We start from the raw sequence: 144,179 nt of genomic DNA, 5'->3' as shown, positions 1-144,179 counted from the left end.
CCTGGGCAGCAGATGGTGCAAATGGCCTACTATATATTTCCTGGATTGATGAAGAGAACTGTCAGGAACCTGACTGCATTGGCCTCATGCCTCATGGCAGAAAAGGCTGCTCAAAAGTGACAGTGACTGGAAATAATTTTGATTAAAATGATCTGGAGCTTGTTGAGTTTCAAATGTTGTTTTCATCCCTCTTCTCCTTTACACTTACACAGCTTGGATTTTTGCCTTGAAAACATATTGTGAATAAATTGGACACCACAGTGTCTTAAACCTTGGACATAATCCACTTTTTCTGGGAGTACATTTTTTGTGGGACAGAGGCACTTCCTAGCTCACCATGTCCTGCTGCATATCAGACTTGTCGATCATATGTGGATGTGGATTGGCACAGCTCTGTCACGGACTTGATTGTTCTGAAATGGCAAAGACTACCAATCTGAGATCTTACATACAGAAAATGATCACAGAGTCAAAGTCTTACCCTCATGTTTAGTGAAGCATGAGAGACTATGGACTCTGAGAAACAAACTGAGGGCTTCAGAGGGGAGGGGGTGGGGGAATGGGATAGGCTGGTGATGGGTAGTAAGGAGGGCACGTATTGCATGGTGCACTGGGTGTTATACACAACTAATGAATCATCGAACTTTACATCAAAAACCAGGGATGTACTGTATGGTGACTAACATAATATAATAAAAAACATTAAAAAAATAAAATAAATAAAATAGAAAATTATGGAGTTTAAAAAAGGATTTAATTTAAAAACGGTATAATTCACAAATGCAGAATTAACTAATTATTCAGTCAAATGAATCTACTGTAAGACTCATCAAGGAAATTGTGCTCATTTATTCAGTCAATAACATTTATCACATTGCCTACTGAGTGCCAGGGACATTGCTAGAGCCTGGGTATTGCCTTCCTCAGGGGCTTTCTATGCCCTTTCCTTTGACCTCTCCCTCCTAGTACTCCAGGGAATTCTCAATTTCTGAAATTGATGTTATGCCTCTGCCACGTTCTCTTCGCTCTGTCACTTCAGAAGTTCGCATTACCCAAGAGGAGTTGATGTTGTCTACACCATGAAGCTATTGAGGCTTAAGCTTCCCCACTCTGCCTTCCCATGGGCCTCTTTCTAAGACCTGGGAGGAGCCTTGCCAGTGAGTTCATGTTGTTCGAATGTAAGATGTTTTTGTATTACATTTCCTAAAGAGGAGTCAGGAAATTATATGAGATTTAGGCTCCACAAAATCCGGGGTAACCCTATGAAACAGAGAATGAGTATGAAAGAGTAAAACACCCACCTCTTACCCCAAGCTGCTATAGCTAGAACAATGGACATACCAGAAAGTGGAGCAGCTTGTAGTACAACGGGCATGTCTTCCTTCCAGCCTACTTAATGTCTATGGTACTTCAAATAGGAAAATGATAAGTTCCACAAGGATGAAACCAAAAAGCATTCCTAGATAAGCAGTTGGACTGTTGCTCACACTTCCGACTTCTTTTCCAACACTACTTCTCCAATTCTCTGACACCAGCTAGGTGTTCTACAATTCAACTCAGTTCTGTCACTAACTACCCAGAGTTAGCTCAGACCCTCCTGGTTAAGGGCTCAAGTCCACAAGACTGCCTCCTCTCAGATGCCAGTCACAAATCGGGTGCCCAAGCTACCCACACTTCTACCTGGTCTATTGCAAATTCAGGAGTTTCTCCAACCCTCCCTCCAAGCTGTCTCAGGTTCAGTAATTTCCTAGAATGACTCACAGAACTCAGGAAGACATGTTACTCACATTCATTGGTTTATTATAAAAGACACAACTCAGGAATAGCCAGTTGGAAGAGGTACACAGGGCAAGGTATGGGGGAGGGGGCACAGAGCTCCCACACGCTCTCTAGGCACAACACCTGCCCAGCACATCCATGTGTTCAACAACCCAGAAGCTCTCTACACTTCATTGTTGAGAGGTTTTTATGGAGGTAGCACTACGTAAGCAAGATTGATGAAATCATTGACCACTGTGACCTGGCTGTGGTCAGACCTAGTCTCAGTAACAGGGTGTACCGTGTGCTGCATTGCAGGTGGACTAAAGTCTAGGTCTCACTATGTGCCGTTCTGTGAAGAAGTGGCTGCTGACTTGATAAAATTTCTCTTTCCAATTGAAATGTTATTAAAAACCCAAAAACATAAAACAAAATCAGATGTTTTTAAACTTTTTATTTTGAAATAATTTTAGATTCACAGGAATTTTCAATAATAGTACGGAGTGGTTGCATGTAACTTTCACCCAACTTCCTTCAAAGGTATCATCTTACATAACTCTAATATAACCTCAGATATCAAAACCAGGAAATTGGCATCAGTACAATCTATAGGACTTATTCATTACTAAGGTTTAGTGAAACCTTGTAAATACTGGCTTGAGTAACAGAAAAGATCTCAAACACTACTGAAAAAATAATTAAGGTGTGTATCATATTCTGGTTTCTTAGTTTTGAAATGTTTTGATGCCTATCCGATGCTTTCCTACTATTCCTTAGTTAATAACCAACTGAGGGGAAAATGCTCTTGGAACAAGGTTCTTTATTTATAATAATGGATATAAGTTCACGTTTCAAAGAATATTATTGGTAGTTTTGTGTTTGTAGGCTGACATCTTGTACAATTTGATTAGATAAACAGTAGTGGTTTTTTTTAGTTTATTATCCGACGGCTTTCCTAGAATTAGAAAACATCCCAGTCCTCTCCTTCTAGTGTTTTACATGAGTGCATGCATCATTAGTACTACCTTCAACCAGCCAGTCACTTTCACCGAATCCTAGAGGGGAGCTCTTAGGAGCACTTCTGTGTGTGGCACACTAGACAGGGTGCCCAGCCATGGACCAGAACTGTCACGACAAATACTTTCCTCCACATTGTTCAGTTTCCTCTCTTTATAAATACCTGGAGGGGTGCTTTTATCTCAGGCTTTTATAAAACATTTTTAAAAAATTGTTAACATGAATTAATCCTTCACACTATGGTGTATATTTAGTATGCATAATTCTACGTAAAGTCAACTTCAGCATAAATATATTCAGCAAGTTACAGGGACCATGCAGATAGCTGGCTCTATTATGAGAGATAGAGCCTTAAAAATGTCATAATAAACACTCCTTAGGTATTTGCTATGTGCCGCACATGATCACATTTAGTCTTCCAGCCTTTCTATGGGTGGGTATTATAACTTTTCTTTTATAAATGAGGAAATGGAGGCTTTAAGAGATTAAGTTGTCCTACATCACAGAGCTAATAAATGAAAGATCCAAGATTTGAACTTAAGTTGAATTTTTGTAAAAAAGCAATGCTTAATTTTAGCTGATATATAATAAATCCCCACAGGATATTGGGGAACCCCTAATTCTGGAGGGGCTAGATAGTTTCCATGAGGCGCAAACAGATTCCTCTTCATCAGGGGACATCTGAGTGCACATACTGATCTGAGAGCATGTACTGTTCTGAGTGTCTCAAAGTCTCAAATTCTCTTCTTGCAAAAGCTATTCAAAAGTCAGACTTTAGGGGCGCCTGGGTGGCTCAGTCGTTAAGCGTCTGCCTTCGGCTCAGGTCATGATCCCAGGGTCCTGGGATCGAGCCCCATATCGGGCTCCCGGCTCAGCAGGAAGTCTGCTTCTCCCCCTCCTGCTTATATTCCCTCTCTCACTGTGTCTCTCTCTGTCAAATTAATAAAATCTTAAAAAAAAAAAAAGAAGTCAGACTTTAATACCAGAGTCTTCTCCCCAGCTGTCACTAACCCACCCATATTTCTTAGTCTGTTCATAAATGCTACTGCCCATAACAAAGGAAACAAGAGTTTTGGAAAATACGATGTCTTTCTTTTTTTTTTTTTCAAACTGGACTGCCCACTGCAAATATTATTGGGGCATCATAGAAACATATTTGATTTTTGTCAGCAAGTTACTGTCACAGAGCTCCTAAAATCCTTGGGTCTTCCTGAGTGATAAGGGAGATAGAAGCATTTTTTTTTTCATCTAATGAGGTGTTTTCTGGCAGCTCTAGATAGCTTCAGGATGGGGGCTGGCCACCAGCAAGACTAAGCCTTGATTAGAAGTTTGGAAATTTCAGCCTTATGTCCCAATATCTGGGGAGGGGAGAGGACTGGGGAAGTTAATCACCAGTGGTCAATGATTTCATCAATCTTGCTTACATAGTGCTACCTCCATAAAAACCTCTCAACAATGAAGTGTAGAGAGCTTCTGGGTTGTTGAACACATGGATGTGCTGGGCAGGTGTTGTGCCTAGAGAGCGTGTGGGAGCTCTGTGCCCCCTCCCCCATACCTTGCCCTGTGTACCTCTTCCAACTGGCTATTCCTGAGTTGTGTCTTTTATAATAAACCAATGAATGTGAGTAACATGTCTTCCTGAGTTCTGTGAGTCATTCTAGGAAATTACTGAACCTGAGACAGCTTGGAGGGAGGGTTGGAGAAACTCCTGAATTTGCAATAGACCAGGTAGAAGTGTGGGTAGCTTGGGCACCCGATTTGTGACTGGCATCTGAGAGGAGGCAGTCTTGTGGACTTGAGCCCTTAACCAGGAGGGTCTGAGCTAACTCTGGGTAGTTAGTGACAGAACTGAGTTGAATTGTAGAACACCTAGCTGGTGTCAGAGAATTGGAGAAGTAGTGTTGGAAAAGAAGTCGGAAGTGTGAGTAAAACAGTCCAATTGCCTATCCAGGAATGCTTTTTCGTTTTGGCTTCATAGGACTTATAGTCTTCCTATTGACATATAAACAGATGATTATGTTTGAGACTCTATGTTTTCAGATACTGTCTTAGTTCAGACCACTATAACAAAAATACAACAGACTGGATAGCTTATAAACAACAGAAATTTGTTTCTCACAGTTCTGGAGTTACGAAGCCAGAGATCAGAGTCTAACATGGTCAGGTTTTGGTGAGAACTCTCTTGTGGGCTGCAGACTTCCAGCTTCTCCTGTAACCTCACAATTTGGGGAGTGCAAAAATAGGGCAAGTTCTCTGGTTACTCTTGTAGGGACACCAATCACGAGGGCATTACCTTCATGGCCTCATCTAAGCCTAACCACCTCCCACAGGCCCCACCTCCTAATACCATCACACTGGGGAGGAGGGTTTCAACATATGAATTTGGGGGTGAGAGGAGACATACACCTTCAGTCCATTAAAGATATCATTTCTTTAGGAAAGCGCAGCGACTTCTCTGATGTGTATAGAGTTTTTGTTTTATTCTTGTCACTAAGATAAAGTGTTCCGCTGTAGCCAAATAACCTCTTACTCCAGGACTCTGATACTGGCCACATGCACAATTATGAGGTAATTAAACCTCTCGTTAGGGCCCCATCCTTCCCCAGATACACTATCCTTGCTTGAGCTTAAGTATATGCTGTTGCAGAAGAAGGAGGAAACAAAGGACATCTGACAAACCACCATATTCTGTGGCAAAGCTTCAGATGCTCCGTGGCTGGGTGGCAGAGCTCTCTCCCAGTGCAGCGGGTTCGGAGCATGGCAGGAATCGCTGCCCTATTTGCTGTCAGTGAAGTTGCTAGGATAGATGTATTTGAAGTGCGGGGGTGGGGATGAACTCCAGTGACTCTCATGTCTTTGACAATCACTGCAAATCAAGGCATCGTAACCTGACAGCAAGAATTAGCCTGTAGGATGTTAGTTCTGCACCATGCTCTCTGCTCTGTGTTTCCTTAAGAAGCTCACAGAACATTTTCTACATGGCATCCTTCTGTGTGGCTTCCTTTCCTGCTGTATCTATAACTGGTTGATACAGCTCATGCCTTTCAATTTTCAGTTGCTCTTTGCTTTATGATAAAGATTGTTGCTTTCTGCTTGGTTAGGCTCCTGATCTTATGTTATTCCCACAGGCTTCTGGCATCCCTTGGTTAAAGCCCACATTTCTTAGATTCTTCCTAGTTATTTCTGCTCCAAATTCACAGCTAAATAGGTGCTAAACCCCTTCATGTAGAGACAGGCTGCTCCTTTATTAGCAGTACAAAACCACGCGGGAAGGACAGGATTGCTTTGCTGGGATTCAGCAACCATTGTCAGCATGCATCACCCACCCACACTGCAGCCTAGGATCCGAGAAGTCACTCCTGCAGCTTGTCTACACAAGCCTGCCTTTTGGAGTTCAGGACTATATTTTTGCAGACTCATGCTCAGTTCAGTGTTTCCCAAACAGATTTTTCCCTAACATTTCAAGAAGGCAAATAGGCATGTCAATTCTTATTAAGATTTTGGCGGGTGATTTTGAGGAAATAAGCTATCAGCACTGCGGCTGGTGCCTCCCAAGTTTTCTTACTCTTTCTCTTTCCTCTGGACTCATTTCACATACTCGCTGAGACTGGCATAATTGATTGTCTTAATCAATGAGATGTTTTCTGGAATCCTTCCAGTAGTATGCCTTGTTCCTTATTAGTGTGGTCCTTTCCCCCAAACAACCATGTAATAGCATAACCAGAAAACCTAGCACTGAGAAGACAGGACCACGCAGTCAACCATGACACTGGTCTCACTTGTGGAATCTGCATTCCTGGAGGCTAACAAGTGGGAAAGAACTACACACACAAGATTTCTTGTATGGTTAGATTTACTTCACCATTTAATTCCTCACAGGTGAAATATTTTAATGGGAGTGAGGTGATACTTGGGGCTGGAACAGAAACAACACATTTTAGCAGAGCTTTCTCCCACTCCAGAGTCCCCATTGAGGAAGCAAGGCTGCAGTGGCATTGCCCACACAAAGTAGGGTCTTACCAGATGTGAGACTATTCTTGCTACATCCATGTCTTTTATGCTTGAGGCTTACATCTCCATCTAGAAGATATTACACTAAATGTATTTACTGCAACTTGAATGTTTTTAAGCATTGGGCTCTTGCAGTTCTTCAAACAAGTTCAAAGACAATGAAGCCATATCTATAGCTGAGGTGTGAAAGTATACTCAGTGTCCAAATATTTCTGAATGTATCTCTACCTGTAGTTCTTCATCATTCCAGAAAATCTATTTCCCCTAAGAGAGAAAAACTTCCCCACATCCAAATGGCGACCATGTTATTTTGTTCTACATAACCACTGTACTTGCCGAGTTCTCAGAGAATTATACATTCAGTCCTTTATTTATCTTTACAAAACTGAAAAAAAAAGGGCTATACCAGTAGTCACTCTATAATCCTCTCAGCGATGCCAGTGCTAAGGGACTCAGATTAAAATTTAATACTTAGAAGCAGCAAGGTGGAATGGATGAATAATTCCACAGAAGTGAAATATAAAGTAGAATGGATGATGAATTCTACAGAGAAATATAAATTTGAACTGTGGACCCACCAGAGTCTCAGTTCCATTACTTCTCCATAGATACTCTTGCTTGCTTATCGCTTTCCTCTTTCTCTTCCTGCTCCTATACATTGAAGAGACTTTTGATCAACACTTACTACTCTACAAAAACTTAATAACCTTTTTTTTTTCAGTGAACTTCTTTCAAAAAATGAGTCTCTAATTCCTTGAGAGGTGTAGCAGATCCAGTAGGGATTGTCTCCTCCAGAGCCATTCCCCCATTTTCCTTGAGAGAAACATCCAGTCAGTTCAGAAAAGTAATATTCACAGCCTCAGGCAATGGCTTATGGATGAATCCTCTTCTCCTCCTTTCTAGCCTCCATTACAGTTATGGATGACCATGGGATCCAATTCTATTCAGTGATGTCTGCTGAGGTGGAGGTGGGGTAGTGTTCAGGGAAAGTTTCCTTATGCTTTCTTCACTAAAGGAAACAAAATTCCTGACATAATCTTTTTTTTTTTCCATTCCCCTTCTTTCTGCTTGAATGCAGAGATAAAATTAACAGTGTAATGCCCCAATTAATCACAGAGTTGCCAGCTTTGATGTAATAAGCCCCCAAAACAACGCAATCAGCTATCTCCCTAGAGATATTTTGCATGTACAGACAGCCCTCCTTATTTAATGTTAGTAGCCAAATGATACAGGATGCCTTCTGTTTAAGGGCTATAGTTGGAACACCAGTCTGGATAATTCAATAATATATACCCATTAGTGGACACCCAGGCTGTCTAAGGATAAACTTGATCAGAAGCTGACAAACTCAAGATGCTCTCAAGAAGTTGGAATTTAAATAAATGTAAGGAATGATTATATTACCTGTCTAGAGTTCTCTAGCTCATAAATAACTTGTCTTAGAATGGGCTGTTAAGGGCAATTATTGCCTAAAGTAGGCACTTAAATATTCCATTGTTTTGGAATTAACCCATGAAGGTCCCATAGTTTTCTAGTATTTAGGAGAGATAATGGGCAGTATGCCCAGCTGATGCTCCAAAGATGTGTGACCCCCTGCATTTTGATGAACTGAATATGGGAGAAGAGAGAAGGGGTTGTTACTGAGAAGTATATTCTTTTATTTCTTCTGTGTCTCTCTCAAACTACGGGTGAGGAACTGAGGCACTCTTTTCACACTACTTACCATGACTTCCTTGAATTATTATTCCTGCCTTTTCATGGTTATTTGCAAAAAACCATCAGTCAGAGATGAATGTGGCAATAAGGTGAACATTCACTGTCTTCCTCCCTGCCTTTTATACTTTTTGCCTAAGAACTGAAAAGGGACAGAGTATGAGGATAAGGGGGAGAAAATAATGAGAACAGAAGATAAACTATACTTTCCAGGAGGCTGAGAAAGTGAGGAAAAATCTATATAAAACAGGAAAGAAGAGGAAATGAAGGGAAGAATAGGAGGTAGGGGATTATAGGGTCTTCTGCATTTGGGGGAGGGAGAGTCTCCAGAGAGTTTTATGAATATATGAAGAAAAGACAGGGGATGTTAAGAAATATTTCTGTCAACTATTTGTTTAGAGAATCTCTTGGTCTTGAGGATTTCAAGAAAATATTTGGATTACTTTTAAATTCATTTTGGAAGCCAGTCTATGTTTGCCTAATGCAACACCATGTGAAATTGGATTACATAGGCTTATAATGATCCATCCACATTTTTAAATCCAAAATGTAGATGGATACATGAAATGGTAATTAGTGACCCAAGTCAATAATTAAGTATACATGTAAGGAAAATCTATAAACAACTCAGGAAATAATGTACAAACTAACCATTAATAGAAACATCAAGAAGAGCTAGAATCTTAGACTGCCACAGAGGAAGAGGTGATGCAGGTTAACATGTGCATTTTACCAATAAAGAAGCTCAGGCCAAAACAGGTTAATGGACTTGTCCAAGGTTATTCCCAAGTTTTGCCCCCAGTTCTATGTCACAGTCCCCTTGATCTTCAGCTTGCTATAACCTCAGATCAGTCAGCAATTCAGGACTCATGCTTGCATTTTATACACTTTAGGCCAATGGGAGCTACAAGAAACCATGAGTGACATTTACTTCAAGAAGAACAGAAGAAGTAAATTGCAGGGAAAACACAGGTGAATGTGGTTAATGATACCTGCCAACAGCAAAGGGAACATGCACTCATCTGCCATGACACCAGGAAATGAAACTAAAATGAAAGACAAAAGTGTTTTCCAGGTGCTATCATCCAACGTAATTCTCCAGAGCACATAAGTACTGACTCTACAAGTCTGTGAATGCAATAGTGGTGCAGAGTGGGCCTCCATCTCTAGCCCTTACAGACTCCCAACCTTGCACCCGGTATAAATCTCTAGCTGCAGTGAAATGCTGGAATGGACTAACAGGAAAATAATGGCATTTGTCTGCGGAGAAAAGATATTGGCAAATGAGAAGGAAATTTTAGCTCCTTATGATCTGGACATAGAGCACCAATCTCCACGTGCCTTAACCCTCAAATGAAGAGCAAGTCCAGAAGGAGAACTGAAGACACACAAGTGTTAAAACCATATTCCTATAATGCTAGGCAAGATGAATAAGACAAAGCCCCCTCCTTCATAATGATCATGTTATGAAATTTTCAACATTTAAAGAAGGGTAAGGTCTCTCTAGCACTGATGACATTATGGAAGCAGATAAATACACTGAATGCAAGTATCTCAACTGCAGCAAGCACATAAAATAATTGCAAAAGTGCTGATGGATCATTCAAGAGGAAAGGCAGAGTTGTAGACTTCTAAATATGATGGTGTAACAGGGAATAGATTGACCTTCCTAATTTAAGCCATTAGGAAGCTGGACAAAATAGATGAAACAGTGGTTTTCAGACATTGCACAGAGACTGAGAGGCAGCACAGGACTGTAGTCCTTGAGAGAAGAGAAGCCAATGAGAAGAGCCCCAAAACTGCCAACTTTCTGCCTAGAGGCAGTTTCTAAACCACAGTGCAAGGCGGAAGAAGAGGCCTCAAACAGAGCCTGGCAGTGTGTCTGACGCTAGGAGTCAAGTTTGGAGAGGCCAAGGATGCTTCTATTGAAGGAAGTTTGCTGAAGAAGAGAGAGCTCCACGAACAGCAGTAAGCTCTGGAGGATCTACAGGGATGACCCTTTGAGTCTTCGAGCACAGATGTGCACATTCACAAGAGGAAACTACCTGAGTCCAGGGAAGGAACCACCAGTTGTTTAGCTGAATGATACTCCAAGTTCTTAGATGACCAGCCAGCAGGAGAAGACTCTTCAGTACAGGGGCATCAGAAAGAGTGCTCCTCAAGGCATCACTTTACTAGTGGGACTTAATTAACCGGAAAAAAAGTTACACTTGAACGACCCTAACGGAGCTTAAAGGCAAATCTAGGAATGACCCAAAGATTCCAAGCAGTATGCCAGAACACCAATACTGTTTAAAGGAAGACAACAAAGTCTAACATCTAGCGCGTAAAACTTAAAATGTGGAATATCCAATGAAAAATTACAAGGCAAGCAAAAAAGAATATGAGGATCAAAAGCAGGAAAAAGTAATCAAAATAAAAGCTTCCCAAATGGTAGCAGCAATGGGGTTATTGACTAAAACACTGAAAGAGAGACTCTAAATATGGTCCACAAGTTCAACAATGTAGAAGATAATGTGAAATTAATGAAAAAAGAAACATGAGATATAAAAAAAAAAACTTGTACAAGTGAAAATTCATTTTTAATTTCTTGGAAAGATGATTATACTAAAGTGAAATTAATAACAATGTATTACAAGGTATATCCACAATTAATCTGGCAAAAATAAAGCTGTGTGTACAAAGGTATTCATTGCAACTGGACTGTACAATGAGTGGATCTCTAAGAGTCAAAGCTTAGGAAAAAAAAAAGTCAAAGCTTTTTTGCTTAAGGCTCAAAATAGGGATTGATTCAATTGACCTAGTCCATGTCCCCCTTTTTCATTAAGTCTATCCAAGTCCTACTTTTCCCTGTATGTTTTGCCTCTGTAGTGGTTAGAAAAGGAAGAGAGGGTCATTTCCTCCAAAGTTATTAACAGCTGTAATTTATTGGATGTTTAGAGTGTGCCAGTCAAGAGTTTGGATGGATTATCTCATTTAATCCTCCCAATCATCCTATCCTCATTTAGGATGCCAAAGCTAAGAGGTGTTAAGGCATTTACTCAAGATTTCACATGTGGTCAGTAAAATATAGGCCTCTCTGGGTCCAGAGCCATGCTCTTCTAACCAGTGTGCTGTACACCCTTTAAGAGCAGAACGGGCCTAAGCCATTCACTGCATCCCCCTTCCCTCTACCTCAACTTTTACCTGGCCTTCCAGGAGTTAGGAAATAGATATCTAAGAAGCAAGTTTGTCATACCTGCCCATACTATATTGTCCACAGAGAATGAAAGGAAAAAATGAACCATAAAAAGGAAGAAAACTTTGCACTCTTCCTGGATCCCTCTTTAGAAGTCAGTACCTATAATAAAACCAAGTTGTTCATCAGTTAGGGTTTCCTGTGGTCCTTGACCCAAATCGGAGTTGTCTAGGTATGAAGTAAGGAGAGAGGCCATGAATTCAAACTGTGGGACTAACTTTTTTCTGTTTGAAGTTTGTTTTCTCATGTATGTTTTATATTCCATGGAAGCAGTCTGTATCTTGTATTATTTTGACTCATCCATTATGTGCAATATAGAACTAGGCATATATCACAGAAAAGTCATATAAATTTTTAAAAATGTGAATACTTTTTATAAACTATTCAGAGTATTATAAAAGTAGGGCAAAAAAAATCACTATTAAGACTAGGCATGAGGGGGCGCCTGGGTGGCACAGCGGTTAAGCGTCTGCCTTCGGCTCAGGGCATGATCCCGGCGTTGTGGGATCGAGCCCCATGTCAGGCTACTCCGCTATGAGCCTGCTTCTTCCTCTCCCACTCCCCCTGCTTGTGTTCCCTCTCTCGCTGGCTCTCTCTATCCTGTCGAATAAATAAATAAAATCTTTAAAAAAAAAAAAAAAAGACTAGGCATGAGGAAAATATACTGGCCGATTGAGGTAGATTGTAATTGTGGTAATAATGACCTGACACATTTTCCTAGCACTTTCTGGCTAATGAGATCTGTGACTTAGCTCACCCGCCCTTACAATATGCTGGCGAAGTAGATACAAGGTATTAATATCTCTATTGCATAGATGCGGAAACTAAGACACAAAAAGATCGAGTGACTTGTCCAAAGTCACAAAACTATAGTTGTCTGACTGGGGTTGAAATCCAAGTCTCTGATTCCACATCCAAGTTTCTCCCACAATACTGCACTGCTCTCTTGATAGCTAAGCTAACATTTTTTTTTAATAATATTTATTTTGTTATATTACTCACCATACAGTACATCCCCAGTTCTTGATGCAATGTTCCATGATTCATTACTTGCATATAACACCCAGTGCACCATGCAATATCTGTAAGCTAACATTGGTTTATGAGCTTGTTTAGATTTTCTGCATTCACATTGGCTAGGCCTCTCACTTTCAACCTGTTAAATGGCTTTTCCTTTGTTGGTAGTGTGTTCATTTTCAAAAACTTCTTTATGACCCTCAAAAATATTTTACATTGCTCTCTGCAAGCAATTTCAAAGTAACCAAAATATCTATAAGGGACAGTCATAGAAAATGAGGGAAAACTAGTATATTCTAGATAACCTTTTATGTGTTAGTAAAAGGTAATTAATGTACCCACCCTACCAGCCCTGGGAGATGGGTGTTCTCATCCCACCTCACAGGTGAGATCTTAGAAACCCAGAGCCTTTCAGTAAGTGCCCAGGGTAATCTCCTTTGTAACCTAGGTCTGGGGTTAAACATAACTTGCCTTATTCCTAAACCCATGTTCTTTTCACTCTACTACTAGAGGGGTTGGGATTTAATTTCTGGTTGATGCATTTGATATTTTGTGGCTATGATGTTCATTTTTTTAATAAAAATTTTATATTATGTTATGTTAGTCACCATACAGTACATCCCAAGTTTTTGATGTAAAGATCCATGATTCATTACTTGCATATAACACCCAGTGCACCATGCAATACGTGCCCTCCTTAATACCCATCACCAGCCTATCCCAATCCCCCACTCCCCCTCCCCTCTAAAGCCCTCAGTTTGTTTCCCAGAGTCTGAGATGCCTTCAACAGATGACTGGATTAAGAAGATGTGGTCCATATACGATGTTCGTTTTTTTAAGATAAACATTGTACAGGAGTGCCTGGCTGGCTCAGTCAGTAAGCATCCAACTCTTGCTCTCGGGGTTGTAAGTTCAAGGCCCAGTTGGGTGTAGAGATTACTTTATAAAATCCTAAAAAAAAAAAAGGAATGTTATACATAGTCTTTGAATCTTTTAATATTTTCAGGCTTTAGTTCTATTTGAAATGAAACTAGTCAGGTTGAATTAGTCTGCTTATATGCAGGAGTGTTGCAATATTTTAATATAACACGGTACTTATTTGGCAACTTCAATTATCTGAAATGTTTTTGAGAACAAATAAATTAGCCAAAAATGGTACCAAATGACACTTACTTTATGCATACTTTTAAGAAGTACAGTGAGGGGCTCCTGGATGACACAGTCGTTAAGCGTCTGCCTTCGGCTCAGGGCGTGATCCCGGCGTTCTGGGATCAAGCCCCACATCAGACTCTTCCACTAGGAGCCTGCTTCTTCCTCTCCCACTCCCCCTGCTTGTGTTCCCTCTCTCGCTGGCTGTCTCTGTCAAATAAATAAATAAAATCTTTAAAAAAAATAAAAATAAAATAAAAAGAAGTACAGTGAGCTTTGACTTCCCAACTCATGGTAGATTAAAAACCTCATATTAGACAGTAGAGAAAAGAGCCATTAGAGGTGGATTGAGAATCACATAAAGATATAAGTGATTTCTGCATAAGAAGGTAAAAAAAGACCAAGATAGTTAGAAGTATTTTACGAAGGCTACCATGCTGGTTGCATATGATGGAAAAATGTGTACTCGTTTATTCCTTCATTGAAAAGGTTTATTTTTTCCGTAAACTCTATACCTAAATGTATCACTACAATAGTAACTGAAATAACAACAGATGTGGTGGCCAGATAGGAATAGATCAAGAGCTGCCTACTGTGAACAACCCGGGAGGACGTTGTCAGCTGTCTGGTTCTGATCTCAGATATCCCCAGGATGGTTTCCATGTTCCATTCCTGACATTGTGAGCACCTCCAGGGGCGGGGGGGGGGGGGAATATTATAATAGTAACTGAGGTTCATAATAACAAAAAGGTCAAAATTAAATCACAGAATATCAGAGCCAGAAGAGCTTGTAGAAATGGATCGAGTTAAAGCTCTCATTTTTTAGATGAAACCAACCAGTCTCAGAGATCTTAAGTAACTGCCCGAAGCTGCACAGCCTCGCCTGAAGAGGCTGTCAGAGCTGAGAAAATAACTCATGTAGGCGGAGTGCTCATCACCTCTGCCTTCCTTTTCCAGCAGCCTTATGCATTGAAGCTGCTGTTTAGTGAGTGCATTACACAATAGTCAGTCTCATAAAGATGCCATTTGAAAAGAAAAAGTTATTTCTTTTAAATCCTGGAGCTTGAGAAGTAGTAACTTCCTTTTATCTTTAAAGCTCACTTCTGCGAAACACCTCATACCCTTAGGAAATGAGGTAAATGTGCTATTGCCATATGCTAAATTTTAACCATCGTGGACTACCAGGTCACCCTACCCATTCCTTGCTCCCTTTGACTAATCTCAATGGGCCTCTGTTATGAAAGAAAATGAGATGGAGAAATTTGTGACTGAGCAGTACACACTTTGGTCCTCTGAAATGGATCGAGGTGACTTAATTTTCTATAGCAGTCTGGGGGTGTCAATTAGAAATGAAGGAAAGGTCAAAATGAGAAAGCAGAAATGATTAAAATACAGGGGAAATTAGCCTGAGTGCCAGAGACTCATCACTGAAGCTGAAGAGAAAAGTAGGTGAAGTGGAGGAGAAGCAGAATGGGAATCACATTAATATTAAATAGGAAGAAAATACAGGAGGAGAAGAAACACATCCGTGAGCTAACTCCTCTTTCACTTCTCAAGCCTTAACAATTGGGTTTCAGCCCCATCACTCAACTGCAACTGCTTTTGCTTCAGATCAGTCTCTTTTCAGACCCTATCCCACCAGCCCCTTCAACGGTAAAATATGGGAGAGGAAACAAATCCCAAGAAGTGCACAAATTTAGGAAAGCTTAGATTCTCTTCTAAATATCTATAAGTAGTATAAAGGCATTAGTAATTTAAAAAGATTGATTTTAAAAAGGGAGGGAGGGAAAAGTACATACTGTTTTCTCTTTTGACAGTACATTTTCTAGACTCTCCTCTGAGCATCCTCCCCAAGGAATTCTGTTCTCTTATCTGCTTCTTGCCAAGCCCCCGGACCACTTGCCCTACTTCAACATCTAGATTTCAGGTGTTAGTGAATTGAACCCTAGCCCGAAATGTCATCAGAAGTGGGAGTACCCAAATGCTCCGACTCTAATCAGGGCTCCTGCTTTTTGCCACAAGGCTTATTTTACTAGAGTCACTTAACCTACAACTCAAACGGGAGCCAGAGCCACAAACAGCCTTGACAGTGATGAGGCTGAGTTAGAGTGTAAAAGCCCTAAAGGAAAGTGACACTGTACTAGTAACAGGGGATTTAGGAGACAGAGATCGAGGGAGAGAATCTATGCAGGAGTAGAAACCCAAATCCTATACCACTTTTGGCCATAGGTAGGATGTTCAAATACAGGAGGTAGACTTGATTAATATCCATCAGCTGTTCAAAAATAGCCTAATTGTTCAAACTGATGAAAGCCCTATGATACCAATCATATATTCTTTTGCTTTAGATTACAGTCTCTTCTCAGACCTTACCCAACTGTCCCCTTAACAGTGTAATACTGGCCACGCCCTTTCTCTTGAAGCTTTTTCTTTCTTAATTTGTATAATTGTTCTTTCTTCTGGTTCATCTCCTGTGTCTTTGATATTTCTTTATCACTAGATAAAGAGAATCCGGTCCTTTGCTTTCTATTTCTCTTATTCCATTCTCAAAATGATGAACAAATTCTTTGGGGTAACTTTTTCCATATGATGATAGTAAGATGATTCAGAAATTTCAAGATCCACATTCAGTTAAGACAGTGTCGAGAGGAAAAAGTGAACCATCTTTTCCTGTGATTCCTTTTAATGAGTGGATAAACTTTTCCCCAGAAGCTAATTAGTAGATTCTCTGTTCCATTTAATTGGCCAGAATTGGATCACATGTCAACAAATATTTGTTGGACAAATGACAGACAAGAAGGGTGGAATTTCTGTGGTGGCTGATACGAATCATCTTGAGAAGGAATGATATTTGTCAGGGTCCTAGCAGGAGAGTTTTATAAAGGACGTTTTGCTTAAGTGTGGCTAAAATGTAGAAAAACCACAAGGAATAGTATAGTTTCCTGTGTCTAGTTACAGGGTGCCCACGAAGAAGGTAGGGAGGTTTGCCACTCTTAGATGTGAAGGAGAAAAGGGGGGAGAGCTCTGTGGGGAGAATCTCGGAGTGCATACATGGTCTTTGGCAGAATTATTTTTGATGTAATTTGTTGATCTTTTGTGTGTTGATTTTTAATGTGATCTTGTATCCAGCATATAAATGGACTCTATTTTTACTTTTAATAATTTGTGGATTTTCCTGTGCGTGTGTGTGCGTGTGTGTGTATGTGTGTGTTTATGTATCTCATTACATCATCTGTAATCACACACCGTCTCATCCCTTCTAATCTATATACATGTTATCTCTTTTTCTAAAATTACTGAATTCACCAGAATCTCTGTGCTGTATTGAAAAGTAGTAATGATATCAGGTACACATGGCTTATTCCAACTTTAAACAGAATGCATCTAAATTTTCTCCATTATGTTTGCTATTTTCTGAAGGTTTTTATTGTATAACCTTATCATCTCCTCTCCATTCCCAGTGGCTCCTCTTAGTTTAATCCCTCATTATCTCTCCCCAGGAATATTGCAATAGCCGCCTAACTAATTCATCTGCCTCCAGCCCCTTCCCCCACAAATTCGTCTTCTGCATTGTGATCAAGGTAATATTTATGAAATGCAAATCTGATCATAACTACATTCTTACAATTCTTCATTAGCCCTGCAAAATGTATAAACACACATGTCCAGGTTCCTGATGGGAAAAAAGTCAACTCTATTATATTAAACAGAACTTCATCTTACATAACTCCCTGTTCATTAGAAGAGTATATGCTTTAGGCAAAATGAGAATGCCTGAACATTTACCATTCAAGCCCTGCCTTTTTAAGTCTAACTTTTCACTACCCTTCATGAATAAGCTGCTGAGGAGGGCTTTTCATAGGATTTCTTTCCTGTGTTTATCCCAAGAATCCTCCTGCCCCCACATTACAAGTAATACCCCTATCACCTGTGTATCACACAATCTCCATTCCACTGCTGACAAAATCCAATTCTTAAATGGATCTTAGGTTATACTCTTATATAAAGGAAGTCCGGGATGTGAGGGCAGTCTGGCTGTGTCATCTATCACCCCATTGATCGCCAGGGTTGACTCCTCTGATCTGGCTGGCTAGGCGGGTATCCCTGTCCTCCCTCACCATGCCATTTGTGTCCCTCCCAAAGCTGTGAAGCTGTGTGCTCTGTCAGTGGAAGAGGAAGGACCTTCCCTGATAGAGGAGGACCATTCTTCTATCAGGACTAGCTGTGCTCCCCTGCTAGAACCTCCAAACGAGCTCTTAAGGTCCAATTGTAGGAGAACGTAGGATAGTCAAGCTTCCAAGACTCCAGACACATCCAAATGAGGCACCACATGTGGCACTCTGCCTTTCTTTAAAAAAAAAAAAAAAGGGAAGTCTGTGATTTTTTCCAGTTTTATTGAGATATAATTGACATACATCACTGTATACATTTAAGGAGTGGTTTGCAGAATGGGTTGACTTACATATATTGTGAAGTGATTATCACAGTAAGTTTTTCTTTTTTTCAAAATAGTACAAATTTATTATCTCACAGTTTCCATGGTTCAGGGGTCTGGTAAGTCATGACTGCATTCTGTGTTTTGGGTCTCATATGGTTGAAACTGAGGTGTCATCTGGGCTTATGTTTCATCTGAAGCTCAAGATCCTCTTCCAAGCTCTTTGACAGGGTTGGTATAATTCAATTCCTTACAGCTATAGGACTGAGGTCCGTATTTCCTTTTCTTTTTTTAAATTTTTATTTAGTTAGTTAGTTAGTTTCAAGTTGTTATTTAAATTCCAGTTAGAATGTACTACACCTTGACTAATTAAATTTAAATTTTAAAAAATATAAATAATATAAATATAAATAAATATAAATAAAATAAATATTTTTTAACTGGAATTTAAATAACAACATTGCCGGATTTCAAGCTATACTACAAACCTGTGATCACAAAGACAGCATGGTACTGGCACAAAAACAGACACATAGACCAATGGAACAGAATAGAGAACCCAGAAATGGACCCTCGGCTCTTTGGGCAACTAATCTTTGATAAAGCAGGAAAAAACATCCAGTGGAAAAAAGACAGTCTCTTCAATAAATAGTGCTGGGAAAATTAGACAGCTATATGCAGAAGAATGAAACTTGACCACACTCTCACACCTTACACAAAGATAAACTCCAAATGGATGAAGGACCTCGATGTGAGACAGGAATCCATCAAAATTCTAGAGGAGAACATAGGCTGCAACCTCTTTGACATCGGCCACTGCAACTTTTTCATGACACATCCAAAGGCAAGAGAAACAAAAGAAAAAATGAACTTGTGGGACTTCATCAAGATAAAAAGCTCCTGCACACCCAAGGAAACAGTCAAAAAAACTAAGAGGCAGCCCATGGAATGGGAGAAGATATTTGCAAATGACACTACAGATAAAAGACTTGTATCCAAGATCTACAAAGAACTTCTCAAACTCAATACACATGAAACAAATAATCAAATCAAAAAATGGGCAGAAGATATGAACAGACACTTTTCCAATGAAGACCTACAAATGGCTAACAGACACATGAAAAAATGTTCAAAATCATTAGCCATCAGGGAAATGCAAATCAAAAGCACACTAAGATACCACCTTATGCCAGTTAGAATGGCAAAAATAGACAAGGCAGGAAACAACAATTGCTGGAGAGGATGTGAAGAAAGGGCATCCCTCTTACACTGTTGGTGGGAATGCAAGTTGGTACAGCCACTTTGGAAAACAGTGTGGAGGTCCCTTAAAAAGTTAAAAATTGAGCTACCCTATGATCCAGCAATTGCACTACTGGGTATTTACCCCAAAGATACAGACGTAGTGAAGAGAAGGGCCATATGCACCCCAATGTTCATAGCAGCAATGTCCACAACAGCTAGATTGTGGAAGGGCCGAGATGCCCTTCAACAGATGACTGGATTAAGAAGATGTGGTCTGTATATACAATGGAATATTACTCAGCCATCAGAAAGAATGATTACCCAACATTTGCTGCAACATGGACGGGACTGGAGGAGATTATGCTAAGTGAAATAAGTCAATCAGAGAATGACAATTATCATTTGGTTTCACTCATTTATGGAACATAAGAAATAGCAGGAAGATCGGTAGGAGAAGGAGGGGAAGAATGAAGGGGGTGTAAACAGAAGGGGGAATGAACCATGAGAGACTGTAGACTCTGGGAAACAAACTAAGGGCTTCAGAGGGGAAAGGAGTGGGGTCCTGGGATAGGCCGGTGATGGGTATTAAGGAGGACACATATTGCATGGTGAACTGGGTGTTATACGCAAATAATGAATCATGGAACATTACATCAAAAACTAAGGATATACTGTATGGTGACTAACATAACATAATAAAAATTATTATAAAATTAATTAATTAAAATAAATAAATAATTCCAGTTAGTTAACATACAGTGTAATATTAGTTTCAGGTGTAGAATTTATAAATATCTATCATCTTATTTAGATACAACAAAAAGAAAAAAGCAGGAAAAAGAGAACAAAGTTTTTTTCTCCTTGTGATGAGAACTCTTAGGATTTACATTTCTTAGCATCTCTCCTGTATCCCGTAGAGCAGTGTTAACTATAGCCATCATGTTGTACATTACTTATTTATTTTATAACTTTCTTTTGACCAGGAAGCCTGTGATTTCAATGTGCAAAGGAATTGAAATGTGAGGAGGAGCCCAGCCACCAACTGATGAGATTTCCCTCTTTCCTTCCTTGGTAAGCAACATAGTTTTAGATTAAATTCTGTGTCTTTGGCCTTATTTTACACAACATCCTCTTCCTAGCTTAAGCTATTTTCACAATCCTTATTACATTTCAAGCTTTTGTAATATCTACATACGGACATGTCTATAACAAGCTATGCCAGACGAGGCCTCCTGTATTTTCATATGCACGTTTCCCATGCCTGAACTATTCCCTCGGAAAGCCTTTTCTTTTTCAAACCTCAGTTCTTGTGTCATTTCTTCCAGGATCTTCCAACCCTAGAGAGCAGAGATTCCTTTCTCTGTATAATTTCTCTATATTTTATACGTTTTATTGTGCTTTTTACTATATTGTAAATTCTTCTCTGAAACTGTCACACACAACTTGGCCCACAGGTGGCTTGCAACAGTTTTTGATGAATAAATGAACGAGTGCATGGGTGAACGCATCAGTATCTCAGTGAGTGTTTTTGAGGCACAGGCCTGGCACAGTTCTTGGCACAGTTCTTGGCACACGATCACTAATCTGTACATGTTTCTTTCCTTTGGTTCACTGGGCAATTGCGTTAGGCCTCTGTCATCCAGAGCCATCCCAAGAAGACCACCAAGAGAACCGTTAGAGGCAAAGCAGCCTCAATTCCTCAGGAACATACCAAGCTGGGCCATGGAAACATCTAATTCCTCATCAGTCTGTGAATTACTGGCACCTTTATCATTCTGAGGGATGATAATAAGGCAGCCCAGTTCATGTCTGATGCTTCACCAATGCTGAGGACTCTCATTTCAGAATCATCCAATTGGAGAAGGTAAGAGCTCAGAGCAAACAATGCTGCCTGGTGTGAATGCCTGCATGTGGGGCTGGAGAGTATTCTAAGCAGCAGTACTGTTTGAGAGGGTGCAGGGGCCCAAGAAAGCTATCAAGAGCTAAGAGGTAAAGTTTCTAACTCTGAACTGGCTTTGACACAAGAGAAGCAACGGCCAGGCATTTACTAGAGGAAGTGTGCTAACGTGCCTCATCTTAATTATCACACAGGCCTGCAAAGTCAATATTATTCCCATTTTATAGATGAAGACCCTAGGGCTGAGTGAAATTAACTCATTTAATGAAGGCTATGTAGATAGTAACTTTCTAGGCTGCTGTTACAAAATTAGGTCTGGTCTTCCTCCAAAGAATTCACTGTTTTATAGTTGTTATTTTCTTAACCCTGTATTACAACACGCTTTTGAAAGCAAAAGTAACTTCAGCTCACCATCCTCAAAGCAACTCCACTTGCCAGTATCCCTTAACTAGCAGCATATTACAGTGCAATATATCAAGCTATTTCTGTAAAAGAGGGAACTCAGCAAGCATTTAATGCCAGATGTCATACAAACTGACCACCCACCTTTCACACACCAAGAAGCAAACAATGAGAGCAATTAGACTGGTGATTGATGTCAGGCTAAAGAAAAGAGGCAAGAAGGTGGTACGATACTCTTAAAAAAGGGTAGCTTTAGTTTAAAAACAACATGAATCAGAATTTAAGCTAAACTGTAATTTCTGTAATTTGGTGAATAAAGAAGAAATTAAATTTCTATTCACATCTAGTTCAAAAAGGTTTTGATTGTCATATTCTATTTTTATGTAGCATAGAAATACAAAATTGGGAATTCATTCCAGATTTGCAATAGTAATTCAGGACTGTCATGTGAAAGAGATACTTGTGTTTTGTTTGACCCCAGTGGCAGAACTAAGACCAATGAATGGAAGCTTCAGGGAGGATAATAAAACATTCTGCAATAGATAGCAGGTTGTCCAAAGATGGAATTAGTTGCTTCCAGCCTCCTCAGAGATATTCAAGAGTAAGTGGTACAGCTAGGGTGTTTCAAGATCAGAATTCCAGTGAGATTAAATCCAATGATCTCTGCGGGCCTTTCTCAACCTGTACTTCTTTGGTTCCAGGCCAGTTGAAAGGATTTCTACTTCCTCTGGCATTGGCTAAACATCTTGCATTTATTTGGAATTACAGTACTATTATATTAGTAAATTATCATTACTAATATCACATATCTTTGGAGATACTTCATTTGCATCTACAGTCTCCATTTTTCCCTACATTAATATGAAATGTTAGTAGAAGGTCTTTACCAGTATCAACTAGCTGCAGTTGATTTATTCTATACTATGGTGAGCTTTAATCATCTCGGTGAACAAGTCTACTGCTAGGCTTAACTAAATATTTATAAAATACAAAGTCAGACTTGAGGAACGCAGTCATTAAATTAGAAAAAAAGTCATGGTGTTTCTAATATTGGTTTTTGACAGAAATTTGAAGTCCACTTCTACTCCTAGATTATTGGACATCACCCCAAATCTTACATTATTTTTGAAAATCTCTGTTTACAACATTGGGCAGTTGATAAGCCTTAGATTCATCTCCATTGTTTATTTTTATAGATCCACATAATCTTAAATCTGAATAAACATAATACTTTTCCTCATCCTCTTATTTGTACAGATGATAAAATTGAAGCCCAAAGTATTTGGAGGTCATGTGTAAGGCCACACTCTGCTTTTCAAGGACAAAATTTCATGTAGAATTCTATTTCCTAATTCATAGTCTGTTGCCTCGTGTGTGTGTGTGTGTGTGTGTGTGTGTGTGTTTATGCACATACAGTACTCCTTCCTTATCCACAGTTTCACTTTCTGTGGTTTCAGTTACCTCCAGTCAACCACAGTCTGGAAGCAGGTGTTCCTCTTTCTGAGGAATCATCAGAAGGTGCATGGTACCCTAACACTACATCACAGTGTCTACATCATCATCTCACTTCCTCTCACCATGTAGGCATTTTATCATCTCACATCATCACAAAAAGAAGGGTGAGCACAGTACAATAGGATATTTTGAGAGAGACAGAGAGAGACCACATTCACATAACTTTTTTTCAGTATGTTGTCATAATTGTTCTATTTTATTATTAGTTATTGTTAATCTCTTACTATGTCTACTTTATAAATTAAACTTTATTATAGGTATGTATGTATAGGAAAAAACATAGTATATGTAGGTTTGGTACTACCCATGGTTTCAGGCATCCACTGGGAGTCTCAGAACATATCCCCTGTGGATAAGGGGAGACAACTGCATATATATGTGTGTAATAACATAAATATGTATATAACATAAACAGTATATAAATATAATTATATTTTATACATATTACATATAATTACTTTTTATAAATTATAATTGATCTATAAATTGGCATAAATGAAGACATGTCATAGTGAATACAAAGATTGAGAATTTGGGCCTCTGTATGTCTATGTTTTTTGTTTTATGTTTGGTAGATAATTTTTAAAATATTCAATTCCAATATGTATGTAACTTATTGTGATCCTTTAGGCTCAATTACTGACAAGGCAAACATTTCTTCTGTCTACTGAAACTTACAATATAGAGGTGGAGACAGACGATTAAGGGTCCAATTTTAATACGTTGATCGGCATTGTGATAGAGGAAGTAAAAGCACATCAAAGCATTACCTAATGTGGGCTTGGAGAGATTGGGAATGGCACAGCGAAGGCTTCCAGGGGAACTGATGGCTAGATGGGAAACTGAAAAGTGAGCCAGGGAAGGAGGACTGAAGGGAGGGAGAAGAGCACTAAAGTAAGAAAGGCATTTGCAAAGTCACAAAGGTGAGATAGGGCAAGAAACATTCAAGGAGTAAAAGAAGCTAAATGTAAGTGTGTTGGGGGTGGAGAAAGTGAAGCAAGCGGCCAAGAAAGTGTACATAAAGAAGGATGGAGAGAGTCACATAGAATATTAAACAAGCAAAAACAATGGGGTCACAAGTATGCACCAGTTTAAGATTTCTGTTGGGTTTCACATGTATCCCTTGCAGGCTCTACTTCCCAATTACTCCCAACCCAACTAACAACTTTTTCTGTTTTTCTAGCTCCATGAACAATGCCACTTTCTGCCCAGTTGCTCAGGCAAGAATTCTGTTTAATTCCCACACCGAAATAGGTCACCAAGACCTTTCAATTCTGCCACCTGAGTTGTTCTTGTATCTTCCACTTTTTCACATCTCCATAATCAGAACTTGTTTGGTGTATCCTGGTTCATTGCAATGGCCAGGAGGTCTTCTTGCCTTTGATATACCCTTTCCCTTGCCAATCCATTTTCAGCATGGCGCTTGCCTTAGCTGGAGGCAGAATGGTACAGTGGGGGAAACACTGGGATGCAAGATAGGAAAGTGAGAGAGATCTCCCACCAAATTCTGACATATGGTTGTCAGAAGTAATAAATATGGTGAATGTACCCAGCTGACTATTATAGAGAAAACATGAAGACACTATCTTCTTCCCACTGTCCCTTTTCGCCCTTCAACACCTCCCCCCAACACACACACACACACACACACACACACACACACACACTCTCTTGTTTCTAGAAATAACTGTTGCTAGGACACAGCTCTGATAAGGAGCCCGAGAAGGGTGACTTTGGGCCCTGAGTTTAGCAGCAGGCACAACCTAGATCCTCTCTGTCAGATCTTTCCTGTGCTGCTGCCAGACTATCCTAATTGGCTGTAAACACGGCTAGGAAACTGTCAGCAGCTTGGAATTGCCAGCTTCCTGTAAGTGAGGATACACTAAAAACCAAAAATCCCATTTTCCCCCTTTGCTTTCTACGACTCTGGTACAAAAGAATGGTAACTCGGAGCTTACAAAACATGAAAGATTACTGACCTCCTGAATTCTCAGGGATGCTACTAAGATACATTTTGCATTTTTCATCCTTAAAACAATTTTTTTAAAAAAAGCATTGTGGGGAGGTTGCTCCCACCACTAGTCAAATGATTGCCTTTTTAGCTTCATTTGTCTCTCAATATAGACAAGTTATTTCTGTGCCTCATTTTCACCCATTCAGATATCAACAACTGAGCTATTTCTCCTCTGACTCAGAAGGAAGACAGAAAACTGTGAAATAGCACTATGAAACAACTTCTTGCAGAGGCACTTTGATACCATAAGGTACCGTCAGCAAGTAGGAAGTTGGCCTTTACTTAGAACTGATTTGGCAACTGTGTATTTAAAGCCGTACAGTCCATTAGCAATTTCAGTGGGAGGGGGTTTTACTATGACTGAGTCCTAAGACTGAGTTTAAGCAGATGTTAGTGCTTCCTGAGCCTTTTAGTGCTTGTGCCAAAGTATAAGCCCAGTTTCCTTTCTTTGTCTTTATGTTTAGTGGGTTTTATCCTGCTGTAGTTTCTATGATCGCACTTGTTTCATCAGAATCAGTACTAGGGAGAAAATTAAACTTCCCACGGAAGATAGATTCTGAGTGTGTAAACATACAGTCTCAATACTTTTTTTAATATGCAAAATCTGCCCTTTTAAAGTATCTGATTTTATGCATTTTGTCAAATGTATAGCTATAGTATGGCTTCTATAATCATGATACAAAGCATCTCCTTCATCCCAACAAGTTCTCACTAGTCCTTTGCAGCCAATTTCCTCCTCCCACCTACTGAACCCTGGCAATCGCTCATCCTCTTTCCATCACTAGATTATTTTTCCTTTCATAGAATTTCATATGAACGGAATTACAGAATGTAATTTGTACTTTGTTTCTGGCTTCCTTTACTTAATACAGTGCTACTGAGATTCAACCATGATGTGACTATCATTAATTTCTTCCTTCTTATTGCTGAATTTTATTCCATTGTATGGATATTCCAAAATTTGTTTACCTGTTCTCCAGTTGATAAATTTGAGCCATTACCAATTTTTAATTATTATGAGAAAACTGCTATGAACATCCTTTACAGGGCTTTGTGTGGACATATAATCCTATTTTCCTTGTGTCAATATCTAGGAGTGAAATTGCTAGGTAATTGGTAAAGTATATGTTTAGCTTTGCATTCCCACCAATTGTTCCATACCCTTGTCAGCACTTGGTATTGTCAGTATTTTTCATTTTAGCTAGTTTGATTGGTGTGTAGTTACATCCCATTGTGATTTTAATTTGCATTTCCCTAATGACGACTAATGTTGAGCATATTTTCACATGCTTACTGGCCATCTGTGTATTTTAGTGAAGTTTCTGTTCAAATGTTTGCCTCTGTTTAATTGGGTTGTTTGTCTTCTTATTGATTTGTTCCAACTGTTTTTTTAAGCTTAAAAATATTTTATTTTTATGCATAATACATAAGCATTTAGATTTATTTTATTAGACAAAATATAATAAGGATTTGAGTCTTAAATGATTACTGGATAACCCCTTTTCCAATCATTGTTGTGTTTCATCTTACTGTTTGTAATGCATATCAAATTATTTTTAACTTTTTATTATAGGAAATTTAAAACTTATTAAAAAGTACAAAAATAGTATACTGAAACCCCATAGACCTATTATCTAACTTCTACAGTTATCAATATTCCTCCATTCTTATTTTCACTATACTTTCATTCATTTTCTATCTACCAGTTGATTATTATTATTTATAGTCATAGTATGTTAATTTCTTTTTTTTTTTAGGTAAAATTCATATACCACAATACAGTAGTCCCCCCACATATCCATGGGGAATACTTTCCAAGACCTGCATTGGATGCCTGAAACCATGGATAGTACTGAACACTACGCTGTGTTTTTTTTCTATGCATGTGTACCTATGAGAAAGTTTCATTTATTTTTTTTTATAATTTTTATTTTGTTACATTAGTCACCATACAGTACATCCCCAGTTTTTGATGCAGTGTTCCATGATTCATTATTTGCTTATAACACCCAGTGCACCATGCAATACGTGCCCTCCTTAATACCCATCACCAGCCTATCCCAATCCCCCACCCCCCTCCCCTCTGAAGCCCTCAGTTTGTTTCCCAGAGTCCACAGTCTCTCATGGTTCATTCCCCCTTCTGTTTACCCCCCCTTCATTCTTCCCTTTCTTCTCCTACTGATCTTCCTATTTCTTATGTTCCATAAATGAGTGAAACCATATGATAATTGTCTTTCTCTGCTTGACTTATTTCACTTAGCATAATCTCCTCCTAGGCACAGTAACAGATTAATAATAACTAATAATAAAATAGAACAATTATAACAAAATACTGTAATAAAAGTTATATGAATGTGGTCTCTCTGCCTCTCTCAAAATATCTTATTGTAGTGTGCTCACCCTTCTTTTTGTGATGACGTGAGATGATAAAATGCCTATGTGATGAGAGGAAGTGAGGTGAATGGTAGGTGTTGTGATACAGCATTAGGCTGCTGATATGTCAGAGGAGGACATCTGCTCCTTACCACTCTTGACCTCAGGTAACTGAAACCAAAAAGAGTGAAAGTGCAGATCACTTTATACAAACAGTGATTCATTGTACGATTCTAAAAAATGGATACAAACGAATAACCCACAATCCACACGTCTATCATAATATGGGGCATTCTTGTCTCCCCAGAAAGTTTTGTTGTGTCCTATTCCACTCATACACCCTTCACCCCACCCCAGGCAAACAGTATTCTGATCTTCTTTTCACCTTAGAGAAATTTTGCCTGGTCTAAAGGTTAACATAAATGGAGTCATTCCACATGTCCTATTTCTTTGTGTCTGGCTTCTTTCACTCCGTACATTATTTGGGAGAGTCGTCGTGTTGTTGAGTGAATCAGTAAGTCATTACTATTATTGAGTAGTAGTCTGTTTTGTTTCTCTACAGTAGCGTGCTGACCATTTCTCTGCAGACATACATTGGGAGTATTTCCAGTTTTTAGCTATTGTGATTAAAGCTGCTATGAACATTTTGGTCCAAGTCTTCGTATGGACATATGTTTTCATTTTTCTAAGATAAATAACTAGAATTCTGGGTCAAAGAATAGGCAATTTAAAAGAAACTGCCAAACTTTTTTCAAAGTGGTTATACCATTTTACATTTCTACCAGCAACGTAAGAGCTCCAGCTGCTCCAGGTTCTTACGATATCGGTGTCATTAGTCTTCTACTTTTTAGCCATTTTACTGTGTATTTAGTAATATATCATTTTTTTAAATTATTTATTTATTTATTTATTTATTTATTTATTTATTTATTTATTTGACAGAGATAGAGACAGCCAGCGAGAGAGGGAACACAAGCAGGGGGAGTGAGAGAGGAAGAAGCAGGCTCCTACCGGAGGAGCCCGATATGGGGCTCGATCCCACAACGCTGGGATCACGCCCTGAGCTGAAGGCAGCCGCTTAACCGCTGTGCCACCCAGGCTCCCCAGTAATATATCATTTTTATTTGCATTTCCTTGACATCAGTCATGCTGAGTACCTTTTTATATATTTTTTGACCATTTGTGTTACTAATTAAGTAATAAAATTTGCGATGTGTCTGCTCACATCTTTTGTTCATATTTTTATTGGGTTAATTTTTATTTTATTATTGAGTCATGGGAATTCTTAGTATATTCTGGATGCAGGTCTTTTGTCAAGTATGTTTCATGAATAGATATTTTTGAAAATTTTTCTCTGATATTACAGCTTACCTATTCATGTTCTTAATGTTTTTAATAATGATAAAATATTCTTGTATATTGTCTTCTAAAAGCTTTATAGATTTAATTTTTATGTTTAGGTCTATCATCCAGCACAAATTAATTTTCATGTATGGTGTGACTTGTTTTTTGTTTCCATATGAATATTCACTTGTCCTGGGATCATTTTTTGAGAAAACTGTCCTTTCTTCATTGAAGTAACTTGGCACCTTCTTTGCAAGTCAGTTTTCTATATATTAATATGGGTTCAGTTAGATCCTCTATTCCATTCTATTGATCTATTTATCTTTAGTGACAATGGCATGCTTTCTTGATTAGTATAACTTATAATAAGTCTGGAAGTCTGGTAGTGCAAACATTCCAACTTTTTTTTTCCTTTTTATTTTTCGAGATCAGTTTTGAAAATTCTAGGCCCTTTGCATATTCATATAAATTTTAGTACAGGCTTATCAGTTTCTATAAAAATATCTGTTGGAATTCTTATTGAGATTATATGCAGTCTATAGATTAACCTTGGGGAAAGGGACTCTTAAAAATATCAGGTCTTGGGGCACCTGGGTGGCTTAGTCAGTTAAGTGTCTGCCTTCGGCTCAGGTGATGATCTCAGGGTCCTGAGACCAAGCCCCACATCAAGCAGCCTGCTCAGCAGGGAGTCTGCATCTCTCTTTCCCTCTCCCACTCCTCCCTGCTCATGCTCTTGTTCTCTCTCTCTCAAATAAATAAATAAAATCTTTTAAAAAATTGGGTCTTTCAACGTATGGATGTTTCTCCATTTCTCCCACTAATGTTCTGTGGTTTTAAAAAAGGAGGTTTTGCATGACTTTAAAATTTTATTCCTATATACTTTATGAATATTTTTATATGGTTGTAAAATTAATTTTGAAATTTTTCTTTTCCAGTTGATGACTCCTAGTATATAGAAATATAATTGTTTTTTGTATACTGATCTTGTATCTTCAGGTTTTTATGAACCTCACTTATTGGTTTGAGGTTTTATTGTTGTTAATTCCTTAGTTTTTGTTTCTGTTTTTTTTTTTTCCCTACCAAAAGCAATCATGTTGTCTCTGAATAGGGATGGTTTAACTAATTCCATTGCAATCTATATGAATTTTATTTATCTTTTTCTTCACTTATTGCAATGGCCAGGTCCTAGAATAAAATATTGACTAGAAGTGATAAGAGCAGATCATACATAAATTCCAATCTTAGGGAGAATACTAGGTATGATGTAAGTTGTAGATTTTTTCATAGATGCCATTTATCACGATGAGGAAATTCTCTCATTCCAAGTTTGCTAAAAGATTTTCTTTTTTTTTTTTATATCATGAATGGGTTTTATAAGTCATATGGTTTGGCTTTATATATTAAAATAATGATATTCAACACATCACAATGTTTTTCCTCCTTCATTTGGCACTATAGTGGATTTCACTGATTGAATTTTAAATGTTAAAACAGTCTTGAATCACTTGGATAAATACTACTTTGCCATGGTGCATTATCATTTTTAGAAATTGCAGCGTTTGCTTTGCTAAGTTTTTGTTAAGGATTTTTGCACTGTGTTTATGAGGGCTATCACTCCATAATTTGTAATGTCTTTATTCTTTGTCAGGTTTTCTTTTCAGGGTTGTAATGGTCTCATCAGATTAGTTTGGAAATATTTCCTCCTCCTTTATTAACTAAAATAAAGTTGTTTTTTGTTTTTTGGGGGGTTTTTACTAAGTACTTCATAGAATTCATTAGTGAAATCTTGGTACACAGAGAGTGTTCTAGAGAAACAGACTTTTAAGGATGAGTTTTCTAAATTGGTTCTGGGGTTTCTGGAATTGGCTCTGTAGTCTGATTAAATTTAAAGATGTTAATGACTCTATTCCCAGTAGTGAAGAGAGCACATGATAGTCCATGATGTGATCTGGCAATAGAGATACAAAAATACTACCATTGGCTATTCCTAATGATCCACCTATAAGAAGCAAGGATCTGTATAGCTGTGCCTATGACACTTTTAAACATTTTGGTCAAACTAGCAAATATAATGAGATTGTCTTATTGCTCCTAATGTTGTTAGACAAAGTGGAGAAAGAAAAGGATGAGATCAAGGATTCAAATTCCCAATTCAAGTGATGCATAAATGATCTAAAAGTTTTTGTGTTCCCTGAAGGAGACCCTATCTCCTGAAGTTGAGGACTGAAATTGCTGAAAATCAAACCCAGAATCTCATCCCACACCTGGCTGGATTATAATACAAGTGTCTACTATTGAAGTGAGGGTATTGATTGGGAAGGAATGAGATCCTAAAGGTTGTAATGGGGATATGTGATTGATAAAACTGGAGACATGGAGCCCTACATTCTTTTTTTTATTATTATTATTAATTTTTTATTTTTATTTTTTTTGATGTAAAGTTCGATGATTCATTAGTTGCGTATGACACCCAGTGCACCATGCAATACGTGCCCTCCTTACTACCCATCACCAGCCTATCCCATTCCCCCACCCCCCCTCCTCTCTGAAGCCCTCAGTTTGTTTCTCAAAGTGGAGCCCTACATTCTGATGGGTTTTCTTTGCCAATGAAAGTAGCCTTTCCACCCAGTCTGGGTGGATTAACTCCTGATTGCCTGGGAAAACAGTAATGGCCTCCCCTGAGCTTGGGGAAACAGTAATGGCCTCCCCTGAGCTAGCTGCCATGCAAAATAATGCTAATTCTCCTTGGGATACACCCCACCACCCTTCTTCGCTTCTGGACCTAATTACACTCAAGTCCCAGCGGTCCCTAAAGGTGAGGTACAAAGTGTGACCTGTGAGGAGGTCCAAACACTCCAAAAGAACTACCTGAGTTTTCTAACTTAAACACACAAAACACAAAAATTGGAGAACATGTCTGGGACTGGATACTAAGGGTGTGGGATAATGGTAGAAGGAACATAAAATTGGATCAGGCAGAATTCACTGATACAAGCTCACTAAGCAGAGATTCTGCAACTAATGTTGCATCTCAGGGAATTAGAAATGGCTCGAACAGTTTGGTTGGTTGGTTAGCTGATACATGGACTAAAAAGTGCCCACAGTGAACAAGGTAGAAATGCCAGACTTGCCTTGGTTTAATGTATATGCAGAGATTCAAAAGCTTAGGGAGATTGGAATGTTAGAGTGGATTTGTCTTTTAAAACCTATTCATTCACCCTGAGAGGGTCTAGAAGACAACCCTTTTACAAGACTATGAGAAATAAATTTGGGAGGGTGTCCCCACATCTTTGAAGAGTTCTGTGATTCATCTTCTCCCTACAATGCCAACTGCAGGTGGTAAATTGTGAACTGTGAAGCTTAAATGCAATGAGACTAATTGGATCATGGGGTAGCAGCACTCAAACACCAAAAGCAAGGTGGGTGTGCTTATTCTTACTAAATTCTTACTTGATGTGTATAAGTAGAAAATTTCTACATCAAGTGAACAAAAGTCTAATCTGAATCATAAAAATACAAAGTCATGTCCCTCAATCAATTCCTAGACTTGAGCCTTGAATGAAGAGGAGGCTAGGTTCTCTTAAGAATGAATTCAGGTACCTTGCCAAAAATTTATACTCTTACTCTTTCTCCAGTCTTCCCCAAAGGCACCTACAGCCTCTCACTGGGGTAACTAAACATTTGAGAAAAGGACACAAGCAGACCTTTTAGGGACTACTGGACACTGGTTCTGAACTGACATTAATTCCAGGAGACCCAAACATTACTATGATCTGCCAGTCAGAGTAAGAACTTAAGGAGGTCAGGTAATCAATGGATTTTTAGCTTGGGTCCATTTCACAGTGGGTCCAATGGGTCCATGAACTCATCCTGCAGTTATTTTCCCAGTTCCAGAGTGCATAATTGGAATAGATATGCTCATCAGACGGCAGAATCCCCACATTGGCTCCCTAACTTGTGGTATGAGGGCTATCATGGGCAAGGCCAAGTGGAAACTACCAGAATGCCTCTACTTAGGGAAATAGTAAACCAAAAGCAATAGTCTATTCTAGAAGGATTGCAGAGATTTGTGCCATCATTAGTATAGGGGTGGTAACTCCCACTGCATCCTCATTCAGCTCGCCTATTTGGCCTGTGCAGAAGACAGATGCGTTTTGGAGAATAACTGTAGATTATCGTAAGCTTAATCAGATGGTGACTCCACTTACAGCTGCTGCACCAGATGTGGTTTTATTTCTTGAACAAATTAACACATCCCCTAGCACCTGACATGTAGCTAATGATCTGGCAAATGCTTTTTTAACCTTGTACCTGTTGGTAAGGACCACCAGAAGCAGTTTGCTTTCAGCTGGCAAGACCAGCAATATATACTTACTGTCCTACCTCAGGGGTATATCGACTCTTCAGCTCTATACTGTAATTTAGTTCACAAGAATCTTGATTGCTTTTCCCTTCCACAAGATATCACACTGATCCATTATGTTTATCTGACTGAGTGAGCAAGAAGTAGCAATGACTCTAGACTTATTGGTGAGATATTTGCTTGTCAGAGGGTGGGACATAAACCCAACAAAAATTTAGGGGCCTCATACTTCAGTGAAATTTCTTGCTGTAGGGCATGTCCAGATATTCCTCTTAAGATGAAGGATAAGTTGTCGCATCTCGTACCTCCAACAACCACAAAACAAAGTACAATGCCTAATGGGCCCCTTTGGATTTTGGAGGCAACATATTCCTCATTTAAGTGTTACTCCAGCCCATTTACTGAGTAGATCCATGTTCCAAACACTGGTGTTACATGTTCCCCACTATCCTGAAGCAGCCTAGCTTGATAGCATGATGGAATGGCCTATTGAAGACTCATTTACAGCACAAGCCAGGTGGCAATACCTTGCAGGGCTGGGGCAGTGTTCTCCAGAAGGCTGTATATGCTTTGAATCAGCAACCAATTTTTGGTGCTGTGTCTCCCATAGCAGGATTTGTGGGTCCAAGAATCAGGTTGGTGATATTTATAAGGAACTGGCTCATCTATTCTGGAGACTGGTAAATCCCAAGATCTGGAGCATAAATTGTCAAGTGGAACCTCAGAAGAGTTAATGCTTTAGTTCCAGTCCAAGTCAGAAGCCTGAGAACCAGGAGAGTTGATGGTTGTAGTGCCTTTCTGAAGGGCAGCAGGCTCAAGCCCCTGAAAGAGCTGGTATTTCAGTTAAAGTCTGAAGGCAGGAAAATGGCTAAAATGTGAAGGCAGTTAGACAGGGAGAATTCTCTCTTATTCAGGGGAGGGTCAGTCTTTTTGTTCTAGTCAGGCCTTCAATTGATTGGATGAGGCCCACACACACTAGGAGGACAATCTTCATTCATTCTACAGATTTCATTATTAATCTCATCCAAAAGCAGTCTCATAGAAATATCCAGAATAATGTTGACCAATTTTGTTCTAAGCAAGCTATCACAATCATAAGGATCACAAGGGTCACTGATATTTAACAAAATATTTTTAGCAAGTGTTTAAAACATGTTTAACAAAACATGAACAACACAAGAAGAGTCCTAGGGACTTGGTCATCTCTTTTTCATGAGTTTTCTTTAATCACAAACAGAAGATATTTTATCAATCGATAAAATTCTGTGTATTTTTTCCTGGACATTTTACTAAAGAATTAGGACAAATCTGATGAGGACAAATTTTGATTGAAAAGGATGATTATAGGCAATGTATGAAATCTTGCCAAACACGTTTTTCCCTGCTTCTCTATTTCCCAGGTATAGGGAGCAAAAAGAATCAAGGTTATGTAAAATTCAAGTCTGCTGTTGTAATTGACAGGCGTGACCTATTTCGCCACTTTAAGTCCCCTAGTATGTGAAAACCTGACATAAAAAGAATTGGGACCAGCTGTTCCTTCTTTGTACTGAGGACCTAAAAGGAAGAAATAGATAAACTGCTGCATTGGAGATTAAGATCAGCTATATAAGAAAACATTTCTCAGTGTTGAAAGTGATTAAAGTCCCTAATGGGTAACCAACTGTGGTGTCTGAGGGAGTGTTTCTGTGTGTGTGTGTGTGTGTGTGTGCATGCGTATGTGAACAGGTGATTGTATCTCTTCTGTGTTTAAAAATGATAGCATGTGCTTTTATCTTTTGTGAGCTTTTAATCAAGGCACTGTCATAATGTGTTGTGTCAAATATCCAAAAGATACCATTTAAAAATAGGCCTCATTTTCCAGGATGCATAAGGAGTATCCAGCATAATAATGTAGCAAGTTGACGCATTTCAGTAATTTTGGACTCTGGAGCCCTTCAGAAGAAAAAAACAGTAAGTCAACCAAGTGTCAATACTATTTCAGATCCTTATCCCCCTACCCCAAATCACAGTACTTACTAGTCATATTAGTATTTAGTAAATACTTGAATGCCAGAAATTTCTAAAATTGGTTAAGCCTGTGCAATGAAAAAGTGCCTGGGCATCAGGAGAGCTTGTTTCAAGATCCAGCTGTGCCATTGAAAGGTAGGGCTATTTGAAGATTATTATTCATGCTGTTACTGCTCTGAGCCACATCATGGATGGACCCAGAGGTGTCCATGGCCATGGGATGCTACAATATCAAGTAGTTCCTAGGATTGAAGAACACTGAATGCCATGCAGGCAGGTCTGGAAAAATCACCCTTCTTCTGCTAGACACTCGCCATAAGCTTTCAGGCTTTTTACTGAAAGGGCATATTAAGACCTGTTTTTATCTTCAACGCAAATTTATTTGAACCAAATAAAGGGGAATGGCTAAATTGAAAATAGCTGACACCTGTATTTTCGCTCTCTGGCACTTGTATTAGTCTGTTTGGGCTGCATAACAATACCACAGGTTGGGTGGCTTAAGCAACTGCAACTAATTTTCTAATAGTACTAGAGGCTGGAAGTCCAAGATCAAAGTGCCAGCAGGTTTTGGTTTCTTCTGAAGTCATTGTCTTTGGCTTGCAGATGGCCACTCACTGCCTCTTCACATGGTTTTTCCTCTGTGCAGGTTCACGTCTTTGGGATCTGTCTCCGTGTTCAAATTTCCTCTTCCTATAAGGATATCAGTCAGGTTGGATTGGGGCCCACCCTCAGGTCCTCACTTTAACTTAGTCACATCTTGGAGGACTCTCTCTCCATAAACAGTCCTATCCTGAGGTTGAGGGTTAGCACTTCAACATATGAATTTGGTGGAGGTTGAGGGCACAATATAGCCCATAACAGGTACCAGACCTATCTCTTGCCATTTTGGCATAATCACAAACATAACTAAAGACCTATCAAAGAAAAGGCACTTATGCAATTGAAACCATTGAGAAACTACACAATACAATCTATACTTATCTCCTGCCTATCCCCTGCTGTATATTCTGAATTTTCTCTGCTCTTTCTTTACAAAGGGGAATTTCCAAGCCAAGTCTGCAACACTGGAATGAATGGACAAAGTCACAGCTGACCTAAATGACAGAATGTCATTAGCTTTTAAAAATCAAATTGTAAAAAAATGATATAGGAAACTGCAAGCCAAACACTATCAAGTAAAATAAATATGAGAGAAAATTTTCTACATATGTCAGTCCTATTAACTACCTTACAAGGCTTATATCAGGATTAAATTAGTTAATACATTAAAGCACTTAGAAGATTTTGTGGCATTAGGTAAACGTTCAGTACATGATAACTTTTATTATTTCTTGTATTATCATGTAAAAGAATTTAAGATTTTTACTGTTCACCTGGTTGTCTTCTTCTGCACTGCAGTACATGACCTTTTGCTGTCATTCATACTCGATTCCCTTGTATAAGCTTCCTCTTTGGTATTCAACATCTCTGTTGAGGCAAGAGTGTCATAGGTGAGTCTGATGTTTTAAGTCTAGCCTACTTACCAGCCTTGAGAACTTCCTTAGAGGTTACTTTGTGATTGAAATTGAGAGAAATACTTTTTCCAGCAGGCACTATTGACTAGTCTGTCAAAAAACACACTAGATACAAAGGACTTGAATCACACAATTGTTTGGGGAAGGCTACTAGAGCCAGTACTATCATTAGTCAGAAGGAAGTGGTTCTTATATTAATCAGGCCCCCTAAGGATGTTGACAAGGATAATAATTCTTTCCTAAAGCGCTGATATAACTCTCAATTGTTTCATTTTAAAATGAGAGGAAAAAGGCTTTGGGAAAGAATACACATTTTTAATAGGATCTATAATTCTGCATGAAGGGTTATCTGAATAGTTTGCACAAGAAATGAAATTATAGCACTTACTCCACAGATATAGCCATTGAGGGGATGAAGCCAAAGTCCCATCGTCCTTTGCAACAGAGGCTTTTAAGGACTCAGTTAACCCTGTGAAACTTCTGTCCATAAGTTCATGGTCTTTTGCTTTGCTCTGAAAAGAAAAAACTGATATTATTAACCTTTGCTTAATCTGACTACGTAGCCTTATAAAAAAATAATAAGCATTAAAATGCATTATAGCCACTGAATCCTTCCAGGTATTAATATATATTTAAAATAGGGGTGCCTGGGTAGCGCAGTCGTTAAAGCGTCTGCCTTCGGCTCAGGGCGTGATCCCGGCGGGCGTACCGGGATCGAGTCCCACATCGGGCTCCTCTGCTATGAGCCTGCTTCTTCCTCTCCCACTCCCCCTGCTGTGTTCCCTCTCTCGCTGGCTGTCTCTCTGTCACATAAATAAATAAAATCTTTAAATATATATATATATATATATATATATATATATATATATATATATATATATATATATATATTTAAAATAAATGACAAGTCACAAACATAAAAAGGAGATAGCCTGGTGGATAACCTTAGCTGTACTGGGTACAGACGGTTAATGATACATCTTAGTATAGTTAATTTTCTTACCATCATCTGCATGCTGTGAGATATATAAAATTCTGCCCTAGTTACCAGCAATGTCCAACTTGCCTGGATAATTTTTGGTCTCTCCATCCTCTAGAAAATTACCAGAGGCTTGAGGAGGGCTGAGGCTTGTTCTAGTTAGAGCTCTCCAGGGAGCAGAACTATATCTCCTTGTTTAACTATAACTTCTTTTGAGTACCTAGCCATTGCTGGATCTCGTAGGGAACATGTAAAATCCCCAATCAATTTAGAAGCAGATTTAGACCCAGAAGATGGCCAATTAATGCATCTCAGCTTTTCGGGAAGCCTGAGTACAAGCAAGGAGCCCCCAAGGCCCCAGGTAATGATTGCTATTTCCATCTTTGTCCAGGAGGAAGAAAAAAAAAAAAAGCTGAAAACAGTTTTCATTCCAAGAGTGTTTTGGGCCACTGATTTTTATCACCCAGGTAAGAAGCATTTGCAATTAACATACAGAATCGTAGTCTCTTAGAGCTATAAGGATCCATAGAGAAAACCTAATCTAATGGTCTCATTTTACAGATGAACAGACTGAGGCCTGTAGAGGTTTGGGGGTTTGTCTGAGGTCACATGCTTGTTAATAGCTCTGCTGGGATATTGATCAAGTGCACTATTTTTAAAAGACTTAATGGTGCTTGAGAAACCGTTGATTCTCCTAAATAGCATAAACATTTCCCCTTCAAAGGTATTTACACTGTTGTTTGTAGGAAGTACACATATATTTCAGCCCAACTCCCACTTGAAATAAATAAAAATTAAAATTAAAACCCAAATATTTTTGTTTAGAATATGATTCTGCTTTAAGCAAAGCAGGGCTTAAAACACCTCTGTTGATGAGCATCTCATTGCTTACTTCTAGGAGCAGGAAGGGTAGGAGTGGGCAGGAAGATACATGCCAAGTTCATGAGTAAAAGAGATTGCTGGGTCTTTAGTGTTTTTCCCTCAAAGGCAGAGAGAGCTCCTCTCTCATTTTGAGGAGCATTACTCTTACTTGGCTTCTTGGACTTGGGGGACTTTCTCCCTACTCTTCTGACTGGCAGATTTGGGAGACTGTGGCTGTCACCTAGCATTCCAGCCACTTCTTGTTTGTACTCCTGTTTACATTGGTGAATAGGAAAGAAGCAGCTGGGTAGGAAAAAAAAAATGGTGATTTGTCTGTTACCACTTAATAAATTGCTATGGTATCTGGAGTCATACCAATAACATATTCAGGCAAAATTAAATATATGTAGATAGAGATTGTAAAAAACCAGCATCTCTGGTGCAGAGCAGAGTTATAAATTAGTTGAGCCTTTTGATTACTGGAGTCATGTTAGTAATAAGACTTGCAGGATATTCTACAGACTTAGAGGGTGTCGATGAAGTGGGAACCTTGTAGAAAATCAATGTGCTGCAGAGTAATAGAGGTCTTGGCTTCTCTGTACCATCCTTAATTGAATTAGGAATTTCATTTGAGAAGGGAGGGTTGGAGTCACAGTCTCACATTTGGTCTCAAGTAAGCATGGAAGCTGGAATATTTGGCAGGATTTCACCATCACCGTGGCCATTGTCCACTGTCCCTGGAGCACACACTGTCATGGGCCAGAGAGAGAGAAGCTTATCTATGGTGAGAGGTCAGCAGTTTCCAGGGTATGGGTCCGTGTACAAGAGGTGAGAAATTACTACAGCTGTTCCATTGCATTGCTTTCTCAGCCGTAAATGAGGCTTCTCATTAATGAATCATGCATGCAGACTGCCAGGGTCTCGGCATTAATTGACACTAATGGGAACATCTGATAGTTGAAGGGAGAGCTATGGGAACCATTTTCAGTCCGATTTGATTTGGAAGGGAGCTTGGATAATTTACAGTTCCCATGAAATGCTAGGGCAGCCTTACACACCACATTTGCACCCCAAACCACAAATAGGTTGCTGAGTATCTACAGAAAAGTCTATCAAATTCTTCATGAGGGAGAAGCAATATCAACAAGTGCTTCAATGAGATTTTCCTTTTTCTGCTAGGCATGGCACCTATGAAGAGTGTTTGAATTTGCTTTTGACTTGTAGTATGCGTGCTAAGGCCTAATGCAACATATGTAATTTGCTTTAGTCCTTTGAGTTCATTCAGTGGGGGTTCAGTGCAAGTTAGCCCTTAGGAAATTGTGATCAGTAATTTTTGTTTAAAAAATGTGTCCTCCCATGATAATGTACTGTATTCCAACAAAACAGGTGGTTGCAAATTTTAATCTGAGCTGCTTGGAATGTTTGCCCCTTAAGTGGAACTGATATGATCATTCCTTTTTTAGCCCCAAAGAGAAAGCCCCTGTAATTAGTTTTTGATACATGTTCAGCATTGGGAAATGGATGTTCATAGTATTGGTATAGTTCAGGCCTTTTCAGATCATGGAACAAATGGGTGAATCCCACCTCCCAGAACACCTGAAGCTCATACTGCTCCTTAGAGTGAATTAGTAAAAGGCTTGACTGCTTTCAGGTGGATGCATCCACACAAAGGCACACTGCTTGCAGACCCCACTTGCTACTTTGGTTGGGTGCCTTTGTGCAGTGCACAACCTGTACAGGTACATAATAGCCTTGGTATTATTCTAGTGAATGGTATTATTTCTCTAACCAAACAATGAGTCTGTGGGAGGGTCCTAGAATAAGCAAGTTGATCTTATAAAGAAAAATATAGGGCTCAGGGAAGAAGATATTGAACAGGCCTATGGGGAAGATACAATAATGACATAATTTTTAGTAGAGGAGAATATAATAGGTTGAGATCCACGTTCCTAAAAACTGTTTTTATTTTTAGTCAATATGACCTTAGGGTAACTTCTGATCCACTGTGAGAAGTAAATATTTTCTTTAGGATCATGTAATTTTTTGCTGGAAAAGAATGTAGGAATCATTGAGTCCTACCCCTTCATTTTAAAGATTTTATTTATTTATTTTATTTGAGAGAGCAGGGGGAGAGGCAGAGGGAGAGACTGTCAAGCAGACTCCGTGCTCAGTGGGGTTTGATCTCATGACCCTGAGATCATGACCTGAGCTGAAACCAAGAGTAGGACGGTTAACCACCTGAGCCATCCAGGCACCCACTCCCCTTCATTTTACAGATGAAAAGTCATACATGCAGCTCAGTGCTACATAGCTAGCTAATAAATGGAGCCTGGATTTAAATCCAGATCTCATGACAAGAAGTTCAATTCACATTCCATCACTGCCAGTCTAAATGCCACAAGCATACACCCATCTCTTGGGTTCAGGAGGTCCCTTCAAGTCTGATATTCTACTCTCAGGTGACTGCATCCATGTTTACCAAATCCATACCCTTCGCCTGTTAACAGTTTTTATTCCTTTCCTCTTGGTCTTCATCTTTGCAAAATAAGGAAAAATAATCTGCTGATCTAGCCTTTTGGTGATGGTTGATACTCCCTGAGGACGATGGAAATGGCATTCCATGTGGGTTAGAGAGTTGTCTTAGCTGCCCCTAAGTTTCCTTCCATCTCAGGATCTAGTTTTATTAGTATGGCAACCTCTTTCTCTTTTGCTTATTTACTTACCCTCCCTTTCTCTATTCTTATGTCTTTCTTGAAGGGCAGCACCAAGACCTGTGTGTCAAGATTAAATAATGTTTCCAGTCCACCACTCTACTTCCACATCCCTGACCCTGCCCTGCTGTACACATCACACACACACACACACACACACACACACACACACACACACATTTTTGGTTACATATAACGTTGTGCTGATATTTTAGATGTAACGGTACATTGGAATTAGTCTACTATGACTCCTTAAATTAAGTCTAGTAGATCCAATTAGAATTTAGTAAAGTTGTGATTAAAATTACTCTACTTGGGACTCCTGGGTGGCTCAGTCGGTTAAAATTACTCTACTGATGAAGGTCTCATGCTTACCTCTGGGAGCATCTTCTATGTGTAACTGGACCACTCATGAAATTTTGAGCAATTGCCAGATCCACAGGTCCTTTCTGGGAAAAGCTGCCAAATCAGGTCCTTAGGCAGAGGTAGCTAAGCTTTCTAAAATGTAACTTTAACAATCTGATCAAAATTGATTGGACAAGGATTGTTAGTCAAAGCAATATATTTATAGACTTAACATTTGACTACCAGCCTACGAGATGGCCAATAGGTTTGTCTATATTTTCTAATGAATATTTTGTCTAGAAGGGAGTTAATGCATGATACACGGGGGGAAAGTGTTAGATACAGGTATTAGAGGAAAAACAAAGAAAGCAGCAAAATCACATAAATAACTTATATGTCACAATCACTTTGTATCCTAGTCATTATGGTAAAGTAGGAAATATTTAGGTTTTAGAGTTAGATAGATCTGGATTGAAATCCTTCATATCTTCTTTGAGACTCAACTTCCTTATTTTAAAAATGGTAGTAGTAATACCTGCTTCATAGGATCATTAAAAATATTAAATGACAAGATGTTTTAAAATATAAGGGAGTGTATGTCACATAGGTAAATAATTGACAAATGGTAGCAAAAAGAGAATAGCTCAAGAATTTCTTGAAAGGATTAAATGAGGTAACATATGTTGTGCTCCAGACACAGCATAGGCATCTATTTATAATAAATGTTCCCTCTGTCCTGTATGATTCCAGGAAGTATAAATACTTCCTTTAAATAGCTAAGTAGATTTGAATTTGCTGGTCTTCATTTGTTCATGTACTCAAGAAATATTTAGTAAGCATCTGCTGTATGCCAGATAAGAAAAGAAAGATAAATCAGAAAGAGTTGCTGATAACGGGGAATATGTAATATGGGTTTCAGAGAGACAGGAAAGTGGATAAATGACATTTTAGTGTGGTAGGTACTGTTATAGGGCGTTATGATAGTGTGCATGATATCCAAATCACTGAAGATTTTAATAGATCAAGCAGCATAATTGTCCCTCCCAGAAGCCAGTCAGAAGGGCATACAGTGCCTAGAAATGCCAAACCAGCTACTACATCTAAGATGTGCATGAATGAAGGCCACAGTGTCTGTGAATACAGAGAAGAGAGGAAGTGTGTCTCGCTAGCAAAATTCAAAGGAGATGCCCATCACGAAGAAAACAAAAAGCTTTCCTCTGACACCATCTGGCATAAGAAAGGTCTGAGTTAATAGTAAAATAGCATCTTGTGCATTTTAGCTTCCATTCTGATGTTTCGTATGTTTCCCCTCTTTTTAGATGAGACTGAAATGAGAATATTAGCTGCATTCATCTCTCCATTCATCCAAATCCTCACTCCCTGTAAAGCATGCCATATGTGAAAGAAAAGCTTTCAAAATACATAATGCTTCTATTTTCATCTACTTCCATAAATAAGCACTATAAATTATGCCCAGCCACCAAGTAATATTACTGAGCATCTGTTCATGGCATTTAAATGTCTAAGGGGGCTAAGGTTGTTTAGCCAAGAAAGGAGAAAACCAGAAGTAGCATTTGTGACAGTCTATTATTCAAAGGGCAGTAAACAACTATTTATCATACCCTCCTAGGATTGAATAAGAGAAAAGAAGTTTGCCAGTATAAGAACTTCTTGGATATGAAGTTTCCAATAAAACAGTGAAATAGCTATTTTCACATCTCTAGATTTATATCTATATGCCTATATACATATAAAATTATAGAACCAGGATGCCCCAAATTTTATGACAAGGCAAAAACTTGGGGGGGGGGGATCAGAAAGCTGTCTGAGAACATGTTACTTTATAGACATATATATTTAAAAGTTTTCTAAAAACCCATTTTCCTTGATCAGAAAGTATTCATTGAATAAATAACATGTTATCAGGCCAAGTGCTTTGAAGAATCACAAAAAGTGTGAATTGTAATTCCTGCATTGGAATTTATAGTCTGGTTGGGAGAAAAAATGAAGTGTACAATACAAAGTTATTCATGATGATATCCCATGTTGCTTGTTGTAATGTATGTGAGAATATTGCAGGTGTTCTAAAGATGACAGGCTTAGACTAGTTTGGGAGTCTTAAATTAGCCTGGAGCAGAGAAACTTGAATTGATCCTTGAAGGATCAGATTTTTTTAGGAATAGGGAAGGGGAAAAGAAAAGAAAAAGAAAGGGACGCCTGGGTGGCACGGCAGTTAAGCGTCTGCCTTCGGCTCAGGCGTGATCCCGGTGTTACGGGATCGAGCCCCACATCAGGCTCCTCCGCTATGAGCCTGCTTCTTCCTCTCCCACTCCCCCTGCTTGTGTTCCCTCTCTCGCTGGCTGTCTCTATCTCTGTCAAATAAATAAATAAAATCTTTAAAAAATAAATAAATAAATAAAAGAAAAAAAGAGAGGAACATTGTGAGAAAAGGCAGTGAGGTAGAAATTAATAAGGTTTTTCATGGAGTCAGTAAAAATGTATATCTAATCCAAGGAGAAGGAATGTATTAGAAGTTAGTGGGGGTTAAGTTCCAGCAGATAGAGCAGGACAACCCACCAAATTGCTTTCCATTTATGGCCAGGAGCATGCCTACCTACACAACTTGTCATGTGCCTTCTAGTCATTTGCTGACCAATTGAACACCCTATCCTAACCAGCCTTATTACTTATTTTCATTTTTCCATAATAGCAGACATATCCAGTCAGATGGTCCACATAAGATGGCCCTAGAACACAATCAATGCAATTTTCTGATAAGATTATGCTTTGTATTCTCAAAGTAAGTGCAGGTGAGCTCTTTCCAGTAGTACATTCCTTCTCACCGTTATTGCTTCTCGTCTCTCCTTTGTATTTCTTTTCATTGTTGTTGATTTTCATTCATTCATTTTTAACTGAACAAACACATTTTTGAGCTTCTACCCTGCCTCATGCTAGACACTGGGAATACAGAAATATGTAACATATTATTTTTACCTGCAAAAAGCCCTTAGTCTAGAGAGAGGTATAGATAAGTCCAATAGAGTTGAATGCATGTTATGTGTTGTAAAGCCTCACCCAACTCCCTAAGGTCACCTAAACTGAACACTCAGCAGGACATGCAGGTGAAGGTAGGTGGAGAAAGAGGTTGGTACCCGTCAGAAAGAACAGTGTGTGAAACTTCAAGGGGGAAAACACAGCACGTAGGGAGGACCACAGGAAGTATGACATGAGCTACAACTCGGTAGAGGAGAATAGATCAGTGACAGACAGGACAATCCTGAAATCTGAGCCCCAATATCATAAGTCCCTAATGATCTCATTCAGTCACTGACTCATTGGGAACACACTTATGAGCACTCATGTATCAGGAATTGTGCTGGCAACTAGACACAATGTACATGGCACCGAGTTGCTTCAAAGGAACTTCAATTTAGCTGAGATGTCACAGCAGTAAACTGACAGTTTATGAGGGTTGGGATGGATGTGGAGGGGCACATGATTCACCCCAAATTCATTCTGTAACATTCTCTCTCTGATCTCATCTTCTTTACTTCTCTTCCAGACTATTTTTTTAAGTAGGTGTGAGGTTTGTTCAATTCTGCTGCTTTCTCTTTATTTCATTCTTATTTCTTTCATTGTTTGAACAATTGAAATGGCCATCTTTCCATTAATATTCAAAAATATGTTCTCCCAAATAAATCACATAGAGGCATGTGCTGAGACTCATTTTATTCTTAAATTTGCTGAGAAATCTGTATTTTAGCCTAGTTTTTATTTAAACCTTTTATATTTTTGAATAAAATAGAAACAAGAATTGGAAATAAATGTGAAAAATTGTATAGCTAGTGTTCCCCTTCTGTCTATATCCCTTCATCTAGCCAAAGTAAAATGTAGAAAAAAAAAGTAAATTTGGAATTAAGAAAATAAACTTAATAACAGAAAAAATTACAAGAGCACAATAGAGTTTATCTTTATAATTTAATTCAACATTTCTTCAAGGAGGCAGAAATTTGTCAATAAGCAAAGTGTCACTAACAGTAAGTTCCTAGAGAAGGATGAAGAGCTGACTGAAACAAATAAAACAGTAATAACATGACTGGAAGAGGTAAATAGGATGCTAGAGCAAACAGTAAAAAGGAATAAGATAGGGAAGAATAAATAATAGAAATGCTGAGAAAGCAATGTTTGGGGATTGAATGTAACAAGAAAATTAAACTCAGAGAGAGATAGGACATAAGAAAGAGAATAAGCACAGTTTTCTATCTCGTGCTTTTCCATCCGAGAGAAATAACTGTCAGATACAGGTCATAAAGCTTTATAGACTAATGACCTCTGACCTCTGACCCTGTGATTTATTTCCTCTGAGCAGATGTGCAGCCCCTCCTCCTTCTGAGAAAAATTAGGCAACATGACTGGGTGGCTTCTCCTGTCCATCAGGCAATGAAATGTGTCCCTGGGTCTCAATTTTCCATCAGCACTCTTGCTCCAGGCCAACTCAAAACCGGTTCACAGACCAATACAGAGTAAGCAGACACATTTTATAAAAAGAGAAACACAGACAGACATACACACACACTCAACTTATAAATCCTTTCTACTGAACCACAGAAAGCAAGCAGTTCCAAATTTAATTAACAGACAAATTACCAAGAGTCAGCAGAACCAGTTCATAATTGGCCAGAGCTGATCTGCCCAATTTGCAAGAAAAAAAAGAAAAAAAAAAAGAAAGAGAAAAAAAGTCCTTTCAATGTAAAGGAAGAAGAATTCTATCCTTTGCATTGGCCTCTTCTACTTGGCAAGTAGAGGCGTCCATTTATAAATGAGCGCATTTCCACACACAGAGCATCAAAAAGGTATTTCCAGACGCACACTGATAATTAAACTGAGTACACACATCCTCTCTGATGCCATTTGAAGCAGCAGGGAGACTGATTGGAGTCAGGGAGGGGACCGGGGCTAAGTTGTTCTTTTCTGAAGCCAAGACTGCTGGTAGCCAGAGTTGGCTCTGGGTTTGGGGGGCAAAGGAGACTGAGTCATCCTCCTTCATAGAACAGATTTGTTGAAAGGGCACAAGAAGTTCCCATGGATTTCATGCTGCTTTGAAGCAACCTGAATTTCAAATGGGTGTGAAAGGAGTGGGGAAGTGGGTTTTGTTGCTAGGTCTCCCAAAGCCTTGCCAAAATTTTGCCTGTTTCTTTGTGAACCTGGTAACCACCCCAGCTGGGCACCCCATCTCTCTGAACAGGAAATAGATGAATATGCCCATCCTTTTCAGCTTGCAAATGTGCCCTAGTAAGGGCAAACATGGCCTTGTTTGTTCTCCCTGGGGAACAACTCAGGCATGAAGTCCCTTTTGTTCAGGCTAAGAACAGCCTCCCCTCTTTCCCAAGTCCCAGAGAGGCTAGCAATTTAATCTGGAAATGTGAACATGAACCTTACCTGGGAAGAGCTGGGCTCTTTGAAGTTGCCCAGGAGTTGGGATCTGTCTGAAGCCCCAGGGGACATAGACAGATGATTCCTGGGAGAGGCCCCCTTTAGTAGGTGTACAGTTCTATAAGGGGAGTCCCCCCAGTATACAGGAGAGCATGGAGCTGATTCAGCAGTGTCTCTAGTCTTAGTTTACAAAAGGGTTATGAGCTGAAAGAGTGAGACATGTCTTACATGACATAGGAATATCAAATTATAGCCATGGGGCATCTGGGTGGATCAGTCAGTTAGGCATCTGCCTTTGGCTCAGGTCATGATCCTAGGTCCTGGGATCAAGCCCACATCAGGCTCTCTGCTCAGTGGGGAGCCTGCTTCTCCCTTTCCCTCTGCCACTCCCCCCACTTGTGCTCTCTTTCTCTCTGTCGAATAAATAAATAAAATCTTTAAAATTTTTTAGTGTATTAGTGTATGTTTCCTGATAAATATATGCAAGGAAGAGAACAGAGGGATGGGCGTTTCTCTATTCTTCATGGAGTTAATGAGTGCATAAAACCTTATGAATTCTCGCATATATGTATATTGCCATGGACAAAGGGAACAATAGTTGCTGGGGTAGGATGATAACAAAAATAAGTAAGCCATCATCCTTATCTTCAGCGAATTTATAGGAAAAGAAAAAAGTGTTAGAGTCATATAATTGTAATAAAGGTCGAGTACTGATATGGTACTGCTGCATACCATATGAGAGAAGCAAGGAACTCTGGGGATTTAAAATTAGGAGAGATCATATTTCACCAAGTAAAATTAGAAAAAGCTTTATGGTGGAGGCAGCCTCTATGATGAATCTTGATGCAGGTTAAGGCTTCCAACATATGGAGAAAAAGGATGGAAAGGAGGACATTCACTAGTGAGGGAGAGTGTAATCAAAAGAGCCCAAGAAGAAAAATATAGGACTTACTGCTGGAATAGCGCGTTTTGAATGAAGCATCACATTCTTATAAGAAAATCATAAGAAATAAGGATGAAAAGCCAGATTAGGGTCATACTGATGAAGGCCTTAAATGTTAGGCTGAGTGTTTGGTTTTAAACTAAATAGAGAATAGGGAATCTTTGAGATTGTGAACAAGGAAGTGATATAATTGGAACTATACAGAAATTAATAATGGGATAGGTTGGAAGGAGATTAGAGACAAATCCATGAGACTATCTATTTTAGTCATCTAGTCAAAATGTAACAGATCTTTCATATCAGGTTTGTGGAAGTGGGAATAGTAAAAGAGAGAGATTGGAGAGACTTTGAAAAAGTAGAATCGACAGGCTTGACAACTCACTGATGTGGCTGGCAAGGGAAAGAGAGGAGTCAGAGATGATGCCAGGGTTTGGAGCCCAAGGGAGTGGAATAATAGTGTTGCCATGGAAAGGGAAAAAAAGTCTGGAGTTTTGAAGGAAGTGGAGTTCAATTTGGGGTATATTGAAGTGAGGGTACTAGCTAGAAACTGAGTTAGAAATTCCCAGCAAGCCCCTAAATTACAAGAAATAGGCCAGGTTTAAGACGGAAGTGGCAGTCATCAATTTATCCAGTTGTTATGGAGAACCTAATATGTGCCAGGCACTGTATGAGGCATTGGGGTTACAGAGATAAACAAGGTTAATGGCTTCTGATATCACGGAGTCTATAGTCCAGTGAGGAATACAGACAGGTAAATGCGCAAGTCCCCCGCAAAATGAGAACTATTATGGGGAAGGTGGGGGAAAAAAGGATGTTATGGCATCCAGAAAAGTTCCAAAACACTTTACCTAGACTTTGGGGGTCAGGGTAAGATCCTAGCTGAAAGTGACCTCTAAGTGGCAGGAGACTGGGGGCAGGGGATCAGGATGAGCATTTCCATGCAACAGGAAGTCCCGCTTAGAATGAGAACAAAGCCCATGAGAGCAGAAAACACAAGATGAGAACAGCAAGAGAGGAGGCTGGAAAATTAGGTCAATTATTTTGAGCGTTAAGGGTCACATTAAGGAATCTGGACTGTCCGGAGAGTCATAGGAAGCAGCTGGTGGGTTTTAAGTTGGGGAACTATCAGATTTTAATTTTGTAAAAAATCGCTCTGGGAGTCAAGTGGGAATAGAGAAGAAAGGAGAAAATAAAGCAGTGAGTGAGATTCAGGAGACCTGGTCCTAAATAGTATCGATGTGGATTGAGAAATGTAAATGGACTCAAAGGTAGAGGTCGAAGATGTGTTGAATGCTTTGATGGGACAGAAGAGTGGGAAAGAAGAGTCAAGAAAAATATCCAGTTTTTTCTTGGCCACGAGGTGGTTGGTATTAATGTTCACTAAGTGAAAAACACAAAAGGGCCTAAAATGGGTTGAATAATATCAATATTTAAGGGGTAGGTGGGAGAAGAAACAACAATGAAGGCTGGGAAACATTTGCCAAAGAAGTAGGAAGAAAAACCAGAGAAGATCTGTGTTTTAGAAAACAGGGGAAGAATATATCAACTACGAGGAGAGGTCAACTATACTGAAGATCAAACCAAACAGTGCCAAGAGGTCAACTGAGAAAGCATTATTGGCTATCATAGAAGGGAGTGATTGGTGTCTCAGGAAAAAGGAATTTCAGTGGAAAGGGGGAAGAGAGGTCAAAATGTAGTGGGTTGAAAGGTATGAGCTGACTAAACAAGTCAATGGAATTGGGCTTTTGGCTATGCTGGAGAATGGAGTGGTGGGAACAGAGGCCAGACAGCAAGGCTGAGGAATGAGCAAGGAGATGGAGTCAAGGAAGGAGTAGAGGCCACTTACTCTAGAAATTTGTTGAGGAATACAAGGACAAAAACCTACAGCTAGAAGGTTGACTAGACACATATGCAGGCAACGAAGGAAGGTTTAATGAGAACCCTATTCCCTGTTCCCTCATCCTCACAAAACTACGAGGACAAAAGAATCAGGGCCAAAGTGTGGTGATGCCCTAGGAGATATCTCTTATTTTTATCTTCTAAATAGATTTTCAGAGAAAAACAAGCAGCAGTGTTCTGTGAAGTAGACAGGAAATAGCAGAGAGTTGAGCCTAAAATAAGCTAGCATAATATACCAGCTGGAAAAGCATTAGCAAACACTTCTTTGAGAATGCAAATGTTTCCTTGAAGGGTTAAGATCCTTGGGCTATGAATTATTTACTTTTTCATGTAAATAACATCAGCTCTGAAGAAAGAAATTCTTTGGTGTTTTAGTCTGGGCAGCTATAACAGAATACCATAGCTTGGGTAGCTTATAAACACCAGAAGTTTATTTCTTGCACTCAGAAGACTGAAAATAGGAGATCAGCTTCGCAACCTAGTCAAGTTCCAGTGAGGATCCTTATTCTGGTTGCCAACTGCCAACTTTTCCTGAGAACCTCACACATGGAGTGACTCTTAGGAAAGCACTAATCCGAGTTGTGAAGGCACCACCCTCATGACTTTATCTAATCCTAATCACCTCCCAAAGGCCCTTCTAATACCATCACATTGTGGGGGAGGATTTCAAGGTATGAATTTGGGGCGGGGCCCAAAAATTCAGTTCATAATACTGGGTCATGGCTGTGGGAATGGGGGCCATGGGAGACAGAAGGGCATTTAGGACAACTGGGAGAAGGATAAGAATGGAAGCAACAGATAGTGCAGTTCAGGACTCCCCCTCTCCTTCTCAAACTCCTCATGCCTTCTGGTAATCGTCTTTCTGCCTACTTTCATTGCTGTTAACTGACAAGCGCTGAGGTCCTTAGAAACGGTAACTATTCACAAGTTTTAAATGGCCTAGTAGCAGAACGCAGCTCCACAGCCATGACCATAAATAGGATCCAAGATTCAGATAAGCTCCCTGAAAGTAGGTAGGACAAGAGGTGGTTTAGGTAGATCATGGCAGAGCAAACAGAAAGATGCATAGCTCCAAGCTCAGCTCACAGAGTAACTGCAGAACTTCAGTATGGATATTATGGTGGATAAGGAAGTTAAATACCTTGATTTTTTTTATTTTTCTGGAAAAAGGCGGGGGGCACACAGTTGTTTTTCTTTAAATATAAATAAATATCTAATTAGTTCTAATGGTTTCTTTTACTCTTGTGATCAGTTCTAGGGACAAAAAGCAAGGTATCTTGGTTTTCAGAACCTCTCACAGTTTGAATACTCAGTAAATACTAAGAAAGCAATCCAATATGTGAAAGTAAAAAGCCAGAATAAATCTGCCTCCTTTCTTGAATGCTGAACCTTTAAGCACTCAACAGGGAGGAAGTATTTTTCCTAATATAGAGATAGAGAGTTGTTTGTTACAGAAAGGGAAAAAAATCCAATTAAAAAGTGGGATTTGTGAGGCCTCTGCTTTGGCATCAACCACATAGCAGAGTCAATACATCAGCTCTAATGCCAAAGGCGTAGATGCCTGATATCGGAGATCATAAGCCAGTTTCCAGTCTGTTGGCTTTCTCATCATAGGAGGTAGTTTAATGTTCTGATTTCAGTAATAAGTATTACTGCATAAACTTAAGTAATAAGGCCTAAACTTCTTTTGCCTTAAATGCTTATACAAAAACGTCTAAACCTTCCCGAAGTGTTCAAGCAAAAAGTGAAAAATTAAGTCATACTAGTTGTTTTATATCTTGCAAAACAAAAATGGTAATTTGACTACATGATCTGCACTTTAAGCCAAAAACCTAATTATCGGGTTCAGTAAGACCATTTCCAGTGACATCCATGTTGCTCTTTAAAGAAAATGAAATAATGTAGTGAATGCTTTTGGAACAGGTGTCCTCAGCGCTCTGCCCAGAATGCCTCTGATCCCTCTTGCTATTCTCCTGTATACCTACTGCTAGAGTCCTCAGGCTCCTAACAACCAGAACCTGCCTCTCTTTGTTTGAGAGCTACCCTGAGGCTGCTGGATTCTGCTTTGCCTAAAGAAATTGAGACCCCTAAGTGCCCTACTAATAATGCATAATATTTACAGAGTACTAACTGTATACTGGTCCCTATATTAAGCACTTTATCTGAATTACCCCATTAAATTCTCACAGTAACTCTACAAAAGTATAAATGAAGAAATTATTGGCTCAATAATTTCCCTTCTATGAAGTTGTTACATTAGTATGACGATACTTATGTACTCTGATGTATGTACAAAGATTTTCACTATAGTAAAGTTTTTATTGTTTTTAATTTTTATTATGAAATATGTTTATTGTTTAAATTCCATTAATTAACATATAGTGTGCTATTAGATTCAGAGGTAGAGTTCAGGGATTCATCAGTCTTATATAATACCCAGTGCTCACTACATCGCATGCCCTCCTAATGTCCATCACTCAGTTACCCCAGCCCTCCCCCCACTCCCCTCCAGCAACCCTCAGTTTGTTTCCTATAGAATCCCTTATGGTTTGTTTTCCTCCCCTCCCTTATAATCCTCTGTATTGTTTCTTAAATTCCATGTATCAGTGAAATCATATGATAACTGTCTTTCTCTGATTGACTTATTTCGCTTAACATAATACCCTCTGGTTCCATCCACATCATTGCAAATGGCAAGAATTCTGAGTAGTATTCTATTGAATATAGATATAAACCATATCTTCTTTATCCGTTCATCTGTCCATGGACATCTGGGCTCTTCCATAGTTTGGCTATTGTGGACATTGCTGCTATAAACATTGGGGTGCAAGTGCCCCTTCAGATCACTACATTTGTATCTTTGGGGTGAATACCCAGTTTGCAATTGCTGGGTCATAGGGTAACTCTATTTTCAACTTTTTGAGGAACCTCCATACTGTTTTCCAGAGTGGCTGCACCAGCTTGCATTCCCACCAACAAAATAAGAGTGTTCCCCTTTCTCCACATCCTTGCCAACATCTGTCATTTCCTGACTTGTTAATTTTAGCCATTGTGACTGGTGTGAGATGATAACTCATTGTGGTTTTGATTTGTATTTCCCTGATGCCGAGTGATGTTGAACATTTTTCATGTGTCTGTTGGCCATTTCTGTGTCTTCTTTGGAGAAATGTCTTCTGCCCATTTCTTGGTTGGATTACTTGTTCGTTGGGTGTTGAGTTTGATAAGTTCTTTATATTGTGAATACTAGTCCTTTGTCTGATAAGACATTTGTAAATATCTTCTCCCATTCTGTCAGTTATCTTTTGGTTTTGCTGACTGTTTCCTTTGCTGTGCAAAAGCTTTTTATCTTGATGATGTCCAAATAGTTCATTTTTGCTTTTGTTTCCCTTGCCTTTGGAGACATGTCCAGCCAGAAGTTGCTGCATCCAAAGTCACAGAGGTTGCTGCCTGTGTTCTCCTCTAGGATTTTGATGGATGCCTGTCTCACATTTTGAGTCTGTTTTTTGTGTGTGGTGTAAGAAAATGGTTCCGTTTCATTCTTCTGCACATTTGTAGAAGAGACTGTCTTTTTTCCATTGGATATTCTTTCCTACTTTGTTGAAGATTAGTTGACCATAGAGTTGAGGGTCCATTTCTGGGCTCTCTGTTCTCTTCCATGGATCTCTGTGTCTGTTTTTGTGCCATTAACATACGGTTTTGATGATTACAGCTCTGTAATATAGCTTGAAGTCCAGAATTGTGATGCCACCAGCTTTGGTTTTCTTTTCCTACATTCCTTTGTCTATTCAGGGTCTTTTCTGATTCCATTCAAATTTTGGGATTATTTGTTCCAGCTCTGTGAAAAAAGTTGATGGTATTTTGATAGAGTTTGCATTGAATGTATAGATTGCTCTGGGTAGCATAGATATTTTCACAATATTTGTTCTTTCAATCCATGAGCATGGAATGTTTTTCCATTTCTTTGTGTCTTCCTCAGTTTCTTTTATGAGTGTTCTATAGTTTTCTGAAGATCCTTTGTATCTTTGGTTAGGTTTATTCCTAGGTATCTTATGTTTTTGGTGCAGTTGTAAATGGGATTGACTCCTTAACTTCTCTTTCTTCTGTCTCATTGTTAGTGTATAGAAATGCAACTGATTTCTGTGCATTGATTTTATATCCTGCCACTTTGCTGAATTCCTGTGTGAGTTCTGACAATTTTGAGGTGGAGTCTTTTGGGTTTTCCACATAGAGTATCATGTCATCTGCGAAGAGTGAGAGTTTGACTTCTTTGCCGATTTGGATGCCTTTTTTTTCTTTTTGTTGTCTGATTGCTGAGGCTAGGACTTCTAGTACTATGTTAAACAAAAGTGGTGAGAGTGGGCATCCCTGTCATACTCCTGACTTTAGGGTGAAAAGCTCTCAGTTTTTTGCCATTGAGAATGATATTCACTGTGGACTTTTTGTAGATGGCTTTTATGGTATTGAGGTATGTTCCCTCTATCCCTACACTGTGGAGAGTTTTAATCAAGAAAGGATGCTGCACTTTGTCAAATGCCTTTTCTGCATCTATTGAGAGGATTGTGTGGTTCTTGTCTTTCTTTTATTTATGTAGTTTATCACATGATCAGTTTGCAATTGTTGAACCACCATTGCAGCCCAGGAATAAATCCCACTTGGTTGTGGTGAATAATCCTTTTAATGCACAGTTGGATCCTATTGGTTAGTATCTTGGTGAGAATTTTGGCATCCATGTTCATCAGGGAAATTGGTCTGTAATGCGGTGGAGTCTTTGTTTGGTTTTGGGAGCAAGGTAATACTGGCCTCACAGAAAGAGTTTGGGGGTTTTCCTTTCCACTATTTCTATATTTTGAAACAGCTTCTGAAGAATGGGTATTAATTCTTCTTTAAATGTTTGGTAGAATTCCCCTGGGAAGTCATCTGGCCCTGGACTCTTGTTTGTTGGGAGATTTTTGATTACTGCTTCAATTTCCTTGCTGGTTATAGGTCTGTTCAAGTTTACCATTTCTTCCTGTTTCAGTTTTGGTACTTTATATGTCTCTAGGAATCATCCATTTCTTCCAGATTGCCTAATTTGTTGGCATATAGTTGCTCATTGTGTGTTCTTATAAGTGTTTGTATTTCTTTGGTGTTGGTTGTGATCTTCCTCTTTCATTCATGATTTTATTTACTTGGGCCCTTTCTCTTTTCTTTTTGATAAGTCTGGCCAGGGGTTTATCAATCTTACTAATTCTTTCAAAGAACCAGCTCCTAGTTTCATTGATCTTTTCTACTATTTTTTTCTATTTCATTGATTTCTTCTCTAATCTTTATTAATTCTCTTCTCCCGCTGGGCTTAAGCTTTATTTGCTGTTCTTTCTCTAGCTCCTTTAGGTGTAAGGTTGTGTATTTGAGTCCTTTCTTGTTTCTTGAGAAAGGCTTGTATTGATATATATTTCCCTCTTAGGACTGCTTTTTCTGCATGCTAAAGGTTTTGAACAGTTGTGTTTTCATTTTCATTTGTTTCTATGAATTTTTTAAATTCTTCTTTAATATCCTGGTTGACCCTTTCATTCTTTAGTAGGATGCTCTTTAGCTTCTATGTATTTGAGTTCTTTCCAAATTTTCTCTTGTGATTGAGTTCATGTTTCAATGCATGTGGCTTGAATGTATGCAGGGAATGATCCTAATCTTTTGGTACTGGTTGAGACCTGATATGTGACCCAGTATGTGATCTATTCTGGAGAACGTTCCATCCATGTGCACTCAAGAAGAATGTGTATTCTCTTGCTTTAGGATGGCATGCTCTGAATATATCTATGAAATCCATCTGGTCCAGTGTGTCATTCAAAGCCCTTGTTGAAGTCCATCTGGTCCAGTGTGTCATTCAAAGCCCTTGTTTCCTTGTCAATCTTCTGCTTAGATGACCTGTCCATTCCAGTGAGTGGGGTGTTAATGTCCCTTACTATTATTGTATTATTATCAATGTGTTTCTTTAATTTTGTTATTAATTGGTTTATATAATCAGCTACTCCCATATTAGGGGCATAAATATTTATAATTGTTAGATCTTCTTGTTGGATAGACCCTTTAAGTATGATATAGTGTCCCTTTTCATCTCTTATTACAATCTTTGGTTTAAAATCTAATTTGTCTGATATAAGGATTGCTACCTCAGCTTTCTTTTGATGTCCATTAGCATGAGAAATTGTTTTCCACCCCCTCACTTTCTATCTGAAGGTTTCTTTGGATCTATAATGAGTCTCTTACAGACAGCATATCAATGGGTCTTGCTTTTTTATCCCATCTGATACTCTGTGTCTTTTGATTGGGCCATTTAGCCCTTTTGCATTCAGAGTAACTATTGAAAGATATGAATTTAGTGTCATTTTATTACCTGTAAAGTCACTGTTTCTGTATATTGTCTCTGTTCCTTTCTGGTCTATGTTACTTTTGGGCTGTCTCTTTGTTTAAAGGATCCCCTTTAATATTTCTTGCAGTGCTGTTTAGTGATCACAAGTTCTTTTAGTTTCGATTTGCCATGGAATCTTTTTATCTCCCCTTCTATTTTGAATGACAGCCTTGCTGCGTAAAATATCCTTGGCTGCATATTTTTCTCATATTGCACCATGAATATATCATGCAAGTCCTTTCTGGCCTGCCACTTCTCTGTGGATAGGTCTTCTGCCAGTGTACTGTTTCTGCCCTTGTAGGTTACAGACCTCTTGTCCCAAGCTGCTTTCAGGATTTTCTCTTTTCTCTGAGATTTGCAAGCTTCAGTATTATATGTCGAGGCGTTGACCTATTTTTATTGATTTTAAGGGGGGTTCTCTATGCCTCCTGGACTTGAATGCCTGTTTCCTTCCCCACATTAGGGAAGTTTTCTGCTATAATTTGCTCCAATATACCTCTGCCCTTCTTTCTCTCTCCCTTTCCTGTTCTTCTGGGATCCCAATTATTTTAATATTGTTTCTCTTTATGGTATCACTTCTCTCTCGAATTCTCCCCTCATGATCTAGTAGTTGTTTATCTCTCTTTTTTCAGCTTCTTTATTCTCTATGATTTTGTCTTATATTACACAAATTCTCTCCTCTGCCTCATTTATCCTAGCAGTTAGAGCCTCCATTTTTTTAATTGCATGTTATTAATAGCCTTTTTGATTTCAACTTGATTAAATTTTAGTTCTTTTATTTCTCCAGTAAGGGATTCTCTAGTGTCTATGTTATTTTCAAGCCCAGCTAGTATCTATAATCATTATTCTGAACTCTAGTTCTGACATCTTACTTATATTCATACTGACTAGGTCCCTGACAGTAAATACTGTCTCTTGTTCTCTTTTTTTGAGGTAAGTTTTTCTGTCCAGAGAATAAATGAATGAGAGAACAAAATGCTAAAATGGCAATAAAACTCCCAGAGAAGTATACACTAAACAAATCAGAAGAGACCCAAAAATAAACAAAAATTAAAAATTAAAAAATAAAAACAAGAAGAGAGAGAGAATATAATCAACAGGTGAATAGAACAGAGCAATACACTGGATTCTGTGTGTATTTTGTTCTGTTTTTTTAAAAAAACTAGATCCCAAAATTGTAAAGAAAGAAAAACATATATATATATATATATATATATATATATATATATATATATATATATATACATGTATACAAAAATAAAATTAAATACGGTGAATGGTTAGAATGTAACTGTAAAAATGAAAATTAAAAGACAAAAGAAAAAGAAAAAAAGAATATAAACAGACAGATGAACAGAACAGAGCAATACACTATATCCAGGGTGTATTTTGGTCTGTTTGTTAGAAGAAACTACATCCCAAAATTATAAAGAAAGAAAAACTTATATATATACAAAAATTAAATACATTGAAAGGATAGAATGTAACTGCAAAGATGAAAACTTAAAAAAGACTTTAATCTTAGGGGCACCTGGGTGGCACAGCGGTTAAGCATCTGCCTTCGGCTCAGGGCGTGATCCCGGTGTTATGGGATCGAGCCCCACATCAGGCTCTTCTGCTATGAGCCTGCTTCTTCCTCTCCCACTCCCCCTGCTTATGTTCCCTCTCTCACTGGCTGTCTCTCTCTCTGTCAAATAAATAAATAAAATCTTAAAAAAAAAAGACTTTAATCTTAAAAGAGAAAATATAATCAAACAGGTGAAGAGAACAGAGCAATACACTAGATTCTGTGTGTATTTTGGTCTGTTTGTTAGAAGAAACTGCATCACAAAATTGTAAAAAAAGAAAAACTTACATATATACAAAGATAAAATTAAATACAATGAAAGGATAGGAATGTAACTGTAAAAATGAAAATTTTTAAAAAAGACTTTAAAAAAGAGTTGATAAAATAAGAAATTGGTTGAAAAGGAAAGAGAAAAAAATTAAAATTGAACGACTAAATAATCATGATAAAAAAAACCCTTGAATTCTGTATACTATCTTCCCCTAGCACTGGGGTTTTGCAGTTCTGTGTGATCGATAAACGTGATCTTAGCGGGATGTTCTTGCTGATCTTCTGGGGGAGGAGCCTGTTGTGCTGATTCTCAGGTGTCTTTGCCCTGAGTGGACTTGCACTGCCTTTGCCAGGGGGCCAGACTAAGTAAGTGGCTCCAGATTGCTCTCTGTGGCTTTTCTTCCCTGAAGGCTTTCCACACCTCTTTAGAGGGCGAGCCTGAAAATGGCAGCCTCCAGATCTCCAGCCCTGGAGCTGAAAGCTCGTGCCCCCGACTCTTCGGTGCTCCTTCAGGAAAAAGCAGTCAATTGCTCCGGTCTCCCTGGTTTCTGTCCACACTGTGTTCACCCAGCCTGTGACCCAGCATTTCTATCTCAGCACATGACCCTGCTTAGAGTCTCCAAACCCTGCAGACTCCTGCAGCGTTCATCTGCACGTCTCCTCCCAGGAGAAGAAGGGTGGTCTTGCCCCAGTTCTGCCACTTGCTGGGCCCCTGCTCAGAGAGCCCTCAACCAACCATGCCAGGGTTCATAGTTTATGTCAACACTGAGCTGAGAGCTCACTTCTGGGTTTGCTGATTGAGGCAGCTTCCTCTCCAATGCCTGGGAGCTCTGCTTCATTCAGGCACCCCCGTTCTTTCTGCGACCCCAGAGATCCTGAGAGCACACTGTCCCATCCAGGTTTCCCCCCGCTTTGCCACCTGAGCACCTGTCAGGCAGGGACATCCCTCATGGGAGCAGACTTCTAAAAGTTCCGATTTTGTGCTCCGCTGCTATACCACTTTCTGGTAGCAGGCTTACAGAGGCTCCTCCCACCCCCCCAACCCTGCAGTTTGTCTTCCGATATATATCCTGGGATTCACTTCTCCGCACCTCCTATCTTGTAGAAAGTGATCACTTTTCTATTTGTAGAGTTGCAGCTATTCTTTTCTTCGATCTCTGGTTGAGTTCACAGGTGTTCAGAATGATTTGGTAGCTATCTAGCTGAATTCCTGGGAGCAGACAAAACTAAGGTTTCCTACTCCTCTGCCATCTTGGGCTCTTCTCTATAATAATGTGTCTGTGTGTGTGTGTGTGTGTTACACCACTATAAACCTAAATTTTCATCAATAAGGGACTGGTCAAATAAATGTTGGTGTATTCCTAGAGTCCTATGCAGCCAGGCAAAGCAATGAGGCAGCTCTATGTGTACTTTAATGGGACAGTTGCTAAGAGAGATTGTTATGTAAAAAACCATGGTGCCAAATAATCTATATACATAGATGTGTATGAGTGTGCATTGATTATATTTGGTAAAGAGAATAAGAAATTGGAAGAATTTCGTAGAAAGATGTAACTCTGGAGAGGAGGATTGGGGGTTTGGGGCAGGAGGGAGACTTATTTTTGTTTGAAAAAAAACTTTTAAAACAAAAAATAACTTTCTTATTTAACTCTGTGCTTATCATAGCCTTCTCATTTTGAAAGTAAATAAATGCAAATTAAATGCAGAATTTCAGAGAGAGAAAGGCTGATAAGCTCTCTCAACATTTGTTCAGAGATCAAATGTTTCAAAGGCATATATTTATCAATCTTGTCTATCCAATCTCAAAAGTAGGTGTTATCATTCCCATTTGAAGGAAAGGGAACTTGGAGAATGAACTAAATTGTTCAAGTGCGCACAGCTAGTGAATTTTAGAGCCAGGATTTGAATTCGAGACAGTTTGATTTCTAAGCCCTTATATTTTACTCTATATCTTTTCCTTTAAATATCCAAAATGGAATAGTTAAACTATTTTAGTAACTTTACAAAAATGAAGTAAATTTGATCAACAAAGAATCTCAATTTTAATTTTTCTTTTTAATTATAAAATCTGCTTGCTTCAAGCAAAGACTTAATAGGAATACAAATTCAGCCACAGAAAAAATTTTCTCTTTAAGAACTAGTAAAATACAAATAATTTCTAATGAAAATATATCATAAATTAACCAGAAAGTATGGGAAATTAATGGAATAATAGAAAAAAATATGTATATAAATTTTTTTTTCCCAAAAGAAATAGGAAACTTATTTACCAGGTAAATGAATCAATTTCCTGAAAACCCAACTATTATGTTTCACTTAGAAACTGTTTATAAAGTCAACTAATAAAACCAAAGAGATAGAAAAATACCTAACCAGTATTGTACTGCAGACACTCATACTGGCTCATGAGAGCCAATTAATAAGTCGATTGTTAAAGGCAGCCATTAATTAACAGTAGTTATATAAACCTACAATTAGTTATATTAAAATGAAGGTAAAATACACTCAAAACTCATCACTTCCTAATTGATTTAATGTTACCTATGTTCTTGATATTATTTATGTCAGTGAATCTGTAGGATAGAAATACATATAATGGTGCACTGCTGTGACTCTCTTCCCAACTCCCTGTTTGTTGACATCACACTGATAGTTTGAAATCAGCCTTGGAGGAAGTATTACACTGTAGAATCAGCAAATGCTAAAAATGGGGCTTTTACCTTTCATAAAGCCAATTTTTAAAAAATCATGAGCCCACAACAATAGACTCAATCCTCATTATTAGCATAAATGTATAAAATTTGCAATTTATAGCATTTTAGGAGGAAGAATGACTTTTGCAGTAGAAGATGACCATTAAAACATTTAATGAAAATTGGCCAGTCATTCACATAGTTGATCCTAGAAACCATGTTTCCAACTATCATTTATGAAACGTACAAATCTAGGTTCTTGAAAAAAAAAATAGAGAGAGATAGTAAAAGGCAAAACATTTCCTTTTTTCAGTAGGAATTTCAGTTCTAGATTCATAATCTCTTATTTCTTTTTTTAGAGCCGCATTAAATTATGTCTTTACTTATAATTCTTAGATAACATTAAATATCATAGGTTTCTTTTTTTATAATAATATTTTTTATTATATGCTAGTCACCATACATCCCTAGTTTTTGACGTAAAGTTCCATGATTTTCATATTTTCTGAAACACAGTGATAGACAAAGACACCAAAGATTAAAATGATTTGAAATCCATGAAACTGTAGTAATGGAAACCAATCTAAATGGAATTGAAATGAACGAATCTGCAAAGACGTGCTCTAAGAGATGCTGTAATGCGTGCCTATCACATTTGCAAGGGGTGTGGGGAAGACTTCTAATGGGTAAAGATTTGTATCTTAAAATATCTCTAAAAGACAAAAAAAAAAATCCTGAAACTTGCTAAAAAAAATCAGTACATCATAAGTACATAAGGTAAATGGTCTTATGTATACTCATCAGGTTTCAACATTGTTTGTAATTAGAATAAAAACAAAGTTTGGTCAGTGGAAAGGTCTCTCCCCCATAGAACTAGCTTGCAACTCCCTGCCACCAAGTCATTTGTTTTAAGAGGGAAGTGTTACATATATATACTTACATATATTTAAAACCATTCTGACCTTTCACACACACACACACACACACACACACAGAAGATTCTAGTTAAGGTATTTGATTGCCCTCCAAGGACAATAATACATACTGAGGAGCATAATTAGAAGATACTGGATTAAGCTGATAGTATCAAAGGATAACTCCCTTATCACACACCTTCTAGAAGTTGTTCCACTGACTAGGGCTCAGTGATCTCCTTATTAAACAGAATTTTAACTTCTTTATTTATAAGACAACCTAAAGGGAGCAGAGCTGAAGCTCCTTGGAAAAAGCATTTGCTCACTATTACAGGCATACCAGCATAAACACAATTAACTTTGTCCTTTGTATGCAAAACCTGCCTCCATCATCTTAGCAGTCTAGCTAGCCAACCATATTATGTGACTGCAAGGAGCCAAAAGAATCCCCTTGTTTTAAAAACCTGTTACATACTTCTGCCTGTTATTCCTAAAACTCCCACTGTTTAAAATTACAGCATTGGATGAATCATTGTCTCCACAGGAACGTTTTTAGGGCCAATGAAAGCAAAGCCTTAAATGCATATTTAAAGAAAGAATAAATAAAGGAAGCCTGGAAAAAATGAGTTAAGAATTCACCCTAAGAATCTGGAGAACATGAACAAAAGGGTAAACACAAAGAAAATAAATAACAAAGTTATAAATAGAACAGCATTAATGGGAAGAAAAGATTAGAGAGACACAGTCACCAAAGCATAAAAAGGCAAACAATTAACTGGAAAAATATTTGGAACTCATGTCACAGTGGGCTTATTGGCAATCAGCAAAGTGCAAATTAAAGCAAAAAGTTGAGTTACCATTTCACATCTTTCATATTGACAAAATTAAAAAGCCTGATAATAAGTTTTGATGAGGATGTGGGATAATATGAAATTTCACATACCACAATTTAAGTTGTACAAACACAATGGAAAGCATTTGATGATCTCATAATGTCAAAGATGCCCTTCCCAGAACTTCAACAATCCTAACTCTAGTCAGGTTCTAGAGCATATTTCTTGCAAATAATAATCATTGTCTGATTGATTAAAAGAACAACAGATTTAGAAATAACTGAAATGTCTATCAATTTGAGGATCGACAAAAATCATGTTTTACACTTTTACAATAAATCCTACATAGCTGTTAAATATAAATATGTATCAGTGTATATCTCAAAAACATAACCTTAAGCAAAGAAAGACAAATATGGAATGACATTTACAATAGGATATTATTTCCATAAAGTATAAAAGTATACAGATAATGTGTTATATGCTTAACATGATTAAATAGTAAAAGCATAAAATAATGAAAGGATACAAGTCTTCAGGATAGTGATTACTTGTGGGAGGCAAGGAAGGGAGTGAGTTTGTAAAAAAGTCCACAGGACCTACTACTAAAAATGTAATATTATTTTTTTTTAAGTTAATATAGACAACTGGTAGATTTAACCATCTGGTGGTAGTACAAGGCACTTGTTTTATTTTCTCTAGATATTTTGTGAGCTTTAAATAGATCATAATTTTTAAAATTAACAAAATAATAAAATGCACTCTGTAGAGTCTCTTCTAAAGGTATTGTAATTAGAAATCTCTTCTTGCTGCTTTGAAAAAAATGAGAGAATTTTATCTGATTCTGTCATGAATTTCTACATATTGTTGAATTCCTATTTTTATTTTTTTAAAGGTTTACTTATTTTAGAGAGAGTGAGAGTGAGCAGGGGAAGGGACAGAGGGAGAGAATCTCAAGCAGACTCCCCACAGAGCAGGGAGCCCCATGCGGGTCTCAGTCTCATGATCCATGAGATCACAGCCTGAGCTGAAACCAAGAGTCAGACACTTAACCGACTGAGCCATCCAGACGCCCCTGTTAAATTCCTATTTTTAAAACAAAATGTTTGATGTTATAACAGATCCCACTTTTGTCCTTAAAAAATCTTTTAAATAACAAGAGCATTCTTGAAAATGCACATACATACACATAGAGCCTCACAGCTAAATAAAAAACAAACACACATGCAAACACGCATAGGCACGCACACATGCTCAGTCATACACATATTCATTCACATACACACATCTAATTTCCCATATTGATGTGTTACTACTATACAAGATTTTAATAAAATTGAATATCATTCTCTTATTTTTATATTTATCTGAGTTTCCTCATATTTAGCTGAAAATCACATTGTAAGACAGAAGTACCATGAGGTCTGTGCCTGGCATTGCTGGATTATGTAGTCACAACAGCACTGGCTCCCTTCACAATTCTATATATATTTGTCTACTTTGTATTGAATCTAGAATCTCTTGGATCTGAAAGTTTTGGAGGTCATCTGAGTGGCCACTTTTTCTGATAAGTGCCTTCACTTCTAATCAATTTATTTCCTTTTAGCCATTTCTATAATCTACACTTACTACTCATTTTTAGCATTGACATACAGTTCCTTTTTAGAGTGGAAGTTAACTACCCCCAATGATTTATGACTTAGATATTTGCATGTGCTGCATTAGGAATCAGTTTTAATAACAGTCTTCATGACACTGTTCCATTTATGGTTCATACAAAATATGGCAATAGTTCAATGTCTGTATATAAACACAATTTGAAACTTAGCAGAAAAAAAAGTATTGGAAAATGAGCTTTACTCCTTTTTTAAAATGGCCATCTAATAAAATCCATTTGTTGAACTTATATTGTTTCTAGTGATTAAGTTAAGTTTTAGTGTTGCCTGAAGTGTTTCTCTTGTGGCAAATGATTGAGAAAATAATTATAATGGTCTATGTCTTTGACAGAGTCTATAAACACTGGGATGGCAGCACATGATTAAATTTATGTTTAGATTGTAGAAATCGTTGCTGCTTAAGAAGAGAACAAGTATATTGATCTTAAAGAATGAAATAAGGCAAGATGAAAGGAATAATTAAATCTGGCAGTATTGGTGTTCCCATCCATAGCACTACAATTATACAAATTACATCTTTCCTCACCTTGCCCCTCCTTCCTCTCCTCTTTAGGTTTAAATTCAAGACCCCCTGAGCAGATGCCATGAAAAGGATTTTGTTTTCTTTTGCCTTGCTAAAGCCTGTTTTCAATAGAGAAAGGCTCTGGACTGGTTCCTGAATAAGGTTATCTTGTAATCCTTGTTTGGGATGGAAATGTGTACAGTGCTTAAACCTATTTCAGCCCTAAAACCCTATGAGTAATCTAGGTGTTTGGGAAGGTAATAATGAACTCATTTGGGCCAGAAAGGAATAATTTAATGCTAAGGCAGTCATTGAGCTACTGTAAGGTAGGGGGGAAACAAATGGAGCTATGATCCTTCAAGATGGAAAAACTAAATCCTTATGGGTCCAAGGCAAGTCTTGTTTGAGATGAAAAACTCAGCATCCCTTTTCAGCAACCCTCATCTATTGGATCCACCGAAGTTGTCTAGGAGTGACTTAGAATGAATGTAGGAGTTCTGAGAGCTCAATACTTTCTTTCCTAGAATTCGTTTTAATTGGAAAAATAACAAAATTTAGAGAGAATCACTATTCCTCCTACAGCCTGTGTATTTGAGTCCTTCTGTTTGAATACCAGGATCTCACCTACAAGACTGTACCTGGCGTGCTCTTCAGGCTCTTGCTCCAATCACCGCTTACCCCCTTCTATTTGCTGAAATGTTGCATTCTCATTTTCCTTCCACCATCATGGCAATCCAGCTGAATGTCCGTCTATTCCTGCATATATGTCAATAAACCAAGCTCTGATACCTGTGTTTTGCTAAGTTAATATTAACAGTAGCCACTAAGGCTTCATGTTTGCTCAATCTCATAGCTTGATGACATTTTCCCTTTCCTCACTCTTCTCTTTCCACCTGGTGATATCTCTCTTAGTGTCTTCTGTAAATGAGTGTTTCTCAAAATGAAATATAATCCCTCAACATGTTCCATGAAAACTAATGCATAGAAAAGCAAGTTTGAGAAGTACTGCATAGTCTAGCCATGTACTATCAAATGTGGTAGCCACTCACTGTACAAGTCCGTTGAGCTCTTGAAATGTGGCTAGTCTAAATTGTGATGTGCTACATCTTGAAAATACACACTGGATTTCAAACACTCAGTATGAGGGGAAAACAATGTAAAATAGCTCATTAACAATTTTATGTTGGCCGTATGTTAAAATGGTATCATTTTGGATATATTAGATTAAAAATATATGATTAAAATTAATTTTACCTCTTTCATTTTAATGTGACTTCTGGAAAGTTAAAAAATACATATGTGGCTCACATTATATTTCTATTGGATAGCACTGCTCTACCCCCTCTTAGAAATCTACAATTTGTAAGTACAGAGTAAAATTTCTGAGAGGTCTTATAGTAGGGAATCCTGTTTAACTTTGTTAAAACCTTTCAACAGGTAAATGAAGAAATGTTCAACATCACTGATCATCAAAATAAAATTAAAACCATAATGAGATAGCATCTCACATCTGTTAGAATGGCTATTATCACGAAGACAAGAAGTATATGTGGGCAAGGTGGTGGAGAAAAGGAAACCCTTGTACACATTGGTGGGAATGTAAACTGGTACAGCCATTTTAGAAAACATATTGGAGGTTCCTCAAAAAATTAAAAAATAAAACTACCATTGGCTCTAGGAACCCTGCTTCTGGCTATGTAGCTGAAAGAAATGAAATCACTATCTCAAAGACATATGTGCAGATATGTGCAGAAATGTTCATTGCAACATTATTCACAGTAGGCAAGACATGAAAACAACCTAAATTTCCATTGAAAGGTGAATGAGTAAAAAAGGTTATATATATATATATATATATATATATATATATATAATGGAATATTATTCATTCATAAAGAAGATCTTCCCATTTGTGACAACGTGGATGGACCTTGAGTGCTAAGTGAAATAAGTCAGACAAAGAAAGAGAAATACTGGACAGTCTCACTTATAGGTGAAATCTAAACAAGGTGAACTCATAGAAACAGTATATTGGTGGTTGCCAGGGGCTGAGGGGTGGGAGAAATGGGAAGGTGTTAGTAGTCATAGGGTACAAAATTCCAGTTATAAGATGAATAGGTTCTGGGGATTTAGTTTACAGCATGGTAACTAGAGGTAACAACACTGTATCATACACTTGAAAATTGCCAATAGAGTAGATCCTAAATGCTCTCAACACACACACGCGCGTGTGTGCAAACACACACGTACACACACACACAATTACGTGAGGTGCTGGATGTGTTAACTAACCTTATTGTGGTAATCATTTCACATCTAAACATCTATCAGATTGTCACATTATACACCTTAGGTTTATACAATATTATATGTCAGTTATATCTCAACAAAGCAGAATAAAACCTCTATTTCTTGAACCTCTTTGACTGTGGAGCCCATTTTCACATAAACTGTGATCTCCAAAAACTAGTAGTTTTCAAAACCCACTTTGGAAAATATAGCATGAGGTACAAGGTATGAGAAACATTGATCCTTTCTTTTTTCTATGTATAGCATTCTTCCTGATTCTTAGTAAGAAACATAAAGTATAGATTAGATAGGACAAACGTCTCTTTCATCCAGATATCACAAATATCCCTGGTATCCCTGACATTAATATAAATTAATTACTTGCATTTCCAGTGATTATTTTTGTCAGTAAAGCTAAGTGGAATTCAAAATCCTTAATTTTCAAATGTTGGTCTCTGCCATGAACATTAACCTTCATTCAGGATTTGGCAATGTTAAATATATACATAAGTGTAATGATTTGATAGCATCAGAGAATGGATTTCCTATTATCTCCATAATCATGAACAAGAACTTAAAACTTGGTCTGTAGCCATCCTGAATCATAGGAAAGAAGTTAGACAGTCAAGATCACAGTACAGAGGACTACAGAGAGAACCAAGACAAGCCCACCGTCCTATTGTGCTTATCTAAAGTCTCTGATATTTAGAGGGTATCATACAAATATTTCAATTAATAATAATGAAAAATAGCTAATTTTGAAGCATTTTTTCATAACCCAGCACTTCACTGAGCACTTTATTTCTCTCACCTCACTTAATCCTCTGTGCAATAACTTCATTATTTAGAGACGTGTTCTCTCCATTTTACACACAAGGAAATTGAAGTTAGAAAGCTTAAATAACTTGCTAAGGGTTTCATAGCCAATAACTTATAGAGCTCTGAACCACCCCAGAGCCTACATTATTAACCACTATGACATAATGTAAGGTGGTATTTGTATGCATAAACCTCCTTCCATGGCATATCCCCAAGAACTGAAACAGGACAAGGAGGAAAGAGTTCTTGCAATTTCTTTTTCTCCTTTGTTTTGAAATTTGTGCAATATTGCCACAAATCTCTCTCCATGTGCAGCGAGTAGGAGAGGATAAAAATATTTATTTGTAACCCTTGGACATTTTTCTGGAGCTTTTCCCTCTAATATTAAAGAATATATATTTTCACAGTTTTCCAGAGACCAGAGTTCCTGAAAATTAGTTGAGATACAAGGTTGATTTCAAAACTTGCAATACTATGAATATGCCTTGTACTTTCTCACCTTACTTCTTTGGTAAATGCTGATCCCTTGGCTGAGAATGCCATTGCATTTTTTTTCTGTCGCTTTGTTCAGGCTCATTCCTCAAATCCCATCCCAGATGTCACTGTCTTCAGGGATCCTCACTTGAATCATCCTCCATTCCAGGCTGGCTTAAATGAGTCACCATCACCACCATGGGCAGGCATCCTTAACCCAATACATTTTACTCTGTTACAAAACCTATCATACTTTCCTGAAATGCAATAGTTAGGTCTAGTAGTGGTCATTTGCCACCTGTTTCTAAGCTCTCTTTCAATATTTAGGAAGTGCTTCATTTTATAAGACTTGGTGGAAATTAGAGCTCCTTTCTGTCATATAGTAGATAGGCTGTGCTTATAGCGTCTTTGGAAGATTTGGGTGTACCTAGAGTAAGTTTCCCTCGAAAATAAAATTTCAGAAAAGGTCCTCAGGATTTGAGGATGAAGCCACACCTATTTGGGAAAGGTAGTAGACTCTTTTTAAGAGTTAACTATTACTCTTGTAACTACACACCTGATCATGGATTAATTCGTGACAATATGATCTGAACAACTGGGTTTTATATAATACACTAGCCATAAAATCAGGCAGGCCTTTAATCACTCTATCATCAGGTGGCAGTGGTACCTAGAAGTTCTGGCTTGCGCAAGTTGTGAAAGCACAATTATTTTACACAAGCATGAAGTTTTTGTATCAGTTCAGCTGATCTTGCCACATAGTCAAACCTCTTTCCTATGGATCGGTTCCTAGACTAGTTGACTGAGAAGGAAAACATTCCATCCAGATTTATACCTGGTGTCACAGGTTAGTTTCTCCACAAATAGATACTGAGGTGGAGTTTGAAATGGAGAACATTTATTTGGAATCAACACCTGAGAAAGGAATGGAAGAAAAGCAGCATTGATCAGAGGAAGAAGTCGGATGATGTTGTTGGACCAACGTAACTTGGTCAACCCCTCTGGAGTTGGAGAACTCTAGAGCGTATTCATCAGCATTGTCCTGCAGGTCCCAAATGGCCAGGCCCTTATACTTCCACCTCAATCAGTCATTGGGTTATGTGGTGCCTTGGGAAAGTTATGCCCTAGGGCAAGTGGCTTTTGCAGCTGAAGCAAACCTTGTAGGAGCTGACAGCTGATGACAAATGAGGTAACTAATCCTTCCTTAAAGGATTAAAAAAATCCTCCAGGGGAGGCAGAACTCTAAGTTCTATATCTGGTTGTTTACTTTTCCTGGAAGGAAATATGACCTGAATGAAGACTCCTTATTCTGAGATAACAAAATTGGAATATTGGTGTCAAGGAGGTTTGATGGTACATGCATAGGCTTCCTAAAACAGGCTCAAAACAGGAGAACCTTGTTTTTAGGGTTAACATTTATCAAAAGTCCTCCTTAGTAAGGGAGGTTTTCAGTAATGAAGTGGACAAGATGACTCTCTGTCAATGAATGTTGGTGAGCCTCTTTCCATAGTCATTCCAACCCCTGCTCAATCGGCTCAAAAACAAAGTAGCCTTGGTGTCAGGGATGAAGGTGTTGTAGGAACTCAACATTATGGACCACACCTCTCTAAGGCTGACCTATTTACATCCATTGATGAGCGATCAGTCAATAAGCAGCAGGAACCAACATTAAGTGATACTGCCTCCCAATATGGGATAATATCTGAGGGAACCAGCCATCCAGTTGAACTTCAATAACACTGGATCCTTACCATCATGGAAGAAATGGCAATTGAATGTTTTTATGTGGTGATGGTTTTTCATTTTTTGCTCACCATGCTTATATCAGCGTCACCGTCTGAGGAATCACAGAATGCCTTATTAAACATTGCAGTGCACCACAAACATGTTTCTAACTAAAGAATATTGACTTTATAGGAAAAGAGGCAAAGACAATGGACTTAGAACCACATTCTTTAAACGCTTTAGACATGTAAAATGATGGGATGATGGGGTGGCCTATTAAAGACTCAGGCACTGCACCAGCAGCAAATTCTCTGAACTATTGCCCAGCATATAATGCTAATTTTCCCATCACCCAAACAGACATATGGGTCTTGGAACCAAAGGTTGGAAGTGGGAGAGCCTCTTGTTAGTATTAAACCTAGTGTCTAATGATCCATTTGAAAATGTTTACTTCTCTTGCCCTGTGACATTGATTTAGAGTTCCCAATCTCTAATGAAGGGATGTTTCCATCAGCACATGGAATGCTTATCTTGGTTTGCTGCTGTAAAAGGGGAAAGGAGGGAGAATGGATAGGACCTATAGAATGCCCCATAATTCTCTTCCCAGTGGTAATATTTGATGAAAGATAATAGCAGATCTGTACAGGAGTATCATAAAGCACCCAGATCCTTCAGCAATAGTAGCTTGGTCAGAGAACCCTCACCAAGAGAGGTGGTAGCTGAAAGCAAAGGGCACACAGAATTGTTAATAGAAGAGGGAAATCATGACCTGTTATTGCCTCTAAACGAGCTTCAGAGATAAAAACTATGGCTCTTAACCATACTTCTTTTTTTGTTCGGTGTTTTATGCAATTATAAATTTTAACGTATTTTCTTCTTATTTTTATTTCTCTTTCCCCACTATCTTGTGTAGCTGTGCTAGGTGGTGGTGAACCTTCCAGTCTAGCCCAGACATTACAGCGGGCCTTGTGGCAGAACTACAGGAATTTTTACCAGCATGAAAAATTGTTTTACTCCCTTTAGGAAGGAGGTAAGAGTGCTTGTGGAGTATAAGAGATTTTTGCATCATGTTAATAAAAGCACTTTTTTTTTTAAGTTTAAATGTTTCTACTATAACTGGTCTGCATGTTCCTGAAAACCTCATGTCCTAGAAAATCATTTACAAATAATTACAGGGGCTTATCAGAAAAAGTAGATTACGACAAACACTCAAAACCCATGCAATTTTATAACTAGAGCAGTAACAAGTACAATAACTATTCTGGCCCAGTTTTTTTTTAAGATGTTAAAATTCCTAATAAATACTACAGAATATCTCGAACCTTATTTTTTAAGTGGGTTGTATATAAAAAAAAGGAGTTGAGGCTGCTAATCTATGGAGATAGAGGGAAAATACACAAAGATTGGGTAGAATCACACAGTGAGCACTTGTCGAGCAGAGCACATGCCCAAAATAAAACAGGAAGGAGAGTGTGAATAGGCACCGTATCCAGTACATTGCTCCTCCGCAGCGTCCTGTGTTCAGCTGTGTAAGCATTCACTAGTTACTTGCTGGCACAAAACATTTGTATACTGAGAAAAATCATAAATGGACCAACACAACTTCTGTGTTCTATTGACATCATTCCCTTGCCAGTAAATCATGTAAGCTCATTTCTTTATAGACTCACACGTTATCAGCATAGGCTGGGTAAGGAAGGAAAGAAGAGTACACGTTATTTTGAGGTAACCAAAAGTAGGACGGTAGTGAACATTTGTCACTGTGCCTGTCCTGTATGCCCACGCTATTCTTAAATTTGGAGAATTCCACTACAGAAGCTGAAAATGTCAGACATTCACTTTCCTGGCTTCTCTTTTTACCTGGGCTTGGGCACCTCAGCTCGGCTCACCAGTTTACAGAACCGTAGGAGCTTTTAAACCAAGACTATTAATGCAAAGAAGCCAAGGCTAGGAGGAAGTCCTCGGTGATGATGACAGCACCTGCAGTCTCCTGGAGTAGGCGGCAGGGCAGAGGTGAAAGTGGTGGCCTCCAGTGCCCACTACCAGCTGTGTCTCCAGGGCAAGCTGCAGGGTTCATTGCTTGTGCCTACAGCGTGGACGTCCTCACTGCTTCTACGGTGCTGTCATTTTGGACACTGTTTCTGGCTATGTAGACTTGAATCTGATTCTCTTGCTTTCTGAGTGATTTTTTGAGCTACTTCATGTCCTTTCATGAAATTCTATTCCTGCTTAACTCAGATAGTATAACTTCTGTAGCTTGTAACTAAGACCCCTGTCACAGTCAACTAGACTGTGAACAGATTAGGAGGAAGGACTCTCTGCTTCTTATCACTGAATCCAGAGTGCATAACCGTGGACCTGGAAGGCAAGAGTGCTCCATAAATGCTGGTTGTGTGAATAAATGAAGAGATGTGGTGGTGAGAAATGTATTTGCCCTAAAAGCAATAAGATCCAAGTAATTAAAATAACAAATATATTAAAAATAGAATAGCATTAAGATACTAATATGATCCTAATAGTAAATATTAAATATTTATTAGAATATTATAAAATTATAAATGGAGGTAATAAATATTATAAATGGGAGTACTGCCATTTTATTTTAGATAATCATTTCATGTTAGACTTCTATTAAGAAAAGAAAACTTACCTATTCAGTGATTTTTTTTTTTCTTTTCCCCTGCCTGGTGCTAAGACAGTTAGTTACCTTCATTATGCTTTCAGCTGCCTAGTGTTTCCTGCTGCCCACACTGAGAATTTTTACTAATTATTCAGACTATAACCTCCATCAACTAAAGAACAGCGATTCACTCCAAACTGTATAACATTCAGAGCAAAATGTAGCTGTCATCTAAAACCCTTTATACTTCAACCCTACCTCTGATATTTTCAGAAAAGTAAAACAACTTTAAAAATACAGGAATTCATGATAGTCACAGAATGAAAAGGAAGTAAAGAAATTCTAGATTATTGAGAGTTGATATTTACAAGCAGGATTTCCTTGACTTTTAAGTTTAATGATTGATAATTATGCAAATTTCATCCAAGATATCTAATGGCTCCAGCAGCCCTTCCTCAGTATTCCAATCAGAAAAACTTGGATACGCATTTAGAAGCCAGCCTCTCAGCTCTCTAGCCCAGAAGAGGTCAAGGTAAGAAGACAAGGTTAAAAGGAAATGTGAGTGGAGTTGGGCTATAGGATATATGCTGACCTGCTCTTTTGCTCTGCAGCCACAGCAAATGGCTAGATAGCCATTGATCAGCTTTTTGTTTCACAAAAAGGAAGTTGTTATTGTTACTGCTTTAATCTTGACAGCAGACAAAAGGGAAATTATATGTATTAACAACACACTTTTCTCTAAGCTTTTTTTTTTCCCCTCAAAAAAAAAAAAAAGAGGTAAAAGTGATGTAAAGGAGGAAATACATGTATAAATACAATGTATTCGTTTTGGATTTGGATTCAAAATTTGAGCGTCACTTTGTCCCTACCAGCCTGGGCTGAGAGGTATTTTAGTGAAGCAATTTCCCAGGCCTCATTCTACATGTAAATGTCTTAGACTGCTATCCATCTATGAAAGATAGAGAAACAGAAGCAGGACAGGCCTACTGTCTCTTCAAATGGCTGGCAATTTTCTACTATACTTTTCATTTTAAAAAGTTCTTACAGAGCCAGTTTCCATGCATTAACCTGGGAGAGCCATTACATTTGAATGGGTTCCACGCTGGCAAACTGCATTTTGGAGTCACCAAGGGTCTCTTGATGCTTTATCATCAGCTGACTAAATTAGTCTCCACGCGTCTGGTTTTACACTTGGATTGATGGATGCATTACCTCACACTCTCGAACTCTAGGAGTGTTGTAGACTGAGGAGTGGCGTAGGACTCACACTAGCGGTGAAATAGACTCGCACGCCCACTTATGCAGATACTCGTACTGTGAGGATCTTCCTTGTTCTTTGGTTGGTTCTTCCGATATGAAGGAATCTCAAGGAGGTGAATTGGTTTGAAGTTCTTCCGAGACATCCGAGATCCAGACTCCAGCTTCTGCGTGCTTTCCTTCTAATAGTTTCCACCTGCATCTGTCTTTGGAGGATCAGCCTTGGGCTACTGCGGCAGCTTTGCCTGCAGGTACAGAGAATCAGAAGTTCCCAGAAGTTTCATGCTGCCAACACCTCCCTTCTGGAAGAAGCCAAGAGCCAATGATTGACTGGTGTGAGCATGAAAGTCTAGCCTCCTGGAGACAGGACAAACTTGAGGTACAGTTTGTACTCCAGAACTCCCCATAGGATCGAACTGAGGCTTGAACCCTTGTTTGGCTTCTTCCTCTTTTTTGTCCTGCTTCCCTACTCTCTACATTCTTTCCTGAGAACACTTCTTAATAAACCACTTGCTTGGGAATCCTTGCCACAGGGCTTGCTGCTGAAGAATCTGACCAAATACACCTCACTGAGGAGTCAGGACTTGCTTGTGCCTGAAGGAGAGATAGTATTGGATTTGGAGGTGAAGAGGGAGAAGTTCTCTTCTGTAAACAGGCAGAACGAACAACATGAGAAAAGGACCAGGCTGGAGTCACGGACTGGCATGGTGTGTTGGAGTACAATGAAGGAGAATATAATGGCTGGATTAAAATACTATACAAGGAAAAGAGAAAGTGTCCCTTCTCTTCAGTTCATCTTTACGCTCCCTGTAAGAGTGAGCTTTTTAAAAACAAAATTTCCCTACCCAGAAGTCACAATTTAATTTAGTTTTTTCCTCCCAGAAAACCTGAGAGGTAAAATCATAAGTACTCAAATTTAAAGGTGGGCAAAATTAATCATCTTAGGAGACAGAGTATTTCTTTTTGGCCCTTACTGGAGTGTGGATTGCTCTATACAGATGCACACGGTGGATGGGTAAAAGGGATTCTAGAGGATCAGGGCAGAGCAAAGACAGCTTCTGGCAGGATAAGGCATGCCTTCCCTCCTGCAGCCAGATCAGTTTATTCTCTAAGATTCTTCAGGAGTTATTTTGTCTGCCACTCAGACAGTGAATCTCTGCTTCCTTTGGATGCCCCTTGGTGCCTAGCCTACTACTTTGCGTGCACACACACACACACAAACATGTTTTTTCCCAAGTGATCTTGGACTTAGACAAATTAAAACTCTAGATTTTTATCAAGCACACACCTGAGAGTAAATGTTAAAAAAAATAAAAATTAAAAAAAACCCCAAAACCCACAATTATTGTTTCCTCTTTAACATGGCATGCAAGAACCTCCATATTATGGCCCCATGCTACGTTTCAAGCCCTCTGTTATTCTCCTCCATGTACATAATTGGTTAGTCCTTCACTGAGCTCCTTGCCATTATCCAAACATACTATACTACACACTCTTATGCTTTGTTCTGCTGCTCCTTGAAATATCCTTCTACTTTTTCTCTGCCCAGTAAACTTCTGGTCATATTTCAATACCTAGCTCAAATTTCACATTCTTTATAAAATTATCCTACCTTTTCAGGAAATTTTTGTCTCTGTTTTGATCATACTTGGTATATACCTTAATTATAGTGTTTATTTTTTTTAAAAGATTTTATTTATTTGACAGAGATAGAGACAGCTAGTGAGAGAGGGAACACAAGCAGGGGGAGTGGGAGAGGAAGAAGCAGGCTTACAGCAGAGGAGCCTGATGTGGGGCTCGATCCCACAACGCCGGGATCACGCCCTGAGCCAAAGGCAGACGCTTAACCGCTGTGCCACCCAGGCACCCTGTTAATTATATTGTTTAGAATATTACCTTTCAATGCACACAAGTCCGTGGGATCCTGGAGAAATGTGTTTATTTCATCTTTGTTTCTCCTCCCCACTGTAGTGCCTGGCACATTTACAGCTCTCCATAAATATCTGTGCATTTTGAAATGAATTGAATGAATTTGGATTAATAAGGAAAAACCAAATTACAAAAATGCTCGGGTGATAAACTGACTTGAATTGTAGCTTAAATATAGGGTGGAACATTGGGAGTGATTTGAGTAAGGGAATGAAAAACTGTGTTAAATGTCTGGCGAGATAATAAAACCATCACTATTTGCTGTCACCCCCAGCCTCTCCTAACACCCAACCAGACTATGCACTGTGATCCCAGCAGCATGAGCCAAGTGAGAGAATGCCCAAACTAGTCAATATAATTGTAATTAGTTTAAACATTTCTTATTTCATATATTCACCAACATATTTGAGAAGAGAAGGGGTTTCCTAAGAACATAATGGTCAAGAACAAGGAGCTTAAAACTGAGAGACTTGGGTTAAAATAGTGACATTGCTAGTTACAACTGTGTGACTTTTGGCAAGTTATTTTTCATTAGTGAAATAAAGATAAAGGCAGTGACCTCATGCAGTTGCTGTAAAAAATAGTGTTCTGCCTCAAAACTTAGGTATTATAAGTTGTAATATTATGGAAGTTTTCTCTGACAATTATTCCCCTTTTCATTAGGTAGTTTTCCCCCCCAGGATGCCCCATTCAAAATGTGCCAGCATTAAGTTATTCTAGAGGTAGTTAAGAGGAGAAGGGAAATTCCAGATTGAGGGACAAGCCATGTGGAGGCATAAAAGCACAAGACATGTTTAGGTAGTGAGTATCACGGCTGTTTTCTAATCCCACCCTCACTCATCTTCTCATAGACTAAAGCACTGGCTGACCTAGGCTGGTACTCCTCAAATCTCAATGTCTTTTTGAAATATTATGGGCTTTCTGGGCCTGGCTTAGCTATCAGAAATGTCTCAAAACACTGGCTGGTTTTCAATTCTCTCTCTACTTTCTGTTGCATAGACTTGGCCATAGCCCTCCGGTTCCCCTAGGCAGCAGCATCCCTGCTGGGTCCCTTTGCCACTTAGGTAACATCTAGGCATTTGTGGCTACCATAGGATCCTATGTATTTCTTTTCAAAAGATTACACTCTCAGTACAGAGTCTCATCTCTTCTATTTTGAATTTTGATTATCTACAGGGATTAATACTACAAAGCGTAGCCAGGAATTTAAAAATGTGTGGGAATCTCTTGATTCGAACCACATTCTGTTAAAGTGACTAACAGGGTTCCCAGGTTTGCCCTGGAGGTTTATCTATTTCTCAGACTCTTTCACATTAGGGAAGACACTCTAGCAGAGCCTAAACTTTTAGGTTCCTCTCTCCTTCTTTTCATATATTTTCCATTAATCTAGGGCTAAGTTCTTGGCTGATAAGAAAACAGCCTTTTTCTAGTTCTTGAGGCTCTCCTTTACTTAATGCAAAATTTGTTTTTTTTATAATAATTTTTATTATGTTATGTTAGTCACCATACAGTACATCCCTAGTTTTTGATGTAAAGTTCCATGATCCATTACTTGCGTATAACACCCAGAGCACCGTGCAATACGTGCCTTCCTTAATACCCATCACTGGCCTATCCCATTTCCCCACCCCCCTCCCCTCTGAAGCCCTCAGTTTGTTTCCCAGAGTCCATATTCTCTCATGGTTCATTCCCCCTTCTGTTTATCCCCTTCCTTCTTCCCTTTCTTCTCCTACCAATCTTCCTACTTCTTATGTTCCATAAATGACTGAAACCATATGATAATTGTCTTTCTCTGCTTGACTTATTTCGCTTAGCATTATCTCCTCCAGTCCCATTGATGTTGCTGCAAATGTTGAGAAATCATTCTTTCTGATAGCTGAGTAATATTCCATTGTATATAGGGACCACATCTTCTTAATCCAGTCATCTGTTGAAGGGCATCTCGGCTCCTTCCACAATTTGGCTATTGTGAACAATGCTGCTCTGAACATTGGGGTGCATATGGCCCTTCTCTTCACTACGTCTGTATCTTTGGGGTAAATACCCAGTAGTGCAATGGCTAGATCATAGGGTAGCTCAATTTTTAACTTTTTAAGGGACCTTCACACTGTTTTCCACAGTAGCTGTACCAACTTGCATTCCCACCAACAGTATAAGAGGGATCCCCTTTCTTCACATCCTCTCCAACATTTGTTGTTTCTTGCCTTGTCAATTTTTGCCATTCTAACTGGTGTAAGGTGGTATCTCAAGGTGGTTTTGATTTGCATTTCCCTGACGGCTAATGATTTTGAACATTTTTTCATGTGTCTGTTAGCCATTTGTATGTCTTCATTGGAAAAGTGTCTGTTCATATCTTCTGCCCATTTTATGATTTGATTATTTGTTTCTCGTGTATTGAGTTTGAGAACTTATTTGTAGATCTTGGATACTAGTCTTTTATCTGTAGTGTCATTTGCAAATATATCCTCCCATTCCGTGGGCTACCTCTTAGTTTTTTTGACTGTTTCCTTGGCTGTGCAGAAGCTTCTTATCTTGATGAAGTCCCACAAGTTCATTTTATCTTTTGTTTCTCTTGCCTTTGGAGATGTGTCATGAAAAAATTGTGGTGGCCGATGTCAAAGAGGTTGCCGCTTATGTTCTTCTCTAGGATTTTGATGGATTCCTGTCTCACATCGAGGTCCTTCATCCATTTGGAGTTTATCTTTGTGTATGGTGTGAGAGAGTGGTCAAGTTTCATTCTTTTCCATGTAGATGTCCAATTTTCCCAGCACCATTTATTGAAGAGACTGTCTTTTTTCCATTGGATGTTTTTTCCTGCTTTGTCAAAGATTAGTTGCCCAAAGTGCCGAGGGTCCATTTCTGGGTTCTCTATTCTGTTCCATCGGTCTATGTGTCTGTTTTTGTGCCAGTACCATGCTGTCTTTGTGATCACAAGTTTGTAGTATAGCTTGAAATCCAGCATTGTGATGCCCCCAGCTTTGTTTTTCCTTTTCAACAGTTCCTTGGCGATTCGGGGCCTTTTCTGGTTCCACACAAATAAGGGCTGTTTGTTCCAGTTCTTTGAAAAATGTCATTGGTATTTTGATCGGAATGGCATTGAAAGTGTAGATTGCTCTGGGTAGCATAGACATTTTAACTATGTTTATTCTTCCGATCCATGAGGATGGCATATTTTTCCATCTCTTTGTGTCTTCTTCAATGTCTTTCTAGTGTGATTTGTAGTTTCTAGAATATAGATCCTTTACATCTCTGGTTAAGTTAATTCTGAGATAATGTATGATTTTTGGTGCTATCGTAAATGGAATGGATTCCCTAATTTCTCTTTCTTCAGTCTCATTGTTCGTGTATAGAAATGCAACTGATTTCTGAGCATTGATTTTGTATCCTGCCACATTACTGAATTGCTCTATAACTTTAAACAGACCGATTAATTATGAAGAGATTGAAGCAGTGATCAAAAACCTCCCCAAAAACAAGAGTCTAGGGCCTGACGGATTCCCCAGGGAATTCTACCAAACATTCAAAGAAGAAATAATACCTATCCTCCTGAAGCTGTTTCAAAAAATAGAAACAGAACGAAAACTACCAAACTCATTCTATGAGGCCAATATTACCTTGATCCCCAAACCAGGCAAAGACCCCATCAAAAAGGAGAATTACAGACCAATATCCCTGATAAATATGGACGCCAAAATTCTCAACAAGATTCTAGCTAATAGGATCCAACAGTACATTAAAAGGATTATCCATCAAGACCAAGTGGGATTCATCCCTGGGATGCAAGAGTGGCTCAACATTTGCAAATCGATCAGTGTGATAGATCATATCAACAAGAGTCGAGAACCATATGATCCTCTCAATTGATGCAGAAAAAGCATTTGACAAAATACAACATCCTTTCCTGATTCAAACCCTTTAGAGTGTAGGGATAGAGGGTACATTTACATTCCTCAATTTCATAAAAACCATCTTGGAAAAGCCTACAGCGAATATCATTCTCAGTGGGGAAAAGCTGAAAGCCTTTCCCTTAAGATCAGGAACACGACAAGGATGCCCATTCTCGCCACTATTATTCAACATAGTACTAGAAGTCCTTGCAACAGCAATCAGACAACAAAAAGGGATAAAAGGTATCCAAATTGGCAAAGAAGAATCAAACTGTCTCTCTTCGCAGATGACATGATACTCTATATGGAAAACCCCAAAGACTCCACCCCCAAACTATGCAAAATTTGTTTTCTAAAAACGCCCAGCAACATGAAAGGACGGTTTCACCTACTTCTGATCATAGAATTCTCTTGGGTTCATGGAAGTCTATATCAATTACTTCAACTCTTCTTCAGCATGCCCACTCTCTACCACTGGGCTTGCACTTATCATTGCTAAGGGGGTCAACTTTACCTCCTAGACTCCCCATCTAGGATCTCCAACTTCTCCTGAACAACACTGACAGCAACACACCCTCCTCAGTAAATGACCCCTCTGGACACTCATTTCCTAACTCATTCTCTTTTTCTCCCTCTCTCTCTCAAACACACACACACACACACACACACCCCTACACCTTCATACAAACACAAATATCAACCACATAGATTGGCCCCCTGTATAGCATATATTTCCCATTCTATCATAATCATAGAGCAAGATTCATAATATTTTTTATTCATACAAAAAAACTCTATATCACGTGGGGTAATAAGAAATATACAAGATCCATAGTGGTTATGGGGGTACATATGGAATAGTTGTATTATAACACGTATGCAGCACTTCACCAAAAAATTTATCATTAGATATTTCTATGTCTAGCCCCAAGGTCCCTTACGTGCCTTACTATGATTACTTCTCTGTCTCACAATAGCTTCCATAGCTTCATAGCCCTCCGGACCACAGTCCTATGCATCTTCCTTCCTTTGTGGCCTCTCTATAGCATGTACCATTTCTTACTCATATATTTTCTTCCTCCAAACATGCATCCTCAAGCCCTCTTTTAATAAAATCTTTAAGTTTGCAAAAGATCCTCTGGTTACTAGGATTGACCTGTCTTAGAAAACAGGTAAGGAATTATAAGTAGCATATATCTGTGTTAAAATTTTTCTTTTTCAATAACACAAAGGCAGATGAATAAGATTTTACTATACATGCAGATAAACTAATGGGTAAGGTAACAAGAGGTTCAGGGAGTTTATATCAGCAAGTCCTTGAAGTGCATTTTTTTTCTCTCTCTCTCTTTCTCTCTTTCAATTTCTATATTTTCTCCAAATTTCCCCAATTTTTTGGTCATTTCCACTTAGAAGTAGCTTCATAACATTCAGTGGCAACTTGCCTAAAACTGAATTTACCTTCTACATCCAGTCAGCTCTCATGATCAGCTCCCATTTATAACACTTCCATTTTCCTTAGTTACTCCAGCTTGAAAGCTGAAAATCTTTGGCTCACCCCTATTCTCTATTTTCTATATCTGACTTATCACTGATTAATTATTCTTCCTAAATGTCTTGCAAAGTCCTTTACATTTTCACAGTTTTGGGCTATTCAAAATCCTCTACACTTTCTGCCTGAGAATTATATACCCTATGAATGAGGGTACCACCCCCTAATGCTAATTCTTGCTGCCCATCATTGATAGATAAATCTTCCTAAAAGGTCACTTTCCTGGATGCCATTTCTCTGTATAAAAATCTCCAGTGATTCCCCGATGCCTATTTGTTGAACGAGTAAGAGCAATTAGTATCATTAATTACTCTCCAATGACTCTGATTCATACAAGCAAGGAATGGGAGTGGAAGTAGGTTTGGCTTATCACAGGCACCTTAAGGTATCAATATGTTGCTAACATAATTAAGTGTCTTCTAGAAGTACTTAGCCAAACAAGAAGAAAAAAGAAAAAAAAAAGTATGGGAAGGAGAAGGAGGAGGGAAGAGAAGGAAAAGAAGAGAGGGAGAAAAGATGGAGGAACAAGGGAGGGATAGAGAGGAAATGGATGAGAGGAAGAAACTCACCTAAGGATAATGCATAATTTATTCTTTCCAGATTGCTTCCTTGCTTTCAACATCTGGATTTCTCCTTTCATGTAAGGCCAATTTCTAAAAAAAAAAAAAAAAAAAAGTTTGTTCTAAGTCAAGGAAAAAAGTAAAACTCATGAAACTAAAGAAAAAGCACATGATTTGCCTTGATTTTTATGCTTTCCTAGAAGATATTAAACCAAGATAGCTCTCTATTCCAATTTTCCAATTTAGAAAAGGGAAATAGAAAAATATCTTTGTGGCTTTCTCTCATAAAAGTCAGAACATCCTGTATAATTTGAACCTTGCATGGCTCAGATCTGGCGCTTAACATTTTTCTTCTTTTAAGATTTTTTTTTCTGCCACCTTTGCTTATGTGTCGATTAGTATGCCAAAGAGAATATTGGGGCTAAGAAACAGTAGTCTATGTTTAAGGTGCTTTACTGGCACAAGATAGAGAAAATAAACAACCTGAAAACTGTCAAGCAAGTTTCTCAATTACTCTATGCTTTTACATGTGAATACAGAGGCAAAACTGAGAGAATGAAATAATGATCAAAGTATCCTTCAACCAAAAATAATTTTGTTTCGAAGAAGAAATAATAAGTAACAGCTGCTTCTAATTTTAATATCAAGCTTGGTTCTTTAGGTCACCCTGTAGAAAATCCATTGGGAAGTAGACCCTAATGTGAAGGAGTTGAGTTAAGGTCTTTTAATTAAATTTAAAGATTTTTCTACCCATGGGAAAGGGCATAATTAGCTGTTTTCTAATGCATTTGACCTGAAGATGCTTGAATCAGCAGATAATTGAATGTATTAAAAGAAGTCGCAAATTCTAATTATGAGACTTAGTTGTTGGAGTAGGAGAAAAAAGAAGTGATTCATTGTTTATTCAAGAGAGTTTATACAAATGTAGAAGGGGGTAGAGAAACAGGCAATTACCAAATGTCTCAGGCCCAAGACTTGCATCTTCACATGGTGACTCAGGAGAAGAATTGGGCAGCTCAGGACTTGAGTCTATTTTGTTATTTCCACACAAGATCTCCATCTGAATGCCAAATAAATCACCACTTATAGAGTGAAGTGCTCACAGCAGTAGAACGTACCAGCTGGACTGATGCCTGCATCACAGATTAACTTTCATATGCTGGGCTTTGGTATGTTGCTGTGATGTGTCTGAGGGCACGTACATCCAAATCTATAGGCTAACAAGCTGTGCTCAGATGGAGTCCTGTTGAATAAGTACTTGGGTCCTATGGTGCTTACAAAATTTGAGTTAAGGCATGGTCTCCTTTTAAAGGAAAACAAGTGTTATAAACTCCAAGTGGGAAATTATTTTATTATTATATTACTTAAATATTGATACATGTTAAAGCTATGAACTTACATATATATTCTTACACTTACTGATTTGGGTACAACTTGAAAAACAAAGCAGTCTATAAATACAAACAATGAACCAATAAAAGTCAAATTAACAGAATTTGGTGTGATAGATAATACAGTTTTGCTAAAAATGAATCTCCATTCAAAACCCAGATATGGTATTGACTACCATGACACCGATTCTGTAGTTAGTTATGCCTAAACTACTGTGTGTCTCGTGCTGATCCAATTCTCCGTCACTCTTCTTTATTTGAGCTAATGAAAAACTGATCTTCCTATTATATGCCATGAGGGTATTTGGCTTTCGTTGGCATTAATAAATCATTTAAGTATTATGTCAACCTTTTATCTCTCTTGTTGGTCCTGTATAATTACTGTAGTAATATCACTCTGCATAAAACTAAACAGACATAAATTCAGAGGCTAAATACAGTATATATAGAAGGTACTGTTTCATTTCTGTGTATTCATTTATTCAACAAATAGTGCTTGCTCTGTGTTCGCTACTACAAATGATGATGGTGTGATGATGACAATGATGACGGTGGTGATGATGATGATTAGTATTGCACAATCCCTGGTCAAGAAAATAAAAAACCTTAAAATTAGATGTTCAGTGATAAGTCATATATCCAAAGAGCTATAATTTCAGGGAAGGTTAAAGTCAGTACAGAAGTGCATGAGTATGCAGGGCGCCTGGGTGGCTCAGTCGTTAAGTGTCTGCCTTCGGCTCAGGTCATGATCCCAGGGTCCTGGGATCAAGCCCCGCATCGGGCCCCAGCTCAGCAGGAAGCCTGCTTCTGCCTCTCCTACTCCCCCTGCTTATGTTCCCTCTCTCACTGTGTCTCTCTCTGTCAAATAAATAAAATCTTAAAAAAAAAAAAAGAAGAAGAAGTGCATGAGTATGGTTAAGAAGTTTGAAAGTAGCAAAGCATATCTCATTGGAATGAGAAATATTACTCAAAATTAGAAGCGACTACAATAACAGTAACAATGATGGTGATAATAATACTTTATATATATAACTAACTGTCTATCAGTCACTGGTTAGTCATTATCTTATTTAATCTTCACAGCAACCTAATGAGATAGTTATTATTTTCATCATTTTATAGATAAGGTAATTGATACCCAAAATCACACAGCTAATAGTGATAGAAGTAGGATTTTAACACAGGCAGAATAATTCTAAAATATGTTCCTATTTCTACATAAAACAGCTGGTATTTGAATTGGACATTTTTCATTATTAACAAGTATGAATTGAGCATATACAATATATTGAATGGCCTGGGATGCCAAGTTAGGTAGTTCACATAATGTGTTTAATAAATTATATGTCACATATGTATATATTATAAAAATCATTAATAATAAAATATAGTGTTATAAATTTAATAATAGTACGATGGTTAATTATATGTGTCGACTAGCTTACAGGGTACCCAGATATTGGTGAAATGGTATTCTGAATGCTTCTGTGAGTTGAAGAACAAACTAAAAACTTGAAAGTCATCCAGTTTACCCATAAAAATATTTGCTAAGTTTCATTGCTGAGTTCCACTGTGGGAGTCTGGTAAGCTGGGCCATATTTTCTAGACGAGAGAGTGAAATCGCTGCTACTGCCTGGTGCTTCGCTTTCTTGCAAAATCCCACTGGTCCATCCCTAAAGATATTTACCATATTTGAAGGCTCGTTGTGCAGAAACCTAAAGAACTTGGGTGAGAATCTCTGAAAGGCAGACCTACATTCTTGAAGGTCTCTAGGACTGAGAAGACATATTGGAAAGACACTTAATACATATCCCATGGGGGACATGCCTAAAGAAGAGGAAGAACAAGAATTAGTCTGAGTCTTTCTAATCCTGCAACCAAGTTTTGACCCAGCTCAATTTCTTGTTGAATCGAGATGATCCGCTGCTCATCCTGTCTGGAACACAGGAAGGAGAAACCATCATGGTGCAATATAACATCCCCAGATTTTCTAAGGCTCTTTAGTACACAATGTCCAGCACACAATTTTTAAAAATTAGAAATGAGAAGAGACTAGGAAATATCATAGAAAAAGAAGACAAATAACATCAAAAATATCATAAACAGACCCACATATGATCTAGATACTGCACTTAACACACAAAGACTTAAAAATAGCTCTAATTTATATGTTCAAAAAAAGAGTGGGGCACCTGGGTGGCTCAGTTGGTTAAGCGTCAGACTCTGATTTCGGCTCAGGTCATGATCCCAGAGTCCTGGGATCGAGCCCCACAGCAGGCTCCCTGCTCAGTGGGGAGCCTGCTTCTCCTTCTTCCTCTGCCCCTCCCCCTGCTTGTGCTCACTCTCTCTCTCTCAAATAAATAAAATCTTTTAAAAAAGAAAGAGGACAAGTCGCACATAATAAATGAAAGGATCAAGGGTTTCAGCATAAAATCAGCACCTATAGAAATAATTGAATGGATACTATGGAACTTAAAAATCTTTAAACATACGTATCTAAAAGTAATAACTACATTAGATGGATTGAACAGCAGATTGGAGACAGCGGGATTAGTAAAATGAAAAACACTGGACAAGTAAAATAGATACATGGGAACATGCCAAACGCACTTATAGTTGGGAGTCCCAGAAGGAAAAAAGTGAAAGAATGAGGCAGAAACAATATTTGAAGAGACGATGGCTGAATATTTTCTAAACCTGATAAAAGACATCGACCTAAAGAATTCCAATGAGGAAAAACTTAATTCAAATGAGGAAAAACACAAAGGAAACCACATCTAGGCACATCATAGTAACAATGAAGAATATCAAGGACAAAAAGGAAGTCCTAAGAAGTGACAGGGATTTTTGAAAAACATTACTTATTACTTTTAAAGTAGTAACCGTAAGAATGGCAACTAAATTCTCAACAGAACTGATGCACACCAGGAACAATAGAATAACACTTCTGTTAAAAGAAAATAACTGCCAATTTAAAGTTCTATATGCAATGAAAAATTTCTTTCAAAAATGAAGGTAAAATAAAGCCATTTTTAGATGAAAATCCAAGAGATTCTTTTTCTTTCTTTCTTTTTCTTTCTTTCTTTCTTCTTTCTTTCTTTCTTTCTTTCTTTCTTTCTTTCTTCTAGACTCACACTAAAAAAAAATCTAAAGGGAAGTATTCAGGCAAATAAAAATTTATCCCAGTTGAAAACTTGACAAGGCAGAAGAGAAAGAAAAATATTATTGAGTCATTTTGAAGGAATAGTAACTATACAAAATTATAATGTCTTTTTTTGTTGAAACACATGTAGAACTAAAATACTAAACAAAAATTACTTAAAAGAGGGAATAAATAGAGGTGAAAGATCCTGAGGTTCAAGCATTATCAGGTTTGGGATAAAGTAATAATTTGTATTAGACTTTAATAAGTCAAGAATGAATTATTATATCTTGGATATCTACCAATGTGATGTAAAACTAGTTTGTCAATAGACATGAAAATGCTGTTACCAGTTATTTCATAATTTTAGTGCATTTGAGAAAGTATGAATGATAATGGGTATACCAGGGCCCAATCAGATGCCTATTGGGCCTTAGCTTATCAATTACATATTCAATTATACCTGAAAAGAATAAAATTTAAGAAGTCAAGGAAGTCTCAGTATATATCATTGGAAATTATCTCTAAAACAAAAAGTGTAATGAGATTTTATGATGTATTTAGCAATCTGGGAACAAAAGCACATCTCATCCTTTCAACATAAAGTCACCTTTCAATACTCAACTTCCATGTGCATATTCAAGGATTCATAAAAAAGGAGAGTACTTCTAGTAGTCAGGATCCCAAATGCATAATGAAAATAATAAATATAAAATTTCATAAAAGGAAGTACGCCATGCTAGAATTATCAGGAAATCTTCAAGAAACAGGTGGAATCTAAAGTAGACCCTGAAATATGAAAAACACATTTCATTTCTTGATAAAAATGTACTAAGAAGAAGAGAACAAAATGTATCTCCTATAGTCTTTGGCTAGAAATGGAAAATGAAATCTAATAATAAAGATCTTAAAAATAATAGTAAAGACCTAAATTTGGATATTTACCTCACAGCAATATTAGTTCTTAAGAATGGGGAACTGGACAGGATGAAGGACATAGGACTGAAGATAACCTTGTTTGGAAGTGAGACCTTCTTAAAGTTTCCTCTCACTTTATACTTTGCCACAAGTAGAGGATCCAAGTTGAGAAATCTATATGGATCCTTTCTCCTGAGAAGCAAGAACAAGAGAACTAAATACCAATTCGCACAGTGATATGATTAAAAAAGTAAAAAAGAAACCATGCAGAATCCACCAAGTATCAGAGCCATGTCTTCACAAAATGGCTTTATTCTTATAAAATTCTGAGGGTTATCTTAACCCAACCTCAGAGGTAAAAGTAGAATTATTTTAAGCAGTGATTACTAATGTTGATGATTAATAAGAAAGTATATCATTGCACTTAGGGGGCTTTATTTTTTCTAGTCTTGTCCTTAAAACACTATCAGTATTCATTATAGATTGGCTCATGGTTCTAATATGTTGTTTTAATGTGCAATTTTTTGGTGTATTTATAAAAATTGTAAATGAGAAGAAGCATGTGTTCTAACACCAGTTTCAGTTAACCATGGCTATAACCATATTCATTTACTTGAAACATGAATTTATCGTATAGTTATCACTATGCAACTGCTGATAATTTATCTAGATTGCAGACATAGTTTGTGGAGAGAGAAATGATTATATTTGTTTGTTGGAAAACCCCAAACTATGAGGAAATAGCCATTGTCCTTAATAATACAGTGCAAATGCTATGGCTAGATGTGCAGCATGATAATGTAAGTAAATAGGTGATTACCCACTGCCCCCATAGCTTATACGACTGAGGAAATAAATCTAGAGGTAAGATGTACATCGCTGAATCGGCTCCTCTAGGGAACATACAACAACTCTAGCATAATTATGCAGTGAGACTTGGAGTGGCAGCTATGGAATAACTAGCACTTCCATTTTCAACGTTTGGCTATCTTTAAACCTAACTTTCTCTTACACCAAATGTCTGAGAGTCTCTACAAAAATGTTTAGCATATTTTAAATACAGCAACTTTACAAATACTTGATAATTTTAACTAAATTATAGACTTCAGATATACTTTGTAACTCCATGAAAACAGTTTTGCTCCTCAAACAAATCCTCTGTGGCTCCGAGTCCCTAATTATATCTGGTTTTGTTTTAGATCTCAAACTAAATTTTTAAAAAACACTTTCATCGTGTTTGAAGTAAAATAATTAATGAAATTTACACAAACAGTTATCTCTGAGGTATTGCTAACCAATCACCAAGGACGGCACACAAAATGTTTCTTAGAAGTTGCATGACAGCACATCATTCTAAATTTGGTTACTCCCAGCGAGTCAAAAGGAACCCTATCAAAAGATATGGCTCAATGATTATGTAGCCTCAAGTAACTGAATAATTAAATTATGATTTAACCCAATAATATCATTGTCCTAATTTACTATATATTGTGCAGCTTCCTTTCTACATGGAAGATATAATGTGCATGAAACAAATCTGAAGCAGTATTCTCTAAAGCATGATGTCCCAGACCCAAAAGCCCAATTCCTCCAAAATTCAGTACTTACTCTAATAAGGTAAATCCAATATGCTGACATCCCCCATTAAAAAAAAATCCTATAACTAAAGATCAATAACCACATATGATAAATTACAAGATAGCAAAATAGTAGTGCCAAGGTCAAATTATTATAGTAAGTTATGGATATTTTTAATATCAATACTCTTGGGTTTTTTGCTAGCCTTGCACATTATTGAATGATTGTTTTATGGCTACTGTGTTAACCCTAAATGTCCTGAAAAATCTGTAAGAATTGGCACTTAGAACTTAACCAGTGAGGGGCGCCTGGGTAGCGCAGTCATTAAGCGTCTGCCTTCGGCTCAGGGCGTGATCCCAGCGTTCTGGGATGGAGCCCCACATCAGGCTCCTCCGCTGGGAGCCTGCTTCTTCCTCTCCCACTCCCCCCTGCTTGTGTTCCCTCTCTCGCTGGCTGTCTCTCTATGTCAAATTAATAAATAAAATCTTTAAAAAAAAAAAAAAAGAACCAGTGATACCTGGAACATGAGACAAACATAGTGTTACCAGAGAAATGGGGCTCAAATATCAGGGGAATCAACAGTGAAACTAAGTTCATATTGAACCAATGAGCAGTTTCTATAGGGTTTATATGTTGCTCCTACCCAAGCCCAGGATTGTCCCTAAAGTCTACATGGGAAAGAGTGAAGGACACCCAATTGCCAAAGTTACAGAAATGTCCCCAAGAGAATTTAGGCATTTGCAGGAACCAAATCTGTCAGTTCTCCACACTTTGAACTGATCCCATCTTCACCACTTAGCCTGATGTGCTTCATTGTGCTCAGTCCTTAGGTGAGAGTAACAAGAAGTTGTAACTGCATAATAGAAACAAAACTATTAATTATGAATGAAGATTCATAGCCTCACCTTCCTCTTGCCTCCAATTAGGAAAAATCCTGACATTGCCTACTTGGCATTTCCTTCTCTGATTTTAATCATAGGGGTGAAAGAATATTAATAAGAAATGTTAAGATGTGGTCCATATATACAATGGAATATTACTCAGCCATCAGAAAGAACAATTACCCAACATTTGCAGGAACATGAATGGGACTGGAGGAGATTATGCTAAGTGAAATAAGTCAAGCAGAGAAAGACAATTATCATATGGTTTCACTCATTTGTGGAACATAAAGAATAGCAGGGAGATCGGTAGGAGAAGGAAGGAAAGAAGAAAGGGGGGTAAACAGAAGGGGGCATGAACCACAGGAGACTATGGACTCCAGGAAACAAACTAAGGGTTTCAGAGGGGAGGGGGGCGGAGGGATGGGCTAGCCCAGTGATGGGTATTAAGGAGAGCACGTATTGCATGGAGCACTGGGTGTTATACTCAAACAATGAATCATGGAACACGACATCAAAAACTAAGGATATACTGTATGGTGACTAACATAACATTAAAAAAAAAGGAAAGAATGTTAAGAATGTGAGTGATAAAAAGGTTTTGGAGAGTTTGAGCAGTTTGAAAAACATAGAAGAAAGAAAGGAATGGCGTATGGTGATGAAGGATTGGATATTCTTTCAAGTTCTGCAGGAGAGGAAGCAAGAAGTGACCGCTGGAACTGTATGAAATTACTTTTGGTCCCTTGACTGTGCCTTAAATGTGACACGTCACCAGGACTGGAATTTTCAGGCATAGCCCACAGCATTAGCAAAACTATGGGTGACAAAGACAGGAGCAGAGCCTGAATGTACCCCTGACCAACAACCACAGGACTGGGTGGAGCCTATGAGAACAACAGGGGAGAAATAGGTTGGCTGGAGAATAGAACAAATACAACTGAAGAAAAATTCAAGATGACGACCAGTATTCAGAAATTGTTCAGTTTTACATTTGGAGTGGGACAATAATCATGCAAAATTTTTATACATTTTTCCCCTTTTATTTATCACTGAAATCATGTTGTACCATAAAATTAACACATAGTTTAATGTAGCTTTTTCCTTGCAAAGCTGTTATTAAATCAGTGCTGAATCATAATCTACTGTAAACTCCATAATATAAGAGAACTATTTTGTATCATTTTCATTATTATTAACTCTATCCAGCACAAACTACTGTACACTATTGTGCACAAAGCTATAACATAATAAATGCTCAATAAATGTTTATTGAATGATCAGTAGTGTCTCAAAGTTGAAGAAAGTGATCAAATAGAAAATAACAGCTATTTTTTCCTAGAAATTTTTCACTTTAATGTGTGCCACATGGGGTAAACCTGTTATAAATATTACTGCATGTAATCCTCTCAGTACTCCCACATTATAGATATTTTTATGTTAATATCACAGGTGAGGGAACTGCATCTCAGAGAGGTTAAGAAACTTGGTGAAAGTTCCAAATTCGGAAGGAGATGGCGCTGCTTTCAAACCCATGTCGAGGGACTCAAAAATACAAAGCCTTGCCATTATACTATGCTGTTTCAAGAGAAGAATTTAGTAGCCAAATTGAATGAAAATTCAAAGGAGCAGAGAAACAGAAGCAGAATCCAAGAACAGGGTCTGAGTGGAAGGGTTATGGTTGGAGTCAGAGCAATAAGGAAAGCTAAGGGATCACATGAGGGCCTGTCCCTGCCTTGAGCTAAATACCAGATGAAATGGACCCCTGACTACTAAGAAAATCTGCTTCGTCAACACCATTCTTTAACCATATAATACTCATTCTAGATTCCTCATGAGGAATGCACAATACTACTACCCCAAGTTTCAGATCTGTGTAACCCACCAACTTGAACTTATTATATAGTATAATTTAAGGCATTCATTTTCCAAATAATCATTTATTGATCCAATGACCAAAATAAGTTTCCAAAAGTGCTTAAAGTACTCCAAAGGAGTAATTTGTTATAGTGGAGGAAGTTAGACCTTCCTTCTAAATCAGTGTGACTTACGGACATACGTACATACTTTGCATTTACATTACATGAGCGAAAAGTGTCATGTTGCAGTTCACAGATGCCATTTACATAAAGGGAACTGATGCCAATCAAATCCTGCTAATGTACAATAAGCATAGAATAGCAAAGAGGACAATGGCCCGTAATCAGTAGCCCCCTAGCCATTTGTAAAGAGGCACCAACTAAAGTGGTAAGAAGTGATACCACTTCCTGTCTGCACACTGCTCTGTTCTGCAGTTTCATCCATCCCATGGAACCTCTCCTTATAAAATATGAACCTTCTTTCTCCTGGCTACAGTGCATTCTAGAGTTGATAACAAATTGCAGCTGTCCACTAGCTTATTACATCTTCTCAATGATCAAAGCAAATCCATACTCCTGTAAATGTGCCTTTTCCTTGGTAGAAGTTGAAATTAGTTACATATAGTTAATCATACCATAGTGTCACCTCTACAGTCAGAAACTGTCATTAAGTCTCTCCTTAGCCCGCCCTAAACTCAGTAATCCCAATGGGTTCAGTGTTTCCCAATCAACCCTCTAATCATTTTCATTTTTATTCTCATTTCCTCTGGACCCTATCCAAATTCTCTATATCCCAGATCAATAATAGGATTGAAATTAATCTCACCACAATAGCAGTTAAGACTAAAACCACATGACCTATATTGGCAGAATCACTTCATATTTCCAATGCTTGCCTTTTAGAGTTTGATGTGAAATGCGTTATTAACTTTGTTACTTCGTAACCTAGGCCTTGCTCAACTCTTTATAGAATCTGAATCACACCAACTCATATTCAAGTTCTACTTACTGCCCCCAAATGGTGTTCTGGATATTACTTAGTTCTTCCTGAGTGAATGATACTGAACATAGCAATTAGAGTATTAAGCTTAATAATTTATCCAATTTCTAATGACATTTTAATTTTAATTAATTTCTATAGGATCCTAGTCTAAGTTATACTGTCCACTTGAAGTATGTTTATATATATAATATATATACCTATATAAAATGTTATAATCCTTTAACAAAGAATTTCTAAGAGTAGCCAATCATAGAATCATGTAATCTTAGAGGTAGAAGAACATTATGTCAGATTCTGTTCCTTCAGAGGCACCAGATTAGTTACCTTGATTTCCATGAAAGGGTTTTCAAAGCATTCTGTGGTCTTGTAGTATACATTGCATCCCACTTTCAAGAATGTGAATTCCAATGAGCTTGACATAGATACTAAAATAAGGAAATAAGAAAAAATGCAGTCAAAGATTATTCAAAAGATGCATCAAAGACATTCATCATGGAATTGATGACAGAGGAAATAATTATGAATTATAAATTATAATTATATAATTATAAATTCCCTAAATAAAATTGCCAACACTAAGAATATGATTAAATACTCCTACTAGAATCAGCCATTTTTAACTTAATTAACAGAGGGAAATAAATCCTCCACATATAATTTTAGTGTAGCATTTTTTGCAATGAGTTTGCTGCCAGAACACAGGTGTCATGAAAACTGCTGAATCTAAACCAAAATAGGGAAAGAAAAGACTCATATTAACACCAACATCATTAGACATGTAGAACCAGGCAAGTCTACCACAATGGCCATCTGATCTACAAATGTGGGAAGACTGAAAAAAGAACCATTGAAAAATTTGAGAAGGAGGCTGCTGACATGGGAGAGGGCTCCTTCAACTATGCCTGGGTCCTGGATAAGCTGAAAGCTGAATGTGAGCCTGGGATCACCACTGATAACTCCACGCGGAAATTTGAGACCAGAAACCAACATGACATAATAAAAAATTATTTTAAAAAAAGAAAGTATTATGTTTCTATCACTGATGTGCCAAGATACAGGTACAACTCAGGCTGTGTCTAAAATTTTCTGCCCTGATTGTTGTTGCTGGTGTTGGTGAATTTGAAGCAGGTATATCCAAAAATGGTCAAGCCTATAAGCAGGATTCCACTGGGCCACTCTTCAGTCACAGAGATATCAAGGAAATCATGAAGGAAATCAGCACCCACATTAAGAAAACTGGCTGCAACCCAGACACAGTGGCCTTTGTGCCAATTTCTGGTTGGTATGGTGACATCATGCTGGAGCCAAGTACAAACATGCTTTGGTTCAGGGGATGGAAAGTCACCAGTAAAGATAGCAATGCCAGTGGGATAACGCTGCTTGAAGCTCTGCCACCAATTCATCCAACTGGGAAGCCTTGGGTTTGTTCTTCTCGGATGTCTACAGAATTGGTGGCGGTGGTACTGTCTCTGTGAGACTGTATTCTCAAACATGGCATTGTGGTCGTTTTTGTTATCGTCAATGTTACAACTGAGGAAAAGTCTGTTGAAATGCACCGTGAAGTTGAAGCTCTTCCTCAGGACAGTGTGGACTTCAGTGTCAACAATGTGCGCGTCCAAGACGCTCATCATTGCAGTTGGAGGATGATAACAAAAATAACCCACCAATGAAAGTAGCTGGCGTCACTGCTCAGGTGATTACCCTGAACCACCCACACCCAATCAGTGCCGGCCATGCACCTGTGCTGGATTGTCACAAAGCTCCCATGCTTGCAAAGTTTGCTGAGCTGAAGGAGAAGATGGATCACCGTTCTGCTAAGAAGCTGGAAGACAGCCTCAAATTTTTGAAATCTGGTGGTGCTGTGGTTGATACGCTTCTTGGAAAGTTTATGTGTTGAGAGCTTCTCTGACTATCCTCCTCTGGCTCATTTGGCCGTTTGTTATTTCAAATGGACCGTTGCTGTGGGGGTCATCAAATCAGTGGACAGGAAGGTTGCTGGAGCTGGTAAGGTCATCACGTCTTCCCATAAAACTCAGTAGGCTAAATGAATATTATCTCTAATAACTGCTACCCCAGTCTTAATCAGTGGTGGAAGGTCTAGAACTGCTCGTCTCAATTGGCCAATTAAGTTTAATGGTAAAATCTGGTTAATGATAAAAAATGCAATGTAAAACCTTCGGAGGGAAAAGAGGATGTTTTATGTATCATTTGGGTTTTTTTTCTGTGGCAGTTTCAAGTTACTAGTTTTTAAAATCAGTACTTTTTAATGGAAACAATTTGATCAAAAATCTGTCACAGAATTTTGAGACCTATTAAAATAAAGTTTAATAAGAAAAAATTTTAGTGTAAAAACAAAATACAAAACTATACATATAAGATCATCCCCCAAAATCAAAAGAAAATGAAGTTAGATAGATACCTGGATAAATATATACACATAAAGAAATATGGAAAAATAGCCAAAGGTAATCAATCAACAGCAGTAATTGTCTCTCGATAATTACAGGTGATTTTTATTTGTTTCTTTTTTTTTCCCCTAAAATTCCCTGTTTTCCCACTTGTGTGTGTGGTCTTTTTATTTTTTATTTTATTGTACTTATTTATATGTTTATTTATGTATTTTGAGTATAATTAATAAACAATCTTACATAAGTTTCAGATGTACAATTTAGTGATTTGGCAAGTAAATACATTATGCTATGTTCACAAGTGTAGCTGTACATCACTGTTACAGTGTTATTAACTGTATTCTTTATGCTGTGCTTTTATTCCCCTGACTTATTGGTTCCATAACTGGAGGCCTGTATCTCCTTCTGCCCCTCACCCATTTCGCTCAACCTCCACCCCACTCCCCTCTGGCCACCATGAATTTGTTCTCTGTATTTATAGCTCTGAGTCTACTTTTTGTGTGTTTATTCATTTGTTGTTGTTGTTGTTGTTGTTGTTTTAGATTCCACTGCATCTGTATTACATCTTTAACTTGAAATTAAACTACTTTTATTTTAGAATTTTGTAAATCCACAAATCCACAATATTAATCATTAGTCTTCTTTTTGCATTCTTTAGCCTGTTTGCTGATAAACCAAGGTATTTAATTCCATAGTTAACCTGAATCACTAATTTAAAACAATAAAATAAAAGCACCCTCCACTCCTGAAATTGTTATTTCTCCATGGGTGACACCAAAATAATATCTGGGCCACAAGACAAAAAGGCCTATAGAAAATCTTGAAAATATGAGGAAGTGATTTGGTTCAGGGATGGAAGAGTCTAGATCTAAAACAGAAAGTCCAAGAAAACTTCTGCACAATTCAGATTTCGAAGTAAAGGGTACATAAAAATCACAGGGATTACAGTGGAGAAACCTGAAGAACACTACCTGAGTCAATTGATCAATATGGATATCAATAGTAGTAAGTCATGTTGATAGCACATACTCTTGATATAATGTGATGAAAGTGGTACATTATTTACCTCTGTGGTCTTTTTCCCCCAAACCCATAACCTCAGTCTACTCATGAGAAAAACATCATACAAATCCCAGTTGAGGGACATCAAAATACCTGACTAGTACTCCTCAAAACTGTCAAAGGCATCAAAAATGAGAAAAGTCTGAGAAACTGTCACAACCAAGAGGAACCTAAGGAAACATGATGGCGAAATGTAATGTGGTATTCTGTATGGGATCTACAACACTAGAACAGAGAAAGGATAGCAAGTAAGAAAATAAGTAAATAAAAATAAATAAGAAATGAATATAGTATGGAATTTAGTTAATAATAACGATCGATGTTGGTTCATTAGCTATATAATAGGTACCATGATGTAAGATGTCAATAATAGAGAAAACTGGACATGGGGTATATCAGAAGTCTCTATATTATCTTCATGTCTTTTCTGTAACTCTAAATCTACTCTAAAATGGAAAGTTGGTTTAAACCTTGTACACACATACAAAGGAAACTTGTATGTACAGTGTATCCACCAGTGCTGACACCACTGACACCCCTCCTCAACTGTAAACTCTTGAAACAAAGATATTGTTTTATCGACCTTTGTATTTCCTACAACTAAAACATGTCTTTTATATGATTACAGGATAAATGTCCACAAAATTGAAAGACAAGAAGATCCAATGTCTGGGGTCCAGCTGACTGCACGGTAAGAAAACAAAAGTTTATGTTAAGATGCACTTTTTCCACTCCTAGCAATTATTGCAGAATTTAATCTTACTTTGAGAGAACGACTCATACTCGTGGGCTGAAACTGAAAGACAGAAAAATGAACACAGGATAGCAGCCTCGGCACTAAGGACAACATATAGGAATCTCATAGGAACCTATAGGCATCTTTGTTTACGAAATTACCTAACAACATCATTGCTTCACGCTTGAAAGTCAAAACAGGGCGAATATATCAAAGAAGAAAATGCATAAGACCTGCAGTTTGAAGGTTGTTCTGAGAATTAGATGAGAAAAATACATGGGACCGCTGTTTGAAAAGCACCACACAAATAGCAGTTCTTAAATTTCCTCAGGTGTGGAGCACCTGAAAGTCATAGCGCTCCTTGGAGATGACAATGAATACTAATGTGCTGAATTGCATTAGAGAAACCATTTTAATGGCAGAAAGTATAAGAATGTAACGCAGAATGAGATCACGACTATAAGTACACGCAACACACACACACATGCACGAACACAAACTATTAGACTCAGCTTAATTGGGCCTTAATGATTTCTGCCATTATTATTCATCTGGTATTTTCTTTCTTTTTCCTGTATCTGCTTGTTAACTGTACGTCTTCCACACTAAACTATAAGCCAGCACATATGTCTTGTTTATATCCTAGAGTTTGGCACATAATACACATTCATTTATTCAACACATGTTTCTGGAGAACTTACTAGAAGTTGTGAAATACAGTAAAAGACCAAGATTGCTGTTCTCCTGGTACTGACATTGTGATTCTAATAGTCAAATGCTAGGAGGTAATAGATGTGATGAGGAAAAGAGTAGAGTAAGAGGGGATGGGAGTTGGAAACAGATAGCAGTATTAAGCAAGGTGGTTGCACTGAGAAGATGACATTTGAGCAAGAACTTTAAAGAAGTAATGGTTGCAGCCAAGCAGATATCTGGCAACGAAGCGTCCCAGACAGAAACATAGCGCACTGGTTCTAGGGTTTGAGTTTACCTGGCATGTTCAAAAAACAGCCAGCAGGCAGGGTGCATGGAGCAGTGTGAATGAGAGGAAGGGGTGGGAAAGTCAGGGAGGGCCAGGCCACATGGGTTATAGGATCTTATAGAGACTTGTGCTTTAATCTGTAGTGAGGTGGGGAACCATTGCCAAGTTTTTAACAAGAGTCACACCATCTGATATACATTTTCAAAGGCTCACTCTGGCTGCGTTGTGGAGAACAGACTATGTAGTAGCAAAGGCAGAAGGAAACAGACGTCGTGTTAGGTGAGAGCCATAACTGGTGGCTCACCAAAGCAGTAGGCCATGATGAAAATTAGATGCATGCTGGCTACATCGAAGTAGAATCAATAGGATTTTATGGTGGATTCAACAAATAGTTTAAATAGATAAATACTGGCCAATAGTCATTTGTAGGCAAACATTATCAGGTGCCAAAGTCTTAAGAAATATTTACGTACAAAGAAGTTTAAAATAAAACCGTATCTGCTACATTAACATTATGTCTATTACACTTCTACTATTTGGACAATGACTAATTATTGGTCTTTAGCCTTAGAATATTGGCACCCAGCTTGCAGATTCTGAGGGCTTTTTAGAGACAGAGTTTGAGAACCACTAAGCTGCACAAAAGTGAGAAATGACGATGCTGATACTGAAATGACCTTTCACCGGTCCTGTGAGAGGCATCTGATCTGTTAAAAAGAATGACGTCATCTGATTGCAACCCAGCGTTGGGGAATGCCTCTGGAGCCAGGCAGGTGGAAAGGCTCACAGTGCCGAGTCCTGGATCTGATTCTGCTTACCAATCGATACCACTTTCTGGTGCTCATTATTTTGATAAAGATATTAGCAAAGCAACCGTAAAAATTAAAGTGCTCCATAATCCTCAGCACCTACCATTAACTTCTGAAATATTATTGCACATGAGCTTTTACTGTTACTTTACAAAAGCACTTACTGAGAGGCAGGGGAAGCCAAAAAAAAAATCTGCTGCTGTTAGTAAAGGGGATGATGATTGCCTCTGCAAATTGTGACAATCTCTTCCCCAGAGCAACAGGGGGCACAGAGATCTTCTGAGTCTCCCTTTTTCTGAACTCGCCCAGAAACTGGAAGATACCTTCTAGAGTATGTGGGGGACAGAACATGCCCCTCCAAAGATCCAAAAATGGGTGAGATGTGCCTCCTGTTTTCCTTCCTCATTCTTCCTGCGTCTTTCTTCTCTCTGCCTTCAGTGGCCTCGCAGGGATGCAAGCCTACTCACAGAAAATTAACGGAGATGAGCTGCACACATTCTGCGAGCTCTCTGTCGAGGGGATGCCCACTGCAGGGGTATATTGCAGAATGTCACTTTGTCCACCTCTTAGCTATCAGGTGGGGGCACTATTTTATTTACTTAGGAGACACAGGAGGCGTATTTCCTCAGGAGAGAGAGGGAGGATTTCGGCATTTGGGGTATGTTCAGGTTTCCCCAATTCAGCCAGCAGCAGCAGCGGCGTCCTCTCGTTCCGTGCCTGATTCCCAGTCATGCCGGGAATGTAAGGCCCCAGTTTTTCTCTCAACAAAATGGTATCACTCTATATAAACTCTTCCTCACAGGGCCTTTCTGCAGACAAATGAAATAATGTCATCTGTTCAATACAAGCCTGTCCCCCCCACAACTCAATGAAAGATGCTATGTGTTATGACCAAGCTTTCTCTTCAGCTGAATTCAGAAACTGCGGCTCACAGTGCTTCCTATGTTTATTCACGGTGCTATCACATGGGAAAGTAGAGGCCTGGGCATTTGCATTTCTCCCGTGGCTCCTCTCTCCTGGCCAAGAAACCCATGAAGAAGGGTCTTCACTGGCCCAGAGCCCCTGATAGGATGGCATTCATGCCCCGCCGTCACGGACGGAGAACGCCCCGCACAAGAAGGCTCGGCTCTCATAGAGAGTTCTGCCAGACTCGGGAAGACGCGGCTTTTTGTTCGGCACCATAGGACCCTGTGTGACCCTCCACGGCCTGGGCTCGGGACCGTCACAGCAGCCTTTCACAATTCAAAGAGGAAAGGAAAATAGCCTGCCTTTGAGCATCAGAGATGTGGGAGAGGCAGGAATCAAATCATGAATAAATAAATAAAAACACCAGCAGCTGTGATATTTAAAACAGACAATCACTATAACAGCAAATGACAGCCCTGCAGCCTGCGGAATCTGCTAATAAACTGTCTGCTGTGACTGTTATTAAAGATAAACTTATGAGCCATGATTATTCAACCATTAAACCTAAGTGGAAATCAAAGAAAGAACTGTGTCAGATGATATATTTGGTGCTGCGTGGCCTAGGAAAATTACTCATCAAATTTGAATCCTGATGTCTCTGTCCTCTAAGGATCGGTCCCTTGAAATCTTGGCACTATTTATGCAGAAGCTTTCTCCTCTTTTTCCTTTAATTATAATTTTAGTTTGCTAATGTGCGACTTTTTGTTTCCAATAAATTTCGGTGATAAACACATCTCATCTCATTATCCATAGAATAGTGGGAATGCCATTCAACTCAGCAAGGGCACAGCTACTAGAAGGCAAGACGGTAAGGCCTTCCTCGGAGCCACCTACGGACTAAAGCACCGTCAGTGCTGAGACTGATGTTCAAAAACCTACCCAGAAGTCTGGATTGTGAGTAGCTTTGTCAATGTATTAGCTAATTTAACCTAACAAGAATCCAGCAGAAGGCAGCCAATTCCCATTTCACTTGGATCTCAGTCACCGCCACAGCTGTTACAGTCAGTGACACAGTTAATAGGAAGAGTGGCTTATTACGGCAGAAACAACAGTATAGAATAAGATTGTTATATGAGTGTGCCATTTTGAAGACATAAGAGGATGGCCCAGATTGAAAATAATCTTCAGTTAATGTCCTATATTATTATTATACGCAGGATGCAGCAGAGCGTAACGGCGGACTGAGAGCTATTCAATCTGGTAGGATTTTCAAGGGTTGCCTTTCAAATCTCTGTTTGATATTAATATTTCCCAGGAGCTTTGAATGAGGAATTTGAAGTAATCCTCAATAATCAGGGTAGTAGTTGTTTTTTTTTTTTTAATAAGAACCACAACATAGCTACAAAATTTGTACAACCTAGAGAGGTACAAAGTGTATGATAGGTTAAGGGGATAAAGAGACAAAAAAAAAAAAAAAAAAAACCCTTCACCTTTTCTTTATATCCTGCAGTTTTTGTTTTGTCTTTGACCTTTCCACCTCATCCACCTGAGGTGTCTGTTTGATGCTCCCCTTCCTCCGAGAGACTGGCTGTGGGTGGAGGTCCCACTCCTTTGTGCTCTCACATCCGAAATAAATGTGCTTTCTGGGCCCATACCACCTACCCAACAGATGTTGACAGAATAAATTAATAAATGGCCTAAACACTTAGATACAGGCCTAATTCTCAAATTATTCCAGGTTAAGGCATCAACCGGGAAAATAAGTAAACATGGTGTTTATAGTACATAGGAAATAGAAGTCAACGGGCCAACCACCAGCTGCATCCAGGGACCATGAGGATGAAATAAGCTCACATAGAGTGTGGACCACGTAGGCAAACTGTTGGTGCTGGAACTACAGGGTGACAATCACATGAGTAGCATTTATCCTGAATTCACAGAGGCCTTTGGGAAACTGCAAGATAGTAATTCTCATACATGGTTGGACTTTAGACTCACCTGCAGAGGTTTTTATTCTCCTTTTCAATTCAAATGCCCAGATCATCTCCCCAACCAGATAAATAAAAATATCCGGGGAGGGCACCCGTGAATCTCTGTGATAACAACTACTGAAGAGGTGACTTTGCCTCCACCTGAACTTCACGTACGCTGTGGGCCACCTTCTGAGAGGAATGAGCTCCCTGAAGTAGCCTTGCTGCCATGATTGCAGCAAAACCAAGCTTAACCTAAACACTACCTAGTAACATCGCCGGAGTAATACTCAGGACGATAGAACGCAGTCACATGCTCAATCCCTGAATATCACAAAATAAAAGTGGAGCTGAAATAAGCCTCTTTAGATTCAATAGGTAAATGCTACAATATGATCTAGGAAATAACCCAAAGCTTATCTTTTATACATCGGGCATCTTTATAATGAAACTTTGCTCAGGAGAAATAGAGCCACATGCCGCCTCTAAAGAGACCCTCCTGCTCCCAAGGACCCAGCAGCAATCCGAAATGCTGTTTTCATTTTGTGATGTGAGAGCAGAATGTGCCTTGTTCTCATGACAGATGGGTTTCTTAAAAGTTGTGTAAACTTGGGATTTTTTAAGTAGTTGAGCTGATGAGCTCACTATTTAAAGAAAACATGAAACGAATTTTGTTTGCATTAAAAAATATTTTTAAGTTTTTATTTAAATTCCATTTAGTATATACCATGTGCGTTAAAAATATTTAGAGTTTCTAAAACTACCTCTGCGTATGTCTCTTTTATCTGAGTTTTTAATACTGTAGAAATGTGTGATAACTAACTTGTTATTATGTGGGTTTGGGCATTGTGCTGTCCTCTGAGACACAAAACCACATGTAACAAAACTCTGCTGTAGCCTAGAAATTATTAGAAAACTTAGTCATACTGAAATTTTGGAAAAAAGGATACATCTGCCTTATGAGAAAACCATGTTTCTAAAAACATAATTTAATGGTTGTTATTACATGCTAAAGTCAACGGTTTTTAACGTGGATACATCATTATTTCAAAAATGGAAAAGAATACCATGTGTTATAGTTCATACCAAATTTTCAGAAATGTGTAAGTTCCTTAACATGAGTCATGCCATTGAAACTTGCATTTATATGAAACTTTTATTTCCCAACTTTTATTTGCATGAGCCATTTAATTGTATCCTCCTCATTAGGGAGAAAGACTTTTTTAAAATTATGTATGGAAATTAAGCAATAAAGCAAATATCCACTATTGTTTTTATCCCCATTTTACAGATGGAGAAAATAGGCTCAGGGAATTAAAGAGTTCTGTCCAAGGTCGCACAAAGAGTCAATGACAGAAATGGAAATTCAAATCACATTTTCTGGCTCCTAAGTCATTTTCATCAGACCATGAATACAAAGAAACAGCTTGCAAATGTTAATGAACAATTCCCTTTGGTTCCATATAAAGTAGAGCCAAAAATGTCATTTTGTAAGGACCCAAAATGAATTATTGGCCCAAAATAGAATTGCCATAAATTTCTATCCAAAATTTAGAGTATATTTAGACCAAAGCCAGCAATAATGGCATTTTCACCTATAGTGGTTAAAAAGAGAAAAGTTTCCTTTGCTTTGAGCAAGGTTATGAGTCAGTTGGTCTTTGGGCGAAAGGAAATGAAAAATTCATCACCTAGGATGATTGACTGTTCATAGGAAAGGCCTTACAATCAAGAAACAATTGTAGTCTGTATGTGGTAAACCCTCTCAAAGCTATAAGTAAGCAAGATGAGTATCAGATTCTTGTCACTGACTAACTTGGGAAAGTAGAGTGGGGTGGGAAGCAGAAAAGAATTAAGACCTGTACCAGAGCAGGGCACTTTGCCAGAGCTATTTGATACATGGTTTCGGGGAAAATGCTTATTCTGTTCCACTGTATGTTTCTTTTCATATAGATGACCATGTGTTAGCATTACAATCCTGGTCTCCTTATATCCCTTCATTCACTCCGCTCTCATTTAGTGAGTTTGGAAAGAAAAACTGGGCAGGCATAGTTAGTCTTCCTCTTCTCTTTGTCTTTTGACAAAAGATAAGTCCACAAAGATCATGCGCTCCTAACTGTACTCTACCATGAGTAGACCTCTCTACTAAGAGGCCCCGTTCCCTTATTAGAAATGTCTCAGGTGAATTCTCTGAGAAGCAGACTCTGAAACAGAGATTAGCCTCAGGATTTGAATAGGCACCCCCCTTTCAGAATTTGGAGACAAGACCAAATTTTTATGTCAATTTCTAAGGCCACCAAATTTACAAATAAGAAATTAATCCATCTATATTTCTTATAATCTTTCACTTGGAAAATAGTATATTTATTTTTTAAATTTTTTTAAAGATTTGATTTATTTGAGAGAGAGAGAGAGAGAACAGGAGCAGGAGGAGGGGCAGAGGGAGAGAGAGAAGCAGACTCCCTGTTGAGCAGGGAGCCTGTCATGGGGCTCCATCCCAGGACCCTGGGATCATGACCTTGGCCAAAGGCAGATGCTTAACTGACTGAGCTAAACTAAAACTTGATGAAAGAATTTAGTAAAGGATAAGTATGTGTTCAAACATGTATGGTAACCATTTAAGCACATTTGGGTCTGTGGTGCCAAGACAATTCAATGGAAAAAGAATGTTCAAAAAATGATGCTGGGAAAACTAGATATCAACATGCAAAAGAATGAAGTTGGATCCCAACCTTATACCAATATACAAAACTTATATGAAAGTGGATCATAGATTTAAATGTAAGAGCTAAAACTATAAAACTCTCAGAAGAAAATATGAGAATAGATCTTTTTTACCTTAGGCTAGGCAATGGTTTCTTAGATGTGACACCAAAAACACAAGTGACAAGAAAAAAAAAAACATAAATTAGATATCAACAAAATGTAAAACTTTTGTGCTTCAAAGGACATCATAGAGAAAGTGAGAATATAACCCACAGAACTGGGGCAACTATCTGTAAATCACATATCTGATAAGGGACTTACATCCAGAATATATAAAGAAATCAAGAAATCATACAACTCAAAAATTAAAAAACCCAATTTTTAAAAATAAACAAGTGATTGGAAAGATTTATTGAAAAAATATATAAAATGGCAAAAATAACCACATGAAAAGATACTCAATATCATTAGTCATTAGAGAAATGCAAATGAAAACTATGACAAGATAGCACTTCCCATGTACTAGGAAGACTAAAATGAAAACCACCAGCAATAGCAAGTGTTGGTAAAGGTATGAAGAAAATTAAACCCTCATATATTGTACATCGTTGGTGGGATTATATAATAGTGCAGCTACTTTGGAAAACAGTGGAAAGTTCCTCAAAATATTAAAGACAGAGTTAACATGAAACAGCACTGCCATTCCTAGATATATACCCATTAGAAATGAAACCTATCCAAACAAAAATGTGTCCATGAATATTTTGAACAGCATCATTCATAATAGGGAAAAAGTAAAAACAATCCAAATAACCATTAACTGATGAATAGATACGCAAATTGTGATATGTCCAGTCAATGAAATATTATTCAACTATAAAAGGAATGAAGTACCGATACAGCATAGATGAACGTTGAAAGTGGAAGAAGACACAAAAGGTCACTGTGATTGTCAACGATAGGTGTCAACTAAGGTCACCTAAAGGATGGCCAGATAGCTGGTAAAATATTATTTCTGGATGTGTCTGAGAGGGCGTTCTGGAAGAGATTAGCATTGATTCCATAAACTGAGTGAAAAGATCCACCCTTAGCAACATGGGTAGGCATCGCCCTCACCACCGGGACCTCAAATGGAACAAAAACATGAAGAAAGGGAGAGATTCTCTTTTTTATTGAGAGGGGACATCCATCTTCTTCTGCCCATGGATGTAGGTGCTCCTGGTTCTTGGGCCTTTGGACTTGGACTGAGTTCTACCACTGGCTTTCCTTGTTCTCCATTTTGTAGCTAGCAGATTGCGGAACTTCCCAGCCTCCATAACCACCTGAGTCAATTCCTATGTTTCTTCTTATATATATAACTATATATACATTCTGGTCTGTTTCTCTGGAAAACTCTGACCAACACAGCCACATATTGTATAGTTCTATTTACATGAAATGTCCACAATAGGCAAAGCTATAGAAACAGAATGTAGATTAGTGGTTTCTTGATACTGGGGGGGTAGGAAAATGGAGAACTGATAGCTACTAGGTATGCAGTTTCTTTTTAGGGTGATAAAAATGTTCTAAATTAGATCTTGGTAATGGTAGCACAACACCCCTGTAAATGTGCTAAGACCCACTGCGTTGTACAATTTAAAAGAGTAGATCTTAAGGTATGTGAATTATGGGGCGCCTGGGTGGCACAGCGGTTAAGCGTCTGCCTTCGGCTCAGGGCGTGATCCCGGCGTTATGGGATCGAGCCCCACATCAGGCTCCTCTGCTGTGAGCCTGCTTCTTCCTCTCCCACTCCCCCTGCTTGTGTTCCCTCTCTCGCTGGCTGTCTCTATCTCTGTCAAATAAATAAATAAAATCTTAAAAAAAAAAAAAAAAGGTATGTGAATTATATTTCAATAAATCTGTTATAAAAATGTTTGCATTCATAAGCAGTCATAGAGTGTCACTGGAGCACCTGTTGAATAGGACATAAATCATTAAGGAAAAACATAATTTGCCTATATGCATTTAAGAAGACTAAGAATTCAAGAAAACCTGGCCAGACAGATCTCCAAGAATTTTGCTGAACACTCTGAGATCTAGGTCATTTGTACTCAAAAGTGACTTTGAGATAGCCTCTGGTTTAGGCCAGATTGCATGGCAAAACAAGCATGTTTTACATGAAAGATGTACAGAAGCTTTAGTCTGGCATTCAGAGCCTCACAATGTTACATGCATCTAACTCAAGCTTACCTACCAGTTTCCCTATTCGATATATATTTAAAACTACTTAGCATTTCCCCCAAATCCATCTCATTCTTTACCTCCTGCTTGTGCTCTTACGCTCCCTAAAATGCCCTACCACTTATCACCTTACAGGTTGATTCTATCTCTCTTTCAAAATGTCATCTTTCTTAAATGTCATCTTCTCTGTGGAGTTGTTGCTAATTTTCTCTAATTAAATGTACTTCCCTGTTGCTTTGTGTCCCAGTTTACTCTGCTTTATATTAGTTATCTATAAATTTATATTATTTTCTCCCCTCCTAGGGCCATTGCAGTGGCTGTCCACTGGGGGAATTTGCGAGAGCAAGGGCTGTATATCACTCCACTCCATGGCATCTGCAGCATTCATTGCTAGTGGCGGAGATACAAATATTTGTTGATTGGAAGAGGCTGTCTATTTCACAGTTTGTCAATTTTATTTGGTGTGCGTGTAGAGATAAAACATTACATTTGATTACTTGACATTTAAATAATCAGCACTTTAACCTATTAAAACTGTCCCTTTATACTGAATATTTTAACACAGAAACATCGTGTATATTTATATATTTATATTGTGATTTTATCTTAAAATTTAAAAAGAAGATGAAAGATGAAATTTGTTTCCTAGTATAGTAACATCCAATTTATTCAGCATCATAATGAAAGAGAATTTTCCAGGTAAAAGCTTACCTCTTCAAGTTCTAGAATTGTAAATACTTTTTATGTATTTAGAAATGAATATTTTACTAAATTATACTGCATATATTAGAATATGGCAAGAGAATTACTTAATTGGAATATTTTTACCTTGAACTTCACTTTTATTGAGGAGTCATCTTCAAAATCATGATGTTACATTAAGCACAGACCCTCTATTATCACTTACCACCTAAGTTGACTAACAATCTAGTACCTTTGAATTGAAAACTGAGGCAGGTCCAATGAGCTAGATACCCATGACCTATGTGTCCTTATATCCCAATCACCATATATTTCTTCTCCATAGAATGTCATGTCTCTGAGAATAGGGGCTGTGCCTGCCATTTCTCTGTGTGAATGTTATTGTGTTTCCATGTGTGCAGAATACCAGTTATTGCTGACTTTCATTTTGTAGAAAGAAATAGATTACCCATTAAAAGGAAAATCCTGCTTTTCAAAAGGTTGAATAAGAGAGTAGTTTTTTAAAACTTTAAATAAAAATCCAGCTGGTTAAACTAAAGTCATCGAAAAGAAGCTTAATTGAGGAATATTTTGGGGCTCTAAGCCCACTATCTTTTCATTCGATTGTAAATTGGATACAATTTTATTCACTTCAAACTCCTGTCTTCCAGTATTTTATTACACTGAGACCAGTAAATAAGTGTTAATGGCCATGTTGAGCTCAGTTAGACTACTTTCTCTACTTAAATTACCCATTTTGGTTGTATGATTGCCAGCCAGCCTTTTGCTTGTTGATGTTTTTATTGAATGATTGTGCAAGAAATGTTGATATCTTCATATATTGTTTTGACCCTTCACTAATCCTCTTTATCTGTCATTTCTTTCACCTGAAATATCTTGTTCTTCCCCCACACTTTTATTATCCATCCATCAAAGCATGCCCTTTTTTTCTCCTGTAAAATGATACAGACTTGTGTCCTTCAGGAATGTTCCCAGAGGAGGTGTCTTCTTATATTTTAAGAGTCACATAAGCCAAGAGGACACTGAGTTTCCATCATGGCAGAGTTTTATCTTCTTTCTTTTCCACAATGTTGTATTGTTTTTGGAGGGAGAGGACAAAATTGATGATGGATGGAAACATTTGAAAACAATGAAAGACTGCTTATTGAGAAAACTGCCTTTTCTAAGACCTTCCGGATAATTGGTGCTTTGTTAATACAAAGCATTTGCTAAGTAAAGCAGCTGTCAAATAATGTCAACAACTGAGACCTGATTCTCCTGCCCACATTCTTTCCCTTACAATTCCAATAGCATTTCTTCCTAAATTTATGACCTTAGAGTCATACTCAAAATCCAGCTCCTTCATTGCTCTTACCTAGTCTTTATTCATATGAAATAGTCACATACTAATATATTTGAGCACGTGCTATGTGGCTAACAACATGGAGATACAGTGGTGAGCATGTCGAAGCATATTCAGTAGGCTGAATAAAAAGAAAACACAGCACAAAAGTGGGTTAGGCTGAAGAGAGAAAAATTCTAGACCTGTTGAGCTTGAGGTTTCTTTGGGTATTCAGATAGAGATAGCCAAAATGCAGATGGATATATGAATTTTGGTTCAGAATGAATGGATGTTGGTAGACATAGCTAACATTTACTGAGTACACACTTTACCACTATATGATATTTTTATAACTTCTAGATAAGAATTATAAACATACAGTGGCACCTGGGTGGCTCAGTTTGTTAAGCATCCACCTTCGCTCAGGTCATGATCCCAGGGTCCTGGGATCAAGCCTGCGTTGGGCTCCCCGCTCAGTGGGGAGTCTGCTTCTCCCTCCGCCTCTCCCCCCACTTGTGCATGTGCTCGCTCGTTCTCTCTCTCAAATAAATAAAATCTTTTTTTAAAATTTATTTACTTGACAGAGAGAGAGAGAGAACAAGCAGGGGGAGTGGCAAGTAAAGGAAGAGGGAGAAGCAGGCTCCCTGCTGAGCAAGGAGCCTGATGCCAGGCTCGATCCCAGGACCCTGGGATCATGACCTGGGCCGAAGGCAGTTGCTTAAAGGACTGAGCCACCCAGGCACCCCAATAAACAAAATCTTAAAAAAAAAATTCTAAACATATAGATGGTAATTGGCATCATTGCAATGAATATGATTACTGAAATAAAGTACCTCAGATAGAAATCCTAGGAATCTCTAATCTCCTGATTCTTTCCTGTAATCTTTAGGATTCAATTTCTATTCTGGCAGTTCCAAGGCATCCATGTCTGTACCAACCATTTTAGTAGCTTCTCCTTATCCCGCCTGCCTCACAAACAAATCCAGGAACTGTATCTCTGAGCCTGTCTTTTGAGAACCTGAATAGAGTTGAAGCTGCACTTTGACCATATAAAAATTCCTGGTCATAAGCTTTAAGACTCTACTGATTATTAGAACATTCTTCTCCCTGCTACTTCGCGTTATATATTCCTCTCTAGCCACAAAACACAATTAATATGACCAAGCTCATACATGTTTCTAAATTACCTCATTTCTTTCTCTGAGATACTTCCCCACCTTATCTCCCTATGCACCAAAATACCTGTCACCTCTACTGCAAACCAGACTCATCTTCTTCAGATAGCCTTTTATATAATCTGCTGCTTAACCCAATTTCATCTTATTCCGTTATAAATCAGCATGATTGCTCAATATGCATAAGCAATTCTGTGCAGATGTTGCTAGAAACAAATGTTTATCTGTTTCTCTAATTTTGTTTATAAAAGATCAGAGAATGGGGGGCGCCTGGGTGGCACAGCGGTTGAGCGTCTGCCTTCGGCTCAGGGCGTGATCCCGGCATTGTGGGATCGAGCCCCACATCAGGCTCCTCTGCTATGAGCCTGCTTCTTCCTCTCCCTCTCCCCCTGCTTGTGTTCCCTCTCTCGCTGGCTGTCTCTATCTCTGTCAAATAAATAAATAAAATCTTTTTTAAAAAAAAGATCAGAGAATGGGGTACTCTAGTTCATCACAGCTTCAAGTTACTAGAGATATGTAATATATATGGTGCATGAATGGCCAATTGTCTAGTAGTAAAAATTCAATAATAGCCTCAAACCTAAACTATACTGAAAATACTTTAATCTTTCTTTAATGATTCTGAAAGCACCTTGGGGTTTTTCAGAGTCTCGAGGTTATCATTATCATTGTCCTATGTATGTAGGGAAGTAATAAAGAGTTCCAGTTCAGAGGTTATCAGATTGATCAGTTTTTATTGCATTTCTTTACATTTGCCTCACCTCCCCATTATATTGCATGATCTTTAAGAGCCAGAATCATATCTTCTATTTATTTTGCATTTCACATAGGACTTTATAAAAATGGGTACAAAATTCAAATTTTTATTGTCTGTATTAGAGGTTAGAGTGCACAGGGAGACTCTTATTTTAATGATTTTCTACCTTTTCCTTTCACTGTCTATGTCAGAACTTATTTTTCCATTCCAAAACTAGAAGAAAATACAAGCAGTGGCCACTCTGCCGTCTGCTACTAACTGACTGGTGACCCATAGTCTTTTGACTATACCTCTGTTACAAAGCATATATGTATACATACATACATGCCACAGAATTAAGCTATACACCTTACTTGGGCAGTGAAATATGAGTGGAAGTGACAGGTGTCATTTCCTGGTAGAATACTTAATTCTGGTGCTCTACTCTCTAGCTCTCTCTTCCTCTGTCATTATGATCCTCAAATCACCTGCTCATGTGAGATTGTCAGAAGACTGAAGTAGCTGAAACAATCAACCAACATATGGCGACACTCAGACCCACAGCAGGCAATGCATGGGAAAGAAATAAAATGTGTTGTGCAAAGCCACTTAGATTTTGGAGTTGTGGTTTTTCCACTGCCTAACCTGATACAGTACTTACCTTATAAATGTTTATGATGTACTTATCTCCATACACAGTACATTGCTTGAGGGTAGGGACCATGTCTGAATCATTTATTTGCCCTCAGTATTCTGCCAAAATAGTTTTTAGTAAGTTGTCATAGTATTTGTAGAATGAATAAATGAAAAGTAAATAATCTTTATTTTTGTAAGAAATATGACAATACTCTCCACCTGACCGCTTTTTTACTCCTATCGTTTAGAATTAGAGTTTAGCCTGAGGAATATGAAGTTCTATTGTCTGTCAATCCGAAGTTTCTTCGAGCTATCAAGTGGTCATAGGTTGCCTCTAGATAACAGTCCTCCCCAAATCCAAAATGTCTCCTCAGTCCCATCCTGACTCACTTTGTACCTCTTTCTTCCTTTTTTCTGAAGCTAATTTTCTCCTTTTTAAAGATGTTGTTGTACTATTGTTTTGGTTATTTCCCTCCAAGACTAGCTTCACAGTAGACGACCATTTTCTCAGCTCCTTTTGCCATCTTGACCCATTCAACAAGCCTGTGGAACATTTCGTGGGAAAGGCCTCACACTAAGTCTATACGGAAATAGTCTGGGAGTACTGGATGTAATTAATGTGGCAAAGTTAGATATATCCCTGAAGTTTCTAAAGCTCGCATGTCTCCTATTTTATAATTATTTTCCTATTAAGTGATTCAAGGAAGACTTCCTAGGATTCTTCTGAAATCTGATATAAGCAATTTATTTTTATTTTTTTATATGAGCAATTTAAAGTGTAATCCAGGGTAGATTTGAAATGATTCCTACCCATCTCCTACCTAAGAGCACATGGTATTAGGAAGGAACCAGGCAAAGGTCAATGCATTGGTCAACATCAATTGATCCAGGTTATAAGACCAATGTATCATTTTTTTTCAGGTCAACAATCCAGAAATTCTTGAAAATTAGGCAATACTTAAGCATACTAAGTAGACACAGACAGGTGATATCATGTATTGGAAATAATAGGACTTGAAGTATGACAAAACTGGATTCAAATTTCAAATCTAACATTTCCTGGATGTGTGAGACAGTGGAAAAACTGCTTATATGAAACAAGGAGAAGTTTCCTTTTTGAATTTGTTTGCTTTACACACACAAGCACACACACACACGTAACACGTGCACAAAACACATGATTTCAGTTGAACATGTACATGATATATCTTCTTATTTATTCTAGTATTTCCATTTTCTCTCAGTATGGTTTTATAGTTCTTATTGTACAAATTTTATACATATCTTGTTAAATATATTCCCAAATATTTTATATTTTTGATGCTATTACAAATGTTATTTTAAAATTTCAACTGTTGGACTAAACATTTCAACCAAAAGGCAGGTATTGTCAGACTAGCTCAAAAAGCAAAACCAATTATATTCTGTATGTAAAAAATGCAATTTAAATACAAAGACACAACAAGTCAAAAACGAAGAAAACAAGTGTGTATAGTCAAGATAAGAATGTTAAGGTGGCTACATTAATATTAGACAACATAAGGAAAGAAGAACCTTTTCAATAAATGATGTTGGAACAACTAGATATCCTTATAGGAAAAAAAGAACATGAATCCTTACCTCACAACATAAACAAAAACTATTTAAATATAGAACTAAATGTAAAACTACAATTATAACACTTATACAGGAAATTGTAGGGGAAAATCTATGATATCAAAATAGAGTATTTAGATAACACTCAAAAATCATGAACCATAAATTTGATAAATTCAACTTCACAGAAATCAAAAACTTCTGTTCTTTGAATATGATAGTTAAGAAATTGAAAGACAAGCCAAAGAATGGAGAATTATATATATATGAAATATATTTATTTATAAAAATATACATTTATATATATAAAATAATGAATGCACTGGTATCCAGAACATATAAATAATTTTTTCAACTCAATAATAAGCAAACAAAAAATTAAAAATGGGTAAAAATATTTGAGCAGACACTTCATGAAAGAAGATATTCAGATGGCCAATAAGCATAGGAAAATGCTCAATATCATTAGTGATAATGGAAATGCAAATTAAAATCCAATCAAACACCTTTTTAAATGAGTAATACTAAAAAGACTGATAATACTAAGTGTTTATAAAGATATGGAACAACTAGAATGCTCATATAATTTTGGAAGAAATATATAATAATAAACCACCTTCTTAAAAAGCTTGGCAATTTCTTCTAAGGCACACTTACTATATGATCCAGAAAGTCTCTTCCTATGTATTTCCTGAAGAAAAACAAAAGCATGTCTACACAAAGACACATACAAGAATATTCATAGCAACTTTTTTTATAGTAGCCAAAACTTGGAAACTACATAAATGTCAATAAACAAGTTGTGATATATTTATACAACAGAATAATACTCAAAAGAAGAATAAAGTTTCTTATATATGAAACAAAACAGATGAATCTTTAAAAATAAAAACAAAGACATAAGACATAAGAAAACTCTTTAGGAAATGAAAAGTGATGGAGAATGTTCTATATCTTGATTGTGGAAGTTGATACCCAGTATATAAATTTGTGAAAAACTCATCAAAATAAAGTTAAAATATATGCATTTTATTATATGCAAATTGTACTTCTACAAAGTTAAATAAATAAATTAAAATAAATATTGATATCTTAGATATCAATATGTAGAAATATTTCTTATTATATCTCTGTGAATTGAAGATGAAAATAAAGTAGCTCTTCATGACCGCTATTGATGAAGTGTCCCAGACTTTTCTTCCTTGTATAACTCTGGAATAGGATTGGCTACTTACCTTGTGTAAAAATCTATATGGGATTTAGCAAGCCGAAGTAAAGAAACAATAATTTCTTTTTTTTTTTTTAAGATTTTATTTATTTATTTGAAAGAGAGAGAGACAGCCAGCGAGAGAGGGAACACAAGCAGGGGGAGTAGGAGAGGAAGAAGCAGGCTCATAGCGGAGAAGCCCGATGTGGGGCTCGATCCCATAATGCCGGGATCACGCTCTGAGCTGAAGGTAGATGCCCAACGACTGTGCCACCCAGGCGCCCCAAGAAGCAATAATTTCTATGTCCTGAAGGCTAGTGCAGAACTCTAAGCACCATGGCTGCTCTTGTACACGTTCCCTTTATAAGGCTCACTTTGTTGGCCTGGGCAGCACCCAAACCCACAACTCCTCAGTCTCCCCCAGATCCTTTTCTTTAGCTTCTCCAAGTCCTGGTCCAGACGTATGTGTAACACTGTGTCAGGATATACCAGCATCACTGAGGCTGGAAGTGAAGAAAAACATGAGTTGCAGTTTGTCCTCACAGGTTCCTGCTTCTCTTTCTCCCTCCCCTTCACATCTAGCTTTCGTTCCTCACTGCCACCCACCTGACCCAAAGCTACTCTCTACCATCAGCATGCTTCTCAATTCTCGAGGAACCTGCTATTAATAATGTAAAAGTTTGATTAATTTAAGTACATAGTAGAAGCACCTTTTTATATCCAGGAAAAGATTTCACAGTTATCTGGTGTCGTTTATCATTTGAACAGTTGGCATGCATTTCATGTGTTGCGATAAAACCTATGCATAAAACAGTTTTTTAAGGAAGAGTTAGGGAAAGAGGGTGTGTGGATGAGTAATTGATCTCTTGCTCTAAAGATGGGAGACAAGACAAGTGTCACTACAGAAGAGTGGCTACCAGGCCAGGACTGTGGTGAAACACATACAAATCAAATCAAATAGAAATATATATAAAGGCTAATAAATTGGCATTGCGTTCACCATGATGATATAGCCAATGGCATTTACCAATACATGACCCAATAATTATTTGAGAATATGCACCCAAAAAATATAATTCAGACCAAGTCCAAGGGAAAAAATGTTTCTCCTCAAAAACTGATATAACTTTGTTCTCCTTATTAAGAATAAAATTACATAATCAATCATATCTCCATTTTTTTTTTTTTTTTTTTTGCTCTGGCCACTTGAAAGTTCTAAGTCACTTGTTAAAAGTTAATTTTAGAAAATATTTTTCTCTCTATTCTGTATTTTCCTGGTCTTTCTTGGGACAATGAATTATATTTTTCCAAATTATGATTTATGACAGTTTTATAAGCTGCTAGAAATATTTATTTTTAAAAGTTGAAAAAGGAGCGCCTCGGTGGCGCAGTCGTTAAGCGGCTGCCTTTGGCTCACGGCGTGATCCCGGCGTGCCGGGATCGAGTCCCACATCGGGCTCCTCCACTGGGAGCCTGCTTCTTCCTCTCCCACTCCCCCTGCTGTGTTCCCTCTCTCGCTGGCTGTTTCTCTGTCACAGAAATAAATAAAATCTTTAAAAAAAAAAAAAGTTGAAAAAGAAATTAATGCATGAATAAATGAATGAATGAAAAGCAAACAAATTTAGTAGACATTTCGCAGATGAATATTTCAATATAAAAGATAGGATTTATACTGTTATTAATATTAAGTACATATCTGCTTACTTCATTTATTATTAGTTGAGTCTGTCATTTAAGACCATTTTATCTCATCTAAAATTATATTTGATGGTGTATATATTTAACACTCGATCTTTTTCTATGTCAACAGTCTATATTTCCTTCCTATAGGAACATAATAGAATTATTAACTAATATATTACCTTCATGAAGGTCAATTCTGGGAACATATGGAACAACTTATGGTACAGTCACCTTTTTTAGAGCAAATTTACAGCTAATTTACAGCAAATTTAACATATTAATTTTTAGATACTGCTCAGCTTTGGCTTATTACATGCTATGGTTTAAGTCAATATCTGAAATTGAAGAAAGTATTAACATGTAGTTAGGTCTTACAGTCAGTTCATGTCAAGCCACACACCATGGGGGTTATCTGTTCTACTGTGAGAATACTCTCATGTTTTCCACATCAGTGTTAACGTTAGCACACGTAAGATCTCACAAGAGAGGTACCACAGTCCCTCCCGACTCCACATGTCCTGGTGCCATTAGCGTTCATGCTAAATGAATGCCATTTCATTTAATAAGAAGTCCATTTCCCCTGTCCATTTACTGCCCCTTTAAGTGCCTATTTTCCTATCTAAACCTGCCACAAGGCATGTGCGTAACAGTAAATTGAGGATTTAAAGGATCTTTACTTCATATGCCTTGAACCGAACTGCTCTTTATTGGCAATCTAAAAGTAGATGAGATCTATGGCTGTGTCACACTCTTCGTCTTCTTTCCTCACCTCCTCATAGCTTCCGTAATGTTCCCACAAAGTGGCTTATTCAGTAATCTGATAATGTGAGTATCAACCTTTCAGTCCCATTTATTTTTGATGAATTATTTGGATTTTCTTTTTAAGAATGAATGTTTGGGTACCATTCTTAGGGCTGAAAGATTAATAGAGCCTTATCAATTTCAGGTAGATGTTATATTTAAGTGTTTGAGTTTGAATGCCTTTTTGTATTTAGATGATTGAGGTTCACAATAAGAAAGCACAAATTCTAAGAAATTATGTGTTGAAAGGGAGCTGCCATTTTCTGAAGTATAACACCCATTTCTTATATGAATTTTTATTCAAGATGCTGAACTGCAAAACACAGAGAATGAGATATTGGCAAGGGAGATGCGATAGAAAGAACAACAACAACAAAATCCTGATAGATTCCTTAATCATGTAAGTCACTGGCGAACAATAAAGCACTGTTAAGATTGCTTTAGAAATTAGGTCTTGACCTGACTTTTTGAAAAATAGTACAAAGTAAATTGAAAACATAAATGGATACGTGTTTCTGAGAGAGGTTGGGAGAACGTCAGTATAATGAAGATGAAGGATGTTTGTTCTATCAAAGACAAACATTAAAATTAATGATACCAATCCTAAAAAAGATGAATTATTCAATTTTAGAGTATATAGCATATATTCATGTCATAGGTATGTATACAAGGGGTTTATCTCTACTCACAAAATAACTTGACTAAGATGAGGAAAATCAGGCCCGGAAAACATGCAGTTCATTCAGAGGTGTGTGTCACTGCCCTACCAGTTTCGGGACACACGGGAGCTATGGTATGTCCATGACAGTTTGCAGACAGAGCAACGTTATCCTCTCGGGTCCTAACACACAGTGTGCTGTTCTCCCCAGCGTCTTTGTTCTCCTTTACTTCTTCGCTTCACTGAGCTTTCTTTCCCTGATGCTGGCCCTCTCCTTTTCGGCCCTTTTCACCACCTGTCTGGCTCCAGATTTATGGACGTTTCCTTCCAGAGCCAGCCAGAGACTGCTGAGCTAGCATCATGCTTGTCCCTAGGCAAGACATGCTGGCCTTCAGTTCAGTCGTTAAAATTCAGCACTGCTTACCACAAGGGCCAGCTGCTGCGTTGTTTATTATTGCTTTGACCATTTTTTGCTTATTGTGATATAAAGTTTCAGAAGCCGAAATGAAAACAATACCTGACCCCTTGGGTGCTGCCATCGACAGGTGCTAGTAGGAGCCAGGAGCATCAGTAGCAGAAAGAGAGCAGCCTGGTGACCCCAGCACTTGCGTGAACTAGATTCACAGAGAAAATATTCATTAAAGAAAGCATAGTTTCAGTCAACAAACAAAAGTTAGACAGTTGACAAACCAATAATATTCTGATCCACATAAGAATCATTAAACCCCAAATATCAAGTAGTAAGAATCACAACATTGCCTGATACGCACAATATTTATAACTTTTACACTATTTAAACTTTTCTGGATGACTCAGTGTTGTAAAACTGCATGGTTGGTTGGTTGGTTTTAGTCACAGAGAGATTGCAGAATAGTGACACCGTCCTGGGATCCTGCCGCTTAGAGCTGGCTTGATTAAGTCGCTTAAACACCAGAAGTACAGTGGCTACAGGCTACATCACTGAAACTAAAATATCTATCTTGCAGAGTTACTCTAAGTATTTTATATAACAATAAACCAGCATATGCTAGGCACTCAGTAATTTACATATATATGTGTAATTTTTACCATTATAAACTAAAATTACTGTAGCATACTGTATAGTACGTACGTGTGTATGTAACATTCTTATCATTACTCTGAATATATTTACACATATATGTGTATATAGAGTACATAAATTCTATAATTGGTGATATTTTAAAAATGCTTCGTATATAACAATGGACTTTCCCCCACAAAGCCACAGTCTCTGACACTCTGGCACTTGGTCTTGTTTCCTCCTCCTCCTCCTCTCAGCTCATAGGAACTTCCTCTCTGTTCCCTTTACTAAGGAAGCTGCAAGTCCATCACATCCCTCAATTCTTACGGAGGAGAGGGAGATAGGGAAATCTCCACATTTTAAAATACATCCTGTGAAGAATAAATATTTTTCAGAATATGACTATCCCTTCCAGTCTGTTTTTATTCAACCTAAAGTGATACCAGAGAGGGGTATCTTTTCACTTAAAAAGCAGCTTCCCCCCCTCCACTACTCCTCACTTAAAATGCTATTGTCTCTTTCTTTCTAGTTCTGTTTCAAATTTCACTCTGCCTTTATCCCTTTAGGCAGATTGTGCTGCTCCAGATACAACTATGCTCATGTCAGTTTGTGTCCCATTAGCTAAATTGCTTTGATGAAATAGCCCCATCATAAAATTGGAATAATCAGGTACAAGTGGCCCTTGCTTTCCTTGCCCTGATGGATGTGTTTATTTCCAAGCTGATTGTTAATTGTACCCTGTCTTCATCTTCCATAAGACCTTGCTCCTCAAATTCCGTGAATGTGTTTGAATTTCCTGCTCAACTAACACCACTTCCAAGGCTTTTTTAGTTGAAGACTTTAATGCTTTTAACTAATTTTAGGTACTTAATATACTGGGTGTCAGTATATTTGCACAGTTTGAATTTACTCCAGATACAAATACGCCTCAATAGTGTAAAGATGGTTATGCAAATTGTCTTGTTTTCAAGACGGTCTGTCTAGGAGGACTTTGGCATTTCTCAAAGAGGTGCACTTCCGTAGATAAAAAGGCTCTTAGATCCAGAGAGAATCAGAAAAGCTAGAAAACTTGACTATACCAAATGAGAATTTCAGCTTCAGGAATTGACATTCTGGGTGTGTGTGTGCGTGGGTGTGCGGGTGTGTGAGAGAGAGAGAGAGAGAGATGTGGAAACAAGGCTCAAAAAGTTAAATAAGTTGCCTCAGGTCAAATAATTAACACATAGCACAGTCAGAATTTGAACTGAGGGCCATGTAGGGCGAAAACCCTCATTAAGCCTATAAAATAGAATTTCTCCAGGGAACATTACAGAAAAGTTGATTATTTTCATCTAGAGGAACCAAAAAGTGGGAAAGGGGCTTTAAAGGAGGGTATAGTATTGACATTCACAAATGGAGAAAAAATTCACTAAAAAACAGTGTGAGCACAAGAACAACCATGGAAACATTTGAGCCATAAATGAAGACTAGGGAACCATTGTTCAGTTATTTTGTTTAACGTGAGGGAGAGAATTAGAGATCTGTTTGGAAAAGGAGGGTGGAGACAACCTGAAGGCCTTGAACCCCAGGCTGAGGAGTTTGGATTCCTTGCTTGGGCCATGGGGCACTCTGGAGGCATTTGAGAAGAGGGATGCATTTCAAGAAAAGCAACATGAAAGCGTTTCACAAGGAAGAAATATGGGGAAGGAGACAAGCTGGGGAGACCAGTTTTCCAGGGATCAGAGTGCTTCCTGAGTCGTAGTAAGGGCTTTTAATGGAGTTGAGCCTTAGGAAAGAAAGGAGAGGACAGCGGGAATGTTGGGGGAGGATCAAACATGCCGTGGGAGGTTATTCTGAAGGATCCACTCCACCTATGTTTTTCTCAATAGCTCATGATTTGCACACAAGGCCTCGTCAATATCCAGCAGTCGTGAAAAAAGTAGAAAGTGTAAATTTTGGATCAGGAAGCAATCGGGAAGTTTGGTTCAACACTGTGAAGAGATGGCACCATTCTAACTCAAAACCACTAGCCCTAAAAGTAAATATTATTATCCTGGAAAGATAGAGTAAACTAGGAGAAAATGAAGTTGACAGGTGAATCTACATAATTAGCTTAACACATTTTATGTTGAAATTTCATTATTAGAAAGAAAGAAGAAGGGCACCTGGGTGGCTCAGTTGGTTAAGCGTCTGCCTTTGGCTCAGGTCATGATCCCAGGGTCCTGGCATCGAGCCCCACATTGGGCTTCTTGCTCAGCGGGGAGCCTGCTTCTCCCTCTCCCTCTACCTGCTGCTCCCCCTGCTTGTGTGCTCTCTCTTTCTCTGCGTCAAATAAATAAATAAAATCCTTAAAAAAAAAAAAAAGAATAGAAAGAAGAAGAGAGAAAGAAAGGAGAATTAAAGGACTATTTAATGAAATATTTAGAAAGATAAAGGAATCCAATCACTCTCCCTTAGGTTAGGGACTGACCTCCAGCTAGTCACCTCATGCCTTTCTCTTGCCATTAAAGATAAAATAAAGTGTAAATAAAATTGAAAACACACGTATAAAGCAAATACATACAATTTAGATTAAAAAAATAACAGTATAAAATAAACAAGATAAAATAGCGAACTGAAAATTCAGACTAGATAAGATATAGTAAAAAAAATTAGAAAATAAAACAAAAAAGTTTAAAGAAGTTTAAAGAAGTAAATATTGAATAAGAGAGTACACTAAGAAAGTAGACTAAGGTCAAAGAATTCAGCTAAAAAGACAGTCTTTTAAAAAGAATAGAGAAATGAAGTCCTACAGAGCTCAGAATTCACCCTTGGGACAAACAGAGCGATCAATGTCCAGTAGTCACCAGACCACACATCTTCCTTCTGAGGCTGGGCTTCATTCCAGAAGGTCCACCCCCAAAAGTAGGAGGCCCTGGGGCAAATGTACTCATGTAAGGAAATCCTGAGAGATTTGTCCTTTAGAAAGAGGGCTTTCATTTCTAACACCTGGCCTTCTTTACATATTTGACAAACCGTTCCAATGGCCCAACTCCAGCCAATTTTCCTACCTAGGTCCTGCAAGTTTGCAAACTCTCTCCTATACAAGATAAGAAAATGGACTGAGAATATCAGCAGCTAATTGAATGTGGGGAAACAAAGGAATGGAAAAAACAAAGAACGTTCCAATGTTACAAATTTCCATCCAAGGCTATAGAAGGCATCAAGGGTTTTTAAAAACGTGAGATTCGTCTTCCTTACGTGTGAAGCCATCAATACTGAAAGGCAGCAGCTCACAGATAAATCACATGGAGACAGATCAGCAAGAACCACTGTCAGTGAAATGTTTGTGCCTCTACTTAATTTGATTACTGAAAAGAATTACACTTTTGATCAATTTTACTAATCTCTTAGAGTCATCGATGAGCCAGTAGCTCAAAAATTCTGGTTAGTTACCAGCCTTCTAATAAGGCTGGACCTCTTCTATTGGCCAAAGGAAAAGCAAAGGCAGTCACCTTGATGCTGGTTAGTTGTGGTTACAGCAGAGAGTGTGCTAGTGTGCCTCCAGAGCCAGCCTGCTGGGCTTGGCTGCCGGCACCGCCCTTTCCCAGCTGGCAGTCTCTGACACGACGCTTCAGCCTTTATGAACCTCAACTTCTTCATCTGTCAAATGGGGATAATGCTAGAGGGTTGTTACGAGGAACAAAAGCATTAATCCACATCAAGCACTTAGAACTCTGGGATTTAAATGGTCTCGGTAAATATTTGCGATTACTATGATATTCTAATAGCATGGGTTGCATGTTTGGAAAAGATGATAGCCAGAATATCTTGAATTATTAAAAGAAACTTCAAAATACAGTGCAGCACCTGAATAGTGGCTGTAAAGCTAGGATGCATTTTATTTTATTTTATTATTTTATTTTATTTTTAAGATTTTATTTATTTATTTTACAGAGATAGAGACAGCCAGCGAGAGAGGGAACACAAGCAGGGGGTGTGGGAGAGGAAGAAGCAGGCTCATAGCGGAGGAGCCTGATGTGGGGCTCGATCCCAGAACGCCGGGATCACGCCCTGAGCCGAAGGCAGGCGTTTAACCGCTGTGCCACCCAGGCGCCCCAAGCTAGGATACATTTTAAAAGATCTCAATCTTCAGACGCAATTTCTAATACTAACACCTAACCTTTCATAAGAAAGTTTGGACAAAATGGCAGTTAAAGATAAAGGGCACAAAAATAATAAAATCCAGCAATTATTACATACTTAGTATGAGCCAGGTACTGTTCTAAGCATTTTGCATTTATTAGTGACTCCTAATAATAATGAGTCAAGTACCACTATAACCAACCCAGTTTCCTGAGGAAAAATATCGTAGTTAAGTAACTTGCCCGGGGTCATACAACTAGTTTGTAGAGGAGCCAGGATCCAAACACAGGCATGGAGCTATGGAGTCTGCTGATCTAACAACTAAACCCAAAAGAATTCTATTCTCCCAAGGAAGTAAATTTGCCCTCTCTCCAGAAAGTCGCCTTTATTTAGTGGATAGTCTTTCCTATAACTTACTTTCCTTTGGGATTCTTGAGTTGAAACTTCTGTTTCTATGACCTTTCTTGGTGTGAACCCTGGTTTCTTTCCCCCTCTCCCATTCTTTCTTCCCGGGCTGTGTGTGAGTCGCAAATAGAGTGAGAAACCTAAGAGAGAGAGAGAGAGAGAGAGAGAGAGAGAGAGAGAGAGAAGGCCAACTTTGGATTCAGATCTACGTACCCAACAAGTGACCATCTTTATAGCAAAGCCTGTTAGATGGAAGCTTTTGTTTACTTTGAGATGCATTTGGGTTATGCATCTATCCATACATTTGGGTTATAGATATATAATTGTATAGAAGGGTGAAATAACTTACATTTTCATATTTGGTTGTGGCTTTTGTTAGGCTATCTGGATATCCGTGTTACTGTTAAAGGCTTTAGTTTCCTTTGAATTATTCCAAAAAATCCTAAGGGGTCCCTTTCTATCTGGAGTATTTTGAAATATATGTATATTCCTTACTTGAACCTCATTAAAACTGTATGTTATACACACACACACACACACACACACACACACATATATATATAACATACATATAGTGTATATTAAATGCATATTAAAACTATATGTAATACTCTTCTTTGTTGATTGCTGAAAAGATTATTCTGAAACGAAACCATTCTGTTTACATTATGTCTTCAGTATTGTTCAAAACCAAATTCTGAGTAGTCAGCCAGAGACTTCACTTGACATTTATTTTTTTCATTTTTAATTGAGATAAAGTGACATATAACATTATATTAGTTTCAAGTATATGACATAATGGTTTGATATTTGTATAGACTGCAAAATGATCACCACAAGTCTAGTTAACATCCGGTACCACACATAGTTACATTTTTTTTCTTGTAATGAGAACTTTTAAGATCTATTCTTCTCTTTTTAATTGACATTTCTAATAGTTCAACCCATTTGCCTTCCCTACTTCTCCCACCATCCCATTCTGTGAGCATAAAACTAAAATAAAACCATCTGGAATAAAACCTTGGGGGAGATAATGGCCTCGCATCAAGCAAACAGCTATGAGCAAGATACTTTTGAGGAGTGTAAAGAAAAACCAGGTGAGTGGAGAATGCACCAATTTGGAATGAGACAAAATGGTGACTATATCACACAGAGGAGCTACGGCACAGAAATAGCAATGGAATATTGTAATTGCCATCCCTGCCCACTGATTTATGGAACCAGGGTTCCAGGGGCCCCATAGAACTAGTATCCCAAAGGCACAATACAGCACTACCTAATCAATCCATGGGTGACCCCACAGCATCTGTCAGTGGAGGTTAGTGGTCATTTAAAATTCACTGTGAACGAAGAGCTTTTAAGGAAGCCCTTAATCAAATGTAATTAGTGTAGAGGGTGACAGAGGACCCATTTAGACATGCCTGTGTGAAGTAATGTAAAGTAACCCTAAGTAGGCTTGGCCTTAGGGCATCTTATTTATCGAATCAAATTTAGTTTGATTTTACACTTTGTTCAAAATGGCATCTGAACAATTTCTTTCCATTACTTACCTAACCTGATCCCGGCCCATTGTGATGACCAAAGAGGTCCCTGTGGTTTATCTATCCACATTCTACCCTGTAGTTGCAAAGAGAAGCACAGTTATTCTCACAGACAACATGTGTCATTGTCTTTCTGATTCGTTGTGATAAAAATAAATCTGAAAAATGCAGAGACTCACATGGAAAAAAGATCAACACTCATCAATAACTATTATTAATATTGTGCTGTGTGGCCTTCCCAGTTATTTTTTTCTTTGTCTTCATGTAGATTGATATCGTGAGCTTTCCTTTCCTGTGCTTTCTAATTTTGAGCCTTCTCTTAGTCAGAGAAATCCACATGGCCTCCAAAAGAATTGGGGTTCCTACAGCAGGAAAGCAAAAAGATAGTAAACTAGCAAATTTTAGTCTGCTTGACCTATAAAAGTGACAGTTACAATGAAAGCCGAATACCCAGAGTGGAGCCAGGCATAGAATTTATGACAAGATAATAGATTGGAGGAGGGGAGAACAGGACATCTGAGTTTTCCATCCCTTGTGAGACTGGTTGCAGGTCCTGGGGAGTGGGGCCATCTTGAATTGGGGTGGGATGGTGAGCAGGTGACCAGATGGGAGGGACCATATGCAGGGCAGTCATGTGAAGATCTAGGGACTACTGAGAGCATCCTGTCCCAGCATCTCTGAGAAGCTGAGGCAAGGTCCTCAGTCTTCCTGAGCAGTTACCACTCATCATCTTTGCTGAGGAGACCTGTTAGCCAGTTTTTAATTTGAGAGAAGGCCTCCCAATCACAGTAGACAGCAAGCTAGCTAACCAGCAGGAATCCCAAAAGGAAACAAGGGAAGTGTGTATTTCCAACCCCCAGACAGGGATGAACAACTTACATTTTTTGTTAGGCTACATGGACGTCCTTGCTGTCCCTAGGAAAAGTCTTTAATCTCCTTTGAGTTACTCGGAAAAACAAATCCTAAAGAGTCCCTTTCTGAAATATATGCCTGGACCTAAGATCACTGGATTATGACTTTAATTAGCATGAGAAAGATGACTCCGAACGTCACAGCTTTTTGCCACCATGATCGTATTGTACCCAAGCATATTATTCTGGGAGCTGCAAAAACGATTTTGAGTGTGTTCAACATAAAGTAGCAAACGTCGGGCTGCCAAGGCATATGGTAAAGATAGGTGTGTGGTGCATATGGAGGGGGTCAAAGGCATCATTTTTTTCAGCCCCAAGCCCCTTGGGGAACAGTGAGTTCAGTTCTCCTTTGAGCTCAGGCACACTGATGCTTGGTGTGAAGGAAGAAGAGCTTCCTCCATCCTGATCCATGTTGCTATAGCAATCACACCCACCAGCTCCCATACATGTCCCTGGAGGATGCCCATGGGAGTGGAGGGGACTTGCCTATTGCAACTTTGTGCTTCCCAGAGGGCTGGGCTGGCAACAAGTTGCTACCTAACCTAGAAAGAGCTTGCCTCTAGGGAGGTAAGCAAGTTTATTCTCTAGCTTGAAAAAGGAGAGCCAGATTTTATTTTTCTGATTTGCCCTGGGGGAACAAATGCTACTTTTCCTACTTTATCAACGACAGAGTGATAGCACCAGGTTTCCAGACTCGTCTAATGCCTACAGAGCATTAGAGTCTGAATTCAGAAGTTCTCAAAGCCTGGTTTCCAGTGGATATGTTGGGGCTTCCTGCCAGTTAGATCCATGGTCCCCCCATCCTTTATTTCCTTCTTTCACATTCTGTTCCTCTGTGTAACTTTTGCACATGGCAGCTGACTAAATAACAAATTGAAGTATAGCCCTAAACATACCAGTGTCTCTCTGGGACTTATTTCCCATCAGTAAGTGAGGAGTTGAACTTGGTAAATTCTAAGTTCCAAAGTTCCAAAATCTCCAGAGCTCCTGCCACTAGCATTTTACCTGTACTATCCGTTTTTCTGCCAGAACTGCTATCTTCCCTGCACCAGAGTGGAGGATACTCTTAAGTGGTTCAAACCTGGGGCTTCGTCTATAATATTATACATCCAAAGAAAGAATTTATCAGCTACAGGAGGAGACCAGTGCAGAACACGAACGTTTGATAGCACATAACAGCGGTGTAAGCTAGGCCAGAGCAGAGGAGAGAGGCTCTGGTTCATATGAGCGATCTGGTGCAATGAGGGGACACTGTGGGTCAGGGGTGCTTCCTCGAGGCTCAATGGGGCTCACACAAAATAGCCACATCCTTGTGCATTCATTCTCTATTTTCCAAGTCATTTTCTGACATGAATTTGACTTTCCAATGCAGAGGAAGAGGTTAGACTACTGTAATGAACAGAAGAGCACATTTTATGTTATCTCTTCATAAACATCCTGATTCAAACACTGTGGTAGACTGGATACTGGACCCTCCACACATCCAGGGACCCTCCTGATCCCTGGACCCTACGAATGTTACTTTCTTTTTTTTTTTTCTTTTAAAGATTTTATTTATTTATTTGACAGACAGAGACAGCGAGAGAAGGAACACAAGCAGGGGGAGTGGGAGAGGAAGAAGCAGGCTTCCCGCTGAGCAGGGAGCTGGAGGCGGGGATCTATCCCAAGCCCCTGGGATCATGACCTGAGCCCAAGGCAGACGCTTAACGACTGAGCCACCCAGGTGCCCCCCCTTTGAATGTTACTTTCTATGGACATAAGTGGCCTGGCAGATGTGACTAAGCTAAGGATCCCGAGATGAGGAGATGAGCCTTCACGATCTGGGTGGAGTCTCAATGTCATCACAAGTGCACTTATAAGAGGGAAACGGAGAAAGATTTGACACAGAAGAGGAAGGCAACATGATAACCACAGAAGCAAGATGCTATGCTGCTGGCTTCAAAGATGGAGGAAAGGGCCATGAGCCAGAGAGGGCAATGGATGCAGTGGCAGCCTCCGGAAGCTGGAAGAGACTAAGAACAGATCCTCCCCTGGATCCTCCAGAAAAAAACAGCCCTGCTGAAACCTTGACTTTGGCCCCGTGAGAATGAGTTGGGACTTCTGACCTCCAGAATTGTAAGAGAACACATTTATATTGTTTTAAGTGACTAAATTTATGGCAATTTGTTACAGCAGCAATAAGAAACTAATACAACCATAAACCCTCTTGTAATGCTAGTATTAATGGTCACTTTTCTAAAAGTCTAATTGCTTTTAGTTACCTAAAAAAGATAAGTAAAAATCTAGTTTCTGGACATGTAGTCCTGGGCCACATATAGCAAAAATCTTTTTTTTCTTTTTTTAAATAAAGATTTTATTATTTATTTATTTATTTATTTATTTATTTGAAAGAGAGAGAGAGAGAAAGCACAAGCAGGGAGCCTGCTGAGCTGAGCACCTGACATGATGGCTCGATCCCAGGACCCTGGGACCATGACCGGAGCCTAAGGCAGATGCTTACCCAAGTAAGCCACCCAGGTGCCCCTATAGCAAAAATCTTCTAGAAACTTCCTTATCACCTCAGACAATGCCTTCAACTTTGATTCACATCCTCTTTCTGTCTGCAATAGGATATAGTTTGACCTGAAAAAAAGATATTGTTTGGTTGATTTTGCATGTAAGTGTAAGGAATCTAATAGGGTTTAAGAAAAATAAACCCAAAGAAAGTACCAATATTGCATTACCTGTTGGTAAAAGAAGCACCTACTCTCATTCAAATGCAGAGATTCCCCCTCACTTCCTTATTACAGGATGCCCTTATTAATCTTGTATAGGCATCAGTGCCACCCAGCCCTGTCTGGACTTGCTGCTAGATTGGTATTTCTCAAACTTTAATATATGCATAAGATGCATAGGAATCACCTTGTTAAATCTTGTTAAAATCTTGTTAAAATGCAAATTCTGATTCAGGTCTGAGGTGAGATCTGAAATTCCAAATTCTAATAAGCTCCCAAGTGATGCCAGCACTGCTGGTCTGCAGACCACACTATAAGGAGTAAGGTGCTAAATAAACTACATTCTGGAAGTTTTGGCCTAAGGTGGATTCAAATTGGCATTACCAATAATGACAAAATCTTGTGGCATTTTCAAGCCCTTGTAGAACTGACTGGGAATTGCCTCCTCTAAATGTGTGGGTCTAGCTCGCCTGCCCCGGGCCTGCCCTGTATGCTAAATTCTCCTGGTGTTCCTCTACCCACATGACACCCCTAGGTCCTGTCCTGTCCTTCCGAAGAGTCTTTCCTTAGGGTGTAAGCACTGACCTTGCAGGGATCTCTTATGCCCTTCTTGAATGTCAGGACTTCTGTTCCATGGACTCTTCACCCCAGATTGTCTTCTCTGTGCAGTTCACATGCATCCCTAGCTTGTTAAGAGTATGCTCAGCGTTTAAGTAAAGGCTTTTTCTCTTGATCTGGATTTGTATCTAGACCTAGACTCACCACGGCCTTGGGTCTCATGAGCAGCCGTGGATGCACCATTTCCCCAAAAGCTGCCTTGCCTTTGTAGGCTCCCTGCAATATCTCAGAGCCTCTTTTCATCTCTTCCTGTTTTAAAACTGCCACTCCCTATTGCATCCCCTATCGATTTCAGTTTTCCGTCTGAATAATGACTCTGGTCTTTGGTTAATTTACGGAGCACAGACAACTGGCATACCCTGCGCCTCATAAAGGATCACATATTTCCTCCTTCACCTGCTCCTGGTTCTCGCGCCCAGCCGGCTTCCTCGGGCCTCTACCAAAGGGCTTCCCGGCTCTCTGCTGCCCTCTCCTGGCGTCCTTTAGCACTGTGCGCGCTTCAACCCCTGGAGGGCCCAAACCCCTTCCAGATCATCACAGACCCTGAATGACCTAACGGCCCTGGGAAGTGAACTGGACATCTACTACCTTTATCAGTGTTTTTTTAAATAAAGATTTCAACAGAGATATCAAAGGAGAACATCCCTGCCGGAACGAAAATCACAAAAACAAACACAGAGGAAGGAAACTTTGGAACATAATTAAAGAAAGAGAATCCCAGTTTAACTAAATCTATCCTAACTCCCCGTCCTGGCTGGAAGGATATCAAGAAATATTGTTCTCTGGGTCCCACTCCAGTCCAACTAAATAAGAATCTCTGAGGGTCTCCCTGATTATTTATACTTTTAATAACCTCCTTCGGCGATTCCAGTGAATATTAAGAGCTGCTTGCTTGGATGTAAAGTGTAAAAGAATTGGGAACTGAAACTTGGGTCATATTATGGAATAGATTAAATGATGTACTCATAATTTGTAGACAATTTTCTAATTTATTTTATTTATTTTTTTTAAGGAGCTGTCCCCAGCAGACCGCATACACACACACATAAAAGAGTGTCTTGGTATTTACCTTCAATTTACAAACCAGTTCCTGAACCGCATGACGGGGCCTTTTCCTCAAGCCTGACCCTGTTATCTCTGTACTTGCCCAGCCTTTCCACTGCATTAGATATCGTGCCCTGTATCTTCAGGGTCAACCCGCAGAGGATAAATGACTCCTCCTCACCAGGCACTGCCCCTCCATCCCAGCACCGCTCAACCAGCTCGGGAAAGCCCCCTCCAGCTGAACGCACTGCAAGGATTGTACCTTTCCCCGCAGCCAGTGTCCCTGCTCCGTGGGCAGACCTAGACGGGGAAGGGTTTGGCTGGGAAGACATGTGGAATTACCGTCAAGAGGGACCCTGCAGGGTTCTCTGACACGGTCGTCACCACTAATGTTGCTCCTACTGTGTTCTGAGTCTGTGAAAGCAACTGTCTCTCACCTCCGCCATGATCTTCCCCGGTTCTCATTTCTGTCCCACTACAAAATTACCATCCTTTCCCAAGAGACTTTCTGACCACCCCACTTCTGTCTTAGCCCACGTCCCCTGGGACTTCTCTTGTGCACCATTATTTTCCACTGATACGCTACACTTTCTTCAAGGTGTGTGCATTCTCTATCTTACTTAACTTTCTGTATGCTCAGTGGTTATACTGCAAGGTTACCTCATCTTCTTTATACATCTTTATTACCCTGGAAATGCGTATCAGGAGGCCTCGCACGTACTGGGTGTCCAGTTAGAATCTGCTGATTGGATTTCCTCCAAGCACCACTGACTCAATCCATGGAAATAAAACCGAAACTCTGCTAAGCATCCTTCTGGGGAACTTGGCTTTCCCCGCAGAGTCACCAGCACCGACCCAGTCTCTCCTTAGTCTTCAGAAGCCGGACTCCACGTTCCTTACCTCCTTCCGCACACACGATCGTTTCAATTATCTCTCCAGACTCAAGCTGCCTTTTCTCCTTCCCTGTGCTCACTCTGCTTAGCTAGGAGATGGCTGGCAAATTCAAATGTGCAGTTTTAATCAGGCATCGCATCAGATTTGTATTCTATTATTCTGAGTTCCTCTTACATTTAAGCTACTGCTGGGTGTAAGGGTGACAGCATACATGTAAATAAGAAAGTAATTTGCTTTTCCTCATCTTTGAAAAAAATCACCTAAGCCTTAGAGAATCTCACATGAAGCAATATCACTTTTTCTTCCTTGCATGGAAATGCTCCTAGTTATTTTTAAGGGAAAAACAAAGGTTCTTCTAGGGCAAAACCCTCCTGATTCCAAGCCCCTTCTAGGAACACGCATTATTAAAATCGAGTTAGAGCTTTTGCCCGGGGTACACTTACAGAAGGGTTGGAAGCAGTGCAGTTCACTTTGCTCTTTTCTGCTCTGCACCACAATGGTCCTCCCCTATATTCTCATCCATCGCAGCTGTCCCTGACCCGAAATGGGACATCTTGTCACACAGAGCTGCTGTAGCCTTCCAGGTTTCTCTATTAGTTTTATTTCCTATGCAACTGGCTTCCCCCACTCTCAGGTGTCTGGCCTCCCCTGTCACCCAAGTGAACACACGACCGACTGAACACCCTTCAACATTTCCTGCATTCAGGCTCTTTGTTGCCCTCTTCGGATGTTTGGCACTGATACACCGTCCCACGAACACCCAAAGTCAGCCTTTGTTGCTCCCCTCTCTCTGCTATCCCTTGAATGTTCTTAGGGTGAACCTGAGAATCTGATCATCTTAGATGGAATACAAATGACCTCTGCTCTTCAAATTAACTGAGTATATGAAGTGGACCCCAAAACCGTAAACAGAAAGGCAGTGAGATACCCAACAATGTGGGAAGTTGATGAGGTCTGCAGGGAGCCGCTCTGCAGGAGCTGCGGGAGGAGATGAATAGTAAGACACAGGCTGTACCAGCTCTGCCAGTTACTAGTAGCATTTCCTTGAGCCAAGTTAGTTAACCACTGAAGCTCCATTTTTTTTTCATCCAAAAAATGAATCTAATATTACCTCCGGCCTATTTTAGGAAGCAAATAACAAAAATAGTTGGCACTCATATTGTGTCAAGCACTGTGCTGAGTGTTACCTGTATTTTATCTTTCACTCTTCACAGGATCCACAGGAGGCAGGAAGGTAGATACTGCCCTTATCCCACTTTCCAGATAGAAAGACTGGCATGATTGGCTGTGGAGGCAGTTTTTCAAAGATGGCGGTGTGTTGTATTTGACCAAAATATTGACTTAGAACCATAGAAAGTGAAGCTGAGGAAAAAAATCGCCATATAGTGAATATGTTACAGGAAAAATAAAAAGAACAAAGCCAACAGAGCCAGGGCTGGAGTCAGCGGACCCTGAAGGTTCGGGCGGAGAGAAGTGCCAGACGGTTGGGTTGGGCAAACTGAAACTCAGAACAGGCAACTGTGGGAGTCCCGTGCAGAAGGGCCTCATGCTTCCTGTATCTAAATCTTATTTTGGTCAGTTATCAGCTGCCTTCAAGCACCTAACCTTTATTAGATGGAGAAAATAAAACCTACTTCGTTAGATTATTATGGATAAAATGCTTGGTAGAATGCCAGATATACAGTAAGCGCTCAATAAGTGCCAGTTGCTCTGAATGGCTTAATCGTGTGACTACACACAATGTTTCTCTCCTCAGGAAAGATGAGGAGTCCCAGCAGCAACAAGTCATTGACATGTAAATGAAACTGGCTGTAGGGTCATGACATTTGTAAGAATCCAAAGGAAATCACAGATGGACAGAAGCGCAGGTCAGGGCTCCTGGTGTGCGGGCTGACATGTTAACGGATGTTTGCAGATGGCCCCAAGGGTGACCTCAGACTAGGAGAAAGTCCTGGGGAAGAAACTGCAGTTTCCTTTCTTTTCTGTCCTTCTACTAAACACACACACACACACACACACACACACACGAGTGTGTTTTGAAATGTTCTCCTTTTGTGGCTAAACAGATTTGCTTCCCACCTCCTCCCTTGGGCTGTCTTCACATTGGAGTCAGTGCTCTAACCTTTCCCTCTACCCCAGAACATGCCTGGATTGTTGCCTTGCAAACCGGGCAAAGCAGAAGGTCCCAAACAGCTGATAACCAACAGACAGGGCCGCTTTGCTGCCGACATTAGAGCCAATAATCAGCAGTTGCAATGGTGCAGAACACTGGATGGGAACCATCTGTCTGGCAGGTAGGGTTTAATGGGACTGGTTCTTAAAGCACAACCTAGCCTGTATTTGATGGCTCAAAGCTGGCTAGCTCCCTCTGCTTTCCATTTCAGAACAGGGACAGAGACAATAAGGATTCGAAGATTTCTTGAAGATTAACTTTGCCAGGGTGGTTATTTTTGTTACTCCCAAGCTGTTTTTCTGTAGTGTTTTGCAATAAAATCCTTAAAAGAAAAAGGACAGGGTGTTTATTTCAAACATATAAGGAAAGAGAGGAGAGTGGTGCATTTTTATCTACTTCACATACTGTCTACTCGTTAAAGGAATTCCTTAGATAACATCTAGCCTCACCAACCAAGGAGTGCTTGGCGACCCAGTCTGAGGACTTCAGTTACCCAAGGAAGAAGATGAAGGTGGGTATAAGGTGCAAAGGAGGAACCTCAGTGAATTTTAACAGAAAAGATGGAGTTAGCGGAACTTTCTCCAGCCGCAGCTCAAACTAGCTACCAAATTGGGCTGTCTCTATTTTTCCTGCCGACTTTTTTTTTTCCCAGCTAGACGGGCACTAAAGTCCTGGCGAAATAGTTTCTCTTCACTCTAGATCTCTGCTGGGTTGAAGCCGTGCAGACAGCTAGAAATTTGCATCTCTATCATTCCTCTCTGATGCCTTCTTCAAAAACTCTTGGACTCATTGCCTCTGGCTGACTTCTTACATTTCAGCTGGAACTTCATTTTAGGAAAGACCATCATTTCTTGTGAACACCGGACTTTGTTCTTTCGGCGTGTATGCCTTTTTACCTTTCCTGGTGAATGATCTGTAGGTGACAGGAAGACTTCGTTTTCCCTCCAGCTAAGTTAAATCATTAGGAGCAACTGCAAATTTAGAAAACCCTGATTCCTTACAATTTTTAAAATGATTTATTTTCCTGAGTATTCTGAGTAAAATCATTTTTTAAAGTCACTCAAAAGTTATATTCATTCAAAACTGTTTCCTCTGGTTTTATAGCTTTTAAACTATATTGGACTAAATATACACCTCCAGGAGTTGGGAAGTCTTAAGATGAATTTTCTATCTCAAGTAAGGGGAGAGACTTAAGCCAGACCGTCGTCTCTCTGACTTTGCGCCCAGAGGCCCAGAGGCTGTTGTGATTCCTAAAATTAATTGTGACTGAGTCTCAACTGTAAGCCAAACTAGGCTGGAGTTAGGATTCCCTGTAAGAAGAGTACAGGGTTGGGGAGCTTCTGGGGGTGAGCTATTCTGGTGGGTTATGACTGAGGACCATCATAGAGCCACAAGACTCTCTGAGGGGACAAGATGAGTTGGGCAACTGCCAAAGGAAGTCCTGCTCAGAGGTTTGGAAGGGTACCTTTCATGCTGATGAGTCCATTTGTATTCAACCATTTTGATGTAGAGACACAGTGATTCAAAAAAGCAAATTATTAAATACACAGTTACTTTAAACAGATATGATCATTCCTTCCTCATCCTATTGTTAAAAGATAAACTGAGGGGGCGCCTGGGTGGCACAGCGGTTAAGCGTCTGCCTTCGGCTCAGGGCGTGATCCCGGTGTTATGGGATCGAGCCCCACGTCGGGCTCCTCTGCTATGAGCCTGCTTCTTCCTCTCCCACTTCCCCTGCTTGTGTTCCCTCTCTCGCTGGCTGTCTCTATCTCTGTCGAATAAATAAATAAAATCTTTAAAAACAAAGATAAACTGAGGCACATTAACATTTTCAAGAGTTCATTTGAGCATGCGTTGGTTCGAGTGGGACAGCACCAAGCTGAAAGGGGTGAGGAGGGCTCCACCAGCAGGAGCTAAGGGAGAGGTTTCTGTAGAGAAGACCTGAGGGAAGCAAGGAAACGATTTGATGGGCTATAGCTTAAGCACTTGCCTCATCTGGGGAAGCCTCGTTGGCTGTTGTGAGTGGTTGTTCTTAAGTGCATGGATGCTCACTGGCTTCTTGGTTTGCTTCCGCAGACTACCAAGGCATTAGAGCCACCTCAGTCTAATGGCCTCCTTGTCTGATTACTTTAAAACTCTTTAGAGATGATGTGAAGGTCAGGGATGCTTGTGGTGCCTATTTTTCAGTAATTAGAAAAGATACCTTTTTAAAATAGTGGCATGGAATTGGTTCTGTTAAAATGCCTTGCCTTGCCTTGCTTTTGGAATTACCACCCCAGGGTGAACCAAGAGGGACCCAGCCTATGTGGGGAAACAGATTGAACAGGACCAGAGATGAAGGGGAAGGAGAAGACAGAGTAGGCAGCTTGGGACAGGTCAGCCCTCCTGCATTTGCCCTTGCTAGGTCATCTTTTTTATTTTTTATTTTATTTTTTTATTTTTATTTTTTATAATAATTTTTTTATTATGTTATGTTAGTCACCATACAGTACATCCTTAGTTTTTGACGTAATGTTCCACGATTCATTGTTTGCGTATAACACCCAGTGCACCATGCAATATGTGCCCTCCTTACTACCCATCACCGGGCTAGCCCATCCCCCACCCCCTCCCCTCTGAAGCCCTCAGTTTGTTTCCCAGAGTCCACAGTCTTTCGGAGGAGGATATTCCCACTTCTCCTTTCACTTTATACCACCTCTCATTCCTGGCTCTTTTCCTACAGCTCTGACTGCTTCTTCTAAGTCTTCTTGAATGGTTCCTCCTCTTTTTCCCGGAACATAAACCTTCAAGTCCCCAAGGCACTGTTCTCATGATGCTTCTTTTTCACTGTGGAGACTTCTCAAGGCAATCCACAGGGATTGTTCTATCAAGCACACACCTACGATTCCCAATAATATGTCTCTCATTCAACTTTATATCCAGGCTCCTAATTCTAATTCCTAGTAGACATCTCCACCTGAATCATTTAAAAAGAACTCTTTCTCCAAACTAAAATCATCATCCTCCCTTCACATGTTTCTTCTTGTCATTAGTATTTGCTAAAATAGTTGTTCCCCAAAGTCTGTGAGTTCTTGGCCCCTTTGGATACTTCCCCACCCACCCCCCGTCTCTAGAATTCTCAAATCTAACCCTTCACCTCTATTCCTACTTCCATTGTATAAGTTTTTATTTTTGTTATCTCTCACCTCAGTCAATTCAGTGGCTACCTCAATGAGTTCCATGCTATAAAAAAAAGATTTCTTTAAAAAGAATAACTTTTGGGTTTACTCGTGTTACAAGAATAATGGAAGTAAACTGTTGACATTTTAGAAAACAAAGATTAAAAATGAAAGAGAAAAACCACTTAATATTCCACCACACAGAAACAACCACTAGCTATTCTAATATTCATACATTGAAAGGTATGTACAACACAACCTGGTGCCTTCTGTTGAATTACCCCAGAAGTTGTTTCTGAGTGAAAGATTTGAGCAGGAGTATTTTATTCAGGAGGGGATTCCAGGAAGCACCAGTATGAGGCAGGGAATGTGAGCCAGGGAAAAAAACAGAGCCAAATTAGGTGCAGCAAGGAACAAATTACTGGTATGTGCGCTGGGGCTTCATTCCACCAGAGATGTCTGGGAACCGTGTTTGAGTTGCGTACCCCAGGGGCGAGAAAGCTGGGATATTCACCCACCAACTCATTTGTTCAGATTTAGCTGAGGTCTGCTTCCGAGAGGTTAACTCTCTGGAACTGTGACCTGTTCCGCACGGGGGCCAAGCACACTCAGGTAGTCTGAGAAAGCCCCTGGGCGGAGAGTGACAGGTGCCGTTGGCATGCAGAGAAAGGACGTGGCAGTGGGAAATGGGCAGGACTTTAACAGCATCTGCTCGATAGTCTTCTGCTTAAAATCTTTTTGCAGTTTTCCATGAATTATCCGAGGTCCTTCTCTTAGCTCACAACCTCTGCCTTCTATCTATCCTTGGAAAATTATCCTCTACCTCTGAATCCCAGTCACACTGTGGAACACTCTCTCCCACCTCCACTCACCTGTTTGTGCAGTCGCTTCCACCTGGGTCACCGTCCCTTACGAGCCCTAACAAACATATCTTCTCCTGCAAGACTCAGTTCATGATATAGCTCTTCCCTGACCCTTCCCAGCAGTCACCTCTATATGTTCCCTCCGAACATCGCATATACTCCATTACAACCTTCTTCTTTTGTATTTTTCCGAAGAAAATATATGTCTGCATAATTATAAAATCGATGCTTCTCAAATATAAACAGAAAAAGAAATTAAGGACAAAAAAGGCAATGACACTCCACCTGCAGAAACATCTTCAATATCTTGACAAACATCTTACCAGACAGTTACTTATTTTTCCACAAACACGCATGCAGTCCCATATTTTCATGTAAATAGGACCATTCTCTACTATACTATTTTTATAATCTACCTTTTTTTTTTTTACTCAACAGAATATCATACCCATCGCTCCAAGCCAGTGACTATAGATCCTTCCTTAATGTTTGATTGTAACTATGTACCCTCATTTATTTATCTAAGCCTCTCCTTGTGGGTCATTTCACCTGTTGCGAACAGTTTGCTATTATCAGCAACCCTGTAATGGCTGGACTCTGTAAGCTAGTTGCTTATTTGTGTGTTTCTGCCTGTTGGCCTACAGTTTCTCCAGAACGGGCCTTTGACGGCTCACACTTCCACTTTTTCCTTCTAAGAGGAGAGCACTTTCTCCTTTGCTTAGTAGTTTTCATGCCTTTTGCAAATCTTCTGCTACAAGGTGAAAGTAGGTATTCACAGTCCATTGGAGCACATCCCTCATCTTGTATTACCCGGTTAATTCAAGGAAAGCCTCGCAACACTTTAGGGCAGTGGGCTTTAAACTTTTTTTGACCATGACCTACAGTAAGAAATCCGTTTCTTCTCAGGACATACTTCTATAAAAACAGAAGTTCACAAAATAATATTCTTACAGTATGCCATGTGTCTGACATTTTCTGTTCAATTTTGTTTTAAATGAATAGGCTATCATATTTATTTCTTTAAACCCAGATGTGGTCCTCTAAATTGATCTCACGAGTCACTAATGGGTTGCAACCCCACGTGTCAAACACTCATGTAGGGTACCAGCAGGACTGCTGAGGTATGCTGACCCTGCTGCTTTTCTTTCTTTCTTTTTTTTTTTTTTCCTTTGGCCTTACAGCTTCATTGTAAGTATGCAACTATGAAATATTATTTCTTTCTCTTTACTGCCTGAAGTTTTGTGTGTGTTTGTGTGTGTGAGTTTAAGATGTTATTTGTTTGAGAGAGAGAATGAGCAGGGGCAGGGGCAGAGGGGGAGAAGAAGACTCCCTGCTAAGCAGGAAGCCCAACTCAGGGCTCGGTCCCAGGACCCTGGGATCATGACCTGAGCCCAAGGCAGACGCTTAACCAACTGAGCCAGCCAGGCACCCCTGAAGTTTTGTGCTTTAAGCACTAATCTCCACTATCCACGAAGCCACCTACAATGCATTGTCATTGACAGAAATGGCTTCTAGAAGCAATGAACTTTTCAGGGGTTATACACATATGCTAATCAAAATTATGGCATTGTATGTGTACACACATGCATGCACGTTCACACGTGTGCGCGCACACACACACACACACACACACACACACACGGTGGTCCAGGCGAGGCAGAAACTGAGGCATAGGAAATAGAGTCCCTGCCCATGAAGTTAGCACAATCTAATGGGAAAGAAAGAAAACAATTCCAGAAAGCTTGAAACCTCAGATACTCCTGAGTCTGGGAGTGAGATTTGTGCTGATGTCAGAGGCTTCAAGTCAGGCTTCCAAGGTCCTAGGTCGGCAAAACTTCCTTCCACCTGGCACAGAGGGCAACCACTGCTCAGGCCCAGTTGTCTTTCGTTGTTGAGAACCTACCTCAGCTTCCTCTCACCCCAGCATATGAAAGCTCATCCTCTGCCAAGTCCCCTTTATGAGGACCAAGGGGTCTCCATGAGATGCCTCCATCCCACCTTCCCCACCAACCAGGTGAACCTCTGATGGGACTCCCTCCCCCTAGTTAGTTAGCAACTTCTCTATTCTCCCTTCTCACCTTAACCTACTCATCAACAATTGCTTTCCAGAAGAGGTATCTGAAAAAGTTATAAGGGTGGCAATCACATGTCCTTTTTGGCCCTTTCCCTTAGCTTTCAGTTTGAGTGAGAGCCCTTGCAGCTAAGGGTTACAGGTGAATAACCCCTGGGCACCTATAGACCTTCAAATAGGGCCAAAGTTCAGATCTTCGGTGCCAGCAGAAGTGAAACCTTAGAAGAAAAGATACTATCCCATTACAGGAGCTTTTAAAAATATTTTCATGGGGCGCCTGGGTGGCTCAGTCGTTAAGCGTCTGCCTTTGGCTCAGGGCGTGATCCCGGTGTTCTGGGATCGAGCCCCACATTGGGCTCCTCCACTGGGAGCCTGCTTCTTCCTCTCCCACTCCCCTTGCTTGTGTTCGCTCTCTCACTGGCTGTCTCTCTCCCTGTCAAATAAATAAATAAAAATCTTTAAAAAAATAAATAAATAAAAATAAAAATATTTTCAGTTGTGATTTTTTGCTGATTTATTCATCTTCTTGCTTTCAGCAATTTTAATCAGGTACATAACTGGTATATACGGGTCTTTTAATATAATCAATTGATAATTGAGCTTCTGAGAATTCAGCATCTGTTGTGCTTCTAGTAGTTACAGGGCATTATTCAAGGTTCTGGGAGAAATACAAAGAAATGAAGAATGTCTTCCTGGCCCTCAAGAAAAAAATGGTTCTGTGGGAAGGGAACTGTACATAAGTATAAAAAGAAAATGTGCAGCAGTTAAAACTAAAGGTAAATTAAGTGATTTAGGAAATCATTTCTTTAGGAATTCAAAAGCAGGTATTGTAAAGGTGGGCTCCATCTAAGGAGGTAAAATTGGAGGTGGATCTGAAGGATGGGAAGCATTACAGAGTTGATGGCCTGAAGACTACGTCCTGGGCAGCAGATGTAAGCAAAATAGCAAAGAGGAGCTATGGTGGCGTTTGGGGGAACAGCGGTTAAATCCTTCGGGTGGCAGGTTCCATAACTACCCTGAAGGTCAAGTTGGGGGCTGGGCCACAGCAATCTGTTCAAGGCCTAATTTTGCCGCCTGCTTCGGTTATAAAGACCTAAATAAATCCTTTGGGATTCGCAGTTCGTCATCCCGTCCCTCATTTTTGATGAATTTTTGAGTGCTGTCTCTAAGCATGTATTTCCAGAAGCTCTCCAGACAGTAATCCACGTTCGGTTGGCTCAGCACGGAGCCTTCCGTGGAATCCACAGCTAATGAGAGTGGAGAGCCAGCATGAACAGTGCTTGAACGGCAGTCACGTGCAGGCTCACTTGATACTGCTTCAGGGACCTGTGGTGTTGTTTTTAAATCCCTCAGCGTTCCCTGATAAATTAGTTACACTAGTTATAATATGCAGCCAATAGTCTAATTATAAGAATGTTTATCTCTTGCATGTGGAAGGCAGCATAATGTAAAGAAAAGCACATCTGCATAGGAATTGGAACAGACCAGGGTTTTGCAGTTAACTCCCTGTGCAACCTTGGGCAAGTCACTTTCCCTGAGCCAAATAATCTCATATATAAAATGGGGGTAATGCTCTCGATCTCACAGTGACCATAAGGATCAATTTGAGGAAAATAGAGGGAAAAGGATTTTGTAAACTCTCAATCACTAAGTGCCGGTATGATTGCTTTTGCTTCCTTGCTACCAGGCTAGTTTGTTCGGCTGTTAATTGATGATGTTACAGAATTCCATCATTAACATTTTGTTTCATTAAGTCTAAAACAGTGAATCTGAACTTTGGTTGTAGATATAACTGAAAATATTAATAAAAACAACAACGAGATAGCTATGATTTATTAGTGCTAACTGTATGGGAGGCACTAGTTAAGAGAGTTTCACATTATTGTGTCATTAATCCTCATAACTCCAACAGGTGGGTACTACTGTTATCCCCCCTTTGCAGATGGGAAAAGGGAGGCTCGGAGGAGTTGGGTAATTTGTCCAGTAAGTGGAAGAGCCGAGATTCCAACCCAGGCCATCTGGCTCTGAAGTCCCTGTTCTCAACCTCACCCCTTCCCTAAGGGAACAGATACATTCACATTTCATAGTTTCCCTAAAGGTTAGTGGATCACAAATGTAAAACTCCAGCTGTGGAGGAAAACAACGGTCCGCATCTAGCGTTCTTTAAAATGGGAGATTCAGGGGCACCTGGGTGGCTTAGTTAAGCGTCAGACTCTTGATTTTGGCTCAGCTCAGGTCATGCTCTCAGGGTCATAAGGTCTGGCTCAGCACTCAGTGGGGAGTTTGCCTGAGATTCTCTCTCCCTCTTCCCGGGCCTCTCCCGGCTCCCCTGCTCGCTCACTCTCGTTCTCTTTCTCTCTCACTCTCTCTAAAATAAATAAATAACGATTTATTTAGAGAGAGAGAGCACAGAGGCAGAGAGAGAAGCAGACAGCCTGCTGAGCAGAGAGCCAGTTGCGGGGCTCGATCCCAGGAGCCCAGATAACGACCTGAGCCAAAGGCAGACGCTTTCCTGACTGAGCCACCCAGGCGCCCCAATAAATAAATCTTTAAAACAAAATAAAATGAATGATTCATTTATACAATTTTCCCCTAACATTGTAGCTACGTTTTAAGAGACATACACAGAGACCCAAAATGGAATGTCCTATTCCTCCCTTATACCGACACATCCTTTTTATCCTCACTCCATGTGACTGTGCTGGAAAACGTTAAGGCTAGAGATCCGTGCGTTCACTCTGCCTACCAGCCATGAGCCTTGCCTTCTGTCCCGCTGGCCAGGTACCTCCTTGCTGAGAACAGCACGAATGTTCAGACGCACTGCTGCTCGGTCCTTCGAAGGGAATGTTGTTGGGATGAACGTTGTCCAGCTTCAGAAATCAAAGCGTCTCCTCCAGAGCTGGCAGCTCAGAGCTCTTAGAAAGGATAGTTAAACCACTTCCATAACCCACAGGCAAACTTGCTATGGAAAGAGCTACACCTGGAGTAAATATAAAGCGTTGTTCAAAATGGCCAGCCGACAACAACTTGCAGTGGGCCAAGACTCCGTACCAGAATGTTCCCTCCACGGAGAAGATGCTTTAGAAGGCAGACCTGCAAAAACACAACTTCATGCCTGAGTCAGCGCCCTAGGGGAGGCGTGAGGTTGCTGGGAGGTGCTGGTGGGGTCTCAGCCAGATTATGGATTCTAAGATGCCAACTTGCGTTCCAGAAGTTTTTGCTTACGTGTAGATTTTATGGAATGCAGAAAGGGAGGATTTCAGCAGCATACAACTCAACACTCCTATTCCTCAAAAAGCCATTATGGAAGATTTACCACCCTCCACAGAGTGTCGGCTTTTACCTTGACGACATCTCCCCAGGTAACATTAAAAATGTGTCGTCTATAAAATCGAATGACATTTGTTTTAAATGTTCTTTCCTGTTCTCATTTTTTTTTTCCATGAAAAAGAGTACATTTAATTGTTTGGGGGAAGGGATGTGTCATGTCTGCCCGTGAGCCATACAAGGATGTGAGGGAGGTGAGGAGGCAGAGGCATCAGATACACGAAGCTGGGCTGAGGGCCGGGGAATCGGTCCCCAACATCATCGTCGTCATCTTCACGTTAACATTTGCATACATTACACCACTTTATCCTTACCATAACCTTATCAAGTGGACGCTATTATATTCTCACCCAAAACTGAATTACTGAGTATATTTTTTTATTTTGAGAGAGAGAGAGAGTGCACGCATGCCTGCCTGCAGAGGGGTCACGGGGAAAGGGAAAGGGAGAGAGAATATTAAGCAGGCTCCATGCTTAGTGTGGAGCCCGTCGCAGGGCTTGATCTCATAACCCTGAGATCATGACCTGAGCTGAAATCAAGAGTTGGACTTTCAACCAGCTGAGCCACCCAGGCGCCCCGAATTACTAAGTATATTGTACAAAGTCACGCGGCTAGTTATTCAGTGTTTGAACCCAGGCAATCTGGCGTTCATCCACTCCACTCTCAAAATCAACCTACTGTTTCTTAATAGATATTTACTAATGACTTACTCTGAGCATGTGAAATGGGGGAGGGAAGAAACAAGTTCTTATTGCATACCTACAACATTAACTTAAATGTAATGACAGATAGTTTTATCCCTCTTTTGATCCCTGTTACACTGTTTTGTCTGTAGATAGAAAAGCGAAGTTTAAGTCATGTGTCCAAGGTTTCTGCATTAGGAAGTAATGGTGCCAGTATCCAGGGACCATCTGGGACATTGACACCAATAGAAAACACAAGAGATGGATGCCAGTAGAAGGAGATTCTTGATGCCTCCTTGCTGCTCCCCCCCTTTTGAATAGCAGGTGGATAGCCTTGGAGAGGGCTGAGAGTCTGGTAGCTGTGGCCACAACTTGCAGGATTCCTTAACGTCCTCTGTCACAGTCCTTTATTCTTATTGCAACTTGAAATTTGCCTCTGAACTTGCACTTGTTTGGGCTTTCTAACTTCTCCCCACCTTCCTGACGGATCCAGTCCTCAGAATTGCCAACCCAGTTTTTCCTCCACTCACTACCTAGTTTCCAGGTATCTGTGCTCATGCTGCCTGTTCAGGCTTCAGTCCAGCCCTGGGCCACTGCTCCTTCCTCTCGCTCCCCTCCCAATTCCAGGGCAGGGCAGAGAACATGGGGTCTAAAAGTTGATCTCTTCCCCTCAAAAGCTTGCAGTATAACCCAGAATTCAAAATACACATTTGTGAAACAACGCATAACAGTAGCAAGACAGCCTGTAAGCAAAGAGTATGTGTAAAGACTGCACAAAGAGGCAGGGAGAGTGCAAAGGAGCTCAGCATAAATCAGGGCTATTTTCTAAGAATGCTGGTAACAGCTGAACTGTCCTCTGGCTGACAGAGTCCCAGGGCAATGCAATCTCCCCAGTGGCCAAAGTTTTAACTTTCAGGGGAGACAGCCCAATAACTACCAGTGAACAGGTGTGTACGGTTTTAGCAGGTTGTATACAAAAGCCGCCCGCGGGCTGGGGGGGAGGTGCACAGCACCTAGCGGGGCAGTGCACCACCTGTGATCTTTCCAGGGAGGAGAATAGTATTTCCTTCTACAGCTGAGGATTCCATGATGTGGCTTTTAATTCAAACCTAGCCATGCCACCCCACCCGGCTTCCTTTTCTTACCCTACAATCATTACCCTAAAATGAATTTTCACTTTAGAAAGTGACCTTGCTGAGCTGAAGCTTGTAGTTATAAAAGCCCCCTAAGGTTTCATTTTGAAGTCATCATGGACTTTAGATTGACTTTCTCTTGAAGGCAACTTAAACCTTGTTCATTTGGGAGCACAAAAGAGAAGGTTTAGGAATCCCAAGGCTTCAATTGCCAGCTGTCTCATTTCTCTGCTCACATTTTTTTCTCCTCTCCAGCAAGATTAAGATGAGCGAAATAATTTCTTTCTTT

General features: G+C 38.9%; 1 long non-coding RNA gene across 2 annotated transcripts; it reads left to right on the top strand.

Annotated features, from left to right (window-relative positions):
- Positions 1-38,077: 38,077 nt before the first annotated feature.
- Positions 38,078-116,998, top strand: LOC123002064 (uncharacterized). 2 transcript variants are annotated; one of them, XR_008957130.1, is made up of 4 exons: positions 38,078-38,455; positions 71,244-71,360; positions 97,000-97,062; positions 116,857-116,998. It is a non-coding gene; the product is annotated as an uncharacterized LOC123002064 (long non-coding RNA). The 2 variants fall into 2 exon arrangements; XR_006411576.3 differs by lacking the exon at positions 116,857-116,998 and having other exon boundaries at positions 38,082-38,455; positions 97,000-98,562.
- The last annotated feature ends 27,181 nt before the right edge of the window (positions 116,999-144,179 follow it).

The sequence above is a fragment of the Ursus arctos genome, unplaced genomic scaffold, assembly GCF_023065955.2.
Source record: "Ursus arctos isolate Adak ecotype North America unplaced genomic scaffold, UrsArc2.0 scaffold_36, whole genome shotgun sequence".
NCBI lineage: Eukaryota > Metazoa > Chordata > Mammalia > Carnivora > Ursidae > Ursus > Ursus arctos.
This window is presented reverse-complemented; position numbering and strand designations above follow the sequence as displayed.